The following is a 140255-nucleotide window of genomic DNA, read 5'->3' on the forward strand; positions in this document are numbered from 1 at the left end:
AAAAGTAGTCTAGAACAGAGCAACAGACACACTCTTATCAGGACTTGGAAAAGCAGGTAGATTCCTCCTGAAATACAAAGATTTACAAATCACTTCTGTGTGACACGTTGTGTGGGTAACAAAATATACAACGATATGACTTGAAAAAGAATCAACAACTATGGGTAAGATATGTAATATCTGAAAACACGTGAAATGCCATGAATGGCAAAATAACATTTGCTGTGGGCAGACAGGGGTGTGGAAGTGACAGTGATGTGACCCGGTGCCAATGCACTGATCACTCCTCAGAGTGCCGTCACTTTCACTGCCACGGCATGGCCGTGGGGCGGATGTCGGGCCTGGAAGGGCTGCGAGGCTGTCAGTCACCAGTGAGCCAATCCCAGGGGCCCCAGGACCGAGTGGGGAGTTGAGAGGGAAGGACGAAGGCAACGAACAGGGTTACTGAACGGGTTGCTGCTTTAAGCAACTGGCATCCGTCCTACTGGGGCCGTTCGGGGGAAACAGCACAGTGCCCGCTTCCTGCAGGGCACATCTTTATAGAGCAAATCCTGAGCCTCGCTGGAGAAGCACTGCCCAGCCCAGCCCACCTGCAGTTCAGCAGGCTCTGGCGTCCAAAAGCCACCTGCAGAAGCTCCCAGGCTCTGCGGGGCCAGTGTGGCTCAGCCGGTAGGAGCGTTGTCCTGTAACTGAAAGGTCATGGGTGCAATCCCCGGTCAGGACACATACCCAGGGTGAAGGTTCGATCCCCAGGATGGGTGCATACAGGAGGCAACCGATCAGTGTTTCTCTCTCACAATGTTGTTTCTCTCTCTCCCCCTCTCTCTAAAAGCAATGAAAAAACATCCTCAGGTTAGGAGAAGGAGGAGAAGGAAGAAGATGGAGGAGGAAGGGGGGGCGGGGGGGGGCAGGGGGAGGGAGGAGAAGGAAGAAGTGGAAGGAGAAGGGAGGAAGAGGAAGGAGGAAGGAGGCGGAGGAGGAAGGAGTAGAAGCCTCATCTTGGGGCTCTGCAAACTGCAGGTGAGCTCGAGGCGGCCAAGGGCACACACAGATGCAGCACACACAGCTGCAGCCTCGCTGGGCCTGCATTAGGAGAAGCATTAGGAGAACTATTAGACTAGGCTCGGTTTCTTTGCAGCATTCTTTTTTTTTTTTTAAATCTTTAGAGGGGAAGGGAAGGAGAGAGGGGAGAGAAACATCAATGTATGGTTGCCTCTGGTGAGTCCCCTGCTGGGAACTGGCCTGCAGCCCAGGCATGTGCCCTGAGTGGGAATCAAACCTCGATCCTCTGGTTAGAAGGCCCGCGCTCAATCCACTGAGCTACGCCAGCCAGGGCTGCAGGATTCTTTTCTAATTTTTGTTAGATGAGCAAAGTCGGAGCTGCCAGTTTTACCTAAGCAGGGACATACCCAGGAGCACCCCCACAAGAATCCCAGTGCCATTTCCTTCTCCTCTCCCGAAGGACACCTCAGACGTGCACGTGACTTAAGGCCACCCGATGCAGAGACTGCATGAGTGCCAGGATTCATCTATCAAATATTGATACGATTTCATTTCTGCTTGCATGAACATTGGCCTGCTCTGCTTTATCACATCGCCTTCTGGGTCATGAGCTCCCCATCTGGCTGTCACGGGCCAGAGCAGGCAGAGTCTTGTCCAGCTCGCAGCGGGAAACGACCGGAGCCAGGGTGCATCAGAGCATTCTAAATACCAGCAGGTAAGGAAATACTAGTGACTCAAGGTTCTAACACAGTTTCGGCATTTGTCTGTCATTCAACTAGCAGGAGATAAAAATTTCAAAACACTCTTCACAGAATTCCTTGAGTGGTTATCTTATGTCCCTGGGTTTAAAAAATTACACAGAAGCCCGAACACAATACTACACCATCCTGGAGTTCAGTGTAAGGAGCCCCGGTTAAAATGCCCTGACTTTCCATAGGTCTTGGTGGGAAAGGCGGGAGGGTGGCTTGCTTCCATCGCGTTTACACAAAGGTCTATAGAGACGTTCCCAAAGGCACAGCTTCCGAGAGGCGTTACATGTGAGACGTTAGAAACGCAGCCTTTCCTAAACACATCGCTGAATTCCAGAAATGTGACACCAGGTTAAAAAAGAGTCCACTTTATTTAGGGTAAAATGAGTGTAGGATTTATTTAGTTTTAAAGCAAGCTTAACATGCGTTTTAACTATCAGTGTCATTTTGCTGAGTCTCCGACCGCCAGGAGCAGGTGTCTCCATGCTGGTGCGAGAAACCCACTCCTGGTAGAAATACCGGCAATCCCCTCGGGGTTTCGAACTTCAGGACTGAACCACTTTAGCGTATTCCCGACTTTTTAAAACTTGCATAAAGTCCTACAAGACTATTTCGACACATATCAACAAAATTCAACCCCACTCTCTCCAATAATGAAAAAGTGCTTCTTCACACTGTTACTCTTTAAATGACGTGAAAGCAAAGAGAACTGGTTGGCGGCTTTAGCACCGTCTTTGGAGAAAAAGACCCTACGCGTCACCAGCCGTCGCCAGGCCTCGCAGAGGTAGGGCCTGTAGTCTACACACGCGTCCCCGTCCCCCGGGCGGCGGGAGGCCGAGGGGGGGCCTCCGCCAGGGTCGGAGGGTTTCTGCATTATGCTCTGTGTGGTCGCCAGGAGGACCAGGCGGTACTCCTGGACAAGCCTCTCCAGGACCTGCGAACACTTCTTCAGAGGGGCCTCCTGCAGGCCCACGCTCCCCCCTCCGTTGGCGCGGTCTGTCCAGTAGAAAGCCGACAGGCTATCCACAATCAAGAGGCAGAGAGAGGGGCGGCTGCAGAACATCGTTTCTAGAGAGTAAAGTGTCAGCAGCAACTGGGAGCTGCTACTGCAGTGCACCAAGAAAAACCTTCCGAGGCAACACTTGATTATGTCTTCAGAACTTCGCGCCAGTCTATGCTCCAGGATTGTAACGAGCCGAAGCATATCAAAGTGGTAATCTGTGTCAATAAATAAGACTTCTATCTCCAGTCCACCTTCTGCTTTTGGAAGTATACATCGTGCTGTTACATGATACAGCATTTCTGTTTTTCCTGTTCCTTCTGGACCATGAAATTCAAGAATATCACCTGCGTAAAATTTAAAAATGTCAGTCAAAATGCTGCAGCACAGTAAGAGTATAAATGAAAAATGTGCAAAAATGTTTTAAAAGACATTCACTGGAACGTGGAAGAAAAGCTAAACCATGTGCCAAAATGGGTCTGTAAGAACTAACTGCAAGTCCGTCATTGAAAGCAGAACAGGTGGACCGCATCTCCGCGACTCGGGGCGGGGGGGGGGGGGGGGGATGCCATGCAAGCACGCACGCAAGCACGCACGCAAGCACGCAAGCACGCACGCAAGCACGCACGCACGCACGCACGCACGCACGCACGCACTCACGCACGCACTCACGCACGCACGCACTGGTGTCGCGGAGAAGTAAAGCGCCAGACCTAGGACCTCCCCAAAACCCTGTTGCTTACTACAGGCGCGCTATTTCTAGTGACAGATCCCCCAGTGTCCATTCTCTCGTTTTCCGTTAAATACAAAAGCCCCAGTTGGGGGAGGCCATTCTTTGTCTCCCTTGCAAAGGGGGTCGCGGGTGTCTCGGATGCAGCCAGCGAGGCACGCGGAGGCCTCGGCCTGGACTTCTAACCCCAACCCTCGCGAGGCAGGTACCCCAGGTGCCCCGCGGAGGGGAAGCATCCAGCTGGGAGCAGTGAGGAGGAGAGGAGCCCCTATGGGGCAGGCCCAGAGGAGGGTGGGGGGAGACAGGAGGCACCCAGGACCTGGGCGACAGCCTGCCTGACTCCACTCCTGATGTAAGGAAAACAAGCCTCTATCTGGAAAGCGACTAGGCCGAACGTCTGTTACATGCAGATGAAACAATCCTAACTAGGGTTTCTCCATGTTATGGGCACTGTGGGTGGAGCTAGCCTTGACCATGCCCTTTCATGCCTACAGGCTGGTGGGTGAGGGCCCACAGCTCTCAGGCCTTCAATGCCAACAGCGCCCTCCACCGAAAACGCATCTCCAAACGGCCTGCAGGCCTTCCTTGCTGCACGACTCTCAGGAAATGGTGTCCATTCAGAATGGCATCTGTGCTGTGAATTACTCTCCTACCATCATAAATCCAAGTCCACTGCTCTGAACTTGGAAGAGCCAACCGAGTCTTTCCACATAAGTTCCAGTAACTCTCCTTCACCGGGGCAGTACGAATTAAGTAAAAGGCCCGGGCACATGATCCTGCCTCCAGAGCTTTCCAAAACCCATTCTGAACGGGGCCTTCCAATTCCTGCTAAAACTAAAACTCGACAAAAATACTGCCATTTAATTTATAGCTGAAGCGCAGAACAGAAAACACTGCGTTGAAATGTAGATTCTTAGGTCTCAAACACATTACGTATTTTGAGAATCCAGTTACTTTATTTCTTTTTTTTTAGTTACTTTATTTCTTGTTATGACTAATAAAACATTACATGTTGGAACAGTGACAAAAATGTGGAAGAAATTTAGCAAGTTGCTACCATACTGTATTTAAGGTAATAGAAAGTGTCAGCCAATTTCCTCAACAATCTTAAATATAATTTACTATTCAAAATTTACGTTAAAAAGACCTCCTCCAAAGATTCCAGCCCCAAGGAGTGAAACTATCTGCACATTAACAATTGCTTGTGGATGCTCTGATTAAATGTTAACACGGTGACAAACAATTCTCAACCCAGACGTTAGGTTTACTTTCTTCAGTGATATCCCGAGGGACCTAAGCTGCCCCACATGAAAGCCCTGCACGGCCGTGTAGCATGGGAGCGTGAACGACACACGCTGGAGGAAGAAATGCTGACAGGGAGCAGCACCAGTGATCGTGAAGGGACACATCGGATGGTGAGAAAGACAGTGAGCACAGTGACGCCCTGCACCAGAGCCCGGTCCTGCTCCCTGCCCCAGGCCCCTGGGGCAGAAGGCAGACATGGACAAGCAGCATTTCACAGGGCATTTCACAAATGACATGCACTCTTCGTGAGGTTGCATGGGCCCCAACAGCACCACCAAGGTAGGAAAAGCAAATTTCATCATCTCCCATGACTGCATTCATTGTGTTGTATGTACAAGGAGACGCCCGCCCCCCAAAACAGGAACTACCTTCTGGAGGGTGGGCCCCTTGTAGGACAGGCTTCCCCTGGCGGGGGGGGGGGGGGGGGGGGGTTGNCCCCGGGGGGGGGGGGGGGGGGGAGTGTTCTAGGAGCCCATCTGTGTTGATGAACCAACTGGCGTTGTTGTGAGAGGCTGTGTGCAGCTTATGTGAATTTTTTTGGAGACTTTCAGCACACTTGCCCACTTCACGATGGGTGACTGACCAGCACACCTGTCCATGCCATGCTCAGCGTTCAGCAGACTATGACCAAAACCAGCAGGGCCCCGTGCCCCACCCTCCCTATTTGCCTGATCTCACCCCAAGTGATCTGTTTCCCTGGATGAAAAAACCCGCAAAAGGAAACGTTCTGCCGACCTGGAAGAAGTGAAACAAAAAAGCAGAAGCACCAAAAGGCCTCAAAATGGACGAGTTCAAAAACTTTCCAGCAGAGAAAACAAATGTTTTGACAGGTGTATTGCACCAAATGGAGGGGACTTTGAAGGTGACTGAAGTTTAAACACGAAGGAATAAATACACAGTTTCTGATAAATAAATTCTGTTTTGGGGGGTTGGCTACTTTATAAGGTTGGGACTTGAATATTCTATCCCTAACACAAAACACTGTATCTTTTTTATCAGATGACTTTCTAAGAACTTCTGTTTTCTTTTTTTAGATTTATTTAAATTTATTTTTAGAGAGAGGGGAAGGGAGGGAGAGAGGGAGTGAAATATCAATGTGTGGTTGCCTCTCAAGTGCCCCTACTGGGGACCTGGCCCCCAAGGAGGGCATGTGGTTTGCAGGCTGGCACTCAGTCCACTGAGCCACACCAGCTAGGCAGGACAGGGGTGGTTTTCATAACCCCTTTCAGCATAACGTGAAAGAATAAGGCGTCTTTTTAGAGAGCTTCCCTACAGGGTTTGACAAGGCTTCCTAAATCCATACAGCAACTAAAACACAGCTGATATAGTGTATGTTTTCCTTAGCTCCTTGGTTTGGCACAAATAAAACTGGGGCAAAGTTTAAGGTTAAGCCCTTGGTTAAGAGGTTATTAGTGCCCTGGCTGGTGTGGCTCAGGAGACTGAGTGGCACCCTGCAAAGCAGAAGACCACTGGTTTGAATCCCAGTCAGGGCACACGCCTGGGTTGCGGGCCAGGTTGGGGGTGTGTGAGGCAACTGATAATAAGTTTCTCTTTCTCCCTCCCTTCCTTGCTCTAAAAATGAGTAAATAAAATCTTTTTTAAAAAGAGGTTCTTAGGTATATAAAGACACTCTTCTACAGATTAATAGCAAAGCAGTAGAAAGGTCATTTATAGCCCTGGCTGCTGTAGCTCAGTGGACTGAGCGCAGTCCTGTGACCCGCACGATCACGGTTCGATTCCCAGTCAGGGCACGTGCCTGGGTTGCAGGCCAGTTCCCGGTTCCCGGCAGGGGATGCACCAGAGGCAACCATACATTGATCTCTCTCTCTCTCTCTCCCTTCCCTTCCCCTCTAAGATAAATACATAAAACCTTAAAAAAAAGAAATGGGGAGTCCTTAAAATTTAAAAAAAAAAGGTCATTTATAAAAACGGGAGAAGTAAAATCTGCAAACTTGCAAATTACACGAGTATTATCATCAATGTCCTTGAACTAGATGAGCTGCAACCAGTTTCACTGTTTTTATAAACATTTACTATCTAATCCTAAGATCAGAAATCATTCCAAACAGTGTGCTCTACAGAGGGGACACGGGCCTTCCAAATGTGTGTGAAGTCGCCAGCTCACGTGTGAGCTGAGACCAAGGTACCTGCACCGAGACCCTTGTCCAGTGCAGGTACCGAGGATGACAACAAATGACGACAAAAAAGCAGCCGCCCCCCCCCACCCCCAAACAACCCTGTGCCATTTGGCACTTGGAAAATCAAACGAAACCAGAAAATCTGGATGGGTTGGCCTCAACTGTGACTCTCTCAGACAGAATGCTGTGGAGGCTTGGGTAACAGACTGTCAGAGCTGATGAATCTAAAGATCCGTCAAAATCAGGGTAAGAAAAAAGCAGCCTAAAAATACAGCATCTCGGTACCAAGCTACTAATGGTATAACAAACGTGTTGGATTTGCAGATTATAATCATTCTAGGACTGGAGATGTAACGAATCGGAGCACGGCACCAAATCACTGTGCTCTGAAAATGTGCCCATTTCCAGTCTCCTGTGACCCCGCGTGCCCTAGCGCCTCTCCTCCAGCTTCCCCGAAACAGCGTGTGACCAGGTGCTGGGCGGAAGGGCCGTCTTCATCGCCCCACTCCTGTCGGCCGTTGCTCTGATGAGTGTTCATCGAACCAGCCTAACAGCCTGAAGATCTGCGAGAGCTCTGAGTAAACTCCCTTAGTGCCTGAACAAGATGATGTTTTACAAGTTTCTACAGCCGCGGCCGGGCGGCTCCGTGGGTTGGAACATCGATCCCTGGTTGGGGCGTGTGCAGGAGACAACCGACTGATGTTTCCCTCTCACATCGTGACGTTTCTGCCCTCCTTCCTGTCTCTCTAAAAATCATAAACATATCCTTGGATGGGGATTAAAAACTAACATAAAAATAAAAGCTTCTATAAATGTAATATTCAAACGTACAAACTGAGCTGCAAATCCATGTTTCAATGTCAATTTCATAAGGCTAAACTTACCCTCTCCTTTTGTCTAACAGGTTTGACCAAAATCTGTCTTTTATGGTTGATAGTTTAGAATTTTATTTGCTAGCAGATCTGCTCTACAAGAAATATTCCAGGGAACCCTTCGGACTGCATTAAAGGTCAGCACACAGTAACTTGATCCAACTAAGTTAAGGGAGAGACCAATAACCACGTAAGTAAATAGGAAAACCCGTATAAATGTGGTTTACATTTGTAATTTTCTTCCTCTGCCTGATTTGAGACATAACTCCAATTGTGTTAATAATTTTAAATGTTTATGGGCACACGACATAAAAAGATATCATTTGTAACAGCACAAAGAAATGGAGATGAGGCAGAACAGTTTTTATAAGATACCGAAATTAAGATGGTTTTAGTCCAAATTAAATTGTTATACATTAAGATGTTAATTGTGATTTACTATTAGGAAAACTAATAGCAAAATAATATTTCTAATTTTTAAAAGACTTTATTTATTTTTTGAGAGAGGAGAAGGGAGAAAAAACAAGAGGCACAGAAATACTAACCGGCGGTCTCTGTACACGCCCCAGTCAGGGTGGAACCTGCAACCCAGACGTGTGCCCGGACCAGGAACTGAATCGGCGACCTTTTGCTTTGCAGTATGACAGCCAACCACTGAGCCACACGGGCCCATTTTTAAAAAAGTAACAATAATTTGAAGGGGGACTGGAGAAACAAAAACACCGAAGACACGGAACAGCAAAGTGGGAGTCATGAGCCCACCTTACCGGTATATCCGCCAACTATAAACGGTTCAAATGGCCCCAACGAAAGGCAGAGACGTGCAGGATGGAGTGAGAACTATGAGGACAGGCCGTCTGTGGCGGCCACACCTCACATTCCAAGCTACAAACACGTAGATAGTAAAAGCACAGAAAAAGACATTCTATGCAAATGACCAAAAGAAAGCCCGAGTGGCTATTCTATCACCGGACAAAACTCACTCTCGGACAAAAACTGCCGTTAGAGACAAAGACGGATGTGCTGTCGTGCTGCGGAAAAAGACCCGGAGCCGGTTCTACGTGCCCCGCCACCTTGCTGAGCGCTCCGCGTCGCTGTGAAACGGCCTCCGAAACCCCTTCCTCGCGCTAACCGAGCCTCTGCGTCTATTGGACAAACCCCGCGGCCGTCCTCTGGCCCCGCCCCGGGCAGCCACCACCCTGCTCTCCGTCTCTCCACGTCTGGCCCTCTCGGATCCCTCTGGGAGTGCAATCGCGAACGTATTCATCCTTTGGTGACTGGCATACCTCACTTAGCACGTCCTCACGGTTCATCCACGCTGCGCCGTGTGACGAGCTTTCGTTTCTTTCCAAGGCTGAATTATACTCCTTTCCATCTACATACCACATTTTGTTTATTCACTCATCCATCGAACATTTGAGTTGCTACAATTTCTTAACTACTCTGAATAGTGCTGTGGTGCACATGGGCGTGAAAGTACGTCTTCAATGCCCTGCTTTCAATTCTTTTTTTTTTTTAAATATTTTATTTATTTATTTATCTTTAGAGGGGAAGGAGAGAGGGAGACAAACGTCAATGTATGGTTGCCTTTCGTGCATCCCCTGCTGGGAGTTGGCCTGCAGGGGACCAGCCTGCAACCCAGGCATGTGCCCTGACTGGGAATCGAACCGCGATCCTGTGGTTCGCAGGCCCACGCTCAGTCCACTGAGCTACACCAGCCAGGTAAAACTTCAGGGAAGCCTAAGGAATGACTTAGGTTCCCAAGTTTCTTTTTTTTTTTTTAAAGATTTTATTTATTTATTTATTTTTAGAGGGGAAGGAGAGAGGGAGAGAAACATCAATGTATGGTTGCCTTTTGTGCATCCCCTGCTGGTAGTTAGCCTGCAAGGAACCGGCTTGCAACCCAAGCATGTGCCCTGACTGGGAATCGAACCGCGATTGTCTGGTTCGCAGGCCTGTGCTCAATCCACTGAGCTACGCCAGCCAGGGCCCTGCTTTCAATTCTTTGGGTAAGTACCCAGACACAGAACTCGGGGATCACATGGCGATTCTACTTGTATTTCGTTGGGGAACTTCCACCCTGTTTTCCATAGTGCTGGCTTCATTCTACAGTCCCACCAACAGTGCACAAGGGTTCCAATTTCTCCACATTCTCACCAGCACTTCTTGTTTTCTAGGTTTGCTTTTTTTAAAATTTCAGCCATCCTGATGGGTGTGAGATGACAAATAGGGCATTTTATAAAGATACGGAGTTAACCCATCAACAAGATATAACGAAAGCATATTTGTGCCAACAGGACCTGAAACCCCAAAGGACAGGAGGCCCCAAGCGGCGGCGGCACTGCAAAGGCAGACAAGTCAGCAGTAACGGCTGAAGGCCTCACCCCAACTTTCAATGTCAGACAGAACGACTCGTCGGAGGTGCAGCACAGAAACGGAAGGCCTGAATAACACTAACACCTGACCAGAACTAAGGGACGTCAATAGCGCACTTGACCCAGTCGTCGCAGAATGCACGATCTTCTCAAGTGCGCCTGAGACATTCTCCAGGGTAGACCGTATGTTTGGCCACAAAAACGCCTCAGTAATTTAAGGAGATTGAAGCCACAGATGTTCTCTAATTGGAAAACAATAAAAATAGAAAACAATCACAAGCTATAAATCTTCTTGACCTTGGTGTAGGTCATGGCTTCTTAACTAGACCAGAAGCATAAACAAGAACAAAAAAAGAAATGCAGATAAAGTGGACTTCATCAAAATTAGTGACTTGGCGTCCTGGCTGGGTAGCTCAGTTGGTTAGAGCATCGCGCTGATGCACCAAGGTTGTGGGTTCGATCCCTGGTCAGGCACATAGAAGAACCAACCAATGAGTGCAGCAGGAAGTACAACAACTAATTGACGTTTCTCTCTCTCTCCCTCTCTTCTTCAATCTCTAAACAAATCAATTTAAACAACTTACAACTTTGTGCTTCAATGGATACCGTCAAGATAGTGAAAAGACAACCCGCAAAACATAAAGACGAAATACTGGCAAATTATACATCTGCTGAGAGACTGGCATCCAGTATATATAAAGGACTCTGACAACTCAATAGTAAAAAGACAACCGGATTTTTAAAGTGGATGAAAGGTCTGAGATTCCTCTAACTCACACACACAAATTGCTAGTAAGCACATGCCAAGAGGTTTCACATCACTAGCCACCAGGGAAATGTCATCAAAACCACAATGCAATATCACTTCGTACTCGCTGGGAAAAACTATAATCAAAAGCCGGACAAAAATGTTGGTTTGCACATGTGGGGAAACTGGAACCTCGGACGTCTCGCTGCTCGTTCCACTCCCCACAGTGGAAATCGGAACAGGGCCCGGGGCACCGCAGTCCTTCCTGCGTCTGTCCCACGTCTCAGGCATAAGGAGTCCTGACAGAACCCCCCCCCCCACAGAGGGAGTTGCTGGGGTCGAAGAGGCTCGCTGATTCTTAAGACGCACCGCGGGTGAGCCGAGCCCCCATCATCAGCCACGCACAGGGCAGGCGCTGGCGTGACCTGCAGCCAAGCGTTTGCAGCCACCCCACGGAGCCTCCTGCCAGATGCGTGAACACACAGCAGAACCACACGCATTGCAGACTCAGGGCGCGGCCCGGTATTCTCAGGCTGCTCTTACCATGCACCGGGGAGTCTTCATCCGCAAACAGACATGGTTCCATTTCTCTCAGGGACCTTCTACCTTCCAGCCGGGCAAGGAGCTTCAAAAGAGAAAAAAAGAGAAAAAGAAAAGTCATTACCTAAAAATATAAAGTCCTAAAAAACCCACACTTACATAATTTTCCAGAAGTCTACAAAGAAGGCGTTTTATAATTTTGAGGACTTGGAGGGAATCACCAAGTAGGAAATGTAGGGAGAAAAGTTGTGCTCACTCACCCAGAAAAGAGTTAATTTTCTGTTTGCATACTGAGTGCCATTGGCAGGAATCCCTGCCCGCACCCCCTAGTCCCTGCCCCAGGTCCCTGCCCCCGGGGAGCGCATAGGGCAGTCCGCTCACCGCGCAGTGTGCGCCCGCCCCCCGGCCCAACAGCTGTCTTTCCCACCACGGACTGCGCTCGCTGCCCAGGCCCCAGCCTTCACTTCGCCTGCCCATCACACAGCTGGCCCCTCGTCTACTGGGGGCAGGAGGGAGGACAGGCAGAGGAGGGATCAGGTGGGCAGGTGGAGCGGAGGCGGCGGGTGCAGAGGCTACAATCTGCCCAACGTGGGGTTGGCCACAGGCAGACCCCAGCCGCCGTAGCTCGCAGCACAGACCCGTGGGAGACGCTGCGTCCCGAGGAGCAGGAGTCGGATCACAGAGGTCTCAGCGGCCGCGCTCAGGAGCCTGCTCCGCGGCTGTACACAGGGCAAGGGCGGTAAGCTCCACCGCTGAGAAGCTGTCTCGCTAGTGCAGAGCAGAGGTCCGGAAGCCAGCAGCAGCCCTGCGGGGCCACTTCCTGGGCCCAGGCCTCTCATCAGTGCAGGGGGGCGGCGGGGTAACGAGCAGTATCCCCCACCTCACAGGGTGCAGAGTGCTGAGCTCTGGCGCTGCCTCCCAGGAGCGTGCCCCCGTCTTCCTCCCCAACAGGCACACGTCTCCTAAACCTGAGGGTCCTGCGAGACCTGCAACCAGGGGAGCGACGGGCAGCAGCAGCTCATCTGGGTCTCACCCCCATCCTGTCTCCAAAGCCCCCCTTCTCTGCCTGTCCAGTGAGCCAAAGCCGCCCACCGAGGGTCTCTCCTGTTGCTTCTTCTGTCCTGGGCCCTCCCGTTTCACTGTCCCCAGATTTGGTAAACAGCCTCTTAAAAACAAACAAACAGTGCATGGCACTATGTAAGTAGGAGCCATCATGACCCAATTTCCAACCTCATCTTGGTGGCTAGCCGGGCACCAACCTGAGAGTGAACCAGGCCCGGAGAGCAGGCTGGGACTGGCTGCAGGAGCCCAAAGGAGAGCCTGCGCCCAGGCTGAAGTCAGCGACAGCGAGCGGGACACGGGGACTAACTGGAATGTCATCACAGGGAATGGACTCACAGCGGCTTCTCTGGTTTCTGAAGGCGCACAGGTGGGACGAGCCTTCCGTACAGCACGAGCAAGAGTGTGTCGCAAATGGGAAGGGGGCTGCCTCGCTCCGTTTCTGCACCCGAAGCACGGGGCTTGCTGAAGTCCCCAGATACGAGCAGAAAAACACCTGGGACTCTGACGCAAATCTGAACGACTGTTACAGAAACTAAAATCCATGATGTCCAGATCTGGGGAGTGAGGTGAAGCAGCCCCAGCCAATCCGGATCCGGAAGCACAAAGAAGATCCTGCTGGGCGTCCAGGCCACGGGACCAGACACGGCCTGCCCGCCACGGCAGCTCTGCTTTCAGGGAAGACACACGTCCCCTGGCAGCCATTAGGTGACGCGGCGACGCGTTTCTCTCGTCCCTGCACAGCCTCTCTGAGGCCCAGAGGTCGTGGGCACAACCATCTTAGTGTCCTTGGCATTCCACAAATACGGTGAAGTACCAGGCGGGCACTCGGTTTATAAATCAGTGCCCCCAGGTTGTCATCGTTACCGTACGCACCTAACAACCGACCCGACTTGGGCTCACTGGGGAGTCGGCCACACCTGATTTACAGACGCGCTCCCTTTCACTGGTCCCATTAACTGTCTGTCCCTCCGTTTCTCAGACGAGAAACACTAGGAGACACCAGAGCCAGGGTCCGAGCTCTCGGGCCTGCAGGCCCAGACTTCTCACAGCCTCAGAGCCGCCGACTCTCACCATGTCTGACCAAGTCCGAGGACAGGGACGGAGCAGAGTCGCGGACCTCCTCACCGAGGCTGGGCCAGTCTGAGGCCCAGGCCCCCTGCCTATCACCCACCCCCTGGTCCTCCCTCTGACAGCAACAGGGAGGCCCAGGGTCCCCCACAGCAGCAGCACTGGGGCAAGGGCACAGTCCGCAAAAGCAACAGGATGCGGATACCCGGACAGTCACCGGCACACACTTCACGGGACTCATGTGTGTGCCAGTGACGGGGGGGCTGGGGACACAGCAATGAAGCAGACCTGGTTCCCAACCCCAAAGACCGTCGCGGGGCAGAGTTGAAAGGTTAAAAATGTACAACCAAGCACGGCAGGTGGCACTGGGAAGGCAGGAAGAAGGGCGGCTGACCCTGCCGGTGGGAGGGCACCTGGAACTCTGGAGGACAGAGCCGGCGCTGCGTTCTCCCAGGCGCACACACAGTGCGCACTGACCACACAGTGCCTCTGTCCCCGCTTCCTGGAACGTCCTTTCCCCATTCCCGAGTCACATTCCCTAAGGCCCGGACCAAGGAACAAGCAGAAATTCTACACATTCTCCAAGGCCCCTCCCTCCATGAAGTTATTACTGTACATAAGAGCCTGTGTCCTAAAGTGGATGTAAATGCTTAAAAGGAAACTGGCTCACCCCCAACTCCAAAATGCTCTCCATTTGGCAGAACCTGGGGAGCTGCCTGATAAACTGAAGGAGAGCAGGGCCCAGGTAGGTAGAAGTGGAGGAAGCATGAAGAACCTCAAGGTACCCAGACTCTCATGTACCTGGGTCATCTGTGCCGACTCCCACCGCACAAGGAAAGCCCTTAGAATCCTTACAGCCACCATCGAAGTTCTAACACTCAGACAAAGGCCACCAGGGGCATTTACACCCCCCTCAATGTCTAGTAGGCAGAACACCTAACACAGAGGTATTTTTAAACGTGTTTAGTTTTAGAAAGACTGACCCTAGAGCAGGGAGGAGTGCCTAAAGAGAGATTTAACCAGAAATAAATAGCATTTCGGCAACTGTGTATCTAAGGCTGACTTGGGTAAAGGCTCACTTCCCCGACCCTCTGTGACTCACTTGTGTGCAGAGGGACACCGGCAGCAAGAGCCACCTGCAGAGGCCAGCCTGCAAACCGCCCCCCGCCCCACCTGCTGCCCCACGCAGGGCTGGGTTCCCACCCACAGGCTGAGGACAGCTCCGAACACTCCTGCCAATGATGTAAGGAAGACAGCTACTCCAGGCAGCAGTGTGTAACTATCGGGCTGGCCAAAAAGTTTGGTTTTTCTCGGTATGACGGCTCCAGTAGCATTTAGTTGTCTTTAACTTCGTTGGAGACAATTTCGTTAGACTGTATTAGGTCAGCTTGTCATGTCAGCATGCATTTTTAAAAAACATCAAAATTGGTGAATTTTTGTGCAGCCATTTTAATATTGAAGATGGAATAAAATATATAGTGTTGAGGCACATTATGCTTTATTATTTCAAGGAAGGTAAAAACACAACTGAAATGCATAAAAAACCTTGTGCAGTGTGTATGGAGAAGGTGCTGTGACAGATCGAATGCATCAAAAGTGGTCTGTGGCCCTGGCTGGGGTAGCTCAGTGGATTGAGCGTGGGCTGCGAATCAAAGGGTCGCCAGTTCGATTCCCAGTCAGGGCACATGCCTGGGTTGCAGGCCAGGCCCCCAGTGGGGGCCACACAAGAGGCAACCACACACTGATGTTTCTCTCTCTCTTTCTCTCTTCCTTACCTGTCTCCCTAAAAATAAATAAATAAAATCTTAAAAAAAAAAAGTGGTCTGTGAAGTCCCTTGATCCTACTGCATTCTGGTCAAATCCCTGCTGGGGGGCGGTCTCACACACTGGAAGATGTTCAGCAGTGCCCCTGGCCTCTCCCCTCTAGAAGCCAATAGCGGGAGACAGCCGACATACTCAAAACACCCAAATCAACAAGCTTATTAATGGAAACGAAAGCCATGTCTTTTATTTTACGGAAAAACCTAAGTGGACTTTTTGTCCAACCCAGTAGCAAACCCAGGGAAAGCCGGACGGCAGCTGCATCGACGGCAAGGGGACAGGCAGCTCTGTTACCGCGTGCTCGACCAGTGCCCACTGGCCCTTGTCACGGCAGACCCTTCGATCAGAGGGCTGTTCCTTCCCGAGACAGCAGGCTCCTCTGGCACTTCGAAAGTTCAACTGTCTTTCAGGGCACAGTGCAAGGCCTAGCTCTTCTGTGAAGCGTCTGTCTACATTACATGCAAAAAACAACTGTTACTCATAAATTCTGTGGTTAGATTCTGTCATTTCTTAGTGTGACCTAGTCCCCAACGGGCTGCAGCTTTAACAATCAGTCCTTTTATAAGCAGTCCCCCTGCCCGGGGCTGGTGTGGTTCGGCTGGTTGGAGTGTCGTCCAAAACCAAAAGGTCGCAGGTTTGATTCCTGGTCAGGGCACATGCCTACCGCGCAGGCTATCAGTTCCATGTCGGGGCGTGTCCAAGAAGAAACCAATCTGTGTTTCTCTCTCACACTGATGAAAATATTATTACTTAATAAATACTAAACGTGTCTTATTTAATATTTGTTTGCAGCAGAAACGCCACCCTGTACCTTTTCTAAGAAAAGAAAACCAGTCATTATTGCTAACGGGTATTTACCACGTGGTAACCACACAGAGAAAGCTGTGCGGGGGGGGGGGGGGGGGGGGGGGGGGGGGGGGGGGAGGNTTAGGGGGGGGGGCGGGGGCGGGTAAAAAGGAAGAACCCGCCCCCTAGAGGCAGCGCCCGTGGGAACGTGAGCAGGCGCAACCTGCGCCGCCCTCCACGACCGAGGCAGCGGCCGAGGGTCAAGACCGTATCCAAAACCCCGAGCTTGGCCGTGGCAGACCTGGGGTGGAGCCCGGGTGTGCGGAGCCCGGGTGTGCGGACCTCCGGTCTGGGCTCTCCACCTCACCCTCCGAAATTAGGGCATTAGAGCATTTCTGGAAGAATGTACGAACAAGTTCATGAGGGGGGGGCGGGGGGGGGGGATTTGGTGCTGGGGGGGAATGTCCTCCTTTTCACTCTAGAATTTNATGAGGGGGGGGCGGGGGGGGGGGGATTTGGTGCTGGGGGGGAATGTCCTCCTTTTCACTCTAGAATTTTCTGTCATAGGCATGTATGACTTTAATAGATATGATAGAATGATTATAATAAAGTTACTTAAAGAAAAAAAAGCAGACCGTATTCTGTATGCATCGACCAAAACTGGACACTTTCACTTTTTTCCACCAATTACTTTTAAACTCGAGGCCTGTTACCATTTCTTTTGTCTTTAAATTTGCTTTTATTGAATCCCGTATATTGCAGTCACATATTATTATATCTCTTTATTGAGACTCCATAGGGCCAAATGCCAAGTGACGTACGGACTCAGAAATACTCAGATGCGCGCACACAGAGAGGCATTAGTCACCTTCCGGCCACGCGGGGCATGACTGACAGGGCACAGTGCAGTGGGGCGGTCAGATGCCGCTACACTCTGCAGGTGTGGGAGGGGTTACGAAGTGATGTGTGAAATACACAAGGCAGTGTGTCTGTGACCCTTTGAGCCAACTGGCCTCGGTGCTACTTCCGAAGGGAGTGCTAAGCTTAAATGTAAACCTGGAAGGGACTTCAGAGCAGGCTGTCAGAGATTATGGGATGTATAGGCCTGTTACCATTGTTAAGACAATGTGAACCACACTATTTAACAACTGTGTGCCAACAAAGCCATTAGGTGGATGATACCGAACCAGTGCCCAAACCCCGGGGAATCGGTTCTGTACTCTCAGAAGGATATGAATGTAAAAATGCCATTCCTTCGATGCAAAAGCAAGAACAGATTACTCTACTGTAAACTGTATTCAAGTGCTGGCCTTCCTTAGATCCAGAGCTCATTATTGAAGTTTCCTACTCTCTCTCTGGCCTACCACACATTGTGTCCCCAGGACCTGTGACAATACTCTTAGCAACTTCGATTTCTGCGAACAGCTGGAATGGAGTGTCTTTTCCCTGCCACCCACAGGATGTGGGGCAGGCTCGCTGGTTCGCAGGGTGGTAACCCTGGTGAATCACAATGGTGAAGTAGCTTAGTCCGGTTCCGTGGGAGAGTTTCTGACTTCGGCTACCATCCTCAACACAACGGCTCCAGGCAGGATCCCTAAAGTAGGCTAATGTGCCCAGAAAGAAAACACCCTCCGACCAGACGGCGCACTCAAAGGACAGGAGGCTTGCTTGGTCGGTTTTGTTAACAAAAAGGAGAAAGAATAAAGCAGCACCCATTGCCCAGCTGCCCATTCCTCTCTCTCCACCGACTGCGCTCCAAAGTGACAGGAGCGAGTCGGTCTGGCTTCAGACCTCTGGTCGGACATGGCAGCCACAGAGTGTGATGGTAAATTTTTGTTCAGTCACCCGACTGTGCCAGGCTCCCATTTTCTAAGTTAGTTAGGCTTGTGTGAACTACAAAAGTCACCTGAGTTTATCCTGGGTTCCAAACGATCATTTAAATAAATAAGGTTGTAACTGCAGTGGTTCTACCAAGCAGCGGCTCTGCTCTCAAAAAGCCGGCAAACTCTGGCAGGCAGGCCAAAGCCACAGGAAAGGCTGTGACAGAGCCTGCTGGGTCTGCAAAGTCTACATGTCATTCTTTGCTGACTGGTCTCAGAGCGTTGCTTCTCTTCCCGGGTGGCCCTGAACTTCGTCATGATGGTGAGACCTCTGCCGCAGAAGCCTGGCTGTGGCTCTTGGCTTTCAGTAACATTCCACAGTTGAAATCAACCTGACTACATCCTTGAGACAGAAAGTAGACGCTGACATCCTTCCTTAACGTCATCGTCAGCAAAAATGGTCATTCTGTGTATTAAATGGTAACTAGAACATTTACAGGCCCTGTGCAGGGTCCACTGACCATGGAAAACTTCTTGTGACCACCCCGGGGACAGTCGGGGACACCGGACCTCACCCTCATCCCTGAGACCCACAGCTGCCCAAGGCCCCTCTATAAGCCACCTGCACGAATCCCTTGTGCACAAGCTCTTCGCAATCGACACAGCCTGCCTGATCGTGTCCTGAGCCTACCGAACCCAGCATTCAAGGTCCGGTAATGCTACCTCCCCTTCACCTACATAAACGACCCTTCCTTATCCACTCTGCCTGTTCCCAGAGCTCACCTCCCAACGAGTTCCCAGCCACTAGCTTTGTTCGACCCGCACACAACGGCTGGCACGTCCCCTAAACCAACCAACCAACCAACCAACCAACCAACCACACACTTGCTACTCTCTGCTTTGCAGCCTCCCCCCCCCCCCCCCCCCCCCCCCCNCACCCCCCCCCCCCCCCCCCCCCCCGGCTCCCCGCCCCCCGCCCCCCGCCGCACGCCAAATGGACTTCAGATGGTCCTTCCTACTGCAGCTGAGGGCCTCCTCCCTTTAGTCTCCTACGATCCCGCCCCTCTAACGGACCGCACAATATACACACCCCGTAATGTGTAGGTCAACTCCCTTCCTGGCTCTTTAAATGGCACCAGGTGTTTCGTTTGTTTCTGGCTCCTATTTCTTAACCAGTGGGTGACACACATTAAGTGCCTGACACCTGTTGGTTCAATTCCTGAACAAATTCTTGCGGGACATCAAATGGTGTGTGCTGGTCTGTAGATACTGAGGCAGGAAATGTAACCGCCTATGCCAGAAAAGCATCCATAAATGATCCCCGCGCCCCGCTCCCCCCAGCAACTGCTCCCTTTTCCGAGCTTCTCTCAGCTAGCAACCGCCTCTGACCGCAGTTAAATTGTGAAGGTTTGGGCCATAATCCCAGCGAGTAGAGAGCTCGAATGTTACCTCCATCTGTGCACGCAGAGAGTCATGCATCTACAGGATTGAATTAGTCTGGCTCTGTTCCGAGAACGCGCTTTTTAGGCCTCCCGCCTCGGAGGACTTTGCATCACGGGGCGGCTCCAGGTGCATATGTTGGGGGTGCATAGATAGGGAAGGATGCACAGGTGGGACAGGGCGCACAGGTAGAGACTGTAAAGGTCGGGGGGGTGCACAGGTCTCGGGGAGCACAGGTTTGGGGAGCGCACAGGTGGACGGGTGCATAGACTGGGTGCGGTGCACAGGTAGGGAGTGCAAGAGTGGCGGTGCAAAGGTGGGACGGGACCCACAGGTGGGAGTGCACAGGTCTGGGGAGCGCACAGGTAGTGGGGTGTACATGTGGCGGGGCTCTAGGCGCAGAGCGTGCCCGGCCGGGAGCGGCGCTCCCAGACTCCCCCACCTTCAGGCCTCCCTCGCCATGTCCTCGTTTCCTCCCGCTCCCACCCCGACGACTCTCACCTCCGTCCCAGACTCCGCCCTATAGAAGTCGTTAGACATCGCCCCGAAAGCTCGGCGAACCTGGCACTCAACTTTCCCGCCACCAGCGCCATTTACCACGGCCGACGCTGGCTCCGCCAGGCAGCCAGCCACTCAGGCGCGCCGACCCGCTGACCCGGACGCGAACGTGCGCTCAGCGCCCGCCCCCGGCCAGCCGGGGAGGAAGTGGGTCTGCGCAGGAGGCGGACCCGCTCAGGTCTGGGCATGCGCAGGAGGCAGGCATGCGCAGCAGGGCGTGGAATCTAAAGACGCCAGACGCCATCGCGGAGCGAGACGCGGCGCGTGATTATCGTCTGTTCACAAGCTTCGTTTCGTGTTTATTAGGTAAAACTTAAAGCGTGTTTTCATGTTCTTACTCTTAGCAAAAGTTTTAATGAGTAGGCAGGCGTTTTTCCGGTCTGTTCTTGGGCTTAAGGCCTCTGGCCGAATGTGCGAGTCGTGGTGAATTCTGACAAAAAGAAAAACTACGGTACACTTAAAAGTATGTCTAAAATATACGGAGCCTGCGTGTTAATCTAGTTTTTTTTCCAGAGGTAGAGGAGTTCTGTTACTGTTGGTTATCAAGTGTCCACTCGTTAAGATAGGTGTTAAATAGACGCGTAGATAGAAAAAGCTAGACGGGTGCTGAGTACCATAGGCCAGGCCTTGCGCCAAGGTCTGGGAATACGACGACGAGGGAGAGATGGACCCGAGTGGAGTTGAGTGGATTTACTGGAATGTGGTTTTTAAAAAACGCGCTTTTCAACGGCTGCGTCTGTCGTCTTTTCCGTACACTTGCCGGGGTGTAAATAAGAAATAACGACTATAATAATGGCAATGGTCGCTAACACCCACAGTGTTGAGTATCCGCCGGGCCCGGCCCAGGGGGTGTGTGTGCAATAACCCATTGAATCCCCGAAGGCCTGTGAGGCGGGCACGGCTACGAACCGCGTTTTAGGGCGGAAGAAATGGAGACATAAATTGGGCCCAGGTGACCATGTTGACCGGATTGTAGCGGATCGACACCTTAATGAAAAATAGCAAAGACGACGAATATACAGTTTCTTAAACACGTGCGCGCGCGGCTCTGAAGGAAGGAGGTAACATAGGTTCTAGAAAAATACATGGAACGAGGGTCTTTTCAGAAGGCGAAGCCTGAGGCCTGTTTGAGTGTGGATAGGAAGAGCCGGGAGGCTTCATGGGTAAGGACCGTGACTCCGGGCTGCTGGAGAGGTGGGGGAGGGGAGGTCTAAGAAGCGGCTTTAGCCTCTGGTTCACTCTGAGCAAAGACAGGGCGCCCGTGAGTCCGGGGCAGGGAGCTCACAAAGCTGAGGGGTTTTAGGCCGAGGGCGTCCACTTTTCCTCCGAAGGAGAAGTCAGGTAGGAGAAACCCAAGCATTGGAGCCCTTCTGTGAAAGGACCCCCCCCCCACGCGTGTTACCGTCCTTAGAGAGGATTTTTGGCCCATTCTGGAGCAGTGGGTTCCCTGAAATTGAAGTACTCTTCTGCTGTAGAGGATAACAGCCATCATTTTAATTGCAGGGGAGGGGTTCCTGCTGCCGCGTTGTCTGCAGTCAACATTTAATACGCTGCACAGTGTCTGTACAGGGTTTTCACTGTAACGCGTTTTCCCACCTGAGTTACCATCCCCCTGAATTACAAGGTGAATTTTCTGAGCTCACTGTGGATATTGAGGTCAGAAACTGCTAGAATTTTCATCCTGGTGCTGTCCCTTGTTACCATGGTACAGGTTATTTACCACCCTGGACCTTTACTAACAAAGTGCTGTAATGACAAAGTGAAATAATGTACTTAAAACAGCTGGCACAGCACCTAGCGCGCCATAGGGATTCCTTTCCTACCTTCCTGTATTTCTTAGGTCATCACTTAGCATATTGCTGAAGAGACAAATAAATACTTAATGTCTGTCTCCTGTTCGCCATGATGGCAGCGATCGGGGCCTGGGTAAGAGATGAGCCTGTGGCGTCGTTATCCAGGAGGGCTAACCATAAAGGGGGTGAAATTTCTCCACGTGTTAAGATACGAGAAAAGGAGATGGAGAACCATTTTTATTGCAGCCCCTTTCAAGGAGGGAAAGGCACTTGGAAAGGGCGAAAGGAACGGCAGGGGAGGCATGACTGACAGGTCACCAGGTGTAGGGCAGGGAATTGTGATGGGAAGGGGGGGGACCAGCTCACACACCCCGACCACCAACACTCCCTGCCTTCTCCCGCCCGCTCCAACACCCAGAAGCAGGATTCTGAATCTGTAAAGAGAAATACTGAAAGTGTGCCGGATTACATTGTTTGCTAGGCTAAGCAAGTCCACAAATATCAGTCCAACTCTGATGGTATTGATAGTGATGGTTTAAGGTAAAATTCTTTTTGAACTGGGGTCCTGGATTAAGTGTCTGTCTGTCTGTGTGTCTGTCTCTCTCTCTCTCTCTCTCATTCTACAAGCTGTCAGAGTTGTTCAGTGAACAAAGCAAAACCATGACTCCTGCCCATTATAAAAGATTTGGCCTGGCCGGTGTAGCTCAGTGGATTGAGCACAGGCCTGCGAACCAGAGTATTGCGGTTCGATTCCCAGTCAGGGCACATGCCTGGGTTGCAGGCCAGTTCCCAGCAGGGGATTCATGAGAGGCAACCATACATTGACATTTCTCTCCCTCTCTCCTCATCCCCTCTAAAGATAGATAAAATCTTAAGGAAAAAAAAAGATTTGGGTTCCCTAAGCTGAAGTCTCCCCTTTGGTAATGCAACTCACTCCAGGTTCAAGTGTTACCTGACACCTTTCCCCTTGCCCTGTGGTTACTGGCCCTTGGGTAACCACTGCAAGGAGATGCTGCTGTTGCTTCGAGTAAGGCCGACGTGTCAGCTCACGGACCCCCTGCAGTTCTTGGTAACCCACCGAAACGTCTGTAACGGGGTAGATGAAACCTGAGTGAACAGAGCAGCTGCTCAGAGAGGCAGAAAGACTGGGATTCGGGATGGTGCCGGAGCGCAGCCAGAATAGGTGAATGTGTTTTTCCTTCTGAACCGAAAACTTTATGCCCAGTTAAGCTTTCTTTGTTTCTTTTCTTTTTTAAAAATATTTTATTTATTTATCTTTAGAGGGGAAGGGAAGGAGAGAGGGAGAGAAATATCAATGTATGGTTGCCTCTGGTGCATCCCCTGCTGGGAACTGGCCTGCAACCCAGGCATGTGCCCTGAATGGGAATAGAACCGCGATCATGTGGTTCGCAGGCCTGAGCTCAATCCACTGAGCTACACCAGCCAGGTCTTTGTTTCTTTTCTTAAATTATTTTATTGTTGTTCAATTATAGTTGTCTGCATTTCCCTCCTAGTTAAGCTTTTTAAATAAAGGTTTGGATGTAACTTTCATGATTTGAGGAACTAGAAATTTAAACCTGGTACTAATAATTAATAATGCCCATTCTAAATGGTAAGAATTTAAACTGGTAGCACTGACCATTAATATCAGAGCATACAGTTTTCTGGAATGAAAAAGTTTCCATGCAAAGAAATTTTCACCCATTCTTTAAAAAGCTTAGAGAGTTGTACGGGCTTATGAAATGTGCCTTGCAGGTTATACTAATGTTTCTCGTTGCGTAGATTAGAATATTTTTTGGCTGCAAGTCACAGAACACACAGCTTTCACTGATGTAAATAATGAACTAACTGGGCCACACAGCTGCAAGTCCAGGAGTCGACAGACTTCAAGGGTTAATTGAGAGGCTCAGTCACACGGTACCAAATTCCTTTTTTCTCTGCTTAGATTCTTATTCTCCACCTGTGTGTCCATACCTGAAACTCGGAACATCGGGGATTAAGACTGGGTGGGTGAGCCGCTGCCCTGCCCTCCGGTGGAGGTGTGTTCTCTCAAAGATTATAGGCTCTGTGGAAAGGGGCAGATAACAGTAAATGAATGACCACAACAAAGGGAGGTCGTTAGGAGAAGTGGGGGCGGATGCTGTGGAGTCAACCTCTGCCTCATTAGGCCCTCCCCAGCGAGGACACGTGGGTACAGGGCCACATTTCTGGGTCACCCTGTGTACGCACTTCTGTACAAAGTAAATCTTCCTTACGAAGAAACCGGTATTTTAGAAAGAAGGCTTTACAGGTGAGTAGTGCCTGTGCTGGATGGGCTCCTTGGTCCCCACCCTCGGGTGAACTGGCCTTCTGGTCCATCAGGTGAGCGCCTGTTTGCATGGCCGTCTCGCACAGCCTGGCTTTGCAGTTACCGCCTTCAGTGCTCTGGAGACGGCGCTTGTCTTTCAAAGAACGCGCAAGGCGCTGTCACCAGTTGCTGGTAGAAGTGCAAACATGTCCTGTCACTTTGGAGGGGACTTCGGTGGTCTCTAACAAAACTATACATTTAACTTTTTTTTTTTATATATTTTATTTACTTATCTTTAGAGGGGAAGGGAAGGAGAGAGGGAGAGAAACACCAATGTACGGTTGCCTTTGCTGAGGAGACACAATGCATATCGTGTGTCCCCTGCCGGGACCTGGCCTGCAACCCAGGCATGTGCCCTGACTGGGAATCGAACCACAATCCTCTGGTTCGCAGGCCCGCGCTCAATCCACTGAGCTACAGCCGCCAGGGCTACATTTAACTTTTTGACAAGTCAATCCTACTTCTAGGAATTAATCCCGAAGTCATGTCTACATTCCACCTCTAGGTATATGCCCTTAAATCCATTGACATGGGTTTTAAATATGGAGATTTAAAGACCATCGTTAACTCTGCCTCTGGTCCTGGCTGTGTGCCTGACTTCCATGCGATGGCAGCCTCCATCGCTTCCTCTCCGGTGAGGCGCCTGGATTAGATGCTGGCTCCACTTGTTGGAGGTCAGCTCCGTTCCAGACACTGTGCTGCTTATTCTGTGTGTTTGTCTTCCAGCCCGAAGGCTGTTCGCGCTACCCCCTCTCACAGGGGAGAGCTGGAGGCCCAGAGGTTTAGCGATGGTTCGCTCCTCCAGCTAATGAGAACGCAGGTCTCCCTGTGCTCTTCCTGACACATTCCGGTGCTCCCAGAAGCTGCAGAGATCTAAAGCGTTTTACAACTCTAGAGTCTGTGCTACTGGACTCTTTTTAAAAGTGAAGTTTATTGAGTAACATGGGTTAATAACAGTGTAGGTGTCCGATTTTGTAGTCCATCATTTGTGCATTTACTGGGCGCTCGTCCCCCACAGTCTGGTCCCCTTCTGCCACCCTATATTTGACCCCTCTGTGATTTTTCCCCCCTTCAAGCAAGAAGAGGGTCCTCCTTCCGTGCCCGGTGCAGCCATGGCTCGTGGTCCCAAGAAGCACCTGAAGCGTGTGGCGGCCCCGAAGCATTGGATGCTGGACAAGCTGACCGGCGTGTTCGCTCCCCGGCCGTCCGCCGGCCCCCACAAGCTGAGGGAGTGCCTCCCCCTCATCATCTTCCTGAGGAACAGGCTGAAGTACGCGCTCACGGGCGACGAGGTGAAGAAGATCTGCATGCAGCGCTTCGTCAAGATCGACGGCAAGGTCCGCACCGATGTCACCTACCCCGCGGGCTTCATGGATGTCATCAGCATCGACAAGACCGGAGAGAATTTCCGTCTGGTCTATGACACCAAGGGTCGCTTTGCTGTCCATCGGATCACCCCTGAGGAGGCCAAGTACAAGTTGTGCAAAGTGAGGAAGACCTTCGTGGGCACCAAAGGAATCCCTCACCTGGTGACCCATGACGCTCGCACCATCCGCTACCCTGACCCCCTCATCAAGGTCAACGACACCATTCAGATTAATTTGGAGACTGGCAAAATTACTGATTTCATCAAGTTTGACACTGGTAACCTGTGCATGGTGACCGGCGGTGCTAACCTGGGAAGAATCGGCGTGATCACCAACAGAGAGAAACACCCCGGTTCTTGTGATGTCGTGCACGTGAAAGATGCCAACGGCAACAGCTTTGCCACCCGGCTCTCCAACATTTTCGTTATCGGCAAAGGCAACAAAGCGTGGATTTCCCTTCCCCGTGGGAAGGGCATCCGCCTCACCATCGCTGAAGAGAGAGATAAGAGGCTGGCGGCCAAACAGTGGGCGAAGTGAGCCTAGGTGGCTCTTCTAGAAGAATCTGTGCACAGGTGAAGATAACGGCATGAAAAGAAGGTGATGGGCGGACTGACGTGTTCACGAAGACGTTAATAATGCATAACCTATGTTTCATGCCCTTTCCTTTGGGACTGAACAGCTAAATGGGAATGACAGTCCCCTCCTCCAGCATCACTCTCACTCCAGCCTCTTTGTCCGTGTGTCCCAGCATGGGTCACCAGACGTGCGACAGCTCTCGGCGCCCTGCAGGGCCCCTTTCACTTGTTTACCCCCCTTTGGTCACATTTCTTACTCTCTCACGGTTGTATAGACGGTGTTCTACATGTGTTTGTAGGTTTCCTGCCAAATAAGTAGTTTTGTTTTGAATGTTTATGTAATTGCAATTGAAATTTTAATATAGATTTTAGTTAATGATGTATTAATATTGGTTTATTAAATGTAGCAAGTTCACCATACCAACGTAAGATGTTCCTAATTGGTGAGGCTGGTTCCAGATACATGGAAACTCTACTGTCTTACTAATTTTTCTGTAATGTAAAATTATTTTTAAAAATAAAGCTTGTTAAAAATGTGTGTGTGCAAAGATGAGAGGTTTGTGGATAAAAATACGCTATTTAAACTGGTAAGTTAGTATGCTTTATCACCTTTTATATTGAAACTAAAATGGGGGGTAAAGTGTGGCAAATGCCACAGTATCTTTACTAGCTTTGTTGTGTGTGTTTTTTTTTTTAAGATTTTACTTTTTTTATTTTTAAAAAAGGAGAGAAAGACCAGCGTGTGGTTGCCTCTCATGGTCCAACTGGGGGCCTTGCCCACAACCCGTGCTTCTGCCCTGACTGGGGATTGAACCGGCAACCCTTTGGTTTGCAGTCTGTTGGGCCACACTAGTTTTGTTTTAAAAATCTCAATAACTCTCATGTTGAAAGAATAAAGTATCTCCTATACATTATAAGTTCATCTTAACCTACAAATTTACTTTTAACTGCTAGGGGCAAAGGATTGTTCTTTGCCTTGTTTAAATAATGTACAAAATTAGGAAGCTTGTCCCTGCTCATTCTCACATGTCAGGGTGAAAGATCTGCCTTCATTTCTGACCTTAGCATTTGTAAGGGGTAAATAATTGAAGAGCACAGAATTCTGGGAATAGCTGAATAGCGTGTGCTTAGCCCTGAACTGTTTATAAATGTCCTTAGGCATCAACCCAAAACATACATTGAAAAGCTGTCAGTCGGCATTGGGAAGTGAGGTGGCATGGGTTGGAATTGTGAGTCAAGAAACACAGCAAGAGAGTGTTGTCAGTTCCGCTGCTTATTAAACTGCTTGCTGGGTTTTTTTATTAAGTACAGACTGAATAACTGTAGGAACAATATCAAATGGAGCTCTGGAATATGTTCATCCTGCATAATTAACACATTATGCCTATTGATTAAAAACTGCCACTTCTCCATCCCCACAGCCTCTGTCCACTACCATTATTCTACTTTTCCATTGTATGAGTTTGACTATTTTAGGTACTTAAAAAAAATTTTTTTTAGGTTTTAGAGAGAGGTAAAGGGAGGGAGAAAGAGGGCGCCTCACTTGCAACTCAGGCATGTGTCCTAGACTGGGAGTCGAACCAGTGACCCTTTGGTTAGCAGCCCACCCTCAATCCACTGAGCTACGCCAACCAGGGCTAAAGTTTTTTTTGATTTTAGATGTGAGGAGGGTGAGAGAGAAACATTGAGTTGTTGCTCCACCCTTCCATGCACTGAACTAGAACCCACAAGCCAGTGCATCAGAATGACGCTCCAACCAAGCCAGCTACCAGGCTAAAGTGTGACGGTCTTAGATACTTCACATAAATGGCATCATGAAGTATTCAAAATTTCCTATTTTTAAAGGCTAAAGACTAGTCTCAGGCGCTCTCTCCTCGTGACTGTAAGGATCATGCCGTTAGGGACCAGGCTTCATTGTTAATCACAACACAATGTTGAGTGAGTGAATTTAATTGCTTATGGCTTTCCTATACTATAGTACAAATGTTTGCATTTTCTCTCTCAATAAACCGGTAATTCTCAAGCCCTGCAGCAGGGTGAGGAGAGAGGACTGTATCATTTGGGAGGCTTGAAACCACAGGTGCCTTCGCATTCTGGTGTGTGCCCTCTACTCCCATCTTCAAGGAGCACCTAAGGGACCTGCTTAATGAGAGTATGTAACTCAAGTGTAGTAAGGCTGTCGAAGAAAAGGTTGAGCACCTTTATTGAGCTGTTTGAGTTAAGTACAGCAGCTTTTCCTTGCTCTTTGCCCGCTGTCTAACGGTACCTGGCACACCATGGGTGCACAGTACCTCCTGGTCGAGTGAAGTAATAAAGGTATTTTATCGTGTAGTTTCTAATTCATTGTTCTGACCACTTCGAAGTACTTCTGAATTTCAATAGAGAACTCTGCTATTCATCTTATAGTTGCCCTTTGGAAAGCCTTTTTCCTCTGGCTGGACTTAATGTTTTTGTCTTTGGTTTTTGTAAGTTCTACTGTGTTATATGTAAGGATTTTTTTCTTTGTTATTATCTTGCTTGGCGCTCATAAATCTGCTTGTATCTGCAGTTGATATCTTTCATCGGTTTTGGAAAATTCTCAACCATTGTCTCTTCAAATACTGCTTCATCTCTATTCCCTTTCCTCTCATTCAGAACTTCACTTCCATGAAATTTAGTTGCCCGACATCTGTTTCTCTCTCTTCCACCGTCTCCATCCTTTGGTGTCTCAGTGCTTCACGCTAGGTGTTTTTTCCTAGCCAGTCTTGTGATTTATTCTCCAGAAGTCTAATATGAGATGAAACTCATATTGAACTCTTAGTTTTGGTTATTGTTACTCCTATTTGAAGTTACTTTTGTTTCATAGTTTCCGATTCTTTGCTGAGTCCTAGAGTCTTTAATTTCTAGAAACATTCAGCACAGTTATTTTTACACTTTCGAGTAAGTGCTCTCGTTATCTTCCCCTGGCTGGTGCGTCTCAATGGATTGAGTGCCAGGTTGTGAACCAGAAGGTTGTTGGTTCAATTCCCAGTCAGGGCACATGTCTGGGTTGAGGGCCAGGTCCCCCAGTAGGTGGTGTGTGAGAGGCAACCACACTTTGATGTTTCTCCTTCCCCTCTTTCTAAAAAAATTTCTAAAACAGGCTTGTGAAACCAGAATTAGAAAATAATATATATATATTCTAATATATATAAATATAATATATATGTATATAATATATATAAATACATATATATTTATATATATATATTTTTAAAGACTTAATTATTTTGATCCCTTATGGGTCTGTTTCTATTGTCTGTTGTTTCCCTGGGTTTCAGCTGCCTTGGTTTCTCGTAAGTTTATTTTTTATTGTGTGCCACACATTGCGTATCAGTTACTGGAGAATATGAATAGAACATACTCACGCTCTGTTTTGCTAGAGAGTCACTTACATTTGCCTTTGGCAGGCGTCGAGGGGCACTAGCAGTCCCAGGTGAGGCCGCTCTATATGCGCCTTGCGATGACTGGAAGCTGTACTTCCTGTCCTCATTCCTAGGGTCGGGCCCTTGAACTTCCCATTCCAGAGTGTGTTCCCCGCCCACCCCCAGAGCTCTCCTTCCTTGTAGGTTCCCCCTCTCAAGGTCATCTGAGCACCTGCTCAGCTTCTCCGTCCTTCAGTTGCTTTTTCAGGGACAAGCAGACGCCACGGGAGAAGAGGAGACCCAAAGCGGGATGCACAGCCTTGGGCGTACTTAATTCTGTGCTGTGTTGGTTCCCCCAAAGCCCTCACACAAACCAGTCTTCTCTGCAGCCTTTCTAAATGTTCTCAGTGAAAGAGTCTGTCCCCATCCACTAGTCTGCCATTTTTAGAGCATACCTACGTCACTCCTGATTAAAGTCGTGCTTTTACCAGGTAAGCTAGTGGTGGGGAAAAAAAACCCCAAATTTTTATTTTTAAATGTCATTTTTTTGTTCCTTTACTCACTGGTGAAAATGCTATTAAAGCCCTTTCTAAGTAACAGAGAAGCAAAACAGATGGCAAAAATAAGATAAAGGAACAGATCTGGTTAATTCACAAACTGCATCATTAGCCTGAACAATGGAGATTAAAGAAAAATTCTCAAATGAGGTTGAGCAGATAGTCTCCTTTTTAAAAGGTATGTATATACGATTTGTTTTCTGAAGCAAATTTTTCTTTATGCAAAGCGTCAGGTAATCAGGTATTTCATCAAGTAGGAGAGAATTTTGTTTTTTCCTTCCTCGGTGACCTGGGCTCATGCATAACCACATGTCTACCGGTGATGTAGGCAGCACCAGATTGAAGGTGCAAGCAAGGCAGGTGACCCCATTCGTGAAAAACATGGTCGCCAAGGTCAGTGCTAAATACATGAGTCACAGCCTGGGCCAGAGTCAAGGCAAAGTGGACACAGCTAAGGAAGCAAGATGGCAGCGGCAGCCCGCCGGCCGAGGTGCCCAGGGGCCGGGTCAGCTGACTCGGACAGGGCAGCAGCCCCTGGAAAGAGCCAGGGACAAGGTCCCTCTTATCTAGACCAAGCCTGGTTCTGAGTGGGACCTCCCCCGAGGATTGCCGGGAAGAGAGTTTCCCACCCATTTCTCCGGAAGAAAGGGCAGTGGAATTCCATACTCCCAGCAGAGGCAGTTTCGGCCTCCAGAAACAAAGCCCGGGTGGGCGGCATTTCCCCAGAGTCCATTGGCTTGTCTCTCAGGGCTGACAGCCACCTGGGCACAGGGGTAATGGCCTTGAGGGTTCCTGCCCCTGTGCTGCTCTGAGTGAAGAAGTGAAGGAGTAAAAGGAATGAAGTTTACATGCAGAAAAGCCTCGGGGAAAAATATCAAGGCAGGGTTGCAGGTTGCTGTTCTCTGCCTCTGATAACCAAGGCTGGAGGTGAGGCCCCTTCCCTCTGGGAACCTGGAAGGAAATTGGGTGGATGAAGACATGCTCCCTGCTCCTGCTGTGTACCCTGTCTCTCCTGTCTCATCTACCTTCCCATAACGATTCAGATTCATAAAGTTTCTAAGTGAAAAGAGAACTTAGCCCTGGCTGACGTGGCTCAGTTGGTTGGTGTGGCTCAGTTGGAAGGTTGCTCCATAGACTGAAAGGCCGTGGGTTCAATTCCTGGTCAGGGTGCATGTCTGGGTTGTGGGTTCCATCCTGGTCGGGGCATGAACAGGAGGCAACCCACTGCGGTTCCTCTCCCTCTCTAAGCATGTCCCTGGGTGAGGATGTAAAATAAGTTATAAAAGGGTTGGGAGCAGATACTTAGTGGTAATTGTCATGGTCAGGTCCTTCCCCAAAGCAGAAATTCCTTTCAAACTTAATTTATTTTTTTGAATTTTATATTAAAGCACCCTGGCTGGTGTGACTCAGTGGATTGAGTGCCAGCCTGCAAACCAGGGTCATCAGTTCGATTCCAGGTTGGGGGGGCCAGGTCCCTGGTGGGGGCACATGAGAGGAAGTCACACATTGATGTTTCTCTCTGAAAATAAATGCATAAAATCTTAAATAAATAAGTAAATTTTCTATTAAAGCATTCTTATCAACGGGCTGACAAGACTCTACTTAAGCACCATTAATGTCAGAAAAGTTGCTGGGGGTGTATTTTATTTCATTTTATTTGTTTATTAAAAGACAGGCAGAACAAAAGCGTCTACTGAGCAGGGAGCTTCTCCATCCTATGCCCGCCCCTCTCCTCCTGGCAGCCGGGATCCAGTCTGTACATGTTGTTTCAAGAGGCCTCTGTACACGTATCCACATGTGTGTAGCAGTCGTCCTTCCCCCGGCGCCAAACGTAACTTTTTAAAAAAAAAACACTGCACATGACAACAGAATTCTATGTGAAATTTCACTTTTGAGCATTCTGTGACCATAGTACCAAAAACTGGACTGGAAGTTTTGCGAATTTCCAGTGGCTCTGTCCTTGTTTGCGCTTCTAGAACATCAGGGAATGACGGTTCTGCGAGAACGGCACGGCGGCGTCCTCTGACGTGCCGGCCCCTGCCTTCCCGGTCGTCCACCCCTTTACCTCACTGTTCCCTTTGGCTGAATTGTTTGAGCTCCTGTATTCTTCCTGTGGCGTTGGGGAATTAAAATAATTATACACAGTTCTTGCCAAAAAAAAAAACCCCTTTCAAAATAATAAGCTCGCTTTGAGTTAAATGAAACAAGTTAATGACTTTGGGTGGAAGGTTGGTTTGGTTGCTCTTGCTATCAGAGCCAAATTATGCCATTATATAACATTTATTATGCTATTTCAGCATTGCATTATAGAATGTTAGCTTCTGGAGACCAGAGAGCTCAGTTATCTGAATTTCACTTGCATAAATTAGAAAATCAGGTACTCAGGTGATTTTTTTTTTTGGCAGCTGGAAGCCTAAAATTCAAAAATCAACATAACTTGTTAAAGAAGTTATAGAGGAGTCCCTGGCTGGGTAGCTCAGTTGGTTGGAGCGTCGTCCTGATACTCCAGGGTCTCAGGGCACAGACAGGAGCTAACCAGTGATGTATAAATAGGGGGAACAACAAAATGATGTTTTTCCCTCTCTCTTTCCCTTCCTCTCCCTCTGAAATCAATAAAATAAAATGACAGTCATTTTTTAAAAACTGTAGACAGTATTTCCTAAAGTGGAAAAAATGTTTAAATATATTTCTATTATGTGGCATTTTTACAGATGTAATCTGTAATGAAATGAAAAGTGGATTAAAGTGAAAGGCAGTTAAAATACCCAGCTGTGTAAAATCTCTATTAACTGGAAATCAGTTAACAATATAATTAATTAGGCTTCCGTCCTCAGAATTATGAAACTACTACAGGATCTAAATTTATGAAAGAATTTTGCTTCGACAAAAATCAAAACACAAGATTGCTGGAGCTATTTTGGGATGGGAAGACTTCTCCAATGTTTAAAATGTACGCACAAAAATGAAAACTGCCGAACTGGCGCCAGAAGACTCTGGTGTGTGCCCCACATTTGCGTCTTGTTGGCTGTTGAGCTGTTTGAGCAGCAGGTTCCTCACAAGGCCATCGTCATCGTCATCGTCATCATTGGTCTTTTGTGGCCTTTTCCTGTACGAGTGCCTTACACGGATGATCTGTTCAACCCGCACATCAACCAAGACAGGCACGCTCTTGGTAACCCTGTGTTGCAAGGTGGGCAGCAGGCTCAGAGGGGCCACTGAGCCTGCCCAAGGTCTCACGGCCCCAGGTGGGGGCCTTGGAACCCACATGCAAACAGCCGAGTCCTCTCTCCCCGATGCAGCTGAATTTGGGGAGGTAATTTCTTTAAAGTGCTTCCTTGTATTTCCTTCATTCTGTTCCACAGGCCTTCCTGCAAGTCACCTCTCAGATACCGTATTTTCCTGTGTATAATACACCCCTGTGTGTCATGCGCACCCATGTTTTTGGTCCAAACTTTCAGGAAAAAACATCTTTCATTTTTAATTTTTTAACCTGATTGTTTATTTATATTTAGAAACAAAACCGATGATCGTATTCCAGGGTAGTACTTTGCATACGGATATCACTATCGCTTTCTAGAGTTACACTTTGAACGCATAAGCATAAATAAAAAATTAAAACATTTATATAGATTCAGAATTAGTACTATCCACGTATAATGCGCATCCTTATTTTCCCCTAAAAAATTTGGGCAAAAAAGTTTACACTATACTAGGCAAAATACAGTAGTTCTTTTCCAAAAATCTGACTCGTTCTCTGGTTCTCTGCGCACGGGAAACTCCACGTTTCTGCACCTGGAGCACCGTGAATTCATCCTCCCAGACGCGTCTCGGAGATTCACCCCAGCGCTGCCCTCTTTCTACTTCTGTTCCTGTCCTCTTAGGGAGGGCGTCTCTCAGCTGCCGTCCTTCACCAGGAGGGGGGCGGGGGCGGGGGCGGGGGCGGGGCCAGGTGTTTACAGTCTATGGGGATCTCTCCCTCCCTCACCTGGAAAAACCGTGGGGCACAGACTGCCTCATCCACGTTACTTCCTTGAATGGACGGGCCTCTCTAGTTCCTGTGCACACGAATTAGCGCTTTTGATTTGCAGTGAGAAGCTGCAAAGCAAGGTACAGCTGTTCCTAGGGCTTTTTCCAGGAGTGGGAGGTGGATTTGAGCCCCGCCCCTTAATGGCCTTGAAGGCTAGACTATTCATTCCTGGCGGCTTCTGGATCTCTTCTGCTTTGTTTTGCCAACAAAGGAAAACTGTTAAGCCTCAGGCCAGATGAATCAAGTAGGAACCTCCCTCTAGTCAAAGCCTTGGGCCCACCGCCCTGCAAATTTACCTAAAAAAAGAAAGAAAGAATCCTAATGCTCCTTACTTCCTGGAATTTCCTCTAGGCGGCCTTGAAACCAGAATGGGACCCTGTGGTTTTAGGTGGAATGGATTATGAAATGCAGCTTATAACGGCAGTTGCCATCAAAGCTGCCTTTGCATTTTTCTTTTGCGGTAACCCTCATAACGCTGATATATTTAAATCGCTGTGAAGTACACAATTAAGAGTGTTTCTTCACCCTTTAACACTAGAGGTTCAAAGTCCTTTTAACAAGCTGAACTAAGGCAGGAAAAAAAAAAACCTCCTGCATTTCGACCTTACAATCAGACAACACTGCCTCCTAGTGTCTAACATAGGCACTGCCTAACGTGCATGGATTTGAAGCTAAGTGGATTGCAAAGGGAGTTTTCGGAGCTGGTGTGAGTGTGCCTGTACCGGCCAGCATACAAGTTCCAGGACATAAAAGTTTAATCACAAAACAATCCCAAACAAGGAACCCTGAGCTTTGCAAGACCGTGATTCAGAGTCTGTGAAAACTCACGCCTTCCTGCGCCCGGCAGGCCGGCGGAGAGCACCGGTACTGTTGGCAAAGCCACTCCCCTCACTCAGGCACCGGCTTTCCCCAATTTCTAAAACGTCACAGGACCCCAAAAACACTTTCAGGGGCCGCGTCCAACTGTACGTCACCCCTCTGCATTGAAAGGATTCCAAAGGGGAGAAAAGAGACTTTCTCTCTCTTGCGATTCCTTTTTTGTTCTAAGAGGAGGAGCCGGTGACCTGTGCCACAAAGCTTACAAATCCAGGCTACTTGTTCTCGTGAGTGGGGACCACCACCCCACCGAGGGTGACCCTGAGGTCTGTAGCCAGCCTCACAGGGGCGGGACCTGCCCAAACAGCGCTCCCAGTGCCGATGGCCCCATAGGTAGTCCAACACCACTGACAGGATCTCGATCGACATTCGTCATACTCTTTGGATGGGTGGGCCCCACATTTTCATTTTCCTCTGGGACCTGGACATTACACTGCTGGCCCGGCATTTAATAGACTGACGCACCATTTGCGTCCTTTCTCCCCGTTTTCTGCGTGTTCCGTGTTCTTGGTGCCATCCTGTGCCCAACAGCTTTCTCGGAAAAGAAGGACGGCTGCGGCCGTGGCAGTGTGGACACCTCTGGGCCTCCCAGCCCCAGCGTCTGAGACTAGGGCTGAATGTCTGTTTCCGAATGGCACCGGCCGTGGTCATCCCACACACTGGGCCGTGAGGCCCAGGCATCCTCGGGGTTTGTTTTGTCATCTCTCACTGGATCCTGTGCAGCTACCGTGCTTATGCTTCTTTCCCGGGTGTCTCCTTAAAGAGACAGGAACCCCCATTGTGGACCCCAGGCGTCGGGGACAGAGGCTCCAGGAGCTGCCAGCTGTTTCGCGTGGGGAATTATCCTGAGACATGTTTTGACCGCAGATCTGTTTGTATTCCTCTTACCCCCTTTCCCTTTCTTCATCTGGCAAGTTTCTGCTCTTCCCTGTGGTCTCCTTACCTACCAACCATGCCACCTGGCTATCTAGCTACCTACCTGTCTACCACCTGCTCTTCTTCCTACCTGCAAACCTATGAAATTGCACATTGGATGCGCTATACATTGTCGGGGAGGAAAATTCACCCTCCACCCTTGAAGTCCCTCTGGCGGGGCCGACAATGAAAAGGACACGACACAGATCAGCAGGAGAAAATCAGCTCAGACCTGAATAACATGCACATCTCCTATGCGCGGGGGAGAGACCCAGGAACACTGGGTAATTCACCAAAATGGTGGCAGCCACGCCTTAAGTACTGCCTTGGGCTGAAGATCAAAGATGACACTGGGTGTGGAGCGTCCGTTAGGAGAGGTGACGGCGAGGGTAGGATTGTCATGGAGATTTAAGGCCAGCTTCCTCCAGTGACCTGAGGGCAGGTTGGGTCCAGTGAGGGACACACCCTCACGGGTGGAGGCTTCCCCCCTTACAAATGTAAATGGCGCTTACAAAGGGTAACTTTTAGCTTCTCCCTTAGATCTGCAGATTCTTCAAATTAGCCAGGCTCAAATAATCAAGATCCCAGAGAGGCTTAAGTGGGGATGGCAAATGGTGCCCCACGTAAAAATCTTTCACAGCGTGGCTGGGTAGCTCAGTTGGTTAGAGCATCGTCCCAATTCACCAAGGTTGCGGGTTCGATCCCCAGTCAGGGCACATGCAAAAATCAACCAACGGGAGCATAAGCAAGTGGAACAACAAATTGCTCTCTCCCTCTCCCCGCCCCCCACCTCTCTCTCCAAAGTCAATAATATATTTTTTAATATTTTTTATTTATTTATCTTTAGAGGGGAAGGGAAGGAGAGAGGAAGAGAAACATCAATGTATGGTTGCTTCTCGTGCATCCCCTGCTGGGAACTGGCCCCTGCTGGGAACTGGCCCCTGCTGGGAACTGGCCTGCAACCCAGGCATGTGCCCTGACTGGGAATAGAACCGCAGTCATGTGGTTCGCAGGCCTGTGCTCAATCCACTGAGCTACACCAGCCAGGGCTTTAATAATATTTTTTAATTAAAAAATCTCTTTAATTCACCCCTAACCTTCCAGCCCTAACACCACAGTTATTTCATTTACTCAGAGTCTCATTACTTCCAGCCTTCTCCTTCCCGTCTCTGCGTCAGTCAGCCACCTGACCGATAGCTATAGAGTCACCCCCCCCCCCCCCCTAGGACCGCCAGCAGGTGGTGGTGTGCCTGGCTGACAGCTGCCTTCTATTTCCTCTGGGGTGACACGTGGACAGGAATGGGCTTGAGCAGGGAAACCCAGGAGTGGGATGAGAGGAGAGCCCTCCTGGTCTTACAGTAGTCTAGGCCTCCTTCCTNTAACATCGGCTTTACTTTTCTTGTACGCGGTCACATCAAGGGGCTGATGAGTCCTCTGCCGCTGGAAGACAAGTTGACAGGCAGCGCCCGCATTTTTTGCAGACCGGTAACGAGCACGCCCGGTGACCCAGAACAAACCCCCGGTAACCCAGAAAACACTCTTCGGTGACGGCAACAAGAAAAGCCCGATTGTGGGAAGCAGAAAGCCTTTTTAATGACCACGGAATCACCTTTGGAAACGTCGTCGTAGGGCCCATAATGGAAGCGGCAGACAGACTCCCGAAGAGCCGCGTTAATGACACAGTTACCACCGCCCTCCCGGTCAGTCTGATTCATTAAGCCCCTGGTCTTCGTGAACTAAATCCAGTCCTTTGTCGTTCGCTGAGGTAAGAAATACTGAGTGGCACCTGTCTCCAGCCACCCATTTGATTCGCTTAAAATGACCTCATGCTGGCAGTACACCCTCGCAGGACTCCGGCTGATTTCACCAGGTCCTGCTAAGTGGTCCCCAAAGCGCCGCCAGAGGAGAGGCATAAAAGCCCTTTCTTTTAGTGTGTGACTGTTGCACAATGAGCCGTAGCCTGCCGTTCACTGCCTCCCTCGACACCTTGGCTTCAGTTTTTAAAGTGTCTTGCATGCAAATGACTTGTTGAGAATGGGCCCCTCTTCATTTTCGGCTTTCCGTGGTCGCCTTCTCGGGAAACGTAAGAGAGTTCGGAAAATCTGCGTTCAGGAACCAGTTTACCGGAGAGCGCTAGCCAGCGCTTCGGCTCACGGGTTGTTAACACCACCACCTGACACCCTTTGTCCGCCTCTTCTTCCTCGAAGCACGTTCACATGATCTCATTGGACCTTGTGATACTCCTTTCAGGGGGGCAGGAATTCATGGTGATTGGAACGACGCCGGCACAAGCCCGAGAGTGGGTGTCTTTGGGAGGTTATGGGCCTCAGTGATCTGGGGTATGTCCTTGGGAATATGCAGCCCTCACATGGCCAGGGAGGCACAGGCTCGACTGTAATCCCTCCCGTTGAACAGCCAGTGAAGTGGCTGCCCCAGTTCACACTCACCTGGGCGGCAGGTGGGCTCCCCAGCTGTAACCACGGCTGCACGGGCTCCGCACCCTCCGGGTCTGACTGCGGAGGGCTCTTTGCTTCGGCCAGACCGGGGGTGACGCGCGTTCCCTCCTCTGGACGTACGTAATGCCTGGTTTTCACCCTTTTTTTCGCCGGAACGGCCGTGGATACGGGCCGCCTGGATTCGTGAACTCACTAGGGGTTACAAAGTGGCGATATTCTATCATTTTCACCCATAAGCTGAAATGATTTGATAAGAAACAGCTACTCCCTCATCAACTCCTAAGTAATGTTCCTGCAAATCTCACAGTCAAGAAGGTAATTAACTTGTTGTTTTAATATTACCATTAACTCACGCATTTGAGCATACTTGGTGGATTTGGACTCTTTGTCATTATTATCTTTATTGAAACGCAAATTTCCGCCCCATCTCTGGCCACAGGGGGCCTGCCTCTGTACGGTGACTCAGATCCCTTCGCCAAAACCTGAGAAGGTACCGGACTATGAGGGACAGTCCCTATGACCTGTCACATGCTCCGGAGCACAGCCGTTGAGCACCTTCTTTTATCCTTTAGAATCAAAGGAGGAGCCCTACTGGGTTCCGGGGTGAAGTTCGCTGGTGACAGATTGGGGGCGGCAGGAGAAAGCACAGTGGGAAACCTCTAGCCTGGATAAAAGGGGAAAGGATAGACACGTTCTTCTTTTACACATGTGGGGAAGATTGGTGCTACCCTGCCCCCGCTCTGCTGGCCTCCAGTGGAACTACTTGAACTTCCCCACAGGAGGAGAGGAAGTCCGACTGCACCTCGAGGTGGCCGGCCTGATGGGGCACCTGCTAGCGACAGCTCTCCTCTCCTGATCTGCTTTGTATCCCCTACAGGTGTTTCCCGCGCTTCCAAACTAGGCAGCCGGCCTCCGCGGCCTTGTTTCTGGACGTGCGTCTGGGGACCCCAAACTGAGACAGAAAGTTTAACAAATAAGTGCACAACGGGGTGCAGTGGGCGCAATAGATGTACACAGATGCAGGGAGGGGGACCGAGGGGAGTGTGACCCATTTTACCCACCAGGGGCAGGGGTAAGAGGTAGGAGATGATCCGTGAGCTGAGTTTTTAGATAGTCTTTCTAGGAAAGATCTCAGTTATTTACTTTTAGAGAGAGGGGGAGGGAAGGAAGAAGAGAGGGAGAGAAACATCAGTGTGTGAGAAACACTTGGATCAGCTGCCTCTTGCACACCCCCATCTGGGGGCCTGGCCTGCAACCCAGGCATGCGCCCTGACTGGGAATTGAACCAGTGACCTTTTAGTTCACAGGCTGGCACTCAACCCACTGAGCCACACCAGCCAGGTCTTTCCAGCCAGGGCTTTTAAAATTAAGCTGATTTGAGAGAGAGAGGAAAGAAAAAGAGAGAGAGAGAGAAACATTGATTTGTTGTCCCACTTATTTATGCATTCATCGGTTGACTCTTGTATGTGCCCTGACTGGGGACCAAATCCGCAACCTTGGTGTGTACTGGGACGATGCTCCAACCCACTGAGCTTCTTGTCCAGGACTGTCAGCTGAGTTTTGAAATAAGTAGGCAAATACATGGGTGAGTTTGGAGTAAGGCGGGGATTATGGGGCGGACCAGGGGCAGGTATGATGAGAGTAAGGATAGGAATCTAAGACAGGTGAGCAGAGATAGGAAATAAAGAGGGGAGGGTCGGGAGGAGGGTCTCGGCTGAGAGGTGAGGCCTGAGATGCTGGCGGATCCGGGAGAGCTTAGCGTTTAATCACACGGGTAACGGGGAGCCCCCGGAGTGATGACCGCATGATTTACACGGTCGGATTGGAGGTCCCCTGGAAAGGGCAAGGAGCCGGGCAGGTTATTTAGAACAGATACAAGAGCCGAGGTAAGACAGTGAGAGTATGGACTAAGGGCATAGCACTGTGCAGGGAGGGAAGGACTGAGGGCAGGGGAAGCGGGCAGGCATCGAATGTGGGGGCTGGGAAGGCAAGGAGATGTGACAGAAATTATCCCGAACTTGAAACAAGTTAAAAAGGAGGGCGCACAGGTCTTCAGTGACCTGGTCAAAGGGCGAGCTCCCACCCAAGGATTATCAAACTAATATACTTCGTTCAACTCCCCGTGTTCTAAGGACTGAAGTTCCCAGGCTCAGAGAACTCACATGTGAACCTGTAGATGCTTGTCTGGTAGAGATGCAAACAATTGTTCTTTGGCGGTGGGGGAGGAGATAACCCCAAGGTCATGCCCTGTTGTCCTCTAGGATGTTAGCCAGTTTTTTTAAAAAAAGATTTTATTTATTTCTAGAGGAGAAAGGAAGGAGAGAGAGAGAAATATCAATGTATGGTTGCCTCTGGTGTGTTCCCTGCCGGGAACTGGCCTGCAACCCAGGCATGTGCCCTGACTGGGAATCGAACCGCGACTGTGTGGTTCGTAGGCCCGTGCTCAGTCCACTGAGCTACACCAGCCAGGGCAAGATATTAGCCAGTTTTTAATGCAAACCACCAATCTGATCCTAATAGTTCTTCATCAACTTGCTACTAAGTGCCTAGCTCCTCTTTCGGCCTTCAAACCAGTCTTAACATCTCACCATTTCCCACGTTGTTGAGTTGAATAAAACATTGGACAAGTGTTCGTCTCGTATTTACACAAGAATTGTGATTTCATCGCTTTCAAAATTATACTTCCGTAGCTTGCGTGCATGACTTTGTGTTTCTGGCCTTGGGGACAGTGCTGGGAATGAGACTTCCCGCAGAGAGGAGATCTAGTCTGTTGGCGGAGATAGTAACTTATGTCTTTATGTACTTGAACTTGAGGTGCCCTTGGGACTTGCAGAAGCAAATATGTACTGAACTTCCTCATGGAGATGGGAAAGAGCTTAGGGATTGAGGATAATGTAGCAAAGAGGCAAAGTCTCCCACATAGTTTCTAAATCAAATGAAGCAGCAGACGAATTACTTTCCATCCAAAGATGTTTTGAGAGTTGCGCTTGACCGATTAAGACAACACTCTCGTTGCAACTCTGACAGTCAGACCGAACAGAGGGAGACCGGCCTTCACTTGTCGTCAAAATGATCTTTAGATGCTACGTGTGTTCAGAAGGGGGTGCTATTTAAAAATTCACCCCAAACTGGGAGCTAGGGTCCCAAGGTGCGTGGCATGTCCTTCCAAAGCCGCCCAGGGGTGCAGCACAGCCGAGGCCCATCCAGAAGACGGTGCTCTGTGTCTTCACATTGATCACCCTTTCGCACAAGGCACAGCAATTAATCCTTGGCACCCCGCAGGGCCACTCCCCTTCAGTGTCTCTTCAATGATAAGATCAGTTTTCCCACTTGTGACCTTTTTCTAAACACTTAACGTACAGCAGTTTTCTTTTTCCCTCAAAAAAGGTGTGATAAATCGATGGTGCTCCTTGTGATCAAGGAAATATCGTACTCTTTCAGTTGACTTTTACTTACATGCTCGTAAGTATTCCTATTAACTAATCAAATCCCTTCAGACGCTGATGGACAGGACAGCAGAGCGCCCTCCGTGGCTGACAGCGCTCCGTCAATCAGCCATCGAGCGCGGTTCCGGGAACAAAGCCTGTCAGTCCTTCATTTCCTCTCCGGCGAAGCGAGTGCTCTGATTGCTAGAAATAGTGGAGTGAAAGACAGGCAATATTTTGATTTTCATGGAGCATTGAAATTTCATATTTTGAATCACACAGTCAGCAGTAGATATCAATGAAAGAAAAATTAAATGCCCCCTGGGTCCACATCTTCCTTCTAGATGCCAGGGCATCATAACTTGTCCCTCGATAGTTACGCATCTTGATTTGGGGCTCATTTGGGTGTCTCATTTCTTGTCCTCCTGAGAGCCCGTGGGCCGAGAGTTTAGCATCATTAGGACTTCCTTCCACTTGAAGGCAAGCTGAGGAAAAGACAGTGAAAGTAACTGAAAATTCAACTCGTTCATTGTGTGGCTTTGGAGTGTTTCTGAGAACTCGTGTTTGTACGGAATGGTCAAATGCCTGTTTCTCCCCATTCCAAGGCGACATTGGAAAGTGAGCTAGCTGCAAGGTTGCCCGTGTGTGGACATACTCCCGGTAGAAGGGCACTTTGTAAAAATTGATTTTAGAGAGAGGCAGGGGGAGGAGAAGGAGGGAAGGGGAGAGAGGAAGAGAGAGAGGGGGAAACATCGGTTTGTTGTTCCACTTACTGAAGCATGCACTGGTTGTTTCTCGCATGTGCCCCGACCAGCGACTGAACCTGCATTCTTGACGTGCGGGGACGATGCTCCGCTTGCTACCTGAGCCACCGGCCAGGTGTGCCCTGTCTCTTCTATTCCCGTTGTCATTGTGACCCTCCGTGTGGACCAGCTCAGTGGTCCCCCGGTGAATTTCCTTGGGTCCAGTCTCACCCTCTTATCTCCTTCACCCACCCACACCCACCCACCCACACCCACACACACACACACCCACACCCACACCCACACACCCACCCACACCCACCCACACCCACACACCCACCCACACCCACCCACACCCACACCCCCACCCACCCCCACACACGCCCCTCCTGAAAAATATTCGGATATTTATTGTTTGGAATAAAATACAAATGTCATAGGACAGCATAAAAAGGTTGTTCCCAATTGGACGCCAAACCCTTCTAGCTCCACTGAACTGACGCGTCACCTTGGACCGCTGGTTCCCTGCCCCCCACCCCCACCCAAAACAAGCCTCTGTGCCTTGGCCAGCGCAGCTTCTTTCCCTACTCTGCGCTACTCATTTAAAAATAGTTCTCCTAATCAGAGTTCATTGTGTTCTTATCCCCGACTCGTATCTCCTTCCTTCTCGCCACACCCTTACGGGTGTTCCTCCTTAGGCCCCCATCACCTGGCCTGCCTGCAGCCCCTGAAGGGTCCTTAGCTGTGAATGTTTAAACTCAGAGCTCAAACCCACACCCGGGCAGTTTGGTGTGGAAGTCTGTGCTGGGCGTCAGGGTGGACGCTTGAGCTCTGAATTGCAAATGCAGACATGATGAGGAAGTGTCCTTGGTCATAATGGAAGGCTGGTGAGAGGGCGTGAATGATTACGTGTGGTCCACCTCCACTCATGGAAACCTGTCTCGGTTCTTACATACCAGGGAGGATAGTGACACCTAGGCAGAGGCCTGGCCCGGAGCCGGGCTACCGAGGACCAGCCGTAGTATGTGGTAGTGTGCAGGTTCCTGCCTTCATGCAGGAGAGATGTCACAGCACAAGTCCAGGTGACTATGAGGGCACCCTTACTAAAGTGGGGACAGTGAGACGAGGAAGGGCCTCGCATAGGAGGAGCTACAGGAGAGCCGGGGGGTGGGGGCTTCCTGCACCCACTGGGAAGTCAGAGAAAAGGGGGCTTTGGGGACAGGTGCAGGGGGTCAGCCTGGGACAGCTGCTGCCCACTGCTCCCCTGGTTGCAAGTCTCGTGGGTCCCTTAGAGTTTAGGAGACGCACGCCTGTGGGGGAAGGAGGGGGGAAGAAGAGGGGAAGAAAATGGCTGGGGCAGGTCCCCAGAGGGAGGGCGTGTCCTGGGCCCTTTGAGTTTCCCTCTCTCTCTCTCTCTCTCTCTCTCTCACAGGCAGGGACCTCAGGGCAGGTCTCAGGGGAGGGTTTCAGCAGAATAGTCATCATTCTTCCAGGCAAGCTTTTCCAGGGTCGTGGTGTCCACTGATCGGTCAGCGCCCGGCAGGGAATTTCTGGTCACTGCGGTTGGTTCTGGAGTGGCCAGCCTGGCTTTGCTGCTTTTCCGAGCCTGGAGCTGACACTCCACTGGGGCCCAGAGGTCGGCTCCAGGGAGGCGACCTTCTGTCTGTGCCTGTAAACCACTCGGCCGGTTCGTTCGGTTGCCTGTCTCAGTGTCCCCACTCCACCAGCCAAGAAGTATTCCCAGCCTCTTAGTACCCTGCCTCAGTAGATTTGTTCCAACCCTTTTTTTACCCGCCTTCGTTAGACTCCAAGTAGCCAGGATGGAGCTGCGCCGCTGTGCCCGCACAGACCTAAGGTTCAGGGGGTGCCACCAGCAGCTGCTGAGAATCAGGCGACGATGGCAGCGAGCACCTTCTATGCCATGGGGTCTGGTGTTTCCATCAACTCACTTGGCAGCTTGGAGAAGCCCCTCCTCAACACAGAAGGAGACCAAAGCTCAGAGACATTAAACAACCGGTGCACAAACACGTTCGAGTTTCTGAGGTCGCCTTTGGACACAGGGCTGAAAGGCCGAAAAATCGGGGCTCATTCCATACTCTAGTCAACAAGTAAGATGAATTTTATACATTTTTTCATTGGTAAAAGTCACACAGTTAATGTCTGGACGGAGAAGGCAGGGCAACTTTTTACCTTCACTGACGGCTCCTCGCTTACAACGATCAGGGACACAGTGACTGCCCCTTGACCCGCAGACTGCTCCTGCCAGGGTCATCTTGTACCAGACAAGCAAGCAGCGCCAGAAATGGTAGGGTGAGATGTGGAAACACTACTCCGTGCCCAGCGTTCGGACGTACATTGTTGCAACCAGGGTTTGATGCGAAGACAAACTCGGCAGGCGTGGCTCCACGCCCTCCTCCCTCCTCCCCCTCCCCCCTCCCTGCTCCCTATGACCTGTTTGGGGTTCCCTGCCCACCTTCTCACATCCAAAAAGACGGGGTCATTATCTGGGAAGATTGTTTGGAACGGCATGGTCTGGACTCATCCATTCTACTCTAAGGGCGTGAGGCTTCCTCCCATGCACTTCTGAAAAATGTTCTAGGGTGAACATCTCTAAGGAAAGGAGACCCCCCCCCCCCCCCCCCCGGCCCGCCCGAGCCAGCTCCTCCAGCCCTGTTGTTGCCGCTCGTGAATTTCACAGCGGCCAGAATGGTGCTCAGTCCAGAGGGCCCCGAGCTCCACTCTGCGACTCAGCAGTTTCGTGCCCATTGGCAAAAGAATGAGATTTTCATTGGCAACTATTCTGTCTCCAGAACACACAGTCACTGCCTAATGGGAATTCATGGGCATTGTTTACTGGAAATGGAAACTATTCAAGGTGAAGGGCTCGCGGTGTTCAAAGTGTATTTGGAATTATCGGAGGGTCGGGTTAGTCTGAAGGAGTCCATTGACTGCAGGGACTCCTTTGGGCCCCGGCGCACATTCAGCCTACGCTCAGCAGACGCTTTGCAACACGTGTTTGCAACACGTTAGCACTTCCTGTGTCCTCTGTAGGGCCTGACAGGGGGGACCAGAACAAAATTAAATTCTAAATACATCCTAATTTTAAAAGTGGGAGCCTCAGTTTTATTTTCTCTTTAAATTTTATTTATTGATTTTTTAAGAGAAAGAAAAGGAGAGAGAGAGAGAGAGACATCAATTTATTGTTCCGTTCATTCATGCCTTCATTTGTTGATTCTTTTTTTTTTTAAAGATTTTATTTATTTATTTATATTTAGAGGGGAAGGAGAGGGAGAGAAACATCAATGTATGGTTGCCTCTCAGGCATCCCCTGCTGGGAGTTGGCCTGCAGGGAACCAGCCTGCAACCCAGGCATGTGCCCTGGCTGGGAATCGAACTGCGATCCTCTGGTTCGCAGGCCCGCGCTTAATCCACTGAGCTACACCAGCCAGGGCTCATTTGTTGATTCTTGCATGTGCCCTGACTGGGCATCAAACCCACAAACATGGCGTATTGGGATGACGCCCTAACCCACTGAGCTACCCAGCCAGGGCCTGAGCCTCAGGTTTCTTGATAAAGAGAGGCATTTATAGTATCTGCCTATGGGATTGTTATGGAGATTACATGTGTTGATGTATTGAAATGCTCTGTAAGCTAAGCTGTAACTGTAATAACTGGGCAGGAAACAGCTCCAAAAGAAGCCACATGTCTGTCTGGTGGGACAGGACCGTGTTGAGGGCAAAGGGAACTAGCCAGAACATAGCTGTAAGGAAGCAAAAGGTGTTTTACTAACTAACGAACGCAAAGAGACGCCTGAAGAGCAGGGTGTGTTCCAGGATGTGGGTTAAGAGCAAAGGTTAGTCAGGCAGATAGCCATCTGGACAGTCACTAGGGAGGGAAATTTTGCCCCTGTGCACGAGCTCAACTGACCAATCAGGTAAAGGAGCACGAGCCAGTGCACGAGTTAACTTACCAATAATCAGTAACCCTATTGTGCCCCTGAGCCAACCGCTAACCGCCACATCTGCTTCTGTATTCAGCTTGCTTGCGCTCCTCCTTAAAACCCTAAGCCTGTAAGCGTTGGGCGCGACTCTCATTTGCAGCCCTTGCGGGCACCGTGTCTCCGGACACTTTGGAGAGTTCGCCCCTGTGCAGGTTAAACTTGGCCAATAAAGTAACATCTTTGGAACCCCGAAAGTCTCCGACATTTGTTCTCGCAGTTGGTGAATGCAACAGACCGTATTGCGGTTCATGTGCCCAGGTATCACCTCTGGATTCGGACCCATGGACAGAGAGTTAGTGACCGGCTCTGCGTGGGGGTGTAAAGGAGTCCTCGCCCTGCTTTGTTGAAAACATAAATAAGCAAAGTGGATCTGAACCAAAGTGGGGACGATGAGTGAGCTTTGAAAGGAGTCCTGTGGGATGAGGGTGGGGCCGGTGAAGAAGCGTGTTCCAGACTGGGGGCCTGCGTGAGCGTGGGCCCAGGGTTATTCGTGGGGCCTCTGTGCCTGAGCGTGTCAAGGGGCATAGCGTGAGATGAGACTTGAAAGGTAATGTGGGGCCCTGGCTGGTGTGGCTCAGTGGACCGAGCGCTGGACTGCGAGCCAAAGGGTCGCTGGTTCGATTCTCAGTCAGGGCACGTGCTGGGTTGAGGGTCAGGTCCCCAGTAGAGGCAACCACACAGTGATGTTTCTCTCCTCTCCCCCTTTCTCCTCTCTCTCTAAAAACAAGTAAATAAAATATTTTTAAGAAGAAAGGTGATTTGGGAGCAGATCATAGAGGACACTTATTGTAGAGGGTTTGCAACTCATTCCGTTATAATAGGGAGCTGCTGAAGGTTTGGGGGAACAGGAGGGTGACGAGATGTACCGACGTCTTGCATTTTGGCAGGACACCTCAGAGCAATATTGTTCGCCAGAGACCTCTTGGACGGGCAGAAGTGTGGAGACAGCGTGGCTGGAGGGAAGCTATTGAGCAGCAGAGGACGAATGACCGCAGCTAAAAGGCGGGGCTGCGGGCTCAAGGGAAGGGAGCGGTGGGGCCAAATGAAGCTACCACTGGGCAGCTGAGTGGTACCAGAGGGGGGAGGGGGAGTCCAGGACCAGTCATCGCTGGGGGGAGGGGAAGGACAGACACAGCAGCGTTGGTGTGAACACGCTCAGGCCTTCCTGAGCAATGTTGCGGCGTCAGGCGCTTTACGGGCCCCGCCGCCACTCCCTGGCCCATGGGCTCCCCCTTGGACCATTTCCTTCCACCGCCGCCAAGACCTCCCGGAGGCCCGCGCAGCGCAGGGAGGGGCCCTTCCTCTTCCAGGAGAATGCCAGCGGCTTTCAAAGGAGCAGGGCTCTGGTTTCTGGGTGCTCCGTCCTCCGTTTGCGTCCTCATGGCAACGGGGAACACACAGGCAGCTCCTGCCGGCAGCTCGGCCATTGAAGGTTCCCAGAGCCGCTGGGTGGGCCGTCTTTGAAGACGGCCTTTAGTGTTTGTGTTCTTTCTCTTTTTGGCCCAGCATGACTGGCGAAACGCAGGAAATTAGGATCACATTGTCCCAGGGCCCACTGACGAAACCCACTGGACAACCTCTGAGCCTTGGTGTATTTTAAAGTAGGCTTCACAGGCGTAAAAATGCACCCATAGGGGTTTACGAAAAGTCCCTCCGAGGCTGGTGCGGGGGGGTGTGGCACTTGCGATGGTAGTCACGGGCGAACCACATGGCCCAACCCGAGGAGATGCTGAGAGCTACATAGAAGGCCTTTCAGTCTCCGTGTTTCTGCCCACGGGGGGCGGGGGGGCGGTGGGGGGGTGGAGGAGGGGACCCTGTGGGCAGAAGCACGTGTAGGGATGCCTCATTGCTAGAGAAAACCAGTGAAAAGCTTCCTCCCACTGCCAGTAGAGAGAATGTTGCCCCGTCCATTGGAAGGAACAACCCCTCTGCAGTATCACTAACTGAAGCCGCATGTGCGTGCTTCTTACAGAACGCGAGCTTCGCTTCTCCGTGGGCTGGGAAAGGTGATGCCCTCAGCCTCTGATACACAGGAGTTTCAGGTCTGAGAGGAACGAGAAGCACAGGCCGTGATGTACGGGGTGGGGCAAAAGTAGGTCTGCAGTTGTGAGCGTGGGAAACCGTTCGTTCTTGTATTATTATGCACTAGTTCTTGTATCATTTTCCATACAAACAACTGTAAACCTACTTTTGCCCCGCCCTGTACAGAAAAAGGAATCAGGTAAAACCAGAAACAATACATAATATTCACTTTTATTTGCTCATGATACTAAAAAGCTAACAAAAGTGAGTGTTGTGTGTAGTGGAGAGGTTGAAAACCCGCCTGATGGCGCTCCCTGACTGGATAACCATTTTTTTTTGAGTTTTTACAAGATGCTGGGTAGGTACCCAATGAGCTGAGGATGAGGGGAGCCCCCCGTGCACTGGGTCAGGAAGGTGTGACCATTACCATGCCACCGTGTACGTGCACAGGTGGAGGGACATAGGTGGCCCTCTGGGAGCACAGAGGACGGGGACAGTCTTTTGTGAAGTTGAGGAAGGGCTTCACAGAGGTGCCAAAGCTCCAGTTGGGTCAGTAGGATGATTTGTTTAAATAATAATTTCAAACAGAGCGTGAAAGGGCATAGAATGAGTGAGAAAAAAACGGATGAATTAGGAAAATGATGAGCGAGGCAGAAATTCTTTTTAAAAAAAGATTTTATTTATTTTTAGAGAGAAGGGAAGGGAAGGAGAAAGGGAGAGAAACATCAATGTGTGATTGCCTCTTGTGCGCCCCCTACTGGGGACCCAGCCTGCAACCGAGACATGTGCCCTGACTGGGAATTGAACCAGTGACCCTTTGGTTTGCAGCCCACACTCAGTCCATTGAGCCACACCAGCCAGGGCCAGAAATTATTTCCTTTTTAAAAAATAGATTTTATTCATTCATCTTTAGAGAGGAAGGTAAGGAGAGAGGGAGAGAAATATCAATGTATGGTTGCCTCTCATGGGTCCCCCGCTGGGAACTGGCCTGCAACCCAGGCATATGCCCTGACTGGGAATCAAACTGCAATCCTTCTCTCGCAGGCCCGTGCTCAATCCACTGAGCTACACCAGCCAGGGCCAGAAATTATTTCTTGTCATTTCCCTCTTGCTGATCAAACCCAGTTCCAGTCAAGTACCAGCAGCTGTCTGTTTCAGAGGACACGAGGCCCTCTCCAGCCCAAGGGGTCACCCTTCCGGGGTGTCCAACCTTTTGTCATCTCTGGGCTACACTGGAAAATGAAGAGTTGTCTTGGGCCACACATTCAATATATCGTGACATGTAATCACAAAGAAAATCTCATAATGTTTTGAGTAAATTTATGATTGGGCCCCATTCACAGCCACCCAGGGCCGCAGGTGGGATGCACCTGGAAGCCAGTCACGGCACACTTCCCTCACCCATGACAGCTTTGGGCACAGGTGAGTATTATGAGTTGAACTATGGTCCCTAAAAAGCCCTGTTGAATCCTCACACCTGGTACAAGGGGAGAGGACAGACAGACCCCTCTCGGGCCCTCTTTACTAGTCAGCTCTGTCTCTTTCCTTGAGCCTGTCAGTGATAATCAACTGTCATTTCTCTGAGCCTCTACTCTCAGGACTGGGAAGATTACTGAAGGCATCCCCTGCACAGGCGTTTTAAAACTCACACAGTCAGGACTTTCCAGACCAGAGCACCAGGACCCCGAACCTGAAGAGAACACTGAAACAAACTGCAGCTGCACCATCAGCCTGAAACCTCCTGATTGGCCACTACTTGCCAAGACCCCCGGCTACACCCCCGTCCCCTTTTTTGATCCAATAAAAAAACTCACAGCCCTGACCCCTCAGGCCTGGTATATTTCTCTGCATTTAGCCCTTTGCCTCTCTTGGGAAAGTAGAAACAGCACTTTGCCCTCTGCGTTTTCTTCTCTTTGTGAATTCTTTCACAGCCTGCACCACCAGCTCGCCCTAACACAAGGAATGGGGTCTTCTTGGGGAACAAGGTCTCTGCAGTGGTCCAGTTAAGTGGAGGTCACTCAGACAGGCCTTACGCCACCCGGCATGACCAGTACCCATGGGAGAAGAGAACGTTGTGAGAAAGGCAGACACACTCAGGGTGAATGCCATGTGACAGTGGAGGCGGGGACTGGGGTCCTGCACCTAGAAGCCAAGGAACACCAAGGACTGACCACAACACCAGGAGCTCGGGAAAAAAGCACAGAACCGAGCTTCCCCTCACACCCCCAGACCTTGATTTCAGCCTTCAGCCTCTGAAATCCTGAGACAAGAAAACGCCCAGTTGATGGGGCTTTGTTAGGGCAGCTCCAGGAAACGAGTGGAGCCCGGTAATGAAACTCCAGCAGAAGTGTTTCCTAGCTCTGGGGTCATATTTGCCCCTGGTAGGTGATTTCAACAAAAGGAATGATCCCGGGTTACCTAGAATGACCAACCGACCTATTACTTCTCCTAGGGGAAAACCCCGTCCCCATAATGCTTTAGGTACTAGTTAAGTTACATGGAACCATGACTTCAGAAAGCTCCTAAAAATTAATGTCAAGAGTTTGTGATAGGGCTGGAAGTAGAAAGCCAGTGAGACCTTCAGTACCTTTACAGGGTGGTAGGTGCTTGGCTGCTTCTGTCCCTGGTTTCAGTGAGAACTTTTGGACGATTCCATCTTTGATACTTGAAAGCTTTCTCCCGTAATGATGTGGGTGTGGTGTTGACTCAGTGTAAGATCATTCATTCCTTAAGGCTACCCATGCTTTTTTGCATATTTTCTCTCTACAGAGTAAATTATGCAGTGTTCTGTTAGGTATCGTAAGTCTAACAATATATACTCTCATATATATGTATATATATACATATTCTTAATGGTGAAGGCTATTCATTCATTCACCAGATATCTGGGTGCTTTCTATAGATACAACAAATACTTTGCACACGTGTGCAATACGGGTCACCATTGGTAAAACCAACACCAGCCCTATTCGAGTGGAGCGGGGGGGGGGGGGCCAGTATACAGATAATTACGTTTAAAAATTTGCTTCAAGTGCTGTGAATGAAAGCAATAGATTGCTGCGACAGAGAGTAAGGTGCGGGGAAGAGACAATTTCATCGAGAAGGTGACATTGGAGCCGAGACTTAAAGGATGAGAAGCAGCCAGGCCGCAAAAACCGGGTCGCGTTCACCGTAAGTCAGTTAAAAATAGCCCCCAATCTCTAGAGCCGGAAGCCTGGCGGTGTGGGTATCGAGGCCCTGCCGCCAGCACTGAAGATGGCGGGCGGCGGGGGCGTGCCCACGCTCTGATTGGTTGACAGGAGCTACGTCACGTGGGCGGCCGCGGAGCATCCGGGCTCCGGGGGCTGCGCTGCGGAGGCTCCGGGGACCCGGTGGCGCGGGGCGAGCGCGGCTTGCGGACGGCGGTGGGGCCTCCCGGGCCGCCGGCGTGGGCTGAGCGGCGCGCGTGCGGAGGATGGCGGGCTCCCTGCCTCCCTGCGTGGTGGACTGCGGCACCGGGTAAGAGCCGCGGCGCTGAGCACTTGCCCCGCTGTCGGCTTCCCTCGCCTGCGCCCAAGTCCTAGCGACCCCTGTGCAGGTGGAGGCGACCCGCCCCGCTCCCCCAAGGCTGCTCACCTTGACCTGGAGGGAGTCGGGGCTGAAGCCGGTCCAGCTCGCCTCGCCGCCCCCTCTGCTCCCCAGCGGCGTCCTCTAACCTGCCAGCCTCCCCGGAATGCCAGCTTCAGGCAAATGCTTGCAGTCCCTCCGGCGTTCCCTGCCTCATGCCCACCTAACGGTGTCCTCACCTCCTGACAGCCTTAACACGGGCCCTCTCCTGGTCCCCGGGTGCATGTCATTGGTCCTGTGGTGACTCTTAGCCTCTTACTCGCGGAGGCTGTTACAGCCGTTTACCACCTGACACCTTGCTTTGCAGTGCACTCTGCCGTCTGCCAGTATGGGGGGGGGGGCGGGGTGGGGCTCGCTCTGATTAAGCTCGGGCTGTAGTTTGAGTAGACTTGCCCTTTCTCTTTGGGGGGAAAAAGAAAAGGCTCCATTTTGAAAAACCAGGTAGGCTAAATTTGGGAAAGCCTGTCTGGGGTATAGGAATTTTTTTCCTCTCTCCTTTACTTTTTTCGTGTGATTGCTTCTTTTCTTTCTTGTTGTCAAGAAAGGCAAAAGAGGCCTTCGGAAATTTCCTGTACTCTCTTGGCCCGAGCTTAGCGGATTTTTGGAAGGTGTTACTGAATCCAGCCCGCGGTAGTTTACAAATTCAAGGTTGCCTGCTTGCTTTATAGATGAGGTACTTAATAAAATAATTTTTCAAGACAGAATTTTAATCTTTTTTTCTTTGGTTGCAAAATAGTCCATGCCTGTTCACCATAGCCTTGATTCTTTTTGTGCATAGATGCACTTGGTTTGGTTTCCTTGACAACCTTGTGGGGGTGTCTTCTTTAATTTGCTGCTGTTCATCTCCTCCTGATCTTGTTTTCCTTTTGCTGCTGAAGCCACCATTCCTGGTTACAGGCAGGAGAAAAACCCTGCCTTTTTGCTTGGACTGATTCTTCTTTTGGAAACATACATGGTGCCAGAGTATTATGACTCTTGATTTTAGAGGTCATTTTGCTGCCCAAACCAAGACAAAGTCAGGATTGGTGTTAACACCTCCCCCACTCCAAATGTGGGCTCCCTGGTCTGTCCGCTCCTCCCATTACCGAGTGTTCACCCCTCACCCACCAAATCTGGGGAACGTATTTCCCCCCACATTTGCATGTGCGATTTTTGCTTTTGTATTTTTGGTCTTGTCAGACTGTTGAAATCCGAAAGCGTTTCTTGGTAGTAGCAGTAAAATAATGTCCACAGGGGTTGTCACTTTTAATATTTGTAAGCTGGGGACTTGACCCATTATGCTTGCTATAAATATCTAAAACGACCTCAGAAGTTTTGACCTCCTGAGGTCAGTGACCAATGTCCTTGGCTCTTTTGGAGGTAGAACTACAGGGTGTCATTGTTTTGGGGCCCAAAGTCATGCCGTCTTCAGGCCGCCATAGGCTTTGTCATCGAGACTCAGAAACGGTGGCAGGGGAGCTCCCAGTGGGTGTCATGTGGGCACGTTCTGTGATGGGAAGGACTGGTCAGTCACGGACGCCCAGCGTCCAGTGGATGGCCAGCAGGAGCTACCCAGAAGAGCCCACATTTACTTAAAGCGTGTTAGTAGTTGTTATAGTTCCCAGAGAGTTTACGTGGTTTTTTTGACTTTTACCTCAAAATAGGATCAAAAGGGGTAAATGCAGGGTAGAAATAACTGGGACCAAGGGAAGGCATGGGCCTGGGAGTCGCCCGGAGGTGCAGGCCTGGGGCCGCGGTCATCCGGCCTGACCTTTGGCCTCAGTCTGCCTGTCTGAGAAATGTAAGAGTCACCTTTGTCACCTTTGCTATGTAATTCTTGTCACTAGGAAGCAATAGGCATACCTGGCCCTCAGGTGAGAGAGCTTTCCCTAGAACTAAATTTTAAAAGAGAACCTCACCTCGGCTAGTCTTCCAGCCCCTCCCTGGCCCCGCCCCTCTGAGATCCGAGAGCTAGCTCCATGCCTCTTCTGTTCATCAGTTTATTTTCCACACTTAGGTTCCACTCTTGTGTGGACTAACACGGTGTTCGCCTTTCTCTGGCTGTCTTGTTTCTGTTAGCATGATGTTCTCCAGGTCCCTCCATGCATGTATGCCTAGCCCGTGGGCACAGGCCACATTGTGAAGGCCGGGGTGGGGGGGGAAGAAGGGCTGGGGTGAAGGGGGCAAAGGTAGAAGAAATGGGGCACAGCTGGAATAGTGTCAACAATAAAGATTTAAAAAGAAACATTCACATATAACTGTACATGATGGACAGCAACGATTTGGTAAACTGTGTACTGAGTAGTGGTTTTTACAGCAGATAAATTCATCCCGGTGGCCTAGCATCCTCTGATAAACCCGAGACCAACGGCCGAGCACGTCTGCTGGGGCCCAGGGTGCTGGGGGCCTGGGTGCTGGGGGCCTGGGTGGTACGGGCCATGGGGTCCGCCAGACCCAAAGGCAGAGCTTCGTTTATTTAAAGGAGTTGCTGAGGTTCGTAATTTTCAGAGAACATCCATAGACCCTAGGCTCACTTCTCACAAGCACACTTTTCAAAGGAAGATTCTGCATTTTTTAAACCTGTTTCGAAAACCATCTAATTTACTGAAAAGCTGCGAGAAGTGTACCCAGACCCCCCCCAAAAACTACATGTTCTTCATCCAGTCTCACCGACAGTTAACATTGGCTCCACCCTTCTCTGTGATCCATCTATATTATTATTTTTCTGAACTGCGCTTCAGCGTATACTGCCCGAGAACGAGGAACTTGTGTTAGCACAGACGGACGATCAGGAGCGGAACAGTTAACTTTGTACGCTGGCGTTCCAGGCAGCCTGGGTCCCCGTGCACGGGCCGTGTCTGCCTTGTGGATTCTGTCCTTCCTGCCCTCTAGCACCCCATGTGCTGTTTCACTTGTCATCTTGTCCTTCCGGTCCCACTTGACCAGTTCCTTAGCTGTTTTCTGTCTTTTGAGACATTGACATTTTTGGCAGCCAGTCCTTAGGGTATCCCGTCAGAAGGCATTCTCTCCCCTCAGTTTCATGGACCTGTAATTGTCATGTAACACTGTGTAAGTTTAAAGTGTATAACGTTGGTTTGGGGATACATTTGTATCCTTGCAAAATGGCCATCGCCACAGTAATAACTGATACCCCCTCAGGGTGCATAGTTACCATTTTTGTGGTGAGAGCATTGAAGATGTCCTCTCTCAGCCTCTGCGGACTATCTGAGACCGTTGGTGACTGGTCTCTGTGCTGTCCCTGGGACCCCCAGACCTCATTCATCCCACAGAGAGCTGAAGTGGCCCTTTGCCTGGTTCCCGTTCAGGTCCACCAGGGCCGTTTGGACTTGGCGATGCCCACTAGGTTTCTTCCCTGTCTGGTCCCTGTTTTCCTGTGTGTTAGTCGTGTCGTTTGTGGAGAGACCCTGTTCTCCTTCACCTCTCACCCACTAGTTTTAGTGCCCATTGGTGGTTCTCGACTTCAGTGGTTATTACAGTGATGGTTGCCAAACCGTGAGTTAAAGCAACAACAACACACAACTCTAGAATTATCTACATTTGTCAGGTAACACTTCACTTTAAGGAAGCAGTTTGCCGTGGCCCCCATTTACTTATTTATCCTCTGTCTGGGTTATTACTGATAACCTTATTCAGAGGTTAAAATTCATGATGTCATTACTGTATTCAGTGGGTTATTATTTGTTATGGTCATTATTTGTTTTGAAGCTTAAATTGTTCCAGGTTTGGCTGGCTGAAACGCAGTCAGCCTGTTCCTGGTGTTCACTGGATGTGTCTCCGCAGTTTTTTGAGCATTTTGCTGTTATCAGAAGATAGCATTGTTAGCTTATACAGTGCATATACCTCTTTTTAAAGAAAATATTTGTTTTTAGAGAGAGAGGAGAAAGGGAGAGAGGAAGAGCAACATCAGTGTGTGGTTGCCTCTTGCACGCCCCCTGAGGGCCTGGCCCACAACCCAGGCACGTGCCCTGACTGGGGATTGAACCAGCAACCCTTTCGTTTGCAGGCCAGTACTCAGTCCACTGAGCCACACCAGCCATGGCCATGCACCTTGCTCCATTTTTTCCTGGAGTATCTCTGGGTTCTGTTTCTAGAAGTGGAAAGTCTGGGTCAAGGAGTAAATGCGTAATATGATTGTGTTAGGCAGTGCGGACCCCACTCAGTGGTGTGTGCCCACAGTGGTGTGTGAGCCCGCCTGCTCGGCGGCCTCACTGATGGCGCATTGCCACTTTGTATTATTTGTATCCATCCGGAAGGGCGGATGTAGGCGCAGTCTGCCTGCCTTGTGTCGTTACGTGGGCAGATGAGCATCTTTTCATGTGGTTAAGAGGCGTTTGCCTTTCTGTTTTCTGTCTCTTCATGCCACTGGCCCATTTTTCTGTGGGATTTGGGCCCTCAGCTTTATTTTTAGAAGTCCGTCATACGTTAGGGTGTGTTCGGGGCCCCACATCACACTCCTGGGTACAGTGATTTCCTAGGAACGACCACAGGACTGTACTGAAAAGGTACAAAGCGCAATCGGCGGAGGGGGAAGGCACAGGAGGCAGGTCTGGGGGAGGCCGGGAGCCGGCTCCCCGGGCCCTCAGAGCCGTGCCCCCGCACCAGCGCGACCCACTGGGGAGCCCTCTGCGGCTCTGCCCGGTTTCCAACGCTTGGGGGCGGATCGCGCACCCTCTACTAGCGTGGGCGACGTTCCAGCGTCGCGGAAGGAGAGCAGGTGCGCAGCGCTAACTGTTGCTTGTGTGGGTCAGGCACACGCGAACCTCTCCTACCTTACAGGGGATGGCGGGCCCTCCTGCAGCCCGAGGGCCCAGATGCCAGCCAGGGCAGGGCTTGCACGCAGGCTGGGTGACGCTCTTCCGCTTGCAGGGCCGCCCACCCTTCGTCATGTAAGCTGCAAATGTATCTTCCTTGTGTATCGTTTGTCTTTCGCCAGGGAGAAAACTTTAAAGCAATCAGATCTATTAATTTTTTTTCCTTACTGTTTGTGCATTTCGAGTCATAGTTAAGGAAGTTTCCCCCCCTGTGCCCACGTGTGTGAATGTGTGTGTATGTTTCGCTTTTTTATTCATCGATTGGAGAGAGAGAGAGAGAGAAACAGACAGACATTGACCTGTTTTTTGCTCTACTCATCCAAACGTGCGCCCACAACCTTGGCGTGTGGGACGATGCTCCAACACACTGAGCCACGGGCCAGGCTGTGATGCCCTGCTCGGTGACGTGTAGGTGGATTCTGATTAATATTTTATTTAGATCTTTGCATCAGTGGAAGTGTGTGCACATGTCCATTCCTTCTGCAGCGCCTGTTATTCGTGTGTTGAATTTTGGGGCTGTTTCTTATCTTTTCTCTCTGTGTTTCATTATTGAAAATTGAAATCTTTTGAAAATAAAGAAATCTTTGAAATAAAGAAAAATCTTTTTTATTTATCTCTAGGACATTCCTTTTAGCATTTCTCTTTTTTTTCATGTTTGCTCTAATTTCCACGAGCTCTTTGTGTTTTCTAAATATTCTTTTAAAAAATAGCATCTTATCTANTCAGTGGAAGTGTGTGCACATGTCCATTCCTTCTGCAGCGCCTGTTATTCGTGTGTCGAATTTTGGGGCTGTTTCTTATCTTTTCTCTCTGTGTTTCATTATTGAAAATTGAAATCTTTTGAAAATAAAGAAATCTTTGAAATAAATTTTTTTTTTATTTATCTCTAGGACATTCCTTTTAGCATTTCTCTTTTTTTCATGTTTGCTCTAATTTCCACGAGCTCTTTGTGTTTTCTAAATATTCTTTTAAAAAATAGCATCTTATCTAGAACTCAGATGACTCTCTCCAGCAAAGCTGTCGTTCGGAATGGAAGGACCGAGAAAGTGCCTCCCCGCCGACGGGAAGCCAAAGGAGCTCACCATCACCCCGCCCTTGCCGCAGCAGATGTTCAAGGGACGTCTTTAAGGAAAAGAAGATCAAAACTGAACGTTAAAAAGACGACAGACTCACAACTACCAACAACTGAATCTAAAGTGAAACAAAGAGAAACGAAAGCCAACAACCAGGACAGGAACCGCACTGTAGGTGTGGAGACCCTTGGGGGGGCTATCAGCTGGGAGGGGCAGGGAGAATGGGGAGCAGGTACAGGGGCTGAAAAGCATAACTGTGGTAGGTACCAAACAGACAGCGGCTGTGAGGAATTGTATGGGAAATGGAGGAGCCAAAGAACTTACTCTACGCGTGACCCATGGACATGAACTAAGCGGGGGACTGCTGGAGGGGAGGGGATACCGGGTGGAGGGGGGCAAAGAGGAAAAAACTGGGACAACTGTAATCACATGATCAATAAAGTATACTTAAATAAGTACAAAAACAGCATCTTGTTCTTGTTTCTTGGGTAGAAGGTCTTTTCAGGAAATTGGTGATAGCGGGCTTATTTACTTACTTACTTTTGGCGTTAGTGGGGTTTCTCCCAGTAGTTTGTGTCCTCCACATTTTTTTTGTCTGTTTTTGTCTCTGTGTGTCGTAGTAAAGGTCCCTCTCAGATGTTGGTCATTTCTGGTGCCCGCTCACCATTGAAACTTGAAGAGCCGCAGGAGCCTGTGCGTGTGTGGGTCTGGCTCGCTACTTCTGAGCTTCACCAAGGGCGAAAGAGGCAGGTGGTTTGTGGGGGACTCTCCCGGCAAATCAGGGTCTTCAGATTTCAGAGGGTGCTGGGGTCGGGGGAGCAGTGACCCAGCAGTGTGGGACAGGGGTGGAAGTCTCCCCCAGGCCCCGGGTTTTGGGCCCTCGAGCCCCAGTTCCCTAGGTCCTGTGGGGGCCGGCTCTCAGGAGAGAGGGAGAGAAATATCCATGTATGGTTGCCTCTCGTGAGTCCCCTGCTGGGAACTGGCCTGCAACCCAGGCATGTGCCCTGACTGGGAATTGAACTGCAATCCTTTGGTTCACAGGCCGGTGCTCAATCCACTGAGCTACACCAGCCAGGCCTCTGTGGGGTTTCTTGTGTCTCCAGAGCCAGTCACCATTGATCTCCTCTACCCAGGTCCAGGGTTTTACTGTTGCTTCCTCTTTTTTCTCCATATATCTTTAAAAAATCATTTTTAAGGGGTCTCTGGGACAGAGTGAAGTTAGGCGTTTAGCCGACCGTTTTGCCCTGGGAGTCGGAATTCACTCGCTGATGCTCCAACATCCACGGAGGCCGCCTGTGCCTCGTGAGCTTATGTTTGCCGATCGCAGAGCAGAGAGTGTTGGGGAAATGGCCAGGCACAGGCTCCGGCACATACAGCGCCCCTTCTTATTACACAAAGTCCTTTATTACAGCACCGCACGGGCAACTCTGCAATGTCACACCGTCACACTTGGGCATACCCTCTGACACTAGGTGAAATGCCCAAATCAGAACTCTCCACCGTGAAACCCATACTCTTCCCCGACCAACCGCACTCAAGCAGGCGTTACTTCTGCCGCACCCTGGATATTGAGTCGTGTAAAATTTACAGGTCCGATTGCCAAAAAAGGGATACTGGATTTAGGTAAAATAATGAGTTTGGACGTGCACGTTGAACCCTGTCCAGTAAGCGCAGACGACCCCCTTCCGTTCAACATCTGAGGAGAGTTTGAGGAACCGGGTCCGGGCTGATTCCCAGAGTACCGTGTGGGAAGTGGGCACGCTTTTAGAAATACGTCGTTAGGGCTCGGGAGTGAGTTCAGTTTTGTTCAAACCACGCTCTCAGGCAGTGCAGTCTCACTGTTTTGCACAGAAACTCTCGGGAGAAGAGCCATTCTGGGGGGAGTTGGGGTTTGAGACTGGACTTCACAGGAGCCTCGTTTGGAAGAGGCTCCCAGCAGAAACACGGTTTTGAAAACTCTGTTCTCAGGGGGGAACCTCTCCACTTTCAAACGTAAATTAATGAAGCTTAAGCTGGTCACTTTCTGCGGCAGACACAGGACTACAGGAGGCATCTCAGCCACAGGGGCGTGTGTAGAGGTGACCGCCATCAGATTTGTGCTCCTGGATGCTGGAAGGGGCTGCTGATGGCAGGGAGTGGAATGAGGGACAGAGCTCCGCACGAGGCGGTTTGAGAGGTGTGGGGCAGAGGAGGCCTGGCGTATGTGCAGAACGAGGCACTGAGACCCAGGAGGTGGGTGGGAGGCAGAAAGGGGGGAGGTGGGTGTGGGAGTGGAAGCGAGAGGCATCTTAGCAGGTTCCTCTCTCTGGTGCTCTGAGCTGGAGCACTGAGAAGGCCTTCGTTGAAAAGGCGGGTTGTGACCTGGCTGGTGTAGCTCAGTGGATTGAGCGTGGGTCTGTGAAACAAAGGGTCACTGGTTCGATTTCCAGTCAGGGCACATGCCTGGGCTGTAGGCCAGATCCCCAGTAGGGGATACATGAGAGGCAACCACACATTGATGTTTCTCTCTCACTCTTTCTCCTTCCCTTCCCCTCTCTCTAAAAATAAATAAATATTTAAAAAAAAGAAAAGGCGGGTTGTCGCTGCTGGTCCTGCTCTGTGCAGCCGTTCGCCCTGTGTCTGTCCTGATTCCGGGAGAGGAAGGATCTCAGTCAGGGCTACAGGGAAGATGGCACTGGGGTGACCATGTGACTGCCTCCGGAAGCTCAGTGAGTGTGTTTCGGAGAAGGATGCATGCCTCCGCCAGGCTGGCCACCTTTTTGGGACCTAGTGTTCAAACAGACACAGCCCCAGGGGCTGTTAATGTAAAAGTATTGGTCTCGATACTTTTCCTCATAGATACACCGAGCACTGGAAGGGAAGCAGTATGACACCTTCGTATCGCCAGGGGCTCCTACGAGCAGAAAGTAGGAGGGGACCCGCTCAGGAAGAGATTCGCCAGGTTCGATCACCTGGACTGTCTCAACATTTCTGTTTCAGAAAAGCCGAAGCTGAAGGGAGATAGCAAGTGGGCAGAAATCAGCCGTACGTCTTAGCAAGCACAGATACCGCTGGCGTGCAAGAGTTCCTACCCTCGAGGAGGAAAACAATCTCAGGGCAGTCCATGGAAGGAATGCAGGTTGGGAGTGCTTCGCGAAAGACAGTCCGAATGACAGTCTGTAGACGGAGAAGTGACATTGCTGAGTAATGAGAAGCTTTTACTTGTTGAATCGGGAGACGTTTTCCCGGAACGGTCATATTGACCCTTGAGGTAGGGCTAATTATTATTCACCCTTTTCAGACGTAGAAACCGAAGTATTGAGGGGCTAACTCACTTCGAGTCAGGTAATGAGCCTAAGTTAGCGCCCTGGGCCCCGTCACACCCCTCACGTCGTACACACGTGCTGTTTGGCCACTGCTCTCAAACCGTGCCGTTCGTCTGTGTGTGGCAGAGACGGGGCTTCATTTTTGCTGCTCGTATAGTGTTTTATCCACCGACTAGAGTAGCATTTGTGGACTATGCCGTCTGTTTGGTGGTGTGTGGGTGTTGCCGGTTTTTCGTGGCTCTTCTGCCGTGTAACGCTGTAGCGAAGGCGTGTGTGTGCATCTCTGCACGCACTGGGGCGCTTCTGTGGGGCAGGTCCCAGGGCTGTGCTGCGGGGCCGTAGGGCACCTGGCTCTAAACACTTGGAGCACAGGGCATCCGCGTTGTTGGGACCGCACAGTGTGTGCACTTAAGAATTTGACCGAGAGGGAAACTCCCTTTTTTAGTGGCTCCTCGGCCTGTGCCGTGCCCCCGGCAGTTGGCGCCGTCGCCTTCAGGACAGGCCCAGATTCTGGGTGGTGTGTGCGGCGGTGGGCTCCAGGAAGGCTGAACACTGCGACCTGGGACACAGAACTACTGAGCATCATTTTTTCCGAAAACTCAAATAAAATATTTCAAACAGAAGAATAATAGTAAACATGACAAAAGCATGTAGCTATCACTGTTCTAATGCACTTTCTCTCTTTCTATTTATGTACTTTTTAAGAAAGGTTTTGCTTATTTTTAGGGGAAGGGAGGGAGACAAAGAGGGAGAGAAACATCAATATGGGAGAGATACATCCATTGGTTGCCTCTTGCACACCCCCCACTAGGGACCTGGCCCAAAAGCCAGACATGCCCTGGCTGGGAATCGAACCGGCGACCTTCTGGTTCACAGGCGGGCACTCCATCCCCTGAGCCACACCCGCAGACAGAGAAACTGACATATCGACAGATAAAGTAACTTGGCCTAGAGTTACATGCCTGGCAAAGAGCAGAGCTTGGGTTTGAACCCAGGCGGTCGGGCACCAGAATGCGCAGGCTTAACTGGTATGATGTACGCTGTGCCTTTCAGAAATACAAACACGCTATCACAGGTGTCAGTGATAGTTAGTACCCAATTTTAGTAAATGTTACCATTTTACTATAGTTCAGTTTAAAAAACAAACCCATTGTACAGCAAGTGTTCTCTGTGAGAGCTTGTGTTGGATGGTGTCTGCGGTCTCTGCTGGGCCCCCCGAAACGGTTTCAGGTGCTCCCCTTTCCAACCCTGGCCCCTTCCCCCCGGGTTTGGCGGTGACAGCCCCCTCTTCGGTCTGGTAAGAGCTCATTCAGCAGGTCCTTTTGGAGTGTCCGCCACAGGCCAGGCACTGCCAGGGCGGGGCACGGTCAAGACCCGCACCCCATTTTGGTCATCGTGTAAGTCGGAGCCTTGGCTGCGTGGGAATTTGGGTCTATTTAAACCAAGAGGGGGAAGCTTTTCCAGGGGGTGGGCCGTGTGTCCTGTTCAAGCCTCAGACTGACAAGTGATGACACCAGTGGCTCTGGCCTGCCTGTTAGACCCTGTCACTTCATCAGCCTCGGGACAGGGACTCGGTTTGTCTGTGTGTGTCGTCCCCAGGAGGACAGTCGAATGGGGTGGTCGGACTCTCTTAAGTGCGGTAAATGTTGACTCTTCTGGAAGGCTCCCTGACTCTGGGCTGGGTTTGGACCGGCCCCGGGGGTCTGGAGAGCCCCTGGGTGGGAGACTGGTGGGTGCACGTGTGGCTGGGCGTCTGCAGGGCTTGGGTGCGGCCGCACGTGGGCCGCAGGGCCTGGCCTCGCCCGAGCTCTGGGGCACCGCGGCTCCTGGTCCCAGGGGCCTGCTGGTAGGATGGGGTTTACGTGGGGTCGACTTGCTTTCTTTTCTTTCTCTTCAACCCTGTTCACTCCCTCTGTGTTCAAAAAAGTAAAGTTAGCACAGGGTAGAATACATTTAAAAATTATAAAATTAACCTCTGAGAATTTGGAATGTGTTACCATGTCAAAAAATTAGCATCAAGCACCTTGAAAGACCTTCGTAAACTGGAGTGAATCAATAAAGTCACTTTCAGCACTGCTGGCAAGTGTCACCCCCAACATCATTGCCGTCGGGGCTCACTGTCCAGCCGGGGTCCGCTGTCCAGCTGGGGCCCGCTGTCCAGCTGCCCCTGTTCACATGGCACCCCCAGACTCACGCTTCCAGCAGATGGCTCTGGGTGGCGCTTCCCCACCCCCACCCCCTTTATTTTTAATGTACGAGATTAGCAAGTGCTTTCGGAGCAGATAGTAGCATTCCGGCATGCATTGCAGCTGAGACTTGCGGCGTCTGTCACACGCAGTGCCCCACAGAAAGTGGGCCCATTAGGAACCAGGATGGGAAGAGCTGCTTCTGTCAAATAGTCGCCCCAGGGGGCGGGGGCCTTGGCTGCCAGGGGCCGTGGCCCGTGAAGAAAATTACGTTATCGCTTTCTCACCACCCTCCCCCTGCCCCCAATTCACAAGTTTGGGGACTTTGAGAGCAGCCCTGGAGGTGGGGGCTGCACACTGATATCTGGGGTCTCTCTGCTCACCAGCCGTCCGGCCCTGGGCAGCTGGCTTCATGCCTCAGCTCCTCACTTTGTCACTTGCAGAGTGGCGATGCCATTCGCTTCGTTCACAGGGTTTTTGCGAAGGTTCATGGAGGGCTCGCCCGTGTGTGCACCGGAACCTCTGCAGCAGAGGCAGGCACAGCGCCCCCGTTGTTGTGACCGCCTGCTCACCCGAAATCAGGGTTGGAGTCCCAGCTGTCACAACTGCTTAAAAAAAAAAATCTCCAGGGAGTCTCCCAAGGCCGGAGGTTTTCGGGTGTGGAGAGCTTGCGACGGAAGGCGTGAGTGGGGTACAGAGCAGAGTGTCACTGTCTAAACCGTGTTGATGACTTTGTGCTTCTAGGTACACCAAGCTGGGCTACGCAGGCAACACCGAGCCTCAGTTCATTATCCCTTCATGTAAGTAGCCCTCACCCTGGGCGGGGGGTGAGGGGGGGCGCTCAGAGCTGTCTTAGGCACCCCCATGTTGATTTTGAGGTTTGTCAATTTCCCTGCCATCTTCCTTGAGAAGGTTGTTCCGGTTCCTGGGGAGGATTATTTATTTCGACACCTAGTTCCTGAATGTTATTGATGCAGCCGGGACCCCCCCACCAGCCTCCCCCCTCCACACCCTTTCTGGCAGCCCTTTGTCCCTGGCATTGGCCTGTCAGCCAGGGTGGCCGGCAGGGGCCTCGCGTCCCATCGAAAATGTCCGAGTTGTGTAGAAGTACGTGTGTCTCTGGGAGGTTAGTCGGTAATTTGTGAGTCAGCACAGTGTCATTAGCCAGCAGCTTTGTGGATGAGTATCCGCTGTGCTTACGGCTCACTCTAGTGAAAGACTCTATTTGTTTTTAAATGAGAGGCCCGAGACCGTGGTCCGGTGTCCGGGATGTGTCCTGCTTCTGCTTACCTTTCAGTTGGTGGAGACCCAGGAAGTGCCGCCCCATGCTGGGCTGCCTCCCGCAGGGGTCCCGGGGCGGGCCAGGGGCTGGGGGGCGGACTTCTTCTCCGAAACTGTTTCAGTTGTGCGTTAGTGTTGGGGACTGTTCTCCGGGGAGGAAGGCGCGTCAGTCACGAGTGAAGCGAAACTCCGCCTCCTGAGCGTAGCTCTGGCGCGGTGAGTGGCGGTCGTAGAAACTGGACACTGTTTGGGGGCCAGGGACAGGTGGTGACAGGCCCTCCCAACCAGTGTGGGGCATGGACAGGTAGGCGGGGATCACTGGGAAGTACACGTCGGATTCCGTGAGAGCGTTTTGTTTGCCTCACGCTGTTCCCTGCCCGCCGGGCCACACCATGACTGTGAGTCTCGTTTCCTAGGTCTGAGTACTCCGGTCCCATGATGGTCCCTGACAGCAGGTCTGGTTGGTCCCCGGTGTCTTCATTTCAACTCATAATTTGGGGTATTGGTTTGCACTGCAGAATGGGGGCTCGCAGGCCAGGATCAGGTGCCGGCAGGTTTGCATTTAGGGGAGGATCCCTCTCCTTGGCCCATCCACGGTGCCTTCTCCCAAGGCCTCGTGTGGCCTTTTCTCTGCCGTGGCTGAGACTGAGAGGTCGGGGCCACTTCCTCTTCCTGTAAGGACTCCAGCGGTCTTGGATTAGGGCCCCCCTCTGGGCCTCCTTCCCCCGTGTTTACCTCGCATAGGCCTCGTCTCCCAGTACCGTCCCAGTGGGGGTTGGGGCTTCAGGTGGCATCGGAGGGGACACAACTCAGGCCGTGACAGTTGGCGTTCTGAGGGTGGGTCAGTCTTCTGTGGATCTTGCTGCGACTGCCCCACACCCGGACCGTCCCGGGCCCAGTGGGTGAGCTGGGGGGTGACACCTTCCGGCTGTCAGAGCAGACTGCATTTTAACCCCTGGGGGCAGCAGCAGCCGCAGCAGCTCTGCAGGGCTGGCCCTGCACCTGTGCTGTTGGGTCTCAGCCCTGAAAGTGCCAGCGCCTAGCGTGTCCTCGCCTTCCAACCTGTCGGCGGTCTTGGCCTGCCGACTGCCGTCAGAGGCAGGGCCCTCAGGCCTGTGCTGTGCAGAGCTGGGCAGAGTTTGCTGATTGTTTGAAGGGAGGGTCTCCCTTTTTTTCTTGTAATGGTCAGTTGTGGGAGAATATCGGGAATCACTGAACAGTTTCAAAAGAGGTGCGTGAGTGCGGGAGGGGGAGGGAGGGTCGGGAGAAAGAACGTGCATTTTAGACACTGGGGTTGGAAAGGGCCGGGCGTGAGGTCCAGCAGGCTGGGTCGGGTGGGGGTGGGAGGAAGGTCTGGATTGCAGGCAGAGGCTGAGCCCCGAGACGCTTTTCTTCTTTAAAAAGCAAATAGACATCTTTAAAATCTTTACTTACCCTCTCCCGGCAGAGCAAAAGATACAAAACAGAGACCCACACACCCAGCACCCAGAATGAGCCGACTTAAGGCCATTTCACCCTGCGATGACCTGCGCACCAGCCCTGCTTCCCCCTCGGCCCTCCCTGTCCCTGCCGTCCCCAGCCGTGGCCCTTCCCTGTATCCAGTCCGTGTTGGCCTCTTAGCTTGCAGGTACCGGGATGTACGCACAACGCGTGGCATCGTCTGGCGAGTGTAAATATTTCTAAGGTGGCTTCACACTGTGAATAACTTCCTACGTGGTTCTGCAGAAAAATCCCCAAACTCGGCATCAACGTCTCCCCGTACCCGCGTCCCGGACCCAGGTCCGCGTTTGTGTTTTCACTGGGGCGTTTGCCAGTGCTCGCTGTTGTGCAGGGCGGCGCAGTATCTCCGACCCCCGCGCGTGCCAGCTGCCCAAGAGAAGGTGGTGCGCACAGGGGACTCCATCGCCCCGGGTGCCCCTCTCCAAGCGTCGGGCGCTCTCAAACTGCGCATGCTCCGGAGGGCCGCCCGAGCGCAGCTCCGCCCCGCCGTGGGTTTGGGTTCCGTCCCCTGACAGTGCGCGGTGTGGTCAGACGTGCTTGTGGCCCGTAGGATGCCTTTCACTGCCTGTTGGAGACTTTGCCTGTGTTTCTCTTGCACCTTTTTGCCTTTTTTATGGAGTTATAGGAACTGCTTGTATACTCTGTCTACTAATTTGTTGCATTTGTCTTCCACGACTTTTTTAAAAAATATTTTTTTAGCTGGAAGTTTAAACAATTTTCTGTAGTCAAATTTACCAGTCTTGTATAAATTGTTTCTATTTTGAAGAACCCATTTCTGCTCCGAAGTTAGAAAGACTTTCTCTATTTTTTAAAGAAAACTTTACGCCTATTTCTTTAGTATGGTGTGAGAGAGTGCATTTAATTTGTTTTCCGAATGGACAGCCACTAGTCATTTCTTGAAGAGCACACTCGACACGCCTCTTCCTGTGTGCCTGGGGAGAGTCTGGTGTTTTTATTTTGTCTCATTCCTGTGTTTGTGCATTTTCTGCTCCATGTATGCACTCTCTTAAATACTGTTTTTCAGCTTTTAGCATGTATTTTGTATCTGATGGGTCCAGTTCCTTTTCCTTGTCCTTTTCCTCAGAAAAGACGTAGCTGTTGTGAGGCCCTTATGCTTTATTATAGATTTCAGAATCAGTTTAAAGTCTGAAGAATTATAAGGGGGTCTGATTAAAGACACGTTCAATTTGTAGATTATTTTGGGGAAAATCTGACATCTTTCTAAGTGGAATTTTCCTGTCCACAAATATGGTGTATGTCTTATTGTTTACTCATGTCTCTCATTCCTGTTTTGTAATGCTCTTTAAAAAACATGCCCTGGCTGGCGTAGCTCAGTGGATTCAGTGCGGGCCTGCGAACCAAAGGATCGCAGTTCGGTTCCCAATCAGGGCTCATGCCTGGGTTGCAGGCCAGTTCCCAGGGGGGGACATGCGAGAGGCAACCATACATTGATGTTTCTCTCCCTCTCTCCTTCCCTTCCCCTCTAGAGATAAATAAATAAAATCTAAAAAAAAAACCCACAAAAACCCACACGTGCCTTTTGCTAGATGTGCTTCTAGGTGCCTTCACGTTGGTGTTGCTGTGTGGCGTCTTTTAGAACTAAAGTTTGTAGTCGTTATGGCCAGGATGGGGACGCTGCCACGACTTGTGAGTTGTTTCCCAACCGACGGCCTTGCTGGCCTGTCCGACTTGTCCTGCTAGCCTGCAGGTCCTGCCAGTGGTCTGTGCAGATACTGTATCAACTGCAGATACTGGTGTCTGTGTGTCTTCCGCCCGACACTTGGTACGTTCTTCTGGGTCCTGCTGCGCTGACCGGGGCCCCGCCCACAGCCGCTGGGACTGGAGACAGACTTACAGTGAGACCTCCAGTGCCGCTCGTGGTGGGTATTCTCTCCCTGATAATCCTCCGTAGTTCGCCCGCAGACCAGCTTTTAGCATAGGGAAAACAGCCTCTCTTGGGTACGCACGTGTTCTCCACGTGTACAATTAAAAAAATAGTCAGAATGTTTGCATTTTCCTTTATTAACTTTAATCTTGCTACTGCTGATTCACCATTAAGCTAGCTGAGGGATTTTATTTTTCAGTTTCTTTCAGTCATCTGCAAACTGTTCGCTGTCTTTATACTGTTTTACCTCGGGGTGATTGTGGATTCCCAGGAAGTTGTCCCGTCTCACGTAGTTACTCGGTGCAGTGACGTCAGAACCGGGGAGCCGGCGAGGTGCAGGTCACTCCGCCACGCCGTCGCCAAGCGGGCTCCCTCGCTGCCTCTGCTGCAGGACGCAGCGCTCTCGCCACCGCGGGGCCTCTCCGTGTGCGCCCGCGCTGTGACACTGCCCCTCCCACCATGCCCCACCGCGACAGCCGTTCGTCTGTGTGTCCGTCTCCGTGAGTCTGCTGCCGTGACGCTGTGAGGGACGTGGATTCATCCAGCGGGCGGCCCCTCCTGCTGGGCTCCTCACCGGGCACCAGGCCCGTGGGGCCGTCCCAGCTCCTGTCCGTTGTTCCTCCCTGTCGCCCAGTCGCATCCCAGTGTGCGGATGTGCCGACGGGTCTAGACGTCCGTGCGCTGTGGAGGACACCTTGGTCGTTTCCAACTCTCAGCTCTCACGAACGCAGTCGCTGTGAACACCCGTGCAGGGGCTTTTGTGGGGGCGTGAGTGTTCGGTTTCTGGGGAGACACTGTAGCGCCGTCGTGCGCTTCTGTGGCAGGTGTGTGTTTAGTGTTTTAAGAAACCGCCGAGTAGTTCCCCTCTTAGGTGGCAGCTTTGCATCTGGGGCCCGCGGGCCCTTCCCGGGACACGCGCTGCAGGGACAGCACGTGCGCACGGCCGCGTGTTTCTGCCGGTGCCGGCGCAGCAGCACGCGCGCGGTTCCCCGGCCTTCCCGCCACCCGCTGCCGAGCGCCGCTCCTGGGCTGCTGCGCACACAGCGGCCTCCTTCGCGTTCACAGTCCTGCCACTCGCCGCAGGGGGCGGCCGAGTGCGTGTGCCCAGCGGGGACGGTCCCTGCCGGCTCCTCGGTGGTTGTGTTTGCTGACCCTCCATCTCGTGTCCTCCTACGTCCCACGTCTTTCGCCGGCCTGCCCTGGTGTGCTGGAGACCGCCGCCAGGGCGGCCAGGACCCCTGCTCCTCGGAGAGCCCTCTCCCGTGAGCGCCGCCGACTCCCAGGGCGCTGCCCTCTCACGTCGGGAGGCCTGTGTGGACCACGCCGAGCTTTTCGAGAGGGTGAACGGAAGACCTGACCTGACACCTTTATTCCTACTCTTTGTCGTGGGTTCAGGTGCTCCCTGTGTCATGGTTAAAAGAAGTGTATTTTGTATTTGTTGTTTTCTCTAGAAAACTATTTTCATGTTATTCAGTTACAGTTGTCCCCATATCCCCTGTTGCTATTTCTAAGCACCACCGACCACAGGTCTGCTGTGCTTTGGGGTCATGGCACTTTGATCTGTCTTGTCAGGAGGGATGAGATTTACTTTGGTGGCTTAAACTTTTGAGTGCAGTAGTTTCCTTCTAAGTGCAGCATTTTCCTTTAAGGCAGTGAGTTTTCTTGAATTCTGTCATGACCTGCAGAATCATTTTGCCTGTGTCTCATCATAATCTTTTATCCTGACTTGGCAGTTTCATCCCAGACTCTTGCATCATTGAGTCTGACCTTGTGCAGAGGATGGGACTGGTCACGTGTGGGGGCCACCGGGTGAGGATCCCCACAGTCTAGGCTGGCCGCCCTGCCCGGGCCCGTTCACGTACTTGCCCCGTGCCCCCGACGGTCCTGTGTGGTGCCTTCGGCCTTCCAAGATGGGTTGTGTTTCTTTCTGCAGGTCTCCTTGGCGAGGTGGGCCCACCCTGCTTCCCTGCCCGTCCCTGGCCTTGGGGCCCCGATAGCAGCGCATTGCACTGCTTCCAGCGGGGCCACAGTCCTGCCTGTGCCCCCCGGGCCTGCCCTGTCAGCCCCGCAGGAGTCCTGTCTGGCTTTGTGTCCCCTTTTCTAACAGGTGGAAGAAAGGGGGTGGGCAACCCCCTTTTTGTGTCAGGTACTAGCCAGCAGCCTTCTTGTTGTCTCTCAGTGGGAAGTCAGTTTGTTTGCTTTTGTAACAAACTAGGGTGTATCTGATGCAGAGTTTTATTAAAAGGATGTAAGCGCATAGAGGCATTGTTTTCCGGTTGTTTCTCCTGTTCCGTATTGTACTTTTAAAAGTTTTGTCTCCTTCTGTGTTTTAAAATTTGGAACCTGTTGGTCGATGCTTCGGGAACTTTGAACTACCGCAAGGAACCTTGTTTTCCAGGTGAAACTGAGGAACGTAGGGACGTAGCGTCTGTGAGCACTGAGAGCGACTGGCCGGGTGCCCGCGCCCTGCAGGAAATAAGGCCGGCACGTGACAACTGGTCTCTGTGTTCTACCCACCAGTGTCTTCCTGGGACCCCTCGACCCCTATAAATCCCTAGTGTTGGACATGTACTTGCATGTACATAGGGATGATGTAATCCTTTCCAACTCATTTAAATAAATGTGGTTTGTGATGGAAATCTCTGTGCTTTTTTTTTTTTTGAAGGCATTGCCGTCAGAGAGTCGGCGAAGGTGGCGGACCAAGCGCAGAGGAAAGTGTTGAGGGGCGTGGACGACCTGGACTTCTTCATCGGGGATGAGGCAGTGGACAAGCCCGCCTACGCCACCAAGGTGAGCCCGGCGCAGCATCTGTGACGAATAGCCAGGCAGAGCGAACCACGCGGGGTGTAGGTTGTTTAGAAATCGTCCTGTGTGTTGCACGTGCTTTTATCCTCGTGTTTGACGGGAGGGTCTGTTGTGGCTGTTTCGACTGGGGAATCGAGTGGGTTTTCGAGCCCCTGGGACGCAGGCTGGACTCCGGGGCATGGGGGTCAGGTGCAGGCAGGCCCTGCCGCCGTGGAAAGTCACAGGTGGACTCATTCACCTGCCAGGGACAGAGGGTTGCAGACGGACCCAGGGAAGGAAAGCGCTGAAACTATTTGCGGAGACATTGGTTCCGAGAAAGAGAAGAAGCTCCCGGCCGACGGCGTGGTGGAGCGGCTGCATCTGCACCTGCCTCTCCACTGTTAGGATCTTCTTTGTGGGTGGCAGCGGCCCCAGCCCTTTTGGCACCAGGGACCGGTCCTGCCACACGTGGGCTTCCTTTGTGGCCGGTCCCCAACCTGTCCCGTTCCGTGGCCCAGCGGTTGGGGGTTGCTGTGTTAGGGTACGGACGCTTTCTGTTGAAGTGCCTGTTGGCTCTGTACAGGAGTGCCACTCACCCCACGCAGGGAGGCTGTGACTCCGTGACGACGCAGTCTCTCGCGCCCGCCAGCGGGAGCTGAAGCGTGACGCGCCTGGTTTCTCTCGCCCTAGTGGCCAGTACGGCACGGCATGATCGAAGACTGGGATCTGATGGAGAGGTTCATGGAGCAAGTGATTTTTAAGTACCTTCGGGCCGAGCCTGAGGATCACTACTTCTTAATGGTGAGTGGCCGCAGCTGAGAGGGGTCTGTCCCTGTAAGCTCCGAAGTGTGTGGGTTGTCAGCCCAAGCTGTTCTTCCGTTCGGGTCTTTCATTTCAGCCAAAATGACGTGTGTGAATGAGTCAGGGTGCTTTCTGGACAAATAACAGAAGGCTCCAAAAAATCTGTAAATCTGTAAAAATCAAAAAGGGCTCGTTATCTCCCTAAACAAGGAGCCCGGAGTCGGCAGCCCCCCGAGTGGGCTGTCTCAGCAACAGAAGCGAGGACCACCCACCGCACTGGCTCGGCCTCCTGTGTTGGTCCCCAGGTCTCTGTGCCGCCTCGCGGTGCATTTGCTTTCAGGGCCAGGTGCACTTTGTGAGATTCCCAGAGACCTTCCCAGCGGCTCGGCCGTCACCCGCGCCTCACCTGGTCACTGGCAGGGGAGCGGAATCACCCTGACGGGTCACAGCCACCAAGGCCCTCTCCCTGGGCTGGGAGGGGCTCTTCCGATGGCCTGGCCAGGGGCATAGGTGCCTCAACAGGCTTCCGACCCCGAGATGGTGGAGGAGGGGACTGGTGGGGTAGGAGACCGCCACACACTTGGGTAGCTGGGGCGTAGCTGGATGGCGGTGTTCCGCCTCTTAGAGCAGAGGGAACCGAGGGAAGGTGTGCCTTCGCCGGGGCGTAAATCTCACTGTAGCGTGAGGTCACGCAGGGTCAGGGCCTGGATGGTGCCACTCAGACCTGTTCCAACAAGACACGGCCTTGCAGACAAATGGGAAGGATCCCTGGTGGTCACGGACTGCGTCCTAATTACAGTACTCAGTGTTACGTGTTGTCTTCCACGAAGTGTTCTCGAGTTCACATTCGTTACGTCTGTGAAGTGCACGCTTTACGGAGAGCGATTGCAGGCGACGTCAGCTGCCTGTTGCAATGGCCCTGCCGCAGCTTTGGGCTTTTCCGCGCGGGGCCCAGGGACTGGCCCCACAGGCCTGGTCACGGAGCAGCTCTGTCTGACGTTCGGTGTGGAGTGCTCCTCGGGTCCCCCGGCCTGACGCGTGCCAACTGCCAGGCTGCGCAGCAGTGGCATCTGTCTCTGCGTGTCCGTTGAAGGGAGCCCCTGGCGGGGCTCTGGTCCTTCCTCCCGGTGTGCCTTCACAACTGGGAGATGGCGGGCATGTGCATGGTGTTCACAGAGCACTGTGTGAACCTGCTGCGGCCCCACCGGTTCACTCACAGTGAGCGGGGCCAGGACGCTGCCGGGGTGCCCACAGGGCCTTGTGTTGGTGGCCAGAACCCATCACAGCCGGACACTTTCCTTCCCCAGCACTTCCCAGAACTTTCTGCCTGGTGCGGAGGGTTCGGGAGCTGGCGCCATGCCCAGCTGGCCCTGCAGTCTACTCGGCTCACGGGCCGGGAACTGGCCAACCGTGCCCCTCCCCTCCGAGGGGCCTGGCGTCCTAGGCCTGTGGAGCCAGCCCGCACTCTCAGGACACAGCCCACAGGGAAGGTCTCCTGACTTTGCTCGGATCAGGCCGGCGTGTGGAGGCCAGTGAAGCAAAACCAGGTGCCAGGAGAGGGCGGGGCGCGTCTGGTGTGAACGTGGAAAAGCTCGGCTCTATTTGCCGAACATGAAGACCTGCTGTGAACACTCAAAAATAATTGAGTTTCTCAAAGAGAAGAAAATGCTGTATTACAGATGGTTTTCTCTGATCCACACGTTATTCTTTTTTTGCTCTGATTGTATTTTTTCCATTACCGCTCATCCATTTATCCCCCTTATACTGCCCCCTGCAGTCACCACGCTGTCGTCTGTGTCGGTGAGTCCTGTTTCCTTCTTCTTCAGTCCCTGCACCCCTACCCCCCCTCCGCCCCCCATGTTGTTTCGAGCTCTGCAGGTCAGTTTGTCACAGGGTACGGTTGAGTTGGTGATGAGCACGGGCCTTTCCCACAGGGCCATGCCCCCACCCCTGGGTTAGCAGAGCCGGTGCCAAGGGCAGGTGGGTAGAGAGGGCTCTGGCCGGGTCGCAGGAGTGGGCGAAGGCCCTCACTGAACGGCTGCCTCTGCCGAGGACTCTCAGGGTAAAGGGTCTGGGTGGGGGGTCTGAGCCAGCCATCCCTCCGCAGCCGCACGGTGGTTCTTCCTGCCCACTGACCACCCGCCCATGCAGACCGGGTGCTCATCCCGCTCCGGCCTTGCAGCACGTTTCGGAGGCTCGGCTCACATGAGCTGGTCGTGCGGAGGGAGCAGAGAGCAGGTGGGCATCACTGNGCCTTTCCCACAGGGCCATGCCCTCACCCCTGGGTTAGCAGAGCCGGTGCCAAGGGCAGGTGGGTAGAGAGGGCTCTGGCCGGGTTGCAGGAGTGGGCGAAGGCCCTCACTGAACGGCTGCCTCTGCCGAGGGCTCTTAGGGTAAAGGGTCTGGGTGGGGGGTCTGAGCCAGCCATCCCTCCGCAGCCGCACGGTGGTTCTTCCTGCCCACTGACCACCCGCCCATGCAGACCGGGTGCTCATCCCTGCTCCGGCCTTGCAGCACGTTTCGGAGGCTCGGCTCACATGAGCTGGTCGTGCGGAGGGAGCAGAGAGCAGGTGGGCATCACTGTCCTCCAGCCCAGAGTTCAGAGCACAACCTTGTCTTTCAGAGAAAGCGCGGTGCTGTGGGGCGAAAAGCGAGTTGTGCCTCGGGAGAGATTTGGGGACTGTGAGTCCAGCGAGAAGGAGCAAACACAGGGAGAGGATGTCACCCTCCCTTCATCTTTTGTTCTGTCCTGGTCCTCGATGGGTTATGGCTGATGCCGCCCACGTGGGGAGGGACATCTCCCCACGCAGTCTGCGGACTGTGCTCTTTCCAGAAGCATCTCCCAGCTGCACCCCCATCCAGCTCCGTGGGCACCCCGTAGCCAGTTAGGCTGACAGCACAGGAGCCTTCCCATGTGATGTGTCCTGGCGTCCAGTGGTAGTTCCTCCCCGGTGCATGAGACGCCCGGAGACCCACTCTGTCCAGTGGCCGTCAGCCCCGGGCTTGCTCCGTTAGTGACCAGTCGCCTGTGTGCTTTCCGGCTGCTGCTGGATTGCCATCCCCACCCCCAGCCTCCCTTCGTTGGGATGAGATGTTCGCTGCATTCGGGGGGGTGGGGGTGGGTGGGGGGTGCAGTATTAGGTGTGTGTGTGCAGTTCGCCATCTCATCCAGGAATGTGGATCGGTTTTATGGCCATGACCGATTATTCATTTTGGAATCCATGCCAGATCACATTTTACCATCGTTATGAATGAAAATGTTTATGCAGTTATCATTCATGTGATGTTTTAATAGGTCTGAACATTAAAAAACAAGAACGTGATACCTCCAACTTGGAGCTTGTTATAAACAGTGGTCTGGGAAGGTCTGTTTAAATTGGCCTCTGAAGGAGCAGTTTCTGGTGCTGACGGTAGAAGAGACGGAGCTGGAGAGAGAAACGATTTATGGCTGCAGCCCGCAGACCCCGGGAGCGTCTGCCCTTAGTGTGCCGGACTCGGTCAGGAAGCAGGGGCACCTAGTCACACTGTAAATGTCTGCGAGTGGAAGTGAGTGTGTGGATTTCCCCCCGACTCCCTCACAGGTGGTGAGTTGTTTGGTAGCGAGGGACAGAAGTATAAAAAACAGCAGTTTAAAGCAATTAGGGGTCTTACGGTTAACTTTGTATTGGGTTGGCCACTAAGTCCTTTACTCGTTTTATGTAAAATAAAAGACACAGTTTTCATTTTCACCAATAAGTTTTATTGATTTGGATATTTCGAGTATGGCGGCATCGCCAGCTGTTGGCTCCTAGTGGGCCGAGGCCAGGGGGGCTGCTGAACACCTTCCAGTGCATAGGACAGCCCACAGCAGAGGATTATTTGGACACAATGTCAACAGGACCGAGAACCTTCGCAAACCACTTTTGACACCTTGGATCAGTCACTGCGCCTTCTCCATATATCGCACACACTTTTTTTGAGTTTCAGCTGCATTTTTACCTTTCTTGACATAATAAAGCATAATACACCAAAAATGTTGCCTATTTCTTTAATCGTCTTTATTAAAATGGCTATACCATTTTAATAAATGGTATACCCCTCGGGCCCCCCGGCCCCCCTGGAGGCCCTCCTTACTTGTGCTCTTGTTAGCATTGGGTCTTGTCTCATTTGCACTTTTGATGACTTTGACCTTCAGCATTTGTTCACTGGCTTGTTAGTTGAATTTCCTCTTGCCAATTGCCTGTTCATGTCTGTGCTCTTGTGCATGTTGTCATCCTACTGCTTTTCTCGTTGCTGTGACACAGGCTGTTACTTCTGGTGCGTGATTCACTGCAGATAATTACAGCTGACGGCCATCGGGCATTTGCTGTGTGCCTGCCCCTCCCCCGTGTGTACATGTGTTCACTCACTCATTTCATCCCACCACCGTCCCAGAGATGGGATTTATCAGTCCTGTTTGTCAGGCTGCGGGGAGGGACCTTAGGAGACATACTGTGACCAGTACTGGTAGAACCTACAGCTATTAACTTCCATGCTTTAAATGAGAGAAATCTGAAATAATAATGTCCAACATTGAGAGTGAGAACCAGGTGCTGGGCATTACAGGTACACGGCAGGTGTTACTCTGAACCCCTGAGGAGGCACGTTAAAGTAGGCCAGGTGTTGCCGGGTGACTTTGAGGTCCCTATTCACATCCGCTTTTGAGTGTGACTTCATTACCTCTCTCCCATGCTTTAAGACTGCTTTCTCTCGCCCATCCAGGCGACATACTGATTACGGTGCTGGTGGGCAGGCGGGTCTGCTTGTTTGCCGTAGCAAGCACCTACACAGCACAGCGTCCAGCAGGTGGGGACCCGTCCCCGGGGCACGGGGCTTCCCTCCTGCCTGGTCCCAGCGCTGCGCCATTTTGGGCTTTGTCTCCGCAGAGCAGCGAACTGTGTGCGGCACATGGATTATGCGTTTGCTTTTTTATAGTGTGTGCAAACTATACACACTGCTGAACACACTGACTTTTTATTTAAAATAATTAGAAAGCTTGATAGAAGCATAATAGGAGGTTTGTCTTCTAACCACTTTTAGGCTCAGTGGTAACTGCATTTGCATGGCTGTGTGACAGGTGTCTAGGGCTTTTCCATCCTGAAAAACCGAAACTGTACACTCACTGCCCCTCCCCCACACCTCGTATTTAAAAAGATTTTATTAATAAAATTAGCAGTACATAATATTTAAGGATGTTTGCAGTATGGAGACACCTTTCTCTTATTTAACAGTGTATCATAGAGACTTTTCCATATCAGCATATGTGGCGCTCACCCATTTTATTTATTTATTTATTTATTTATTTATTATTTTTATTTTTAGAGGGGAAGGAAGGGAGAGGGGAAGAGAAACATCAAGGAGTGGTTGCCTCTCGCACGCCCCCTACTGGGGACCTGGCCCTGACGGAGCTGAACTGGCGAACCTGCGTAGTGTGGCGCTCAGTCCCCTGAGCCGCACCAGCCAGGGCTGGGGCTCACCCTTTTAAAGTAACACGGGGTACTGTGTTTTGTGGGTGTGGCACACTTTAACCAGTTCCCAAAGGATGGGCTCCCAGGTCGCTCCTGACCTGGTGCTGTCGCCCTTCCCCGGACGCTGACTTAGCCTCTCTCTCTGGGGCGCCCGGTCTCGGGCCGGTCTCGGGCGGGTCTCCCGCCCATGGGTGTCGTTTGGCGAGTTTCTCCCTTGGATTTGAGGGTGCTTTCTGCACTAACGAGCTTCTCCCCCTGAGCCCCCCCTCGCGCCCAGTGCTGCTGGAAGCACTCGGACTCCTTCCACCTCCCTGGCCCTTCGAGGCAGGGGCTCCACGTGGCTGGACAGGGGAATCACCTCCCAAACTGAGGGAAATCTGGGCCGGGCTCGGCCCGGCTGCTTGGCCTCAGAGCTCACCTTAGCCCCGCGGGTCCAGCGGGCACGGTGACCACCTGGTCTGCCGCTGTACTCTGTGAGGCTCTGTTTTCAGTGTGTTTTCATCTACATGTTACTGTTTTACACTCAGGCTCGGTCTTCTCTTGCTTTGTGTCGGGTGTGTGTCCTTCCTAACCATTTCACCCTGTATTTGCTTAGTTCATGTGATACACTCGCCCCGTGTGTGTTCAGGGTGATTACTTCCTGCCGTGGTGCGTGACGAGGTGGGCACACGCCCACAGTTTCAGCCCCGTCTCCCTGGCCTCTGCCACCTGCTTGTGGTTGACTTTATTACTGAACTTACTCTATCATTGGCCTTGGCAGCTAGCTCTCTGTAGGTTCATGCCCCTGACACTTACCAGTCTGAAACGGTATCTTTTGATTCCCCCATGAGAGGACATCAGTGTCTGCGTTCTCCCCTTTCTGCCTGCATCCCTCACTTGGAAACTTCTCTCCTGTTTTAATTGGATGTGTACCTGCTCTGCCGCAGCCGTGACTCCCAGGACGGAAAACCTTTGGTCTCATGTCTGCAGCTCATGGCGCGCCTTCAGCTGGGCCTTCTGCCTTCTTGTTGGGCGTTTTCCTTCCAACGGTGAAGTCGTGCGGGGCTCAGGGGCCGGGATCCCCCATGCTGAAACACACTTGCTTTTGCACCGCGCAGGGTGGACAGCACGGTCAGATGGGGAGTGTGGGCCCCACCTCCCAGCTGTGAAGGCTGTAAGTGCGCCCTGCGCGTCGGTGTCAACGGTGTAAACGGGGGTGCGCTGACGGTGCCGCTGGCCACACCTTTCCCCGCCGTGAGCTGCAGTGACAGAGTCCCGCCGGCGGGGGCGCCCCAACAGCAGACGAGTGTCTTCTCGCTGTTCTCCAGGCCTTAGGTCCTGGGTCGGGGTGGTGAGGGCTGGTGTCTGGGGAGGCCTGTCTTCCGGGCTGTCCTGAGGATGGTGCCTTCTCCCGCGTCCTCGCGTGGCCTTTTTCCTCCGCTCGTGGGCGGGCGAGAGCACCTTAGTGTCTCTTCCTAATAAAGGCATTGGTCCTGTAGGTCTCCAAACACAGCCACGCTCGGATTTGGGGTTCATCAGGAATTCTGGGCACGTAGCTCAGTCCATAGCAGAGGGTGATGTGAGCCTTCTTTCCCCCCAAAAGGCCCTCAGAATTTTTACTTATTCTTTTTCTTTTTTTTTTTTTTTGCAGCTTTAAAATGTGATGTATGCCCATACTTACTGACATGGAAAAATTCACAGCATACTGCTGAATGACAAAGAGCAGGTTTATTTATTCTTTTTATCTTCCTTTAACCCTGATACTTCCTCCCATTTGGTAATGGCTATGATTTTAAAATAGATGTTCGCAGTTTTTGAAATGTCTTTGGCTGTGATTTTTATCTGCTTTGCTTTTATATTTTCCTGGGTCTCCCATCTGCCATTCGTTTTTCCTACGACTTTCCTCTCCTCCCTCTTTCTCTTTAGCCTTTTCCATGGCCTTCGGCTACTTTCTGTGTGTTCTTTCCTCATCTTTGAATGAGGGGAGTTCTGGGACTGCCTGTGTGTGTGACCTTCGCTGGGGGAGGGGCGGGGCGGAGGCACAGGGCACAGTCTGGGGGGAGCTGCCTCTGCTGGGCATTCTGCTGCCATCGGCGGGGACGTCCGTCGGGCCTCGCTCCTGCGCTGCCGCCGGTCTGCCCAGACCACTCTTCCTGCTCCGGGCGAGGGCCGCCTCTGCCTCTGCCTCTGGGGCACTCTCTCCCGTGTCCCTGCGATCCGAAGCCACTGGGGGTCTCTCGGTGCCCTCCCTGGTCTTGGTGGAGTTTCCGTTGCCCCTGGCGACTCGCTGCAGGTCTGTCCAGTCCCATGCGCTCAGTCACCAAAGCCGGAGTTTTCTCTTCTGAAACTCGTCCTTGGTGTGGGGTGGTCCCTGGGAGCAGCAGGGTCCGCAGAACAGCCGGGTTTCTGCCATGGGCCGCTCCGGTCTGCGCCCTGTACGGTGTCCTCATTCACCTGCTTCTGGGTCAGCTTGATGGCTCTGATGTGACCCCATGAAGTCTGGGTGGGCACTAAATACAGTGACTGCTTTCTTACAGACAGAACCTCCACTGAATACGCCAGAAAACCGAGAGTATCTCGCAGAAATCATGTTCGAATCATTTAATGTGCCGGGACTCTACATTGCAGTGCAGGTAAGAGCCAGGTGGCTTTTCTCGTTCCCACGGGGCCGTCACTGGCCAGTGGTGGGCCCAATGCTGAGTCCGGGAGTGCCGTGTTGTATGACGCTGCTGTGCTTTTTTCCCTCTTCCACTCCCTCAGCGCACACACACGCACACACATGCACACATACGCACACTCTCACACACCCCTCCCGTTCACCTCGGACGGAGGTTTTCCGGTCCCAGCGCTTTGGTCTGGGCAGGTCTTTGAGGCCGGGCCTCCTGCGCGTTGCAGGGGCTGAGCAGCATCTCTGGCCTTGTCTCACCAGGGGAAGCGCCACCACCGGCCTCCGCCCCCAGAAGTGTGACAGAATATGGCACTGGGCATTTCCCTGTGTCCCTGGGGGGCAGTGTGGCCCTGGTCGAGGACAGTGTCCAAGCCCCACTGGCGTGGACTTTCTGGGGTGAGGCTGGGAGCCGGCTCTCACAGACCCCACGTGCGTCCTTCCTGCAACCCGTGGACCCCCTGGGGACCGGGGTTTAGAAGTCCTTCTCCCGGTTCCATACCAAAAACAAAAACCCTGTCTCCCTGGCTTTTCTCCCTGGCTTTTCTTTTCTCGTTTTTATTTCATTAAAAACGAGCCCTCCAGTTTAAATATAGACGATTTGCATGTTCCTGGTCCCATTCTGGGTTTGAATTGGGGGGGGGGGGTGTCGAGAATCATTCAGGCTTATTTGGCAAGAAGGACCTTACCGCTCGAACCAGAGGAGCAGCGTGCAGACCCCGCAGAAGGGCGCCGCGTGCTCACGGTCCTTCTCCGGAGCAGGCGGTGCTGGCCCTGGCGGCCTCCTGGACGTCGCGGCAGGTGGGCGAGCGCACGCTCACCGGGATCATCATCGACAGCGGCGACGGCGTCACCCACGCCATCCCAGTGGTAAGCGGGCTGGGCGGGGCCTCCCTCTCCAAGGGACTCACCTGGCGGGCGGTGAGGGGCACGTCGGAGGCGAAAACCTGCTCGGTAGTTAAACCGCCACCTGAGAAGTTGCAGCCCTACGCGGAGGAGGAGATGAGGGTTTTTAAACCGGGTGCGTGGGGAGGGAGAGGACGCCCGCGCCCGTGGCGTGGCGCTTCTGAATCCGCAGGGGCAGCCCCGCAGTGGGGGAGGGGCCTCGCCCTGGTGTCGGTGTCGCAGTCGCTGGTTCTACCGCTGGGGAGGGGCCTGCCCCGCCCCCCTTCCATTTCAGGGCCTGCGCGCGACCACTGCGAGGGTTACCTCCCTCTGTGACAAGAGGTGGTGGCTTTGCCTACCTCCTGCCTCATAGACGTGGCCGCTGCAGTTTGGGGACGAGTTTAGGAGGCAAGAAAGACTTGGACTCGAAGGTCCTCTGCGAGGTCGCGCTTCAGGTTTACGCTCCAAAAGGATAGAGAAGTGACTCCTAATTGGGGCTTTTTCTTTATTTCTTTTTTTTGGCCCAATAAGCTATTTAAGTGGATTGTTTAAAGTTGGTTTTGTGAAAGTAAATGGACAAGGTTGGAAGAGAGGGCAGGGGGCGGGGGCATGGGGCGGGGAGGCAGCCCCGCCCCCAGAGGCAGCCCCGCCCACACTCAGGGTCACGGCGCTGTGTCCGCGGGGGCAGTGCGTGGAGGCCGCCTTCCCTTAAACAGTTCATTTGCTTTCATTGGGAAAAGTCACCGTCTCACGTCAGGACTTGGAGGAGCAGCGCACTGCTGATGCCTCACCTCCTTAGAGGCCGGAGCTCCCGGAGGGGGCGGATAGTGGGGGTGGAGTCCGGTCTCTCCCCGCCCCTTGACCCCAGCCAGGCGGCCCTGGGCTGCGCTTCTCAGGTCCTGGAGGGACCCGCAGGACTCCAGACGCCCTCGCAGCGTCCCCTGTGCTCGGAGCTCCTGCCCCGTCTCAGACCCTCGCTCCTGCTGTGTGTCACTGAGAAGGGTTAGTGCCACCGCGCTTGGCTGGCGACACCGACTGGAGGCGCTGGGCCCACCTCTCCCCGAGGCTTTCCGCTCAGCCCAGAGCAGCTCCCGGCCCCCCCCCCTGCACCGTGGACCCTGCTGCCTCCTCTCTCGGGTCCCCGGCCGAGGGGAAGAACGGAACAGAGTTTTCCCTGGTGTACAGGCCCACGGGGAAAGTCGTAGTTCGTTTTTTTCCTGAAAAAGAAAAAATTACCTTTGTTGCACAAAATTTGGGTAAGACAGAGAAATGCAAAGGAGAAAATAAAGTGACCCAGTGGCTCACCGAGAGAACTGCAACCCGGTGGTGGTGGCAGAGCTGGGCCTTTCCTGGGCGCTTTCCTGGGCGAGTGGCGCAGCTGTGAGTGAGCAGCGCCGTCCACCGCTGTGTTCCCATCACCTGGCGCCTCCCGGCACCGCCCTGAGGTTGGGCATTGTGTGTTGTCTGACGGCTGTAAGTTGGTCTCCACTGTGTCACTAATCTGCACGTGTGTGTTACCTCCCACTGAAAGTGTTTTACAAACAGCTCAGACCCCGGGGAAAAGCCCAATCTGCTCTTGCTCTTAGCTGTTCAGTACCTCAGACAGGAACAGAGGGGTGCAGTGACATGTCCTTGAAACTCAGTGTGACCGTAGCCGGGGTCAGAGCCACAGGACCCCTCCGTCCGTGAAACGAGGTCAGCAGTTCTCTGCCGCGCCCCCCGTCGAACCGGGCACGGGGCACCGAGGCCAGTGCTGTTCTGTGGAGTCAGGGGTGTCACTGCTCTGTCTGCTGACACTGGTGGGAGCCATCCCCTCCCACTGCCAGTCCCCGGGAGCCTGCGGCTTCCTGGCCAGCTGCGCCCTCAGGAAGGTTAGCGAGGGGCCTCCGGCCGAGCCGGGGCTTGTGAGCCCTTGTCTCAGCCCTGTGGGTGCTGGGCAGCACCCAGCTCCTGCCTCCCGGCTCGAGAAGGTGGCCCAGGGGGAGGGCCCGAAGTGTGACCAGCGCTGGTCTCTGTCGTGGTGGGTGAGCTGACTGGAATCACCCCTGACCGGTGCTGGGGCGATTCCAGTCAGCTGTTGCGGACACAGGCAGGCACTGGGCTGGATGAAGCACGTCAGACTCTTCCCGGCCACTCAGCCCATAAGGGTGCCACTGGAGTTTGAATCCAGGTCGCTGGAGTTGAAGGGGTGCTAACGTAATCCATTGTCGGCTTTTAAGTAAAAGCACATTTACAGTGGGTGAGCAGTGTGTACACAGAACTCTTCCCTGTGGTTGAGGAATGAAGAGATGGGGTTCATGGTTCTGACACTGGTGTCGCTTTCGGGAGAGGAGCTGTCCCCTGTGCTTTTCCTCGGCTCCTTCCTGACGAAGGCACCGCTTCTGTTGCCCGGGTAGAGGTCAGGTCCCGCGGGAGGGGTGGCGAACGCTGTGCCGTGTGGGGCCCAGTAGAATTGTGTCGGGGCCTCAAGGGGCAGCTGGGGGCCCGGCGGGCCGCTCACACAGCCCTGCCCCCTGTCCCGCAGGCAGAGGTAGACGTGTGTCTGTGCTGCGAGGGGCAGCTGGGGCCCGGCGGGCCGCTCACACAGCCCTGCCCCCTGTCCCGCAGGCAGAGGTAGACATGTGTCAGTGCTGGGAGGGGCAGCCGGGGGCCCGGGGGGGCCGCTCACACAGCCCTGCCCCCTGTCCCGCAGGCAGAGGGCTACGTCATCGGGAGCTGCATCAAACACATCCCCATCGCGGGCAGAGACGTCACCTACTTCATCCAGCAGCTGCTCAGGGAGAGGGAGGTGGGGATCCCTCCCGAGCAGTCCCTGGAGACCGCCAAAGCCATTAAGGTAAAACGGGTGGGCAACGGGCGCTTTGGGGCGCGAGAGCCTTGGTGTCAGCTGCTGCCCCCTTCCTTCCCCTCCCGTCCTGCGAGGGTGGGTCTTGCTCTGTTTACCGCCCGTGTTCCGTGCGGGGGTGAAGACTGAGCACTCAGGCCAGTGCCGGGCGGCCGGGAACCGACGGAGCCCCGGGCTCGTGTGCAGCCCCAGGGGACGGGCCTCCTAGACAGACCCTCGGGTCAGCTGAGTTGCCTTCCATGACCCCCGCCCCGAGGCCTGTTTCTGGGACAGGAGTGAGCGGCCCAGCAGGCACCACACTGGGAGCCCTGGGCACGGCCAGTGCCACTCTCCTTCCCCGTCCCCGCTGTGCAGGGCTGCTCCCCGAAACCTGCCACGCAGGACAGTGTACGGTCCAGCACCCAGGACCGTCCGACACACCCGCCTGTGGTTTCCGACTCCAGTCACCGCGCCGGACGGGTGCAGGGAGCCCCACCGTTGAGGTGATGTGACGGGAGGGGCCCTCGGTGCCCACTCGCATGTCCGCTGCACCGGTCGGTCCATGTCCCCGTGCACGTCGCAGGTGACAGACCCTTCCAGGGGAGCCTCGGCGCTGCAGAGGCAGGGCCGGCTGTTCCTGTTTTGGGTCGGAATTCGAGGGTCTCAGTCACGCCAGGGTCATGGTTTTGTGCGTCAGGAGAGGAGGACTCTGCTCGCTCCAGGATTTCAGAGCGGACCTGAGCGTGAGCGCCCCCTGCAGTTCGGAGCTGCCCTTCCCAGCTGGGAAAGTTTTCAGACGTATCATCAGACTTTCTTTTTCGACTAAATGCTTGCAGGATTCCCCTCTTCCTTCCCTTGCCTTTCTTCGATGATGGACAGTTTGGATGTGGGACCCAGACTCCTGTGCCCCCCAGACCTGACACAGACGTGAATCAGAACTGAACACCTTTTCCTGGCACTCGGGGGCTGAGCTGGTGGCTGTCAGTGCCCCAGTTTCAGTAAAGGTTCCCGAGTGTGATGACTGCTGGGGCTGCTCTCTGGTCCTCGTGGTGGCATTTACTTTTCTCCCTGGCTCTCTGGGGTCTGCTGTGGACCCTGAGCTCGGAACTGGCCCACCCAGGCCGTGAGGTCGGGTGTGAGGGACTCCTTTCACGAGGCCCCCCAGAGAGCTGCGCTGGCCCTGCGGGCGCGGGCTGTCAGCCCAGTGGCTTGCCCTTGCCTCGCCTCTTTCCGTAAAGGAAGAGGCGCTGGGAGGAGTGGAGGGCTGCCCCTCCTGTGTCCCTGCCTCGGCTGTGCCCCGGGCCATGGGCAGGCCCGAGGCTGCGTGGACGGAGGCCCCCACCGCCCTGGACACCAACCCAGCACTGCACCCGGTTTCCCCACAGCCTCTCCTGCCCGCACTCAGCCGGCTGCGCCACCCTAAGAACTGACCAGGCCTCTGGGGGTGACGTGGCAGTCTGTCTGCAGCCTGGTGGGTTTTCGTGGTCTCCACGGGCGCACCCTCTCTGCCGTCAGAGGGCCCAGCGCCGTGTAGCAAACCCGCCCGCCAGTCTTAGAATCCCGTGGGTGTAACGGGTGGCATTAGCATATGGTTCAGGGATGCTGAGGGCTTCCAAGTTCACGTCATGAGAACACCTTCAGAGGCCCTTCCAAAACGTGCCCGACCCTGCGGTGGGGGCTCCATAGGCACAGGGAGCAGGGCCGGCCCGGCGGCTGTGGATCACCCTGCAGAGCCCGCAGCCAGGCCGTCCCAGGCTCCGCACGTCTGCCCACGGGAGGCTGGCTCCCGAAGCTGGTACTCAGGTGCCACCTGCGGCTTTGCCGAGGTTAGCTCTGAGGACAGACAATCCACCCGGGGACCCCAGTTGAGCACCCACAGGTGCAGAGGAGAGGCACGCCGGGTGGTCCGCGGAGAGCCGCGGGCACGTTCTCCCGCAGTGGCAGCGGCGGACTCCAGGCCGCCGAGGCCGCCTTGCCGTGTTTCCATGGCTCCTACCACCCTGTAACCTGCCGTGTCACCTGTTTAGGTATTAGGGACTCCCAGCCAGGGGTGTGCTCCAGGGTAGGGGGCAGTGGGCGCTGTGACTTGTGCTCCCCATGTGCCTTGGCGCACAGTACATTCTGCCGTGGGGCCGAGGACCACGCCGGGCTGGACTGCACGGGAGGTGGACAGCTGGCCGACTGGTCGGTGGGCATCAGGAGGTCTGCTGCGCAGGGTGTCCCCGAGGCAAGCGCCCTGTGGGGGCCGATGGGAATAAGGAAGAGGAGATGGAGACAGGATACTTTGTAGGTGCTTTGGGATGTTATTTCAGATAACATGTCAGCACGTTTGATGCAGTGAAGCTGAGACTAACGGCTGAGTTGCGAAGAGAGCAGCTGTACGTGCCTGAAATGGAAGTGTGGTCCTGTCTCCTGTGCAAGACGAGACCGCGGGGCCCGAGGGCGTGTCCATGCCAGAGTTGGGGGGTGTGGGCATCTCCAGTCGGGGCTGTTTAAGGCTTGGGGTCACGGTCATCTGTCGGAGGAGGCTCTGGGTTGGTCGCTCATGCCCGGTGCCTCTGTGTGTGTGTGTATGCAGGAGAAATACTGTTACATTTGCCCTGATATCGTCAAAGAGTTTGCCAAGTACGACGTGGACCCCCGGCGGTGGATCAAGCAGTACACGGGCATCAACGCCATCAACCAGAAGCAGTTCGTCGTCGATGTCGGCTACGAGCGGTTCCTGGGCCCCGAGATCTTCTTCCACCCGGAGGTGAGGCCCTGCCCCTGGAGAGTGTGGAGGGCGGTGTGTGTGGGGCGGTGCTGCCGCCTCGTGTGGGTGACGTCAGATCCCAGGCCCCAAGTGAGTGGATGCCTCTGAGTGAGCACAGCAGCTGCACGCACGTCTCCATGTGGCCCGTCCGCCGGACCGGGTGGTCCCCTTTGCTTCTCCGTAGCCTCGCTTACTCGTGTGCAGTGAGTGACAGGTCTGACCACGGACGGCAGTTGGAGGGCGTGAGATTGGGGGGAACTGCACACTGACATGATGACGAGCCCACCTTGGGGGCTGAGTGCAGGTCCCCCCTGCGTAAAGGGGCAGCATGACCTTTCCCCGATGCCGGCTTCTCACCTGCACCCTGCCTGCTGTGCCCCAGCCACCAGTCACCGCGGCTACACCTTCCGTCCACGGCCTTCCCACTGTGAGCTGCTCCGTGATGGTCACAGCTGTCACCATTTTAGAGGGCAGTCACAAATGACGACTGTTACTTTCATAGACACAGTGATTAAGGTTTAAGTAGAAGGCATTAAAAAAATTATTTTCAGAGAAAGAGAGGGAGAGAAACATCAATGTGTGGTTGCCTCTCCTGGGCTTCCGACTGGGGACCTGGTGCACAACCCAGACACATGCGCCCTGACTGGGAATCAAACAGGCGACCCTTTGGTTTGTGGGCCGGCGCTCAGTCCGCTGAGCCACGTCAGCCAGGGCTGAGTAAAATGAGTGTTAGAAGAGTGTGGTGTGTCCTGCTGCCTGGTTCAGATTGTGTTCAACATGCAGGTTGCGGCCTCTGCCTCGTTGTGGATGGACACGGGGCTGCTCTGGGCGGGGACATGGCACCGCAGGTGCACGTCGCTGTCACCCCACAGGGTCCTGCTCGTCCACCCATGCCCTGGACCATGCTGATCTGGCGTAGACGTCAGCTGGCCGTGTCCGGGGGGCGGCTGGCAAGCAGCAGGGTGCCAGCCCCTCCTCCCTCAGCGCTCGTGTGCGTCAAAGCCCCCCTTGGCTTCAGGATGTGTTTCGGTGTGACAGGCGGGACTACTCACGCTGTAGCTCACATGACTTCGGGGACTAAGGCCGTTCCCTCAGCGACGGGAATGTGACGTCGCTCCATCCTAAAGGCGCCACGCAGTGACCTTTCACTGACTGTGTTTCTTTTTGTGAATCCTGGCTCATTTTTTCATGAATTACTGTTGTAACTGATGTGCCCATTGCACACTCACAGTGCTGCTCATGCTCTCACACGGGTTGCGCACACGCTTGGGCGCGCTCTCATCAGTGCGTCTCACTGTGTGTGTGACGGGGGGCGTGTTGGGCAGTTTCCCTCCCTCCGTCTCGGGCACACGGCATTGCCGGCCTGCACACGCAGTCCTGCGAGCCGCGTCCGACCTACTGCTTGTTCCCACGTGGTGTGTTCAAAGGTAGAGTCAATTCTGTACTTGTTAAAGACACCTTTCGAAAAGTATTTTTGTTTCTTCCTAGTGAGGGAAATGTGTAATGTTCCTCTTGTATCTTCATAAAACGCAGTTTGCCAACCCCGATTTCATGGAGTCCATCTCGGACGTCGTGGACGAAGTCATCCAGAACTGCCCCATTGATGTGCGTCGTCCGCTGTACAAGGTAGGAGCCGCCTGCCCGGGCAGGGTGCCCGGGGCTCGTTCCACCGTCAGCGGCCCAGCACCCTTAGGACAGGCTGAGAACCTCGACCTGCAGCGTCCCCCCGTCCCTCCTGTCTCCGAGGACCTGCTAAGGGCCCATGTAAGGGCAGGGGCTTCTCCTGGAGTGCGGCAGCCTTGCATGCGTGTGGGTAGGACGTGGCGAACTGGACGAATTCGGGTCTGTGCTGTCGCTCACCCTCAGCTGGCCTGCTGTACTTTAACTCAGACCAGGCCGGCCATATACTTGTGGGGAAGATACACGTGGTCTGCCCGCGCGCATGCTCCCCACCGGTCCTGTGGGCGCCCACACTGTGCTGTAGGGCGCTCGAGAGCCTGGCCTGGGGCAGCCCAGGGGAAGGGCTCCCCGCACGTTTCTTCCCTAAATTCCTTTTCGAGACTTGAGAACCTGCCAGTCCGTGTGATTACAGGGTGAAAGGGTATTGCTGATGGTCAGACAGTGAGAGCAGGACGGCCCGGTCAGACAGCCTCCCTTCACCCGGGACGCGTCAGTGCCCGGGCGTGAGGGGTCAGGCTCTCAGCCCCGTGTCAGCACCGCGCCCCCCTCGCTCAGCGCGCTCAGGCCCAGGCGTTTCAGAGCGTGGGGGATGGGGCTCGGGGAAGAAGGCTTGATGTGCCCATTCCTCTGCCAGGGGGAGTACTATGCAGCCTTCAAAAAGAGCTAAATCAGGGTAGATTCACATGGGGAGGTAGCGGGATGTATGGCTGAGTGAGAAAGCAGTTTGTAAACCTTACACACTGTATTTCACTTTATGTAAAAATAGAGCTTGTGTGTGTATAGAAGGAGAGGTCCTGCATGATCAATGCTAAAACCTCTTTTCTGGGAATGTCAATTCTTCCACTTTTTCAGTAAATGTACATGCTCTTTTTTCCCCTTTAATCTTTCTTTGACTTTGAATGATTTTTTACTTTTCAGTTATTACTGATGGACGTGATTAAACGTGAGTGGTCACCCCCACAAATCTGGTGCCCGTCCGACCCCGCGCGCCGTTATTACCCTGTTACCGACTGCGTTCCTTTGCTCGGCGGCACCTGACGTTTTTGCAGCTGCCAGCACTTCTCAGTGCCCATTCTCCCCACCCAGATGCCCACTGCGGCCCTCCCATCCACCGCAGGGAGCTCAGATTCTCAGGGGCAGGCGGAGAGGGGGGTTCTCCAGAGGAACAACCAGCAGGGGGTCACCGTGCTTTTTGTCCGCCTGCCTCTGTCGGGACTGAGTGTGGGGACTGGCCCTTGTTCAGTGTGGGCACCGACCCCCAACATTTGACATGTGTAGCGCGGGGCGGTCCCCCTTGTCGGGCTTCCAGCAGCTCAGGTCTCGGTGAGGGGGTAGGCAGCAGGCAGGCTAGGGCCGTGGAGGGCGAGGCCGTGCGGACAGCCCCTGTGAGGCCGTGTCCCAGCTGTCCCGTCCCTGTGACCAGCAGCCGTCTCGGGCCAGCCCTGAGGTTCCCGGGCACTTCCTCTCGGGCTCACGTCTCAGGACAGGTGTTCTCTCTCCGGTGTTGCTAGGAGCGCAACTGATGTGGGCAGAAGCCCAAACAATGTTGACAAAGGCGCGGGGTGTCTGGGAGACAGGGAAGGGGATAGGGACACCCATGGCAGGACGGCATTGCTGTCGGGGCAGGTAAATGACCCAGTGACACCACTTCTAACCAGTGGTTTTCGTTTTCAGGCTGGTGGCATTCAGCCCGGTCGTCATGATGTCTGTCTGCATTGTCATTGTCCTCGCAGGCAGCTCTTTGGGGTGCATGGCTGCTTGGGGCCGTGCCAAGGTCTCTCCGTCCGTGTTGACATCCAAGGGCCAGAGGGCAGTCCCTCTGGGGCGGCAGCTCCAGCTCCCTTTTGAAGTGGCTTCGTTTACATTCTTTTTTCCGTGACCCCCTTTTGATCGCCAACTTCCCTCGAAACCCTCGTGGGTCAGGCATCAGAAGGCAGCTCTGAGCCGCTGTCGGAAGCATCGTTGGTTCTCATTGTCAGTGGCTGATTTGAGGGACCTCACCCCACAGCCGGCCCCTCCTCCCCGGGAGGGCTCATCCCTGCATGTCACCTGTGGTGTGTGTGCGGGGGTGTGTCTTCAGGAGACTTGGGCCGCAGGCGAGTGTGTGGAGTGCTGGAGCAGAGGGCGCCTTTCCGCCGTGTTCCCTCTCGGGCTGACGACTTCTGCGGCCCCGGGGTTTCCCTAGGACGTTGCAGAGGCTGCAGTGACCAACTGGGACCCCAGTCCGGGAGCACAGTCAGGGTGGTGTCCGTAACCCCGAGCTGCGGGAAGTGAGCAAAGTGCTGTCACTGAAATTTCTGCAGCAGAGAGCAGGCGAGGTCCAGGTTGAAGACCAGCCGAGACCCGGAGGCAGCAGCTCGGGGCAGGGGTCAGGGGTCAGGATCTGCGAGGTGTCAGTAGCGGGCCGCACGCAACCCCGGGCCCGGAGCAGGGTTTTCTCCAGCCCCGCCCTTGTTTTTCTGGAGGTGGTTCATCCCAGCAGGACAGGAAGTACTTGCTAAACGCAGAGCGAGCCCTCCTTGCTCAGCCGGGATACGGTCAAGGGCACGTCTGTCGTCTCACGCATGTGACTCATGCGAGGGAATCGAAAGGTGTTTGGAGGTTGCTGGGCGGTCACTGCGATGCGTGCCCAGGGAACGGTGTCCTCTTAAATCCGCATCACTACGGGAGCCGACGTCACCAGACCCCACACGGCCTTGGCTGTGTGTTCAACTAGAGGCGCGTTTTAACCTTGAAGTAGGTTTAAAGGTGATGTCCAGTGTGGAGTTACCTTCCCAGTCAGAAATAAGCGGGAGCCCTGACTGGTGTGGCTCAGTGGGCCGGGTGTTGTCCTGCAAGGTGTTGTCCGGTTCTATTCCCAGTCACGGCCCAGACCTGGGTTTCAGGCCAGGTCCCAGTCGGAGGCTCATGAGAGGCAACCAATTGCTGTTTCTCTCCCTCTCTTTCTCCCCCCCTCTCTAAAAATAAATAATAAAATCATATAACAAGGGGGAAAGAAAACAGTAACTGTTACAGTGAGTGCTTGGCCTCTACGTTACTTGTGAGGGGAGGTGCAGAGGTCGGGAGAGAGGAAGAAGAAGGTGTGGCTTCTGCAGGCCCCGCTCACAGGGCACAGCGCCCATCACCCGCTCCACCACGTGGGAGTCCTAAATTTCACATCCCTGTTGGGTGAGCAGGCCAGTTCTGCCTGGGCGGGGGCGGGGGGCGCTTTCTGTGACCTGGACACATGAAGCTGAGAGCACCATTTGGCCACACATGGGGAGGTAGAGAGGACCAGAAATTGTGGGGTGGGGGGGTCAGGTAGGAAGAGATGAAGGTTTTAATTTTGCAGCCAGGGTGTAATTGACCAAGTTGCCGTAGGTCACTTAGGAGAAAAATTTCTCAGATTCATGGGTTTTTACCTTATTGTACCTATTTATTACAGGTTTTTAAAAAAAATATTTTATTTACTTATTTTTAGAGAAGAAGGGAAGGAGAGAGGGAGAGAAATATCAATGTATGGTTGCCTCTCATGAGTCCCCTGCCAGGAACTGGCCTGCAACCCAGGCATGTGCCCTGACTGGGAATCGAACCGCGATCGTGTGGTTCGCAGCCTGCGCTCAATCCACTGAGCTACACCAGCCAGGGCAATTATTACAGGTTTTTTACCTTACTATTTTTCAGCTGGTATAAATTAAAGCAATTTTTACTTTTTATGGTTTGTGGTTCTTAGGTCTTAACAAAGAAACTTTTGCCTACGTCACCGTCATGAAGATTATTTTCTTTGGAAGAATATTATCTGAAGTGCTTTAGCTGCTTTTCAAATCTGAGACCCAGGTTGAGTCCAAACATAGAAAGGGCCTGCATGCCCCCGAGCTTCCGGAGACCAGAGCAGGGCCCAGGGCCCCGAGACGCGTGTTCGGCTCCAGCGTGTCCTCCCCCACGAGGCCTGCTGTCCCGGCACTGAGACCCGGGACACGTCTCCTCCGGGGGAGCACGGTGTGAGCTCCCCACCGCCCTCTGCTCTCAGGCTTGGGGTGGTTGGAGCCGAGCAGAAAGCCCTTTGGGGGGAGCTGCGAGACCGCCGGGCACACAGGGGGCCCTTGGGGGCTGCTGTGCTGTGGCAACGTTCCTGTTCAGGTCACATACAGGCACGAAGGGGCACGTGCCCTTCAGACTGTCCTTCAGAGGACAGCAGCCCGGTCGTGAGGTTCTTGCTGTTTTCCGTGGGAAGCAGCTGCGCCTCTCGGACAGTCATCGGAGGGAGGGGGCGGCCCACAGGGTCACCCGGAGGTGACGGGCCCTCTGAGCCTGGAAAGGAGGCCCCAGGGCAGTCGTCTGCTGTGAAGTTTAGGGGGTGAAAGGAAATGAAAAATCAACAGCAGAACACCCCAGACAAACAAAAAACCCTAAACACAGCACTTTGGGAATGCGCCCCTAGAAACGTCTGACCTCAGACAGGTGCCGTCCCTGCGTGCACCGCCCCCACCCCCCTGGGCTGGAATCGGCCTTCCTGGGACGTCAGCCGCGGTCTTTCCCCCAGAAAACAGTCGGCTGGCCAGCCTGACTGCAGTCAGCGCGCGAGACCGGGTGCCGTCTGAGGCCTGTTCTGGGACACAGTGACCCACGTGTCAAGGGCACTTTTTTTTTAGTGTACACAATGTTTATACAAGTATCATTCATAGTAGCCAAAAAGTAGAAACAGTCCAGTTGCCCCTAATGAGCGAATGGCAAACAAAATGTTACCCTGAGGACGTGAGGTTTCCCACGATGATAACGGGAGACGAGCTATAAATCCAAGGTGCATTTCAGAAACGTGTGGGGGCATTTTAAACCGTGGTTCTCAGACACGTGGGCAGGTTGTGAGAGCGCGAGCCCAGGTGCGGGGACCTGCCCGAGAGACGGGGAGGGGCGGCGGGAACACCCTTATAGTGTTTGGCTTGTGGTTGCCTCCCGATGGGCCAGGGCCTGGTCCCGAGGTCCCACCTTCCGGCCAATGAGCACCAGGAACCAGGGTGACGCAGGCCAGTGTTCCCGTGAGGGCCGCCGTGTCTGGTGGCCCCGTGCTCTGTGTCAGGAACTCGGCACTCTCCTGCCGTTCCTGAGATTTCTCCGAGGTGACCGGACCTTGGTCATGACCAAGGACCACCCATGACCTGGATCCTAAGACAGGATGTCACGTGAGAGGTCTCGACCAGCATTTTCCCAGGAAGAGGCGCTGCTGGGCGGTCTCTGTGGGGAAGCCTGCCCCTCACAACGTGGACTGGACGGCGGCCTGGGGTCCCGGCACCGTGCCCATGGCTTTCAGAGAGCAGACAAGGTTGTGGCGTCGGAGCCACAGCAGGGTGGGCCTCGCCCCGTCCTGGCAGTAGACGCCGTCACCGGTGCTGTCTCCTGTGACTATTGTCAGATGTTCTTTCTGAGGTGGGGTCGCCCACTTGGAGGGTCTCAGCGTGCAAGGTCTCAGGGTCTTCACAGTGTCTCCTCTGAGTAGGAGGTGGGCGGAAGCAGTCCCCAGTGGTCCTCCCATCAGACAGGCTGACAGACAGACAGACAACCTGGGAGGGATTAGCTCAGAGCCGCACACCCTCCCTGAAAAGAAGACTCTGCTCGGGACGTTCGAAGGTGATAAAAAATGTGAGTTCAGTTTGGTGGCCACTTGCTGGTGGCTTCCGTGGCTCATCCGTGGCTGAGACGGTGTGACCGCTTCAGCTCGGCAACCGGAGAGCTTGTTGCAGGTGGTAAGCAGCCTGCTGACCGGCCACGAAGGCGGGGTGCTCTCTGCAGACCCCCGGTGGGAGTGGCGGACTGCTTGCCTCCCGGCTCTATTTCCACTGGTCTCTGATTTTGCGCGTCTGACCCCAGTTTGGGTGGGTGCTGGTGCCCCGTCTCTGCTCAGGGCTGGCTCCGGAGGATGGCCGGGGCCAGGGGAGGGCCTGTGTCCCCTGTCGGTTCCTGTGGCGTGTGCTCCCCTGTGCACACGGCTGGGCCCCCGGGAAGCCTGCCCTCGGGCCGCCTGGCTCCCTGGAGGACGCCTCATTTTCCTCCTGTCCGGTTTTCCCGGTGATAGTTTTGGTGAGAAAGTGAGTCTGGATATAGTTAACTCCCCTTCATGGTCCCAGATAACATCCTGCAGCCTGAACGGAAACCCCTTGTCCACCAAAATCTGGCAGGAGATTTAGTGAGGCCCCCGCTCCCCCAGCCCCTGCCCAGGCCTCTGCCGCGGCCCCGTAGCGGGGTCCGAGGGTGACCGGACGCGGCAGCGGGGGGTCTCACCTGAAACCGCCTCCTGCCAGCGTTGCCCTGCCCGTAGCTTGGTGCCGGATGGACGACTGTTTGCCCGTGATCATCAAGGCCGGGTACGCTGAGCGTCCGGTGTCACAGTGTCACCTGGCCGCAGACAGTTGCCACAACCGCCAGTCCGTCGGTTCACACAGCCCGCTTGCCCCCCGGTGCTCGTGCGGCTGCCTCGCTGTGCGCAGCGGGCACACGGGGCGGGGCTGCTCCCTGGTTCCCTCGGTTGTGACCGTGGGTGGGTGGCTGAGAGGAAGGGCGTGTCCGCCAGCGAGGAGCCTGCTTTGATGGCTGTGTCTTGCTGACCATCTTCTCAGGCCGAGTGGGCAGGTCGCACGGGCCATCGGGCAGGCGGGATGTGGCGGGTGGGCGGGCACCCCCCAGGAAACCCTCTGCTTTGTGTCTTCCAGAACGTCGTTCTCTCGGGAGGCTCGACCATGTTCAGGGACTTCGGACGCCGCCTCCAGAGGGACTTGAAGAGGGTGGTGGATGCCAGGCTGAGACTCAGCGAAGAGCTCAGCAGCGGCCGAATCAAGGTGGGCACCGGCGCCCGGGGGGGGCTCGGCTCGCTCTCCCTGACCAGAGCGGAGGAGCGGGGCTGTCTGTGTGTCGGGGAGGAAGACGGTGTCGAGTCCCTCCCCAGCCACGCTGTGCGGTGGCTTCCGAGGTTGCCCGACTCGTCCTGAGCGTGTCGGGGACACTGGTCGGCCCAGCGGTGCAGCGGCAGTGACCTGCCCCCCGCCACGGCCCCGGCTGCCAGCAGACCCCCTCTGTGCTGTGACATCAGGGGTGTGGTGACTGGTCTCCAGGGAGACGGGCCCCCGTCCAGGCAGGACAGCTGAAGTCCTCTGGGGCTGTTCTCATGGACCCAAACATCCCACCTGCGCAGGGGTCACGGCGGGGCCCACTCCCAGGCCAACCCCACCTTGGCCAGTGACCCTGCGTGGGCTCTGGGGCAGGTGTGGGCTTTGGCGAGGGGTGACCAGGAGCACACACGTGCCCTCACCTGCTGGTCACACTGTTGGCCAGTGTCCCTTCTCACGCATATTTGGGACACTTCGTGTCATTTAGAATTATTGCTACATGGCTAAAACATCTAATTTGTTCAGTTAAAAAAAATGAACTGGGGTAGTTGCTTGGACGTTTTTCTTTATTTAAATGCCTTTAGTGTGGAAGAGAAGTCCTCCCTGGCTTGCCTGCTTTGTTCTCTGACAAAGTACCCCCCTGGGCTGGGGGCCTGAGGCTGGGGCTGGGGGCAGGGTGTGGGTGAGCTGGGGGGCTGGGTGGTGGGGCTGGGGGCTGGACGTGGACAGCCGGGCCGGCAGGGTGGTTGGAGACGCCCGTCCTCCCCGGCGTGACCGCGGCCCCTCCCTCTGCAGCCCAGGCCCGTGGAGGTGCAGGTGATCACGCACCACATGCAGCGCTACGCCGTCTGGTTCGGTGGCTCCATGCTGGCCTCCACCGTGAGTGCCCCCTGCCCGTGGACAGGTGTGGTCTCTGGAAGGTCGGGTGGTGGGCGTGGCTCTGAACAGTCCCACCGTCGTCTGAGTTCTCAAGTGTCCTTGCCGATGAGGGGTGAGCGTGCACGTGGAGTCGTGAGCCCTACTTGTAACCTGGGACGTCTGCACTGGTCCTGGCTCCAGGGACTGTCCCAAGTGGTTAGGACGTCCCCTCCCCGCTGTGTGAGCAGGTAGCGAGTTGCTAATTCAGGGCAAGGCTGTAGCTGGCCCTTAGCTGGCCGAGCAGGTGTGGAGCCAGGGAGCTGTCCGGCCCCGGATGGGGTCAGTGTGGTCAGCGTGATACGGGCCCGGTCTGGAGGAAGGGCGGCTGGCTGGGGGCTCGCCTGGTGGGCAGTCGCTGCCCCCCTCCCTTCCTGGGGCGTTCACGGCCTCCCGTGTGTCGCCCCAGCCCGAGTTCTTCCAGGTATGCCACACCAAGAAGGACTACGAGGAGTGCGGGCCCAGCATCTGCCGCCACAACCCTGTCTTCGGGGTCATGTCTTAGCGCTGGCCATGACCTGGGTCCAGCCGTGTCCTGTCAGTGAGCAAGTGTCCTTCGGAGCCGGAGACGCCCGCGGCCCCCGAGAACGAGGCGTTCTGTGTCAAGGTGGAGGAGGGGCCTGTGTTGCCGAGTGTGGGAGGCGCCCCGCGCCAGCTTGGCGACGGTCACCGTGCTGCCTCCGTGGCCTCCCTGCCCCCTCGCGTCCCTGCATTCCACCCGAGCTTCTAGCGACGAGCACAGTTCTGAAGGCATTTAACTGCGACTTGGAAAATTGTTAGGAAAAACAGCCTGGAATGTGTGGCGCAAAAATAACCCCCCGCAGAGAGCGTGGGGCTGGAAACCCTGTCCCTTCCGGCCTATTTTTGTAAATAAAATGTCACAAACCGGAGACACGGAGGGGTGTCTGTATCTTCTGTCACTTTGTGCTTTGTGGTGTTTGGTGTGACTGGCTGGTCCCCTCGTTTCTCCCTGGGACGCTCGCCCTGTTGGACCTGGGGTGGGGGGACGGAGGGACAGGGCTGGGGGGACTCGGCCACGCGGTGGCTGGCAGGTGCCTGCACTGGCCTCGGGAGATGGGACACGTGGGCACCACAGAGCCGTGTGGGGGCTGCCCCAGATCACGTGCGCTGTCCTGTTCGGGGAGAGCCCCCCGGGCCGCTGCGCAGGGGCCGCTCACTGTGGGTGAGTGTGGGGTCCCACCTGGGGGAGGACAGGCTTCTCGGGGAAGGTGCCCCGAGGCGCCCTCTCGCCCTTCTCCTGGGTGCCCGTGTTTCTTTTAAACAACATTGAGATTGGCTTCCCCTCCGTGGGGGGTCTGATGGTTAATACAGAGCCTGGGGGGAAATTTCCTAACTGACGGGCTGCCTGCAGGGTCCCTCTGTGGTGGAGGGGTTGTGGTGGCCGGGTCAGCGTCTGGGTGGGGGAGGGGCGCTCCGGGTGATTTCTGGGGCCTTTCTGAGGGGTGCAGGTCACCACCTGAAGTGCTCTGGCCTTTGCTCGGGAGATGGCTGGCTGGAAAGGTCACTTGCTAAACTAAGAGATTTGCTTTTATTCCATTCATATAATGTTGTTTATTGCTTCTAGAGGGGAAGGGAGGAAGAGAGAGGGAGAGACACACCGTCAGTTGCCTCTCAGAGGCGTCCTGACCCCGGGGACTGAACCCACAACCTTTTGGTTTACTGGGCGACGCTTCCACCAGCTGAACCTTAATGTCACTTTTTAAACTGGTGTGTTTAGGGTATTCCAAGATGTGAAATAATGTTTTGGGTTTTTTTCCCCTCTAAATTTGCCTTCACGAAGAAGGATTTGCTAGCTGTGCTAGTAATTTTGAAGTCTGCACATACCTCTTCTCTGGGTTGAGTTGGATCATAATGATGAATAAAATTGACCTCCTCCGATGAACTGCCCCGTGAACCTTTTCCTGCAGCAGCACCTCAGCACGGGCTGGAACAAACAGTCTGAAGTCGGAGCTCAGGAGTTTCAGGGCTATCACATTTTGGACGCGGTGGGAAGTTGCTGTGCCCCGTTGAACAGATGCGGTCTGACCCCCACTCTGTGACGGTGCGCACCTTACGGGGGTGCTCTAACTCGACTTCGGGCAGCTGTGTTTTCCTGTGTCGTGGCAGCAGATGGCGGCCAGCGTGGGGCTGCTCCGCACAGGGCAGCTGAGGGGACACCTCCCTGTGCTGCCGCGGGATCCCTGCCCGCCGTTCCTGACGGCTTTGGCTTCCGCTTGTATTACATTTCTACCTGAGACTGGATTGGAGAACGTGAGGCTGACGGTTTTGCTCCTACGTGGGTAGGGAGAAAACCACCGGTGAGAGGAATTGGCTTCCGAAGGGGGCAGGTCCTCGGGAAGGGGCAGGACGGTGCCCTGAAAGCCCCAGGTGTGCGCCGTGGGCAGGGGGCACTCCCGCCCAGAGGGAAGAAGGAAGGAGCCAGTGAGGTGGCCTCTTTGGGGTTGGGGTTTTGCCAGCAAGTGTGACAGGGCAGGTGCCCCGGGGGTTCCAGGTCGCTGAAGCAGCCATGAAGCCCAGGAAGGTTGGGGAGCAGAGGGAAGGGAGAGGTCGGGGGTGAGGGGCCTGAGGATGGCGCTCCCCCCGCCCCCCCCCGCCCCCCGCCCAGAGGGTCATGGTCTGGAGATGGGCCGAGGAGGTGGAGCGCGTCTCGGTGACAACTGGACCGTCGCGCCCAGGGGTGGTCCAGTTGGGGGCTGGCCTCCTCTGGGGGTTGGGGGCTGGGGCCTTGGAGGTGAGGGCAGAACCGTGGGCCTGTAGTCACCTTGGAGAGTGACACTGAGCTGGGCCTGACGCTGTGCGGGGGAACTCCACGAAACGCACAGGACAGCGCCTCTGGGAGACTGAGGTTACTGTTTCCCCGTTTTCAGGTCAGAAACAGTGGCTGAAAGACGACCAACACGTCCAAGGTCGCACAGCGAGGAAGCAGAGAAGTCATTGGTCTCATGTGTGCATTAAAAAAAATAAGTATTTTGGATTAAAAAAAGATAATTATTTATTTTTAGAGGGAAAGGGAGGGAGAAAGAGAGGGAGAGAAACATCCATGTGTGGTTGCCTCTCGTGCGCCCCCTACTGGGGACCTGGCCCACAACCCTGGCATGTGCCCTGACTGGGAATCAAACTTCACAGGCCTGCACTCGATCCACTGAGCCACACCAGCCAGGAGCTCAAGTGTGCGATCTTAAGCAGTGCAGTGGAAGTCGGTAGATCAACAGGCCCCGAGTGGGAGAGGGGGTGGGTCAGCCGAGGACAGGAGTCTCGGGAGTGATCTCACAAGATGCTGACCAGTAGTGTTTGGGAATGAGTGGGGGCTAGAAGAACCCCGCCCCCCCCAATCCAGGTCCCTTGCTGTGGCATGCCTTCTAGGAAGCTGCCGGTGTCGGTGTTTTGACGTTGAGTTAGTTTTATTTCTGTTCGCGTGCTTTGCCGGTGTCTGTTTTGCCATGTTGACCTCATTGTCGGTTACGGGGCAGATGCAGTAGAAGAGGCCATCGGTCTGGGCACTTTGAGCCAGGTGGGCCAGTGGCCTGCAGCCAGTACATTTTAGCCAGTATTATTCTGTGAAAAGGCAACTGTGTCCCAAGAGAGCCCCACTCTTCCTGACGTTAAAAAGGTAGTTTGGGTGGAGAAAAGAAACTTTTAGGTCCATGAACTAAAGGTCTTTAGGACTTGCAGTAAGAACGTGTTTTTTAAAACGATTCTATTCACTTAACTTTGGAGAGAGGGGAAGGGAGGGAGAAAGGGAGGGAAAGAAACATCCGTGTGAGAGAGAGACATTGATCGGCTGCCTCTTGTACCCGCCCTCACTTAAGGACCAAAGCTGCCACGGAGGCGTGTGCCCTGACCGGGAACCGAACCGGTGACCTTTAGCTTGGCGGGATGATGCCCAACCAAGCTATACCAGTCAGGGCCAGAAAGTATTTTTTAAACGATACTAGTACGTAGTTTCAGAGTCTCAACATCCTCAGGCCTTTTTTCTTATCACGACATTGCTGATGTAATCGAGTGACCCAGCATCCACAGAATGGAAAGCCTCGGCGCCCGGCGCCCGTCTCCCCGCCCAGCCCCGCTCAGCCCCACCCAGTGGACCGCCCCTCGTAGCCAGCGTCCCCTCCCATTGGGTAGCCTCTCTGTACCCAGGGACGCCCTGTGTCCCTTGCCGGACTGAGGTCGTTGAAAAGAGGTGACTGATCTCGGCAAAGCCTGGTGCAGGGCAGGTGCCCAGTGAGTACTTAGTTAAGTCCCTGAGTTCCGATTCCCCTGAAGAGACTCCATCCCTGGTTTTCCCAGGCCCTGCGCTCTGCCCTGAGAACTGGGGTGTGTTCGGGGAACCTTAGGTGAAAGGCGGCTTTGGGTATTTGGGGGGCGTCAGCTCCTGTCAGCTTATGACTAGCCAGCTTATGAATGATGTGACATTGTGCCCTTGCGTGGGGACTTCTGTGGGAGCCACGGCACTCCTGGTAGGGTGGCTGTCCTCCACTGTGGGGACCATGCACAGTGTGGTCAGCGGGAAGCCGGCGGAAGGCACCGGCCCACGGGCACCTGGTGGACGGGTGTGTCTGTGACAGTAGGAATAGCCAGTTCGTGCTGCGACTTCACGGGTGACGAGCTCGTGTGCGGCTGGTGTGACGAACTCCTGCTTTACGGTGCCTCCGTTCTATCTCGTTTGTAAAAATTACGATCACGCCCAACAAACTTGTGAGGCTGATCAAGTGCACGGCTTATTTAGCTCCGTGAGGGGAGCCCGTTAGGAATATTTATCCGTTAAGTAATTCTTTACTTAATTGGGGAATATTTCACTATGTTTCTTTTAAAAGTAACTGTCGGGCTTGTTAAGTAGAAATAGATTGGCCAAATAATTGTGTGGGGCTTTAATTGGCAAGTACATCAGTTTCCCTTGGTCAGATGGAAATAAAATTTTTTTTTTTAAAAAAAGGGAAAATAAACCACAGCTTCATGTTGGTGTAATGGAAAGAGTTTTCTAGTGTTAAAATGTCAGTTCTTTCCATCCCGAGTTGTGTCTCCAAGTGGGCAGGTGTCTTGTTCCCTGCAGGCTGACGTCTCCGGCTTTCCACTTATTCTGAGTTTAGGGAATTGTGGGTCATGTCTGGTTGTGTGTGTGCACAGTCCCATGTCTGTGTCACTAGAATTTGCTGCCCTGTGGCTCAGTTGGAGCATTGCCCTGACAGGCCAAGGTTGCTGGTTCGATGTCTGGTCAGGGCCCACACAGGAACCAACCTATGTATGTGCAAGTAAGCGGAACAATAAATTGACATCTCTCTCTCTCCTTTCCTCTCCCTCTCCGAAATCAATTAAAAGTGGCTCAGTGGACTGAGTGCCGGCCTGCAAACCAAAGGGTCACTGGTTTGATTCCCAGTCCGGGCACATGCCTGGGTTGCAGGCCAGGTCCCCAGTAGGGGGCGCTCCAGAGCAACCACACATTGATGTTTCTCTCCCCCTTTCTCCCTCCCTTGCCCTTTCTCTACAAATAAATAAAAAAAATACGATCTTAAAAAAACAGTATTTGCTACTAAGAATTTCTGAAATTTTTAATTGGTAAAGGAAGATGGATAATTTAATTGATAATATAGCTTTAAGTTATTAAACAATTAATAATGACAAACCCAAGGCTGGAGGAGGAAAATGTACATGATGTGGTGTTGGCTACCTTTTCAGCCTTAAGAGGTCAAATCAGCAGTAATGGTTGACTGAATTCTCTCTTGGCCACCTGAGGATCCGCTGCTGATACATTCTGAATAGGTTTCCGTCAGACATACTCTGGCCTCCAGTCGACCTTCTGGCTGCTCCTTGTCTGTGACCCGCTGTGGTGACCGCGTTGGTCTCTAGGGAGGTTCACCACGTGGCATGGTGGCCCTCGGCTGGCTCTTGGTCGGTACCCTCTCTGTCTCCGTTCCTCATCTTCACCTGGTGGGACGATGGCCCCACACGCCCCTGGAGTCAGGGTGGTGGGGCCTGCGTTGCCGCCAGCATGGACCGTGTGTCTGGGGGGAGACAAGCTGGGGGCAGTGACGAGGAGCCTGTGATGTGAAGCGAACTGGAGGTGAGGGGTCAACTGCTCTCATTGCACACCTCCGGGGGGAGCCCTTTGGGGTATAGCCTGTAGAAACCTCACCCTCGGGGCTGGTGCAGTCGATCCTTCTTGCCTCGAGGTTTATGAGTTTTCTTTTAAACTGGGAAGAGCCATCATGTGCTGAGTGCTGGTTCCATCCTGGGTACTGTGCTGGGTCCCTATGCTTACCAGTGCCGGCTGGCTGTGCCTGTGAGCCCTGGAAAGCCAGGCTGAGGTTCGGTGCGTCCTCCGGGTGGGAGTGGCCTGAGTGGATGTGTCTCCCATGGTGTGTCCTTCCAGTGAGCGCGTCCTTCCAGTGGGCGTGTCCTCCTGGGTGGGTGTGTCCCGAGGGCACTTGGCTTGAACTGCTGTCCCTGGAGAAGGCGGTAGAGGTTCCCAGTTCACATTCCTCAGACCCCAGCTGTCCTCTGCTGCCGCAGCCCGCTTCAGCAAGCATGGTCACGAGGTGAGGCGAGAGACTTAATTAAATGGAGAGGACCATAGCTCTGCTGGCATATGGCAACTTTATTCAAGCAACAGCTGTCTTAAATACAAACTGTTAATGCCTAAAGCAAGACTGCAGGGAACTAGAAACAATGTTGTTTTTCAAAGTTCGTGCACTCCCTTAAGCTACCAAGGGCAAGAAGTTCTCATAACCATCTGGGAACATGACACCTGCGCCAGAGCCTTGTTGTGTCCTTCAAGGCTGGGAACTAAAAGGTTAGGAAAGTGTCAAGGTACCCGCCGGCTCCAGGGACCAGAAACCAAGTTCGTCCACCATTTTCACAGTGGAGAACTCTGTCCTTGGCCCCCTTAAGGCCTGGCGGACCCCCACACTCTGCGCTCATTTGGAACCAGTCCGATCTGTATAATTTGCTTTGCTCCCGTGCTGGCGGAGCGGAACTGCCTCTGCAGCCGCTGGAAGCTGGCCGAGCCCCCTGCGGAAGCAGCTGCTGTGTAGACGTGCTACTCTCTGGCACGTGGGACCCTTTGTGAAGAGCAGGGAAGCCACAGAAGAGAGATTGTGTGGGACGAGGAGATACACAGAAATGCAAACGCCAGCTCCGAGTGTAGTTAAATTCTATTTTTTTTATAGGATCAAACTCTTGCAATGATTTTAGAAGTCAAAATGTTACCGCTTGGCTAAGAAGCAGGTGTGGAAACCACCCAGGTTGGCTGAAGACAAAGGCTCGCTTTCCTTCTAGACTGAAACACAAAATGTACCCAAGGGTTAGAATAGTAAAAACACAAACAGAACTTAAATTGCTGTTGTTACGGTAGACTAGGATTGCGGACCACCCACCACTGGAGCTAGGCGAGGAAGTGTGGCCCATCACCTTGAGTTTGGACGTACAGTCCCCAGGCGTGTGAGAGGGGATCTAAACCGCCCCGTTGTTACGGCAGTGCCAGGCGTCTGTGCCAGTGGCTGTGGACGGCACCTGTTTGGACCAACCGCCAGATTGCTGGCGTTCACCTAGGTGAAACCCACCTAATCCTCTGTGGGTTTCAGCATAAAGGGGTCTTGAAAAATGAGGAAATTAAAAAACCCCCAGCAGCCCTCAGTTTCCCCAAAGCTCTGGGTTATGCACCCCAGCATTGGAGCAGCCCTTCCATGTGACTGTCCAGCAGAGACTGCCTCCTTGTCGCTCACGGACCAGCAGCATCTCCCAGGGACGTCGGAAACGTGGACTCTCTGCCGCCCACCCTGGACGCACCTCCAGGTGGTCCCTTGGTGGGTGACACCTTCACAGCGGGGCGAGTCGCATTCCGTGTGGGGAGGGTGATGGAGGAGTGTGGAGGACAGGGTGCCCAGGTCTGGGGAGGCTGAGAGGGGCCAGGGAGTCAAGGACGAGCCCAGGAGGCTACCTACCCATCATCCTCTACCCACCCCACACACCGACACCTCCACATTTCACTACCGACTTGGCTTCTGTTTCCCCCCAGCTTTGTCGAGATACAACTCACATATAGCACTGTGTCCGTTTAAGGTGCTACCTGCTAATCAATGAATGAATGAATGTGAGATCAAGGTTTTACATTTTACACTGAGAAATAACTCAGAATGCAAATGCCTCATTGAGGCATTCATACATGTGGAGGAAAATTAACCGGAGCCCGAGATTGGAGATTAATTTTTTAAATGTTTGCTGACAAGAAAAATGAAGCAAATACATCCCCACAACTAGGCTCGTCGCCAGGGGGCGGGGTGTGTGTGGGGAGGGGTGGTGTGCATCAGCCGGCTCAGACAAACATCTTCAGCCGTTCCGGGAGTGGGCCTGCTCGCTCTTTGGACCTAAGTGGTCATCTTTGAACAGCCCAGCGAACGGCCGCAGGAAGTCGGGTTCCCGTCCCCCCACCCTCCCCAGCCCACACTATTCAGGAGTGGAAACACGAAAGCGCACACAGTGCGTCTCCCTCGTGCAGGGTGTCATTCGCGGCGCTCGCCACTAGGGGGCGCCGTTCCCCTTCATCCAAGAGCGTACTGTCAGGTCAAGGCCACGTTCCCCACGCTCCGTCTCTCCTCTGTTAACTGACGGTGTTAGAAGCTAGGAGCAGAGGATCTGGAGGCCAGCGTGGACATCCCGGGTCCTCCTTGAATGACCATGCAAACTTCGGAGTATTTCCTCACCTCTGACCCTCCGTTTCCCAGTCCCACATGGAGGACGTTACTGAGCTGTCCCGGTGGCGGGATGTGGGGATGTGCCGGCGCTGAGATGCGGCATCTCTGGGTGCCTGGTCCTTCCCTCTCTTCCAGCCGTTTGCTCTCCGACCCTTTGAATCTCCACGGAGGGAGCGACCGCGGACCAGAGGCGCCCTCGTGGTTCCGTCAGACCCTGCCCGCCTGTCCCAGAGGCGGACGCCAGAGGGCGCGCCAGCCCCACGGCCGCCCAGGTAATGGGACGCGCGGGGAGATGGGCAGCAGGTTTCCCGACCGCTGAACCCCGGAGCTGGGAGGTGCGGGGTGCAGAGCGTGGAGCTGGCCTCGCCTCTTCATTTCCCGGGCGAGGAGACAGTGCTAAAGAACAAAGTGACTTGGCCACGGTCACGTTCGTTTGCCCAGAACGAAACTCTCCTGCTTCCCAGCCCGGTGGAGGGGCCGCCTCTCCCCCAACCTTCAGCACAGCCTCGCTTTGAGGCCGCACGCAGGCGGGCTCCGCAGGCAGCCGCGGAGTCGGGGTGGGCATGCAGCGGCTTTTTGTGGAAGCCCCCAGGTTCCTCTGGAGGGGACCTGCCTGGGTTTCTGGGGTCCCTTCCTGTGCCCTTGGGCCTTTGGAGAGCAGAAGGAAGCCTCCTTCCAGGGCTCGCGGCCGGGTGCTGCCTCCCAAGGCTGTCGCTTGGGTCTTGCTCTGCACGTGTCAGCTCGCTCTCTCCCCTCGAGATGGAGGACCCATTCGGGGAGGCACCTGTACATTTTCCCCATCGATTTCTTGTCAGGTCTAACAAGATCAATCAAGCCATGTGTCCACTTAAACTGATTGAGCACACGTGAAATCCCATGACATTGCCTGCGCGCCAAGGACAAGTGACAAGGGGCAGCGTTGCTCTGCTCCCTCCTCCCTCGGAATCCTCACCTTTTCACCCCCCCCCCCCCGCAGGGGCCGGGGGCAGGGAGTCCTTACTATGCTGATGGGACAGGCTCAGCGTTCACCCAAGAACCAGGAGGCAGGGCAGGCAGAAACGACAACGCCGATGGTGCCGCTGGGGAGAAAATTCAGAAGTTCCCCAGGAGAAAATCTGACAGGAAGAATTACAGCTTTCCAACCTGACCTCGTACCGGCAAGATCTGCTGCCGGCGCCGGGCTCTGTCTAATGAGGAGGTGAGCCTGCCCGGCTGTGATTGGGCCATGCCCCCAGGCCCTGCCCGCCCACGGTTGCTGGGTTGAGGGTGGGCGCTGGGTCTAAGATGGACCCAAAGAACCCTCTCTTCGGAATTTGAATGTGGGCACTCAGAGGCTGAGCCAAAAGCAGACAGACGGACAGGAAGCCAACCCTGAGCTCGTCCCATCTGTGGGAGGTGCAGCCCGAGGTCCCTGGGTGCCCACCCCCACTGTGCCAGCTTTTCTCAGGATCCCTGGAACCTACACCTCACAGCACACCATCCTGTTCTGGAGATCGCCTGTGTGGGTTTGCATTCCTGCACCCCAGTACCTGCTGGCTGAAAGAGATTTCCTCCGAGAGCACCCGGCCTGGTTCCCACAGACCCAGGAGTCGAGTAGTTTCCTGTAGGGTGGCCTTTAGAGACACGCAGGTTGCTGATTTCTAGCAGGAGGGCATCCTGTGGGTCGCACTTAAAAGGTTCTGGTTCTGCCCTGGCTGGTGTGTCACAGTGGATTGCGAGTTAGACTGCAAACCAAAGGGTTGCTGGTTTGATTCCCAGTCAGAGCACACGCCCAGGTTGTGGGCCAGATCCCCAGCAGGGGGCGCTCGAGGGGCAACCACACATGGATGTTTCTTTCCCTCTCTTTCTCTCTTCCTTCTGCTCTGTCTAAAAACGTAAAAACCTTTAAAATAAAATGTTCTGGTTCTGTTTCCCTGGAGAGCCCTGCGCACCCCACCGGCCCTGTGGCAGGATTGAGTCAGGTTATGGGGGCCCTGGTTCATGTGCTGCGGACACAGCGGAGGCAAGGCCTGGGCTCCCGAGAAGTTTCCACGCTGGGTGAGAGGGGCCTGGGACGCAGGAGGCCACACAGGAGTAAGTGCTGTGGAGACGGGGGGGGGGGGGGGCGGGGAGGGAGAAGGGGGGGGGGAGGGCAAAGGCGGGGCNGGGTGCAGGGCAAGGAGCCCGGGCCGGTGGGCGGGAGGCCAGACCCTCGGCCTCCCGCGGTGACACGCTGTCGCTGATCCGGGCCCACTCCTTCTCCCTGCATCCTCAAGCAGTTCGGAGGGCCCCTCAGCTGCCTCCTGGGGCCCGGAGTTCAAGTGGGAATGAGGCCCAAGGGACCTCCCAGGAGCCCAAACCCCACGGCACCTCCCCGACGGCACCAGCTGATCCTGGGATTTGTCCCCTCAGGTGGATGCCCTCACCCGGGTGTGGTGACTGTGGCCCACCCAGGGGAAAGCAACGTTAGCGGTCTGAATGAGATACCCCTCTCTCCTTCTCCCTGGTCTGCCCTGCAAGCCCGGGTGCTGGTAGCGGGGGACACTCGCAGCCTTGGGCCAAGCGCAGCACTAACAAGCAGCAGTGAGCACCTGCCTCAGAGCAGGGCAGGTGGGGGACGGGACAGAATCTGACAAAGTAACACACCACCGGCCAAGTCCCTTCAACTTGCCCTCCGAGCAGCCACAGCTGTGGTCGAAAGAAGAAGCAGTTAAACAATAAACACGATGACTGCTCTGTAGGGGCTCCGGGGTGTCGACTCCGACCCTAGGAGAACGAACTGTGGTCCTCCTGGGCTTACCTGGGAGTCTGTCTCACCGCTAATTAAAGGTGGTCCGAGGGGTGTTCCCTGGAATATAAAGAGCTCTTGGGCGCTGGCAGGTTCTAGAAACCCTCGCTTTGCCGAGGGGAAGCGAGGACCCCTGCCCACCAGCGCTCCATCCCTCTGGGACCCTTGTGGGCGGAGTGTGGTAAGCAGAGGGGTCAGAACTGCACGTCGCTGCTGCGGTCAGAATTACAAAAAGCCACGTGACCCTATGAGACAGACACGGAGCCCACAGAACAGAGAGAACTCTCCTGGCTCACTGTGGCTCGAGGTCAGCTTCGCTGTTGACAGAAAGCCACATCGCTGGGTATTTTGGGGGGTTTGTGATGTCACAATTGTATCTAAACAACAAATGCGGTCAAGTCCACTATTATTTGAGTTGACCACGGGGGGCGTCCCCCGTGTGGGGAGACTGGATCGTGTCAGAGATCTGAGCTGGGTCGGTGTTGCCCCCAGTTTCGTCCTATCAGACACACCACCTCGACGAGTTTTTTTTTAACTCCGCTTGGTTTAAATGCAGACGTTAGAAAGATCGCTTTGCTGTGGCCGCCGGTGAGTGGGCCCAGAATAGCTCTCTGGTGAGCGGAGCGGCAAGAGGGATGTCAGAAAGGAGAGGCCTGGTACAGTATCAGTGGCCTTGGGTGTGCGAATTGACAGAAAAAAAAAATGCTTGTTGCCCTGGCTGGTGTAGCTCAGTGGACTGAGCGCGGGCCTGCGAACCACACGATCGCGGTTCAATTCCCAGTCAGGGCACATGCCTGGGTTGCAGGCCAGTTCCCAGCAGGGGACACATAAGAGGCAACCATGCATTGATATTTCTCTTCCTCTCTCCTTCCCTTCCCCTCTAAAGATAAATAAATAAAATCTTAAAAAAAAATGCTTGTTACAGCGACTTCCTCCGCTTCGATCGCTCCCGAGGAGGCCGTCCCTCACCTGACTTTCCACGACCCCCCTGCCCATTGGTGGGGTCACGGGGTTCTCACCCTCATGCAGACTCTTGGGCAGAATGGTGCTCCTAGGCTCGGGGTGTTTGCGGATGGGCAACTGGGTGCGTGCCTGCGTCTCCTCTTCCTCCCCCGCGCTCCACCACCTTGTAGTCTACTTTCCTAAACTGCCTTTTACCTACAGACTTTTACCTTGGAGCACGGCCTGGGGTGAGGCCTCCCCTTTGCACGGGGCGGGGCGGGGGGGGGTGGACACCATCTGCATCTTCTTCTGGCCCCTGGCCTGACCTGAGTCTGGGCACAGCTATGGCCATTGGTCATGCAGGCAGGAGCTCCTGCTGCCCTTGGGCGGGTGACCCGGAGTGCTTCCTGCCCCGGGGACCCTCTCGCACTGGGGCCTAAAGCACTCACGTCTGTGCTCATGGGAGAGGGGACCGGTACCCAAGGTGCCGTTAGCCAAGGCGGGGTNCCCCCCGGCCTGGCCTGAGTCTGGGCATAGCTATGGCCATTGGTCATGCAGGCAGGAGCTCCTGCTGCCCTTGGGCGGGTGACCCGGAGTGCTTCCTGCCCCGGGGACCCTCTCGCACTGGGGCCTAAAGCACTCACGTCTGTGCTCATGGGAGAGGGGACCGGTACCCAAGGTGCCGTTAGCCAAGGCGGGGTGGGGGGGTCTCTGGGGGACACATCTCCCCTTCACCTCTCCAGGGGAGACTGTGGTATGTCCGAGGGAGCGTCTCCTCGGAAGTTTCCAGCAGGATGGAACGCCTGCCGACGGCGTCGGCCAACAGGACGACTCTTAGAAACCCTCTGCCTGTGGGAGCAGTGGGGTCGAGCTCCGGGAGCTCTGGCCTCCCGTCCACCCCACTGCAGTGGCCGTGCATACGGCCTTCCTTGCCCGCGTGGCTCTGTGCGGTTTTTGCTGGGACGGCGAGGTGGCCACACCCAGGGAGAGACAGACGGCCTCCTTCAGGAAGTGGAGAGGTGGAGGGTGAGTCCCTAAGTCCCCTGCGAGTTTGTGGCTCACTCTCTGTGTACTGAGCAGTGAGAGTGGGGCCATGGCTGGTATTGCTGCCCCTGCCCCAGGAAATGCCCGCCAGCCCCGGGACCTGAAACCGTTCCTGTCAATAGTTAGTCCAAAGAAGGACCATGATTACTACAATGACCACTGTGACTTTCACCGTGACGACCGCCACTGCCTCCCCTGCGGGAACCGATATCACTGCCTCCACTGTTACCCGGGCCATCCCTTCTGCTACCATGAGTCCCGTTCTCCCCACCTCCACGACCACCGCCGTCACGCCCTGCACGCCCCACGGCCCTGGCCCCCGGCTCCTGCATAGGAGAAAACTCTCCTGGACCAGCCCACTGGAGAGTTTCTGCACAGGGGTTCCCAGAGCCACCAATGGCCGGCTTGCCCGCGTGCCGGGGAACCTCACCCTACCACCCCCCGCCCCGACATGCGTCCTGACCGAGGCCCCCCCTCCAGCCGGGCCTCACAGGACCAAGGACCAGGGTGCGCTTTTGAAACGGTCCGATGAAAGCAGCACTGATTTCTATGGTGCAGTCCGATTTCGCAGCCCTGGGAGATTTGAAATGATCTTGTAGGTTTTTGGTTCGTTTTCCAGTTGCAAAATAGATGGAGAAATAAAGGGGCCAGTGAGGGCAGCTTTCAGTCCTGCCGCCTGGAGGGAATTGATCCGTCCCTTTGTAACTGAAGATTCGATCCAATGACTATTTTTAGCTGGAGCCTCTCATAAGCCGTGTAGAATTCTTGGCAGTCAAACATTTTGAGTGGTTTTTGTTTTTTTCCTTTCCTGAACTCCTTGTTGTGAGTTCCTGACTGGGCCGAGGCACAGACAGGCGGGGAGGGTTCTCTCGTGGCCTGGCTCGCCCCTGAGAGTAACACGCCTCATTTTCTTCTCCTCGGTACTGACAGCAACATCGTGATGTTCTGTGTGGCAGGGAAATGAGCCGTCGAAGGAAGGGACAGAAGTCACCGAGGGGGTGGGGTGACCGGTGGCCGGTCCGGAGCAGTTCTGTGGCCAGGCTGCCTGCTCTGAGTCTGGGCGCCTCATTAGCTGCGTGACTTTGTAAATCACCGATTTCTCTGTTCTCGGTTTTCCTCGTCTGTAAGTGAGACTTACCTCCTAGGGTTGTTTGGAAGATTAAAACTAATATTTATACCTCAGAACAATTCCTGGTATGTTGTAAGTGTAAAGATAACTATAAGTTGAGCATGCAGTTTCTTTCCTGGGAAATTGTGGGATTACTCGCAGGAAGCACCTAGAGAACCCTGATTACTTGGGCGCTGGTTCAAAAACTGGGCACTTTAGCCCTGGTTGGTGTAGCTCAGTGGATTGAGTGTGGGCCTGCGAACCAAAGGATCTCGGTTCGATTCCCAATCAGGGCAAATGCCTGGGTCGCAGGCCAGTTCCCAGCAGGGGACTCACCAGAGGCAGCCATACATGGATCTTTCTCTTCCTCTCTCCTTCCCTTCCTCTCTAAATATAAATAAATAAATAAAATCTTAAAAACAAAAACAAAAAGTGGGTACTTTTTAAAGTAAAAACTGAAATTTATTTTGTAATAATAAATGAGTAAAATCTTAGGAAAAAAGAAAGAATGACATGTTTTTCTGATTTTATTTTATTTTATTGTATTATTACTTTTTTTTAAATATTGCCACTGGAACACAGAAACTTGCTGTATCAACCTAATGACTTTTTAAAAAAAATATTTTACTTATTTATCTTTAGAGGGGAAGGGAAAGAGAGAGGAAGAGAAAAATCAATGTATGGTTGCTTCTTGTGCATCCCCTGCTGGGAACTGGACTGCAACCCAGGCATGTGCCCTGACTGGGAATCGAACCGCGATCATCTGGTTCGCAGGCCCGTGCTCAATCCACTGAGCTACACCAGCCAGGGCCCTGATTTTATTTTAGTTAAAATCTTTAAAAATCAGGAGCATGTTCCAGGCCATTGTACCTTACGACGCAGCCGGCTGCCAGCGTGGTACCTAATGCTGCTGAAATTTGAGTTTCTGTTAATATTAAATCCTAAATAAACCAGGTTTAAGTTGGAAAAAAAACTTTTTAAAAGATTTTATTCACTTATCCTCAGAGAGGGGGAGGAAGGGCAAAAGGGAGGGAGAGAAACATCAGCGTGTGGTTGCCTCTCGTGCGCCCCCTACTGGGGACTTGGCCCACAACCCAGGCATGTGCCCTGACTGGGAATCGAACCAGTGACCCTTTTGTTCAGAGGCCGGCACTCAGTCCACAGAGCCACAGCAGCCAGGACTCAGTTTGGAGCATTTATGTTAAGGTGTAACACACACAGTAAAGGGCAGGATTCCGCAGTAAACGAGCTGTGAATTCTAACTTCGTTTCACATGGGTAAGCCCTGCCTTGAGGTCAGGGGGAGCAGCATCCGGCATCCAGAAGGCCTCCCATTGCCCCCCCCTAAGCCAGCCCTGGTCCTTCCGGCACAGCCCCCAACTACAGGGGACCGGCGCTTGGACTCCCATCTCCGCTGGTTGGTTGTACTTGACATGGACATGCCTATGAACCCATCAGCACAGGCAACTGTTTTGCGCTGTTGCCTTTTGCTCATCGCTGCATTGGGAGATTGGTCCATTGTTCCAGTACGTCATTGACCACAATATTTTATTTTATTATTTAAAAAATTAAAAGAATTTCTTACTCGAGGACATGTTCATTGCTTTCAGGGAGAGAGGAAGGGGGTCAGAGAGAGAGAGACAGAGAAAGAGAGAGAAACATCTGTGTGAGAGAAACACATATCGGTTGCCTCCAGTAGGCGCTCTGGCTGGGATCACACTCGCAACATTTTGCTGTACGCAACAATGTTCCGACCAAGTGGGCCACACTGGCCAGGGCTGCCCCAGTATTTGAAATCCATTCTGCTCTACATGGACAGCCACACTGTTCCCCGTTTGGGGATGTCACAAAGAAAGCTGTGACCCGTTGTTGGATGTATCTTCTTGTAGACAGGCGCTCCAGTGCTGGGTGTGTGTATATTTACAGTGGTCACATCCTGCCGGTGCATTGACTCCTTCGCCATTCAAGAATGGCTTTCCTTGTTCTTGTGACAGATTTTAGAGTCTGTTTTGTCTGATGTAAGCGCAGGCACCCCTACTGGGAATATCTATTTCCAGCCCTTCACATTCAGCCGGTGTGTGGCCACAGCATAACATGAGTCTCTTATAGGCAGCACGCAGTGGGGTCTTGTTATTTTTCCCCATCCACATGCTCTAGAGACCTGGAGGTTGGAGACTGAATGCACTTACATTTAAAGCAATTATTTACAGGGAAGGCAGTGCCATTGTGTCAACGGTTTTCTGATTGCTTTTCGGTATTCTTATTCCCTCCTTTCTTTCTGTCTACTCTGTGGCTCAATGACAGCTCTTTTTGTAGTGGTGTTGTGACTGTGACTCATTTCTCGTTAATGGTTGTGTGTGTGTGTGTGTGTGTGTGTGTGTGTGCGTGCACGCTATTTCTGTGGTCATCACGAGGCTTGCAGAGAACACTCTATTGTTCCACTCACAGAGATAAGGAGATCTGACCTACAGGGGGCGCTGGTGGGTCAGGCGGATGGAGACCCTGTCTGGAGCTTAGCAGAGAGAACTTTGGTACCACCCCGGCCTGATACCGGAATCCTGGCCTTTGGGGTCACCTGACCACTTCGTCCTATAAAAGAGAAACTTAACGTGGGGACCTACAATATTCTTGAGCACCCTAGAGGCCATGATTGGTGATGAAAACAGACTTCTAGCCTGAAAGTAATTGTTTCCACAGCGGGAGACACGGAGGATTCTTGATCTCATCGTGCTCCATGGCCCTGGGACATTTCAGAGTGGGTGTCGGCTTCAGCATGCAGTCTGTAGTGGCGGATTCTGCCTAGCGCCTTGGTGCTGGCCAGGGGTCTGTGAACCGCCTTGATCTCTAGCCTCCATGTGTTCCATTTGCTCTGGCCGGGTAACAATGTACCTGCACACTTGATAACTTGACAGAATGAACATGTGTTTTGACCATGAACCTGAACTTTGTACAGGACTTGGCGGTGAGAGTGGGGGTTTCCCTGATTCAACATCAGTTGGGGTGGCTTGCAGCTTACAATCTGGAAACTTCTGAGGACTCGATCACTCACATATCTGGCCATGGATGCTGGGTTTTGGCTACAACCACGCCAGGGACTCTTGGCTGGAACCGTCTCCACGTGGCTTCCCCATGTGGTCTGGGCTTCCTGCAGATAGAGGGAGGACCCCCCCCCAAAAGTGGCATTCTCTTCCGGAGGGCGGGCCCCTTGCAGTACAGACTTTCCCCACTAGGTGAGCGTTCTAGGAACCCATCTGTATCAGTGTACCAGCTGGTGGTGTTGTGAGAGGCTGCGTTTGGCTTCTGTGAATTTTTTTTTTTTGCAGACTCTTTCAACACATTTGCCCATTTCATGAGGGGTGATTTACAAGTGCCCCTGCCCACACTGTGCTGAATGTTTAGCAGTTTTTGACCCCAAACAGCAGGACCCCCCCACACCCCATTCTCTCTATTCACCTGATCTCTCCCTGAGTGATTTTTTTTTGTTTCCCTGGATGAAAAAAGCCCTCAAAGGGAAACATTTGCTGATGTGGAAGAGGCAAGACAAAAAAGGTAGAAGTACTAGAAGGCATGAAAATCAACGAGTTGAAAACCTGTTTTGAGCAGTGGGGGAAAGAATGTCTCACTGCGTATATTGCATCCCACAGAGAGGACTTTGAAGGGGACTAAAGTTTAAACATGTAGGAATAAATACACAGTTTTCGGTAAGTTCCAGTTTTGGGGGTCCCCCGTCGTACAGGTGGCTGGGATCCAAGGGCTGGCAGCACTGCTGAGGCGTTTCCCGCGTGTCCTTGTGCCCCACCGGTACTTGCCTCTGCGACCCTCTGAGCCCGCCCCCAGCCCTGTTTCTGCTCCGGGGAGGAGGGCAGCCCCCCATCCTTCGGACGTTGCCAACTGTGGCTCAGGCCCATGGCACGGATGGGCTTCTGCTGTCTGCTGCCCTTCACATTCTCGTGCCCAAGCAACAACATCGAGGGGGACCACGTGAACTTGGCGGCTGCTGGTGGGGAATGCCCACGCCCAGAAGAACCTCTGCAAAGCCTGGGCTCCCCACGTTTTCCTCTCCTGTCAGCAGAAAGTTAAATTTAGGGACCGTGAGATTTAAGATGTTTGGTCGTACAAATCAAAAACCACCAGTCTCCTTGGGTTAACCAGCACAGATTTATGATGAAGAAATCATACTTGAAGAAAAATAAGAGGCTGTGAGATGAACTAGGACCCTTCTGTCGGCAGGGCCATTTTTCCTTGTGAAAGTTTGAATTTCTCATGCAGAGAAAGGTACTGTGGCTGCTCTTATGGACGACCGAGAAAGCGATATATTTGCAAAGTGAAGTTTTCTTCCCAGGAAGCGCATCTGTCCCCGACTTGCGGCAAAGATGTTTTGATTTATTCGCAAGCCCCACTCTCCCTCGGAGGGATGATGTAACTGGCCGGCCACTGAAATACGAGGCAGGCTCATTCAGATGGGGCGAAGCCACGTGACCGGGACCCGCTATTCCGCACCAGGGCCTGCCGGCCTCGGGAAACAGGGGTTTGGGGGAAATTTATAGGACGAATGGAAAAACGAAGAAGATGAATGGAAATGGGGAAAAAAAAAACAAAGCAAATAAATCTTCATTCCAGAACCACTGAGAGCCAGAGTTTGAAGGAAACGCGGAGATAAAAATGGATGCCTTGTCGTTTTAAAAGCGATCATGCAAAACAGGGTATAAAGGCAGCAGAATATTTGTATAAAAAAAGTGATCTATCAGGAGCCCAGGAAACTCAGAAGTAGCAGCAAGGGCCGCAGAAGCAGGGGCGGCCCCTGCGCTCATTCATCTCACAGACATAGCGGAGCATCGTCAACCGCCCTGGACACCGGACCAGCTCCCCAAAGCGTAGAGTCTAAAGGGCTGTTTTTGTCCCTTGCAGGGGAGTGTGCTGGGCTGAATAATTGCCCCCAAATGGACCCTGGCCCCCTGGCTCTCACACTGCAGACCAGACTTAGCTGGCCTGGTGACTAGAGATCCTGAGTGCGGGGGGTTATCCTGGGCCGTCTGGGTGGGCCTGGCCGTTCACCACAACGGCCTTACGTAAGGGAGGCAGCGGGAGATTTGCCTGGAGAAGAAGGCAGCGGGGCAGCCAGGCTTTACGCTGCCGGCCCTGGAGATGGACGGAGGGGCCGCAGGTCCGAGATGGCAAGGAGGGCAGGTCTAGGAGCCGGAAGGGGCGTGTGGCCCTGCAGACACCTGGGCCGTGGTCCAGTGCGACCCAGAGTGGACGTTCCAGTTTGTGGTCCTTTGCTACAGAAGCCCTGGGAGGCCGGCAAGGGATTCCGACTTAGCCGGTAACGTCTAGGATGTCACCCTAAGGACTGCGGAGCTGCCTTTCGGAAGATGCCTGTCGCTTCCCTGCTGGTGAATGAAAAGTTTCCACGGTTTCTTTCTCTGGCCTTGGGATTTGTTCAGTGGTCAATGATCAGATATCCTTGGGGTTAGCGATTTCGGTCCGTTAGTTGGTGTGTCTGTCAGACGATCTAATGGTGGGGAGACAGGGAGGAGCCGTGTTTAAGACAGGTGTCTGTTTCGGGCGACGTGTGACGTCATCCGACTTTTAAATTTTTATGGTTCAGACTTTTTTTAAAGAGATAGGTTGAAACTTCTGTGTGCAAACACATTATGGCCTCATCAACTGTCCCTGTCAGATATTGGGTTTCAAGTCTAACGAGACTGCCATTGGTTAGGAAAAAGTTAAACTTTATATTTTATTTATCTATTTTTTAAAAGAGTGTATTTATTTTTAGGAGGGGGAGAAAGAGGAGAGAAACATCAATGTGTGGTTGCTCTGGAGCGCCCCCCACTGGGGACCTGGCCCGCAACCCAGGCATGTGGTCTGACTGGGAATCAAACTGGTGACCCTTTGGTCCGCAGGCCAGTGCTCAATCCACTGAGTCACAGCAGCCGGGGCTATATTTTATTTTTAAATTTTTAAAAATCTTATTCTTCCATCCCAGCGTATTCGCAATAGTATTTTGTGAAAGGCGAAAGATTTACGCGATCTAAAGAGAAACCAGAGTATGAATATTATTTTGTATTAGTTTCGGGTGTACAGAATAGTGGTTAGACAGTCATATGTAAGTTATATATATTTCTTCTGAGCCTTTGACTATCCTCCAACTTGGCAACACTCCCATTCCAGGGAGAAGCTGGGTTGTGGGCGTTATTACAAACTGTGTCCAGAGCCCAGCGATTCTGTGGGCTCTAAGTCTGTCTATCCACATTTGGGGTCAAGACAAACAATTCACACGTGTAAACAGACCCCTTCCCCGAGGAGGGACCCCGATTAAGTGCTGAGTTTCATTTCCACGTGCAAGTCCATCTGTGACCCTTTTCTGAATTCGAGTCACCTCCACTATAAGAAGCCCACTCCACCCTGTCTCACTGAGAGGGAGAGAAATCGGCCACGATTCTTTTCTGGAATTTCTGTTTTATATTTATTGAAAGGTATTTTAGCTTATGCAACAGATTTTTCCCACTTATCTTTCTGTGCGTGTCCGGAAAAAAAACCAAACAAAAAAACCCGAAGTGAAATTGGCAAAGAGAGTCCTGGAACAAATTTCCCATCAGGCCTGACGCTTGCGAGTCCCCTTCTGACTCAGAGTCACTATAAAGCCGCAAACAGCATCGGCAACGGGCTCCTTGCAGAGCAGAGGGCTCCGCCGCATTCCGTGGGGTCTCTTGGTCTCCCCTCGTGTCCACGGAGCGTGCTTGGGTCCCGACAAGCCCCCCCGCTTTGCTGCCGATGGCTCGTTCGCTCCCGGCTGTTCCCTTTACGTGTCTCTCCGTGAGCCCAGCCACGCTCTGCTTTAACTGGAAATTACCCTCTTTGCTTCTAACACGCTGATTTTTTCATTAGCAGACTTTGTGTGTCCACAGCAGTTCTGGGTTTACAGGAAAAGCGAGCAGAAACCTCAGCACGCCCCCGGGGCACGCCGTCATTTGGGAGAGGCCTGGGTGGGCAATCCAGCTCCCCGTGGGGAGGGAGGACGACCAACGCTGCTCGCCCACAGCCGTGGGGACCGACGAGCGGCCTGGTGGACAGGGGCGTAGGACCCTTCATTGTACCGTGGGAGACAGTAGGACTATCAGAAATCCCGATCTTAGGGCATGAGGGCACGGGAGAAGCGTGCCACGGGCACCGCAAGCGTTCACTGCCTCTGCTCAAGACTGTACGGCTTTAAATCCGTGTCCGGCTGCCCCGTGAGCCGAGGGCAGCTGTTGTGATTTACGAGTGAGTGAGCAACAGCTTGGGAGGCAGAGCGGTTTGCTCGTGGTCAGACACCTGCAAGGATGGCGACCCAGAGTCCGCAGGGCGGCCGCTCTGACCTGGTTTTTCGTCCTTCCAAGGAGCTGGGGTGCCCCCGGCACGCGGTCCTCCGTGACACTGGAGAGAAACGAAACCCCGGCGCCCGCAGTGAACGGAGGAAAACACAGACTCTTGCCGCTGCCGCCGCCTCTGCAGGGCTGGTGGTGGTGACGGGCGGGACAGCGTGTGTGCAGGTACGAGCCCGGTGGGACAGAAAGGGGCTGCAGGTGTCGCTGGGGCGTTTCCGAAGGAGGATGAGCTGCGGTTCCCACAGCCACAGACAGTTCCCCGGCTCCCTTCCTTCACTCTCTCCTCCCTGCTGATCTGTCCTCAGAGGTTGGCTTCGGAAGGAAAGAATCCCAGCTGTATTTTTCTTTCTTTAAAGGTCTTGAAACACTTCCGTTTGGAAACCTAGTTTGCAGGGATTGTGGATTTAATTAGCCGGAGGTCATTTGTCCGTGTGCCGCTGTCTCCTCGTTCTCTTGCCAAGGGAGTGGGCGCCGTGGTGGGTGGCGAGGGTCTGAGCTCAGCTCCTGTGGGCAGTCCAGCTGAGGTTGCCTGGTGACGTCCACCCCGCTTCTGTGCCCTCGTGCAATGACTGTGGCCCCTGATGTTCCGCACGCCCGCGGAGGGCCCCTCAGAGTCTCGGGAAGTTTAGGAGAGACAGTGCCGGAGGACACGGTTCAGCCAGCGAGCTGAGCATTTTGAGGTTCTCACAGTAAAATGGAGGCATCGCAAAGATACAATTTTCATGGCGGGGCGGGGGGTGGCATCTGGTATTTGTTCCCTTCCATATACTGGAGCGTCTGTATGTGACGGACATAGGGTGGGGGCTGGGGGGACAAGGAGGAAAGAGACTGGGTTCCTGCCCTTGGCATGGTATCCACTGGCCACAGAGGCAGGCAGATGGTTGGAGGGTGGCAGCGGGGGCTGTTACCCCAGAGCAGGGTACAGAGGGAGGGTGGGCACCCAGAGGAGGGCCTACCCCACAGTGGCTGGATGACCTCCTGGCCCAAACTGGACAATTCTCTGGCTACCGGGAGACTGGGAAGGGTTTCTAAAGGGCAGGACCTCTGGAGACGGGGTGGACAGGAAAACGCTTTCCGGCTCGGCTAAGGACTCAGGATTCTGCAGAGCTGAGCCTCGGTGATGGAGGTAGGGACCCTAGTACTTCAGTGAGGTTCTGCTCATGGGTGGGTGTTCCCCCTTCCTCCCTTCCTCCCTCCCTTCCTCCCTCCCTTCCTTCCTCCCTTCCTTCCTCCCTTCCTTCCTTCCTTCCTTCCTTCCTATGTTTGCTAAGCACCAACTCAAAGCCGAGACCAAAGTCTTTTTCTTACCCAGGAAACTGCAGCGCCAGTCGTGAGATGGCTCCCGATTCGATTCCTTTGCTGTTGAAGCTCCGCTCTGGGCCCCGCGACACCTCCCTCAGCTGGGTCTCATCCCAGCCTCTCTGCCAACTTTTCTTTCCAGGCTTCCTTTCCCTCTGTCTTTCCTGAGGGAGGGTATCTCTAGTGCTTTCTTCTTTCTGTGCACGACTGGGTCCTTTCTCATCGCCCCACCTCATCGCTTTGATGAGAGGGAGAGAGAGAGAGAGAGGAGGTTGGTGTTTCTTAGCCTCTGGATGGCTTGGGCGCTGACGAAGCGGTCCCTGCTGCTCCTCCTGCTGGTGAACACGTTGACACTGGGACCTCCGGCCCAGCTGGCTGTAGCAGGACCTGCCCGAGGGGCCTGGCACCCCCTAAAGCCCTCCGAGGGCGGCCACAGGGGAGGGCCACATACCGGGTGGCTGAAATCAGGCGTTCACCCTCTCGGGTCTGCAGACCGGAAGTTTGGGATCCGGGTGTTGGCACAGCCGTGCGCCCCCTGGAGGCCCCTGGGGGGACTCATCCTGGCTTCTAGGTTGTGGGGTGTTTTGGTTTTGCTTTTAAAGATTTTATTTATTTATTTTTTTGAAAGAGGGGCAGGGAGGGTGAAAGACAGGGAGAGAAACACCGATGTGAGAGAGAAACGTCGATCGGTTAGTGGCCTCCCGTGTGCGCCCTGGCCAGGGACAGAACCCGGAGCCTAGGTCTGGGCCCTGACTCAGAACCCGAGCGGCGAACTTTTGCTTTGCAGGGTCACGTCCAGCCAGCTGAGCCACACCAGTCAGGGCGTGGTTCCTAGCTTTCGGACGGTGGCCACCCGTCCTTGGTGTTCATGGGCTTGTAGACGCGTCCCTCCAATCTCTGTCCCGGTTGTCACACGGCCTTCTCCTCTGTGTGTGTCTGTCTCCGAGTCTCTCCTTCCTTACAAGGTCACCAGCCATTGGATTGGGGACCGCCCCAATCCAGGGTGAGCCCATCGTAACCTGATCACACGGCAAGGAGCCTGGGTCATGCCAGGCAGCATATTCGCAGGTTCTGGGGCTTCACATGGGGACGTCTTTGTGCGGGAGATGAACGTGCTGCCCTCGAATCCCAGAGCAGAGCACACCGTAAGGGCGGGAACACGGCGCCCACCCATGCAGTGCCTTACCCATAATGCACGCTGGGCACATTTTCTTCTGAATTGATCGGAATTTACGCCGATCATTCTCTCTCNGCATCGTAACCTGATCACACGGCAAGGAGCCTGGGTCATGCCAGGCAGCATAATCACAGGCTCTGGGGCTTCACATGGGGACGTCTTTGTGCGGGAAACGAACGTGCTGCCCTTGAATCCCAGAGCAGAGCACACCGTAAGGGCGGGAACACGGCGCCCACCCATGCAGTGCCTTACCCATAATGCACGCTGGGCACATTTTCTTCTGAATTGATCGGAATTTACGCCGATCATTCTCTCTCAAGTTTCTCCCCTCAGTGGGAGAAAAGTTTGGTGAAAACAAGTTGAACTTCCTGCCGGGGAACACCAGGGGGCGGCAGGGAGGTGGCAGCTGAGATTCTCAATGGAACGGTGATGGAGGACGTTGGGGACAAGCCCCGAGCACAGGTTCAAAGTGGAGACACAGCCACTGAGGCAGGGTCACAGAACAGCAAGGGGCCTGAGGCCGCAGCGGGCAGAGCCTGGGGGGATGAGTAGTGACCGTGGTCGTGATCATAGCTCATCAGTATCTGCACAGTCACTCCTCCACGTGTGCACTGTGTTCACTGCTCTGGTTGTCACACTAACTCTCACAATCACGTGTGAGGCAGGCGTCGTCCATATTCTCCTTGTGCAGGTGAGGAAACTGAGGCAGAGAGTGATGGACTAACTTGCCAGGGCTCAGGAGCTGGTAAGGGGCAGAGTCAGAATGCAAAGTGAGGTCAGTTCGACTCCGGAGCTCATGAGGCCTGCCCATGTCAACCTGCCTCAGTTTTGGAGTGTCCCGGGCCCTCCTATTCGGGGGCTGCCGCGTGTCCCATGGGCTGGGTCCCCGGGAAGGCGAACTCGGGGGGACTGAGTCCAAGATGCTGGTTTCGTTTGCAGTGAGTTCTAAACAACTGGGCTGACGATGTTCAGATCATTGGGAATAATTTGGTTTGCACCATATCAATCAATTCTTTTATTAGTATAGTTGTTGTTGTTCTTTCCCATTGGCAAATGCCCCTTTTGTTGTTTTTTCCCCCCAGTTTTGTTGAGATATAATTGCGACACAGCCTCTGTGGGAGCTTAAACTCTATAGCGTGATGGCTTCACATACGGATGTTGTAAAACAGTTACCATGACGTTGAGTTAACATTCATCTCCTCATTATAGTTGCAATTAAAAAAAATCCTCACCCAAGGATATTTTATTGATGAGAGAGAGAGAGAAATATTGATGTGAGAGAGAAACATTGATCAATTGCCCCTGTATGTGCCCCGACTGGGGATCGAACCCACAACCTTTCGGTGTACGGATGATGCTCCAATTCACAAAGCCACGTGGCCAGGGCTGAAACATTTTTTCCTATCACGTTATGTGCGGCTCGGATACATCGATGGTGTCTCCACGAAGTCCCCTCTTTGTGTGCACGCCCTTGAGGTCTTTTGTCAGTACTAGTGTTGTTGACATTGGCCATCGGTGAGCCGTCTCTGGAGCGGCACCTGCGGCGCCCATCAGTCGATGACGGCTTCTAAATGAAGTCCAGTCCAGGCTGTTAGGAATTCTGCTGAAGCCTCTTTCTCCTTGCCTTCGGCAGGCGCACCCAGCTGGGGTGAGCCCTGTATTAGCATTTTAATGGCTGGCCGATTGCTTGCCTGGTGTGAGGCTCGGCCCACGAAGAGACAGCAAGCAAGTTTCAATTAGTTCTTACCTCGGGACTGACTGGACCCATAAAGGATATCTCCCTGTAGAACTCGGGGAGCAACACCCTTAGTGTCCTGGAAGCAGCAGAGACCAGTAAAGGAGAAAAAAATCACCTTCACCCAAGCACGTGCCTCCGGGACCCCTGTCGGAAGGGAGGTGAATTTTCTTGGGTGGGTTCTCACTGAAAAAAACACAAAACCAACAAAACACCAAGGCTCTTCCCGGCGCCTGGCTGGGTGTCATCTCCTGAAGGCTCACAGCGTGTGGAATAACAGGCCCCAAAGGAGTCCTTCGCCCCTGCAAGGACAGCGGACGGAGGCTCAATCAGCCCAGTATTCCACCTGCCAGGAAGGTGGCCCTTCAACCGCCCACCTGAAATTCCTGGGTAGCACCTAGCGAGGCCGCGCAGGCGCCTTCCCCGCTAGCGAAGGTGTCCTGGCCTGAGACAGTCTTCTCTTGGGCCAGATGACACCCTGGTCCCACTCTTCTCCCTGTACGAACCTTTGCTTTGCAGGGAAGCTGGCCCATCAAAATGACGTCTGTGAAGCCCAGCGAACGTGTGACCAGGTTTCTAGCTCCTTGGGGGGGTGAGAGCTGGCACCTGGATGCTTGGCACCTTTTGGAAACGTTTGAAGCAGCTTGTGAAAATGCAGATTCCCGGGCCCGTCTGCACAGATCTGGTTCAGGAGGCCCAGAATGGGGACTCCAATGGTGCTGCCTGTTCCTTCAGCGGACTAAGCTTCAGACAGCGCTCCTCCTCGCTGGGGACTGCTGCCCTCCTTTCCTTAGAACTTGCGGTTGTGACCTCTCCCTCTGCCCCTTGAGGGGCTCACCTTCCAGCCTCCCCCCCTAACACACTCCAGTCCTTTCCCCCCAGCTCTCCCTGGGCTTACAGACTCGCCTGCTTTTTAAATTTTTTTCTCCAGTGCAGTTGAGTTAAATCTGTCTCCCGCCCTATTGCAGCGGCCTTGGATAAAGCCTGCGCTCCTCCTTTAGCTCCGTTACCTGTGCTTTGATGGTGTGGCCTGAGTTTCTGAGTCTCACGAGCTCCCAGGTGACAATGCTGGCCTGGGGGGTGACCCTCGAAGGAGCAGGTGTCGAGAGGTGACGTGAATGGGAGAAACAACGCGTTTTGGAGGGGGGTATAGCTGCAGCTTCTCCCCGAGGAGCTAAAACTCCTTTCCTTATTTCTAAGACTTTGCAGAGACCGGCATTCCAAGACCTTCGTTCTGCAGACTCCTTAAATCTCCCCGCTTCTTGGCTGTCCACCGCAATAGTGTCTCCTGCTCTGCACAGGAGCAGGCACTTGTCCGTGGCTTGGTCTCCGCGTGAACCTTTGCTGCCACCCTCAAAATACACGTCCACCCCCGAAAGGCTCTGTCTTCAGGGCCAGTCCACGACATGGTGTTCATGCCAAGCTGGTATAAAAAAGAGGACACCGTTGTGCATATTTCGTGGGAACCGATGCTTAGATAAATTAATAAGAAGGAGTTGTGCTTAAAACAAGATAGATTTTTATTTTCTAAAGTTCTCTACTTGTGTTTGAAACCTCTACGAGGATAAGGAACAGGACCATTCTTGGTCATTCTGTACAAACCAATCTTTTAAATTTGGAGTTTTATTCGCGTTACAGTAGTAACTTTACAACACACTGCCGGCATTCGGGCGCGTTACCGGGGGCGTCCAGCCCTTCAGGCCGCTCTCACCGTCCGCCGTGGGCGGTTTCATTGGAGCTGCTCTGTTTCTTAAGGTTTTTCCCTTCCAAGAAGCCATGAGTGAGCGGGACTTGGGGGTGGCTTTGTAAGAAAGAGTCACCTGTTTGAAACTCCTGGGGTGTCTATCGTCTCTCTCTGTCCTTTCCTCTGTGTCTGTCTGTCTCTCCCCACCTGCTCTCTGTCTCTACAAGTAAATACATTACATCAATGTGTCTGTCTCTCTCGCCATGTCATCTCCGTGTCTCTTTACATCTGTCCCTCCACGCGTGCTCCGGACAGAAAGGGCAGGCAGCTGCACCCCCAGCAGAGGGTGCTGCGGGTTTGGGCCTCGGTGCTCACGGCTCATGAACTTCTGTGATGAGACAGCTCAGAGGGTGGGGGTGCTGCGTCTCCCGCCACAACAGTCCATCCCCCATGTGCACACACCTGCGACAGCGGGAGGGACGGTAGAGAGCAGAGCCAGGCAGTGTCGTGAGTGGAGGACGAGGCGGACCTGGCAAAAGTGGAGGGCACCCGTCTCAGAGAGAGGGGGTGGGCGTTCAGAGGGGGACCAGCTTGCGAGGGCCCTGGCAGCACAGGGGTCCAGAGGCCACCTCGCAGGTGGGCCACCTGAGAAGACATCCTTCGGGAAGACAAGCCTGGCAGGGGAGGAGAGACGGCGGTCCCTGAGGGGGGCAGCTAACTTGGAGGACACAGTGCTCCCCGGGCGGGAGCCGGCGGGGCAGGTTGGGAAGCCCCATGATTTAATACCTGGGGACTCACTCACTGCCCAGGCAGCGGGGTCTTGAGCGAGGGCACCAGACCATCACACCTCCCCGCCGCTGAGTGGCCAATGCCCCAAATCGATCGCTGCGGTTGGCAAAATAAATCTGCTCTTATTAGGCGGTTCGCGTGGCAAAGTGAAAGCTCTTGGAGATTGCATTTGGGTCAGTTTTTCTGTCACCCTGTGCACGGTGACGTGTGGGTGTTCTTAGAGACGGGACCTGTCCCCTCCCTGGGTCTCCCACCCTGACCTAGTCGGTCATCAACAGCCCGTCCTGCACAACCCAGGGCGTTGTCATCTTTCTGCCCGGGGGGGGGGGGCACGCACATCGAAGAGTCGGGGTCTCAGGGGTGTCATAGCCTGTCCAGGAAGTATCCAGCCATGTGGTGTGAAAAATGGAGACATTTATTGAAGGAGATACAAGACACAAGAAACGTTGCACACAGGACAATGACATCTCAGTCCCCTTCAAAGTGGGCACCCGGGGACCTCAGACAGTTCTCCCAATCGCCATCAGCTGCTCCTTCATCTTTCCCTGAGTCTCACTGATGATCTGAAATCTCTTCCCTTTCAAAGGTGATTTTAGTTTTGGGAGAAGCTGGTAGTCATGCGGCACCACGTCTGGGCTGCAGGGGGGCTGTGTCACCTGGGTGATTTGACGTTTCTCCAAAAAACTTTGCAGGAGACATGACTCGTGAGCAGGTGTGTTGTGAGGAAGTCGCCAGTCCCCAGGTGTCCACAGCTGTGGCCTTCTGAGTCATCTACATAGTTTCCTCGGAGGAATGTCCAAGCTCGGGCTGAGGGCTGAGAGAGGAACACGGAGACAGGGAGGGACAGCGAGGGAGAGTGCTTTGATCCCTCAGACGCAGGTTCCCGTCCAGGCCACTCGTGGTTTCAATGAAGACAGGCTGTTTTGGGGACGGGGATAATTCCTGGGGACAGACCCCAAGTGACCGGAAGCGGGAACTGAAACAGACACCCGCACAGAGGTGTTCACCGTGGCCGAGAGGAGGAAGCAGTCCGTGTGTCCATCACAGACGACAGATAAACAAAATGTGGTCTCCCTGTCCGACGGCATGTTATTTATTTGTTTGTTTTTACAACAGTTTTGCTTATTGATTTATGTACTTATTTATTCAGGGGGAGAGGGAGAGAAACATCAATTTTTTGATGTTTCTAGATGCGTTTGTTGGAGGAAGCAGTCCGTGTGTCCATCACAGACGACAGATAAACAAAATGTGGTCTCCCTGTCTGACGGCATGTTATTTATTTGTTTGTTTTTACAACAGTTTTGCTTATTGATTTATGTACTTATTTATTCAGGGGGAGAGGGAGAGAAACATCAATTTTTTGTGCCACTTCTAGATGCGTTTGTTGGTTGAGTCGTGTATGCGTCTTGACCGGGGATCGAACTGGCAACCTTGGTGCATCAGGATGATGTTCTAGGCACCTGAGCCACTGGGCCAGGGCTGGAATATTATTCAGACGCTCGCAGGAAGGAGTGAAGTTCTGATTCGTGCTGCAACATGCCTCCTGCTGTTAGTGGGCAGTAACACTCAGGGCGCTGGGGGCCGGCCAGCGGGCTCATCCACGGAGCTTCGTGGCCCGAGATGTTACTGGGGTTTTATTTTGTGGGCGACACTGGCTGGCTCAGCTTCCAGCTCCCTCCACTCCCCAGACCTTGGGCTGCTCCCATGTGGCTCAAAGGTCTCTCTGGCACGGCCATCGGCCATCGTCACCTCATTAGGTGAACAGTCAGGTGTCATCACCATGACTACCAAAGACCAGCCCCCTGTTTGGGTAAATGAATTCTTTGCTCCGCAGAAGGGCACTTCCTGGGGGCTGTCAAAGGTTGAGGGATCGGGAAAGCAGGGGGTCCCCGCCCTGGAGACAGGGACACGGAGACCAGGGTGATGTCGACTCCAGGTGAAGTTGCTGTGGTGGTAGGGCTGGAAGCCACTCGAATTTTTCAATAAGGAGGGTATTCGGGAAAAATATTCTAAACGATTTGAAACGAGGTGAAAGCGTGGTTTCCTGGCCGTCAAATATCACGCCCGGAACTTTTCTAATAAGCCCACCTGACAGCCACCGGACCCTCCTGGGGACCGTGACTGCATCTGAGTGACAACTGCTGCGGACTCGGCCGTTTGCAGCCCTGTAGGCTGGGCGGCCGCTTGGGGACACTGAAGACCTTTCCGATCTCTCCCCTGACCAGTGGGGAAGATAACATCCACAGTGACAGCTTTGTTGACTTACAGGATAGCAACCAGTTTTTTTTTTTAAGTACCACTGGTCACCATCTTATCTCAACATTTCTTTTTTGCACCGATGGCGTAAACCCCAGGTTCTCTCCTCCTTCAGCCAGCCCCTGGATTCCGCAGGCTTTTCTCTCATCAGTGCGCTAACTGGAAGCTTCTCCCAGGCTCACGGCCTGTGAGCGCGAGCTGGGTTGGGACCAGGAGCTCAGAGACGGCACAGGGTCCGAGCGGCGGGTGCGACACTCTGCTCTCTCACCAGCCCCTGGTGTCGCTTACATGTCATTTAGATGTGGTTTGGGAGGGAGCCCCGGTAGAGAGGACAGGGGTGTGTGTGTGTGTTGTGGTGACGTGTGTCAGCAGGCAGGGAGCCCTCGGGGAGCCAGCGCCCAGCTTCAGAGAGCGCTCTGTCGTCTCAGGGGGCAGGTGTCCTGAGCCCTGATGGGCCAAGGCCGGGTGATGGTGAGGTCTGCAGGGTCACGGGTGAGGTCCCGGGGTAGCGGGGCTGGGACAGTCCCTTGGGAGCTTGGGGCTGTGGCTATCTGTGGTCGGCATGGGCGGAATCCCAAAGACACCACAGACCTGTGTCCAAACAGCAAACAGGGCTTCTCGCGGTTCTAGGGGCCGGGGGCTCCAGAGCAGGGTGTGCTGGCGGGTTGGGCGTTGGGCGAGGTCCTGCTTTCTGCTTGGTGACAGCTGTCTGCTCACGGTGGGGACAGCATGCTCTGGGCTTTCCATCCCCTGGGGAGGACGCTGAGCGCATTCCTGAGGGCTCTATGGCCCCTGACAGAATGGCCGCCCAGGGCCCCACCTCCAGAACCTTCACGGTGGGGGTCAGGCTTCAACCTGTGCACTCTGGGGGACACATTCAGCCTGCAGCATCTGGAACAAAACAGTCAGAATCGGATGGACAGGTGGGGCTGTGCCCGGACTTAGGGGCTGACTGTGCCCCTGAGCCCTGCCCACCGGGGCTTTACCGCAAACGTGGGGCTGAGTCCTGGCTGTGGTTGGGGCAAGACACACCCTGTCCTTCCTGGGCTCGGTCTGCAAGGGCCCCCGCTGTGACCAGAGGGCCCGACTTCCACCCTCCTTCCGGCTTGGCCTTGTCCCCGTGGCACTTCCCACAGCGTCTGGGGAGGGAGCTCTCGGGGTGTTGATTCATGGTTTTATTACAACCTGACCGAGGGGTGCTCTGCGTGACAGATCACTCCTGCCACCTGCCATCTGAACCCACGAGGCAGCTGACAACCTTACGGAAAAGACGTATGGCCGCGCTGAGCAATGGGGTGGCCCTGCTGTCCCTGAGGACGCCCTGAGGGCACATGGGCTCTAGTCCTGCTGGGCCCCGGTCCAGCCTGACCTTTGGGCTTTGACCTTTGAGCCTCTGGGCAGGTCAGATGACACCACCTACACGAAGATGCAAGAAGGTCAAAGGTCAAGACAGCCGTTCAGATGCTTTTCTTTATCTAACAAGACAATTCCTTTGAACCAAAGTAGACGTTTGAAAAAAGAATGCTCGTTAATTATTTTTCTTAATCCTTACCCGAGGCTACGTTTTTTAATTGATTTCAAGATGGAGAGATGAAGACAGGGGGCAGAGAGAGAGAAGTTTCTGTCTCATTGATGTGAGACAGAAACATTGGACGGTTGCCTCCCATATGCCCTCTGGCCGGGAATTGAACCCGTAACGTTTTGGTGTGCAGGACAGAGCTCCAACCACTGAGCCATCTGACCAGGGCAAAAGATACTCCTGTGGATAAACATCTAAAGATATTTATGTATTGAACTCTGTTTGGTCAGGTTCTACTTTGCCATCCGACCCTGAGTTCCGCATGTGCTCCTGGCACTGGCAGGTGCCCTCGTCAGAGGCGGGGCGGGCACTCCAAAGGGTGGATGAAGCCACGCCTCCTTGTAGGAGTGAGGAACAGACACGAGGACCGCTGGGGCGGGAGTGGCCCCCGAGGACCCTTTTTGTCCACCTTCAGGTGCCGGACGCCTCAGCGTGGCCGGTGGAGGTCTGCCCACTGTCCACCTCCAGCCCCACCCACATCTTCCCAAACTGAGCCTCTGTCCCCACTGACCACTGACTCCCCATCCCCTCCCTCAATCCCCGGATCGTGACCTCACCTGCTCCAGGGACGTCACAGAAGTGCAGCCATGCGGTGTTTGTCCTTCAGAGTCCGGCCAACGTCCCCAAGCATCCCACCCTCGGGGTTCATCCGTGTTGCCGCTGGCACCAAAGTCCCCATCTTTTTAAGGCTGAAGCCTGTTCCACGGTGCGGACAGCCCACATTTCCTTCATCCGCGCATTCATGGCTGGGCACCTGGGTTTTCCCCCCTGATGTCCGTTGTGACTCACGCTGCTGTGAGCCCAGGTGTGTTCCTGTAGCGTGCTGTATTGCGGGGTACAGCTGCCACATCCAAACCTTGTCAGTCACATCATTTGTCCCATACGGGATCTGATAGCGCCTTCAGCTCCCTGGACATACACCAGCTCACCGGGCGCCCTGGCTGTATCGGCCGTACACAGGCCTCCCTTCGACCTGCGGGCGCCCTGCTCTGCCCCCGTGTGGCAGGGTCTCCACCTGCACCTTTCTGCTCTGGGGTTCCCCTGCCTTCTGAAGCCCTGGCTTTGTTCCCCGTCTCCAGATCCGCCCTGAACCCCTCGATTCTATCAGTAAATGCCATCTGGCGGCTGCGTCTACCAGTGGGCGTCTCGGTGACTGGGCCCAAGGTTTAGCCCTTTCCTACCCACAGATGATGAGCTGAGCCCTCGGAAGGGAGTTCAGCGTTGATATCAAGGGAAACTTACAACGAAGCTGATCGAACATGTGATTAATTACATGCACTGTGGTTACCGTGCTCCTTGGTAATTAGGCACGGCTGATCAGCATCTCGTAAGTGATTATAATGAGTTTCACTCTGGTGCGGACCACCAAGGCATTTCCGGAGTGGGGAGTGCCCGTGTGCGTGTGTGCGCGTGCAGTTGCCTGCGTGTGCATGCGTGTTAGTGGAGAAGATGGGGAAGGGTCATTTGGAGAGGAGGTGAGTCAAGGAGTAACTGGAGGGGACAGTGGTGACCCCTAATAGCCGGGGCTGGCGGTGCCCCTTATGAAGAGGGCTCACCTATGACTCTCTTGTCTTTCTCCTGCCTTCTCTCTGATTGGCTATCTCTACAGCACCTTCCTGTTCTCTTTCATTCATTTTTCTTGTTTCCTGCTGACCTGGAGGGGCGTGCGTGGGGCTGGGTCCCCTGTCAGGACATGCTGAATGTTATGATCTCCCTGCTCCGAAACAGCTCTCAGCAGCCCTGGCTGGGTGGCTCTGTGGGTTGGAGCATCGTCCTGTACACCAAAAGGTTGTGGGTTTGATTCCCGGTCAGGGCATATGCCTGGGTTGTGGGTTCAATGCCTGGTCAGGGTGCATATAGGAGGCAACTGATCAATGTTTCTCTCTTACATCCATATTTCCCTCTCTTTCCTTCTCTCTCTAAACTTAATACACGTATCTGTGGGTGAGGATTAAAAAAAAAATTGCTCTGTGCTGCTGCCTCTAGCCACTGACTCAGGGGGCCAGTGGCTGTCAACAGGAGTGGGCAGGGTGGTCAGAACCCTGGGGTAGGCTACATGATGCCCAGAAACAGGCTCAGCCTACATGGGGCCCCACCCTTGTCTACGTCGAATGATCCTCCTGCTTCTACTTATGCAACTTAAAAACCACGCACAAGGATGCACAGGGACCAGAAATCTGTCAGTCCCAAGGGTTTATTGACTCCATTGCTGACCCTTGAAACAACAAAACAAAGAGCAAGGAATCCCATTCCACAGCCACGGGGTCCCGCGGGGTCGCTGCCACCCCATCTGTGACCTTTGCATTGACACCTGTGTGGTTTTCCCTGTGCGTCTGAGGGGGGGGACTCGGACACACACTTGTCTGTGTCCTGGGGGAGCCGGGACCGCGGCTCCTGTGCCCGGGGTCTGCTTGTGCCTCGTGGGCCCGGACTGGAGTCGAACAGGACACCTGGTGGGTACCTGGTAACCTGCTGTTTCTCCTGTCCAGGGGTCCCCAAAACCCTCAGGCTGAAAAATCCTGTCGCCAGAAATGATGGCCGCCAGGTGGTTATTCCACGATATTCTGCAAGTTCCCTCCAACATTTTTCTCACTGTCCATCTGTCTGCTCCTCGGTGTGGAAGCCCCGGGACCACAAGGAGGTGAACTGAAGGCCAGGCTGGAAGGTGGCAGAGGAGGGTCCGAGGCCGGCAGCCTCCCTGGCCTGGCCGTCCCTGGCTGTACGACCTTGGCCTAGTCGTCTCACCTGGCTGGGCCTCGTCTATAAAATAACCTGTAATTGGAGGGCGAGGTCCTGGCTTTGGACCTACGCACTCCGGGCTGATTTCCGTCCATCCCATTAAAAAAAAAATGAGTGGAATAGATCTGCCAGAGACAGACAAGTACCGTGGGGTTTCATTGACACGTGGAATCTAACAAACAGAATAAGTGAGCAAACGAAACACAATCACACACATAGATAGATAACAGACTGATGGTTATCTATGGGGGTGGGTTTGGGGGGCGGGGCGAGAAAGGGGAAGGGACTGGGGTTACAGAACAGTCACCGGGACATAAAGTCCAGCGGAGGGAGGAGGACCAGCGACATTGTGACGACCACGGATGGGGCCAGGCGGGCACTGGAAATACCGGGGGGATTGCTGTATAAATGTCCCCTCACTCTGCTGTACACCTAAAACCAATCTAGTGACGAACTATAGAAATGATGCCTGAAAGTACAGTCTCCTAAAACTAATCTAATATTGTATGTGAGCGGTCATTAAAATTTTTTTAAAAAGTCATGAAAACAAACCTAAGTTAAAAAGAAAGAAAGGGAAGGGAGTGGGGAGGGAGGAGAAAGGATCGGGGCAGGCAGGGCACCAGGTCACACTCCTCAGTCACCCAGGGAGTCCCCTCGCGCGCTGCCTGGTAATAACACGCATGTTTCACACGTGTGACCGCTAACTCAAACATGCTTTCCTCTCACCCACCCGCGAGGCGGGGGCTGCTGTGTTCTCCATTCCACGCTTCAGGAAGCCAAAGGCGCGGAGGCTTTGGGGTCACACAGTGAGAGGTAGCCGGGCAGGGATTGCACGCTCTGGAATCCGAATCTGTCCCGGGAGTCGCTCCAAACCCAGGAGCCGCTGGTGGGAGGGGAGGGGCTAGGAAAGGCCCCGCCCAGTCAGGCAGGGGAGGGCGAGGTCAGGCCTGAGCCTTGGGGTGCCCGGCTGGGAGCCCGATTGGACATTTCCGGGGATGAAATGCCCGCTCCCTCTTGCTCTGCCCATACACATATGCCATGCTCCTGCGAGAACGGGGCCGTGGCTGCCATCGCCACATCTCTCCTGTAGGGAAGTCCTTTCTTTCTGGCGGCAGGGAGAAGAGGGGCGCCACAGGAATGGCCGTGGAGCCGTGGGAGCGCCAGCCTCCTGGCGAAGGAGGGTCGGCTCCGTCTGCCTGGCAGGCGTGCGGTTGTGAGGGTTAAAGGAGAAAACTCACACAAAGCCCAAGTGCCTGGCGCTTGGCCGCATTTGGCGAACGCCGCTTTCCCGTTTGAGTTTGTCTTGTCTTCCTACTTCTTGGTGGCCTTTCTCCCCTTGGGGCCTGGCCGCCGCCTCTGCGGTTCCATGCAGTCGCTCAGCCTTGCGTCTGGGATGCTTCTGTGCCCAACGCTGTCCCTGCAGCTCTCTGTGCTTGAGTCTCCGACACAGCCCTTCACGCCCGCCAGCAGGACGCCCTTCCTTCTCTGCCTGTGCCCAGGGGGGCCGCCCCCACGGGTCTGGTCCCTAGGGCCCATCTCGCTCCTTCCAGAGCATTCCCTCCTCCCTTGATTGTGTCTCAGGCCATTTCCCAGGCACGGGCGTCCCCCACCTTCTGACCTTTCACAGATCCAAGTTAACCTCCTCCAGGAAGCTTCCTAGATACAGCAGTAGCCTCGTTGCCTCTGTGCTTGGCAAGACCTCCGGTAGGAGGTGGGGTAGGGTTGGTGGCATCACGGGGGGCGGGGTCTGTTCAGAGAGCTCTCACCTGAGGGACTTTGAAGCTGGGAACCTGGCCCTGAAAGGACACAGCCACTGGGGAAGAGCTGAAGCAGGGGACAAGACGGACACCCGTGAGTGGAACCCTCAGAAGGGCAGGGAAAGGTCCTCTGAAAAGTGGACGTTGGTGCGCCGGCTCTGGCTCCAAACGCCCGATGGAGGCCTGAGTGGTCCTGCCTGCGTCGTGTCCTGCCGCAGCCCCGAAGGAGCACGCGCAGATCAGCAGCCCTGAACCGTCCGAACTGACCATCTCAAGGTCTCTGCAGGTCCCAAGCTCACTCACAGCTCACTGCCCTGAAATCAAGGGGTGGGCGGGACGCCCTCCTTCCTGAAGACCAGGGAAGAGCCTGTTTGTGGGGGGCGGTGATGAGGGTCCCCAGGGTGAGGTTCCTGGGATGGGATTTGGGCCCTGACTGGATGGGGAAGGGGCCAGAGCTCACTGGCTCTCCTCCCAGTGGGGTCACAGGACGCCCCTGTCCGCCAGCCAGAGGAGGGCTCTCGCCACCAATGATCATGGCCGGCACCTTGATATTGAACTTCTGAGCCTCCAGCTGGTGGGAGATGGGTGTCTGTTGTTTGCACCACCCAGCCCTCGGAGTTTTGTGACATCGGCCCACGCAGTCTAAGAGGGGAGATTTTCTGAATGTGGGTGGGGGATGGAGGGGCGGCGGGGGAGGGCCAGGCCACTGTGTCCATCCTTCTTCTCGGCCTCTCACGTGCTCTCCCACCCTCAGACACATCCTTAAACCTCATGAATTATTATTCGTGTCGTCCGTGACGGGAAGACAGTAGTTTCTTCCACAAGAGGTCGCTGCACGTGAGCACGCAGACTCTGTCCTTGCCTGTAGGGTGTGTACGTTGTCACAGTACCATCTTTATATATATATGTGTGTGTATCTATATATAGGTTCGTATATTTAAAAGTTACTCTACTGACTTTTAGAGAGAGAGAGGAAGGGAGACAGAAGGGAACAGGGATCTGTTGTTCCGCTTATTCATGCATTCATTGGTTGATTCCTGTACGTGTCCTGACCGGGGATCGAACCCACAACCTTGGCATCTCAGGACAACGCTCTAACCCACGGAGCTCCCCAGACAGGGCAGGCAGCTTTCGAGTGAATACTTTTCTGCCCTTTATAGTCAGGTCCACAGTGACTTATCTCTAGGAAAACAGTGACTATAGTCGCCAACTCTCGTTTTCTTACCGTGGAATCAGACCTCCTCCACGTCCCCCACACAAGGGAGTAACATGTGGGCACGAGGTTTGGAGAAAAGTAACGTTGGACACAGCAGGTGGAGAACCACGCTGGGGAAGGAGCTGCTGAGCCTGGGGCTGCGCTCCGGGCCCCAGGGACGGGGCTGTCCTCCGGCCGCCCATCAGAGGCCCTTCCCAGCCCGTTTCCACGACGCCACACGTCCCTCGTCACCAGTCCTTACCCGTGAGAGTTGGTTCGGGAGATGTTGAATGGTGAATACGGACCGTGCTGTCTATGTTTCTCACTGGAGGCCCTTAGGCAGACATTCTGGGAACTTAATTCTGCGGAGCTATCTCCTGCTCCTTTTGGGCTTGGCCTTGGACTCTGCCTTTGACACGGCCTGGTCAGCAGCCACCAGTCAGAGCTGGTACCAGATTTGCCCGCTCTCCACCACTCTGGTGTCATATGGTTCTTCCACCACTGTCATGTCATCGGAAGGACTCTGCCGGATGCACCCGGGCTCAGCGACCAGCAGGAGGGAGAACAATCCTGCTACGGAAGAGGCGAGAACCTCTGCGCTGTCACCCTAGGAAATCCGGGGGGACCAGGACCTCGCCTCCCTGCCCAGTGACCTGCTAACGGCATCACCCTGCTTTCCAGAGAAGAGGGGAGAATGCCCCGTTTTCGCTGCTCAGAGTTGATGGTAAAACTACAGAGCCCCGAGTCAGAGGGAGCCCAGTCTGGCCTCGTCTCCATTAAGGGGGAGGACCCGTCCCCCAGCCCGCTCCCGAACCCCTTCCGGGGCAGGGAGCCCTCTGTCTCGAACGCTTCTGCTCTGAGTTCCAGTTGAACTAAAGCCTTCCTCCCTGGGACTCTCCCCCAGGGGCCCTGGCTTCTTCCCCAGGAGAGCCGATCGAGCTGCTGGCTGTGTTATCTTTGTCCTGGGGGGACAGAAGTTTAACTTGACTTAAATGCATGCCCCTGCCCTGGCTTTCACAGAGCAAACGTGCCCTGGCCGGGTGCCCCCGTGGGTTGGAGCTTCGTCTCACACACCAAAAGGCTGTGGGTTCGAGATCCCTGGTCAGGACACGTACAGGAGGCAACGGATTGATATTTCTCCCTCATATCTATGTTTCTCTCTCTTATTTTCCCTTCTTTTTTTCCTAAAAGCAGTTACCGTACCCTTGGGGGGAGGATTAAAAACAAAGTAAATATAATGGTGACCATTTAGGGCATGCTGGCGGGCGGGCGGGCGGGCAGACGCCTCCAGGCAGAAAGACGTTTGCAGGCTCCCATAGCTCCATGCGGACATGCCCGTCCTCCCCTCGGAAGGCCAGGGCCAGCGTTCCCGGGGAGCGGGCGCACGAAGTGGGGGCGTCTGCAGCCTGGGGAGCTACAGACGAGGCTGCTATCACACAGGCTCCGAGGAGGTCACCTTCCAGGGATTCTCTGAGGGTTCAGATGGCTTCCTCTCAGTACCCGAGCATCTCCCTAGGGGCCAAGGTGACGGATGGGAATTCTTCCCACGATGTAAGCTGTTTTGACATAAAGCGGGCTTTTCCGAGGCACTTTTGAATGGGTCGTTCGCCATCATCGGCCTTTGACAAAGCTGCGTAGGATCGGGAAACCGAAGGAGGAGCTCTCCTCTGCTCTATAACTCAGGGAGCGTGCGAGGCGCTGAAATTCTAATACCTCATGTTCATGACGAACGAGGCGACAAGAGCCCCAAACGGCGACCATGAATCTCTGGCGTCGATCGCGATCCATCGCCCAGCGCGGGCCCGAGGGCCCGGCACTTCACCTCTCCTCGCGGCAGGTGTCCGCAGAAGGCACAGGCCCAAAGCTGGCCCCCAGGGTCTGGTTGCCCGACCCTCGTGGCTCTGGCGCCCCAATCACTCCAGTGGACTCAATTCTAAGGTCCAGGGACAGGTCGAGAAGCCGAGATGGTTAATAGTTACACTGGACGTGGCTCCCGGCACCGGGCCCTTGGCCAGTGGGGGATCCGCAGCCACGGGAGTGGGAACACGGGAGTGGGAACACGGGAGTGGGAACACGGGAGTTACATGATGAGGGAATGAGAGAGGGACGAAAGCAGAGGTACTGGCTCGATACAGGCACACNCCATCGCCCAGCGCGGGCCCGAGGGCCCGGCGCTTCACCTCTCCTTCCGGCAGGCGTCTGCAGAAGGCACAGGCCCAAAGCTGGCCCCCAGGGTCTGGTTGCCCGACCCCGGTGGCTCTGGCGCCCCAATCACTCCAGTGGACTCAAGTCTAAGGTCCAGGGACAGGTCAAGAAGCCGGGATGGTTAATAGTTATACTGGACGTGGCTCCCGGCACCGGGCCCTTGGCCAGTGGGGGATCCGCAGCCACGGGAGTGGGAACACGGGAGTGGGAACACGGGAGTGGGAACACGGGAGTTACATGATGAGGGAATGAGAGAGGGACGAAAGCAGAGGTACTGGCTCGATACAGGCACACGAACACGTACACAGGGAAATAAGGAGGGCATTCCCTCCACCCTTACGGCCCTCGTTTCTGTACCCGGCCGCCTGGTTGTCACTGCCTTTTATAACAGACTTATTGCAGCACTGACTCTGTGCCCACTCCGTCTTCAGCGGGCAGAGCTGGGTAGGTTCTCCACCTGGACCCGGGCCTTCATTCCTTCAGGGTCTAGGCCACAAGGAATCCTGCCCGGGTTGAGTGGTCCTTCCCCATGGACCTGGGCCCCAGGGCCTGGAACACCGAGAGATGCCCCGAGGGACCGCCCGTGTGTATTCCAGAGTGGTCTTCCTTCCCTGCGCCTCGGGGTGGTGGTAGCCTGTTCATTCAGAGCCAGGAGGATCCCAAAGGGGCAGACCTGAGCGGGCTGAAGGAAGTGCAGCCCGCCTGTTTGGTGATTGGTTGGAAGCTGAGGGGTGGGGAGAAGGGGGGATCCCAACAGCCTCACAGGCTACGGCTAGGCAGTGTCTGGGTGGAAGGGAGCGGGTTCGGGGTGTCTCAATGTGGCGGTGGGAGGGGGGAGACGAGGGGAGGGAGGAGCTGAGTGATGACAGGAAATGGCGTGTGGAAAACTCCTGCCTGGCCTCTGTCTCCTTGGGCTCCTGGTCTGTGTGGCTCCCGCCAGGGTCTGGGTTCCTCCTACATTGTCCCTTCACCCCTCCTTCCTGCCTCAGCTGCCCTGAAGTCCTGCCTGGGTGGAGAACCCCCTCAATGCCCCCTCTAATCCGCAATGACATCAGCGCTTATCCCTGGGTAGGGGGACCACAGGCTATGGCTAGGCAGTGTCTGGGTGGAAGGGAGCGGGTTTGGGGTGTCTCAATGTGGCGGTGGCGGGTGGGGGGAGACGAGGGGAGGGAGGAGCTGAGTGATGACAGGAAATGGCGTGTGGAAAACTCCTGCCTGGCCTCTGTCTCCTTGGGCTCCTGGTCTGTGTGGCTCCCGCCAGGGTCTGGGTTCCTCCTACATTGTACCTTCACCCCCCCCTTCCTGCCTCAGCTGCCCTGAAGTCCTGCCTGGGTGGAGAACCTCTCAATGCCCCCTCCAATCCGCAATGACATCAGCGCTTATCCCCGGGTAGGGGGACAGCATCATCCTTTGCTGAAGGTGCCCCAGTGTCGTGCACACCCTCAGCTCGCCTCCTCACGCTCTGTATTTGTTTGGCTCCGCCGACCCTGCCCGTCCCGTCTGGCACCACCTGGGAGCATGCTTACGGAGCAGACCGTGTGAATAAAGCCGGGTGGGCGGAAAACACATTAGATAGTTGTCAGCCCCATTCGGATACTCCCCTGAGCTTGTTAGACGTGATTAAAGGGTTCTCTGGCTTGTTGGGGAGGGAGGGATTCAGCAACGAGGATCTCCAGACCCCTTCCCGGAGCAGAGCGCTGGTCCCCGGCTGCTTGTCTTAAAGCGCCAGGTTCCTTTCCTTCACTTGCAGTAATGAGATCCGTCTAAAATGGTTAAGCCTTCTGTGGTTCTGCAGCCCATAAAATCACTGAATCCTATAAAAGCTGGAAGGGAGTTTAGATAGAATCATCCATCACCCCAAACTTCGACTGACGGATGTGAGAGCCAGAGAGGTTCACGGACTGGCTTGCGTCACACAGCAAGTTCCTGGCCCAGCGACCAGTAGAACCCAGGTCCTTGTCGGTGGAATCGGCTCTGCTTCTTACCCTCGCCGGGGCCTAGAATGGAGGCTGAAGCACACGGCGACCAGCCGGTGAGGAGGAAGTGACAAGAAAACCTCCTTGCCCCGTGCCCAGCAGCTTCCCTACCCCATCTCAGGCTCCTCCATCTCTGTCACCCGTGGGTTCTGGGCAGCAAGCAGTGCTGATGTTTTACCAGAGAAAAATACTGAGGGACTGGTGTGCCCAGGACAGACCTGGGGTTGTGAAACCGGAGAGGTGGGCTGGGGGGGGGGCGGGGAAGGCAACCTGAAATGGGACAGAGAAAATGGTCCTTGGTGATCCATCCTCTGGATTCACGGCTGCCGGGCACCCAGAGGCAGGACAGGGAGATGCCTGCATGGGGGTTGCGGGGCTACACCGGGTTCCCCGGAGTTGTCTCATGGTAAGGACTGGGTGTAAGCCCGGGTTAGGAGCTGGGTCCGGCCGATGGCAGAAGAGGACCCACCCGCCTCATCTAGCGAGGACCGAGGGCCAGCAAGCTCCCGTCGATGCCTGCTGCCCAAACATCGCAACCACACAGTCCAGTCAGCACCCAGTGAGCCCGGCGCAGCCTGAGCTGGTGGGGACGGCACTCGGGACAGAAGTGGATGGCTCCTCGGCTACAACGATCCTGGTTCTTTTTCCCCCTCGTTCAGAACATTATTTTGATTGGCCCATTCCCCGCCGTAAGATCAGACTGGCTTGCGTGAAGCCATACGTGGAGGGCAGTAATTGTTCACAGAGCCGTTTTGTTAGTTTTCCTGAAGAGCTGTGATGGGAAAGAATGATGGTAGATTGCTGATATGTATTCTCAGCTGCTTTGAAATGAAATCTGTTCCACAACGCGTCCCACGTTTCACGGCCCTTGTCGGGGCCCTGTGGGGTAGCCTCATTACGGCACCAGTAGGTTTGATCGGCCTGTGTCCCCGCTCCGCACTGCCCAGCGACTGCCCGGCACGTTCACACCTCAGAGGCGTCATCTCTTCAGGCGCGGCGAAGGGAGGCTCCGGGGAACGAAGAAGGAGCAGGGTCTGGGGGGAGACCCGCACCCCCTTTTCAGAGCGGCACAAGGAGAGGGGTCAGATGCTATTGACGTTCTCGGAGGGATCTAGCCCTCTATTCGCTGAGGCTTCCTGGGAAGCCTCACTGAGCGCGCCTGCCTCAGTTGTCCTCCAAACAAATGAAACCAAACTACAAAATAAGCCCCCACGTCTTGTTTCAGGTGCGATCGGGCGCTTTCAGGGTGGTATGGCCGTAGAGTCGCCTCTTACATCAGACTGTCTAGTGGCGGTGTCCAGCCTTCGGGGGTCTCCGGCCCACGCTGGAAGAAGAGTTGCCTTGGGCCACACATTCAATACATTGCAACACACAATCACAAAATCATCTCACAATGTTTTAAGTAAATTCGGGATTTTGTGTCGGGCCGAGGGTGGGACACTGCTGGCTACGGGAGTCTCCATCTCAGTCCCCTCGGGCCACCGGGACACCACACAGATGAGCCCAGTGCACAGAGTGGAGTGAGCAACGCGTGCAGTGTGTCCCGGCCCACTGTTGACCAGTCACGGCCATGTCACCACCCCACTCCACTTTCGTGGTGGCCTTGCTGCTTGGCCCACCGCTGCAGGTATTTGAGATCCAGATACAAAACCCACAGAGCCCCCTGCAGGGGTGGGGCATGGGCCCTCCCAATGTGGGGGACTGGGGTATTTTCTCAACCAACCAAGCCCTGTTTCTGCTGGAGGTTGGTATTGAGGTCACCACGTAGCACTAAACGTAAGGGCCCTGCCACCGGCACCTGGAAGACTTGACCTTGAAGTGCCTTGAATTTGGAGTTGATTTATTTATTATTCATCAGTGCGTGGGGCGACCGCGCTGCGGAAGGAAGGCGGGCTCTCCGTAGACACCTGAGCCACACGCCGCTGGCGAGCACACATTGAACGTAGGAGCGGGGAGGAAATAGCGGGGGTGGGGGTGGAGGTGGGCACATTTCACCAATCTTAAATGCATCACAGGAACCCCACCCCCAAAAGTTGGGGGGAGCAGTGAGTGAGGGTCGAACAGCACCTGGGAAGCATTTTTGTGGCTCTTTTGGTATCTGGTGGACTGAACGGGGTAATGAGTCACCCCTCGGGGCCCAGTTCTCCTCGT

General features: G+C 53.9%; 3 protein-coding genes across 9 annotated transcripts; 2 read left to right on the forward strand and 1 right to left on the reverse strand.

The window, feature by feature from the left end:
* Positions 1-2125: 2125 nt before the first annotated feature.
* On the reverse strand, positions 2126-20109 carry XRCC2 (X-ray repair cross complementing 2). The gene is made up of 3 exons (XM_037029510.1): positions 19958-20109; positions 11463-11544; positions 2126-3098 (listed from the first exon to the last, which is right to left on the reverse strand). The coding sequence occupies exons 1-3, from the start codon at positions 19994-19996 to the stop codon at positions 2374-2376; spliced, it is 846 nt and encodes a 281-aa protein (XP_036885405.1). The 5' UTR covers positions 19997-20109; the 3' UTR covers positions 2126-2373.
* A 111-nt stretch (positions 20110-20220) lies between these two features.
* On the forward strand, positions 20221-26631 carry LOC118975527 (40S ribosomal protein S4, X isoform-like). Its single transcript, XM_037029504.1, has 2 exons — positions 20221-20320; positions 25231-26631. Exon 2 carries the CDS (start codon positions 25267-25269, stop codon positions 26056-26058), a length of 792 nt encoding a protein of 263 aa, XP_036885399.1. The 5' UTR covers positions 20221-20320; positions 25231-25266; the 3' UTR covers positions 26059-26631.
* Positions 26632-51873: 25242 nt separating this feature from the next.
* Positions 51874-96548, forward strand: ACTR3B (actin related protein 3B). Of its 7 annotated transcripts, none has more exons than XM_037029493.1 (12): positions 51874-51998; positions 64226-64281; positions 70813-70937; positions 71622-71732; positions 79735-79830; positions 80625-80732; positions 83440-83583; positions 86150-86323; positions 87857-87949; positions 94687-94812; positions 95656-95739; positions 96185-96548. In XM_037029493.1, the coding sequence occupies exons 1-12, from the start codon at positions 51955-51957 to the stop codon at positions 96278-96280; spliced, it is 1257 nt and encodes a 418-aa protein (XP_036885388.1). In that variant the 5' UTR covers positions 51874-51954; the 3' UTR covers positions 96281-96548. The 7 variants fall into 7 exon arrangements, with proteins under 7 accessions (XP_036885388.1, XP_036885389.1, XP_036885392.1 ...); XM_037029494.1 differs by having other exon boundaries at positions 96200-96548; XM_037029497.1 differs by lacking the exon at positions 64226-64281 and having other exon boundaries at positions 51877-51998.
* The last annotated feature ends 43707 nt before the right edge of the window (positions 96549-140255 follow it).

Source organism: Sturnira hondurensis, unplaced genomic scaffold (genome assembly GCF_014824575.4).
Source record: "Sturnira hondurensis isolate 20B ecotype Veracruz unplaced genomic scaffold, ASM1482457v3 Scaffold0020309, whole genome shotgun sequence".
Classification (NCBI taxonomy): Eukaryota; Metazoa; Chordata; class Mammalia; order Chiroptera; family Phyllostomidae; genus Sturnira; species Sturnira hondurensis.

Excerpts from the sequence above, each read along its gene's own strand:
- XRCC2 (XM_037029510.1), bottom strand. The coding sequence starts at position 19,996 with ATGTCTAACGACTTCTATAGGGCGGAGTCTGGGACGGAG. Across the intron at positions 11,545-19,957 it reads GGGCGGAGTCTGGGACGGAG|CTCCTTGCCCGGCTGGAAGG; the intron begins GTGAGAGTCGTC and ends TCTCTTTTGAAG. Across the intron at positions 3,099-11,462 it reads TGAAGACTCCCCGGTGCATG|GTGATATTCTTGAATTTCAT; the intron begins GTAAGAGCAGCC and ends AATTTTACGCAG.
- LOC118975527 (XM_037029504.1), top strand. The coding sequence starts at position 25,267 with ATGGCTCGTGGTCCCAAGAAGCACCTGAAGCGTGTGGCGGCCCCGAAG.
- ACTR3B (XM_037029493.1), top strand. The coding sequence starts at position 51,955 with ATGGCGGGCTCCCTGCCTCCCTGCGTGGTGGACTGCGGCACCGG. Across the intron at positions 71,733-79,734 it reads AGGATCACTACTTCTTAATG|ACAGAACCTCCACTGAATAC; the intron begins GTGAGTGGCCGC and ends GCTTTCTTACAG. Across the intron at positions 95,740-96,184 it reads GCTCCATGCTGGCCTCCACC|CCCGAGTTCTTCCAGGTATG; the intron begins GTGAGTGCCCCC and ends GTGTCGCCCCAG.